The following is a 130,525-nucleotide window of genomic DNA, read 5'->3' as shown; positions in this document are numbered from 1 at the left end:
CAGGGACATTCAATTTTAAGGCACAGTTTCTGATGATAAACTGATAGCCCATTCACGTCAGTTAAAACGTGATGTTGCTTTAGCATTGCTTGAAATCACCTTTTAGTCATGTTTTCGAGGCTGAAAAAAAGTTAAATAGTAGCTGTTGGAAGATGGGACATCCCTGGAGGACTCAGGAAAGAAGAAATAATTCTAGTTGTTCGTATATAACAGCATTGTGAGAAACAAAGTTGTGTTTTTGCAGTAGAGAAATAATTTTCTGTATGCCAAGGTAGTTGTGTAGTCATAATAAGGAGAAATGCTAAGTAGGTAAGTGGACAGTAGAAGGCCTCACTGTTCCAAAATAAGGTAGAAGCTTGAGAAAAAGGATGAGCAGTGTGGGAACAGTAAAACAAAGATCACAAGTTCTCAAAACATAAGGAGAAATTAAAGGGTTGAAAAATAGAAAAATTGTGCATATATGGTATAGAGGAGCGTCGAGTAGCTTGTGAACCTGCAGTACTCAGCCAAGGAGGAAACGGGAGGTGATCAGGCGTTGGGTAATAGGGAATAAAAGGTTATGATTTGTTTACTAAAATGCGCTCCTGATTGACAGGACGCCCGCCATTGCAATTGCAAAGAAAATAGCTTCACAGAAGATCCTGTCTGAAGAAAATTATTTGAGGTGTTTCTCACAGCATAATGCTGAATACTCTGACACAGAAAATCCTCTATTAACAACTTTTTCTTTTCTTTCCCCCTTGCTATCTATTCTCACTCTTTTTTCCTGCCTTCTACTCATGCACAGCTAGCTGGAATGGGTATTCTGCTTTGTGTGTGGGTGTGTGCGTGTTTTAACCTCCTCACAACAATAAACCGATGTCTAAATAACCAAAGCAATTGACTTCCCTAATGATGTATATTAAGCAATACTATTTCGATAAGAAATAGTATTTAGCTAATAAATACAAGTATTTACCTAGGAAAACAGGCTGCCATTCTTTGTGACGTTAGGGACATATATTCCCATATATAAGATAAAGGAGGAAAGTATATTCCCATAATAATTCTATGTAAGATAAAAGAGGAGATAGCAGCAGCACCAATGGATCATGCCACCCGTAAGCGGCTAACGCCACTCAGACAAACCCAAGTGGCTGTCGCAAACACACCACTGATATTACGTTGGCCCTGCTCTGTGTCGGCTGCTGCGGGCACACCGCAGCACCTCGGCACCCTCCGCCACGCGGAAGCCGTTGGTCCGACCGCGGGCAGAGGCGAGCCCGCGCCCCGCCCCGCAGCGGCACCGCGGCGGTTGGACCCCCGCGGCCGCCGTCGGGGCCCGCCCCGCTGCCGCGTGTCGCGGTGCCGCCGCGGTGCTCCACGGGACCCGTAGTCCCCTGGCCGCGCCGCGGCGGCCGCACGCGTGCTCGCAGCCGGGCCGGGCCCGCCGCCGCCATGCCCAAGGCGCGGGCCGGGAAGCGGCCGCGGCGGGAGCGCCCCGAGGGGAAGGCTCCCGGTGAGGCCGAGTCCTGGCCCGGGAGGCCGCGGGGCGGGGGGTGCGGGCAGGGCGGGAGCGGCGTTACGGCTGTGTGTGTCTGTGCTTCCCCGCAGGGATCCTCTTCAACACCGGCGCCGGGCAGCACATCCTGAAGAACCCGCTCGTCGTCAACAGCATCATCGAGAAGGTGGGCGCTGGGGGTGCCGAGCCGGCAGGGCGCTGCTTGCTCACCTGCCTGTCTGTGCTCGGCCAGGTGCCGCTCCCGGTCAACTCGTACGGCGTCCGTGCTTTCACCGCTTCCCTCCTTAAAAAAGAAAGAAAGAAAGAAAAAGAAAAAAAGTTCATACTTCTCTGTTAGCTGATTTCAGCTTTTTATTGAGCTGCTTATATTTTTCATTTTATAATTGAGTTGCTGCTAGAAATCAGTTCCAGAAAAATATCCCTTATTTAATAATTTTTATTTAATATTTTGTTTGTTCTTAGGCTGCCTTACGACGTACAGATGTCATTCTGGAAGTCGGCCCTGGGACTGGTAACCTGACAGTAAAAATGCTAGAGAAAGTAAAAAAAGTAAGTGTGACTTTACCACCGCCTTCCCGTACGCGTGCCACGTTATGGCTTGGCCTTTGGCATAGAGAAGCGTTTTCAGCTACCTGATTGAAAAAAGTAGAATAAAGTGTATTTTTCTTAACATTTGCATGTATATCAGTGATTTTTTTTGCTGTGTTTGTAAAATATGCATGGCTTTGTCAAACTACATTGCTTTTATCAGTTTATGTGATAACTTTTGCGTGTTTTGTGGTGGCAGAAAAAAAAGGTGCATAGCGTAATGAGAAGTATTTAAGAGTTATTTAATTGCATAGCAATATTTATTTGATCTTTTTTTACAATTGTAATTTTAATCCCAGCTAGGAGGAGTTCGTGTATAAAGTTCCAAGTATCTGCTTTATTTTCAGGTTATTGCCTGTGAAATTGACCCTAGACTTGTGGGTGAACTTCAGAAGAGAGTGCAGGGCACGTAAGTATCAACCTTTGAAGTAGTGATGACTTAAAGCGGTGGAGCTGCTTTGGCAAAAACATTGTCAGGGTGCTTATCTGAAGATAACCACAGTATATTTTCACCCAGGTGTCTGGCAAACAAACTCGAAATCAAGGTTGGAGACGTCTTGAAAACAGAGTTACCATTCTTTGATGCATGTGTAGCTAACTTACCTTACCAGGTATGCACTAAACAACATGGAAAACTTTTTTTTTTTAATGATAACTGCCTGGAAGTTACACTAATGCTGTTACGCTTTTCCTCAGATTTCCTCACCATTTGTTTTCAAGTTGTTACTTCATAGACCTTTTTTCAGGTATGTACAAGAGCAGTGCTCTAGATTACCGGATTGGGGAGCAGGGGAAAGGCAAAAAAATAATTTCACAGATGTTCTCAAATCATTTTTTTTAGTTTTTAAATATCATTTTGGTGGATCAGAGCCACACCAGTTTTTTCTATAATATGAAAACTGTCAATGATTGAAAAGTAGTTAATGTCAACTAGTTAATATCAACTAATGCATAAGGATAAACTTAGTTTTGACGTGAGAGTCAAGCTGATGAAACGAAGAATGGCACCTGTTTGCACTCAGATTATAAATAATTGTTATTCCAAGGATAAGCAGGGCATGGTAACATTTCAAATGTCTTCCTCTGTTAGGAAGTAAGTGTGCTAAGGGCAGAATTGAAGCCAAGACGTTTACTATTGTCTGGTCTAAAAATGTAACTGCCCAGGTACTTCTGTGTGTTGTTCACCATGACAGTAGTTCTTCATTTCTCACACTGAAATATTAACATTAGTGACGTTACTGATCAACTTTTGGTGCTAGAGAATTTGTATTTGGAGGGCTTGCTGGGAAATTACTCAAAATTATTTGTCATGCATGAAACTCTGAGACTGGACTCTCTCTGATCCATTTAGCAGTATAAAGAACAAAATTCTATTGTAGTTTTAATGAAACTTGGGTAGTTTTACCAAGTTGTATTTTTTTGTTTTGTTTTGTTTGTTTGTTTCTAAGTCTGACCTAATCAAGGGAGTGTGTGCATATCGCAGACTTTCCTTCCTTTAAGTCCTGAGGGGGGGAAAATATTTTCTAACTAGCAGTTAGTTTTTTGACTTAAAAGTTGGTTAGACTTAGAATTCATTTTCTCATTTCTGTTACTCTCAGGTGTGCAATACTTATGTTTCAAAGGGAATTTGCACTTCGTTTGGTCGCAAAACCAGGAACTAAGCTATACTGCAGACTTTCTATTAATACTCAGTTATTAGCTCGAGTGGACCATCTGATGAAGGTATGTCATTTTGCTTTACTTAACAAAGCTATCAAAGAGAGAATAATGTTTCTGAGAGTGTGAGGATTCACTGCCTATTCATGCAGCTGCCTAACCTCTAACAGGTTGGAAAGAACAACTTCAGGCCTCCTCCCAAAGTGGAATCCAGTGTTGTCAGAATAGAGCCAAAGAACCCACCACCACCTATCAACTTTCAGGTAAGTGTTGTATAGTGTAATAACAACGTAATATTCTAGTAATAGTGTTTAATTTTGTTTCATTTCTTTGTACTTGTTACTCAGTTGTTTATGTTGTTTTCACTACTAAGTATCCATTGGTATTTACAAAACACCACAATATTTACTCTTGTATTGATCAGACTTGTATTACTGCATTACCTGCATGTAATTGGGTGCAGCTTTTCTTGCAGTACTTACAAATACAAGCACCAATACAGGCTGGGTGGAGAATGGATTGAGAGCAGCCCTGAGGAGAAGGACCTGGGGGTGTTGGTTGACAAGAAGCTTGACATGAGCCATCAATGTGCGCTTGCAGCCCAGAAAGCCAACCGTGTCCTGGGCTGCATCAAAAGCAGCATGGCCAGCAGGGTGAGGGAGGTGATTCTGCCCCTATGCTCTGCTCTAATGAGACTACACCAGGAGTCCTGTGTTCAGCTTTGGAGCCCCCAGCACAAGAAGGACATGGATTTACTGGAACAAATCCAGAGGGGGGCCACGAGGATGTTGAGAGTGCTGGAGCACCTCTGCTATGAGGACAGGCTGAGAGAGTTGGGGCTGTTTAATCTGGAGAAGAGAGGGCTCCAGTGAGACCTTATTGAAGCCTTCCAGTACCTAAAGGGGGCCTACAGGAAAGCTGGGGAGGGACTCTTTGTCAGGGAGTGGAGTGACAGGACAACAGGGAATGGCTTTAAAATAGAAGAGGGTAGGTTTAGATCAGATATAAGGAAGAAATTCTTCACTCAGAGGGTGGCGAGGCACTGGCACAGGCTGCCCAGAGAAGCTGTGGATGCCCCATCCCTGGAGGTGCTCAAGGCCAGGCTGGATGGGGCTTTGGGCAACCTGGTCTGGTGGGAGGTGTCCCTGCCCATGGCAGGGGGTTGGAACTGGGTGATCTTTAAGGCCCTTTCTATCCAATTCTATGATTCTATTTCTGACAAGACTGAGGTACCAACTCCGTATCAATTGGAGAGTTGCTACTCATAACATCCCTTTCATAGTGCTTATTATGTCACAGAATTTCTTCCAGCTTGATCACTTAAGTTACTTGTGATCAAAGGAGTGTTTTTGAGAACTCTTACCTTACTCTGCATAGTCTCAGAAGGCAGATGCTACAGGATAATATACTCAAAGTTAATTTTTAAAATGCTTTGGTCTTTGAGGCCATTTCAGCCTTGCCTAGCATTAGCAGATTTTCTTGAAGTGTCTGCATTCTCATCACTTAAGGTCTGGACAGTGGTACCCAGGCATAAAAAAGAACAATTCGAAGGTTTTATTGTGTGAAATATTTTTCCCTCCATTTGGGTTGCTTTGTCCAAGAATGCGTGCTCTTTGTATTGTTAAGAAAGGTACTCTACTGAAAAGACGTTTTTGCATTCAATATTCTTGTGAAATTGCCAATAGTGTTCTTCTTTTTAGCAACTGTATGTTCCTTTCAGTAAGTACTGTGTGCTTTAATTTCAGGAATGGGATGGTCTGGTAAGGATAGCCTTTGTTAGGAAAAACAAGACACTCTCTGCAGCCTTTAAGTAAGTAACTTCTGTTAGAAGAATTTTTTAAAGTTTGAGAGTCCATTGAATTAACCATTTATTTTGTGTAAATATCTAGCAGTGTTATATGCATGCCAGCAGAATCTGGGATAAACCACGATGGAGAATTTATGCTGAGGTCACAGACTTCTCAAGTTAAACTTTTAGGCAGCAGTTTAAGAAGAACAGATCTTTGTAGTCATTAGTTCATTTTTATATTAAATAATAACCAGTTAAGTCAAAAACAAAAAAACATTTAAAGTTCAGTTTTCATTCTAGGTTTGAATTTCTTTCAGGTCAAGTGCTGTAGAGCAGTTGCTGGATCATAATTACCGAATTCATTGTTCCTTACATAATAGAGTAAGTTCCTTTTTAATATATTACGTATTATTTATGTGTACTCTTGAACTAAATACTAAGAATAAAAAAATCAGAATTGAAAAGCTTGACATGTTAAAGCTTTTCCAAGAGAGTTTTGGGAAGGTAGGAACTTTTTTTCTTAAAGAACAGTTTAAAAGGGTCACTAAGTTACAGTGAAAAAAATGAAATCTGGGGATATTGTTAATATATTGGCTGTATATGTCTCAAGGATGGACTTTTCCCAAAATCTAGTAAGAAAACTTGGAGTCTGTGTTGCAATACTGTTGGTGATTCATTTATAGTGAATGAGGTGAGATATAAAAATTCAGATGCAAGAATACAATAATCCATAGAAGAAAAGCAACAGCTTATGTCATTTGAAAGAAGAACTCTTCTAAAAGCAAAGGAAGAATAGATTATTTAAATTAACCTGTTTCTATGCTATGAATAGAAAAGTAATTTGTATCCCATTTTCCATTGATAGGAAATACCTGAAAACTTCAAAATTGCGGAGAAAATACAGGCAGTCCTAAAAGATACAGGTTTCTCTGAAAAGCGAGCTCGTTCAATGGATATAGATGACTTCATTAGGTAAATCTTTTCTCTTTACCCTATTAAGCTTTTTCAGATTCTACCTGCTTCTATACCTCTACGTCAAACAGATAAGCATTGGGTTACATAGGAAGAGGACTAACCATTTTCCTCTGCATAAACCCTATATAAACTGCTGCTTACAGCACTCAGATGGAACTAGCTAAAGATCCCTACTTCTGTAATTTGTGTTCTAGACACTAGACAGTGTCTTTGCTAAAAGTGGCTCTAATAACAGGATTGGTTATCGTAATTTTCTTTGGAGACTTACACAATCCTTCCCTGTCCTCCTGTCTTGAGGATTAGGCCTTAACGTAAATAGGAAATTTTAGTAATTAGTTACTATTTTCTGCTCTTCTGGTGAGTAATTTATGTTAGAACAAGAATCCTGTCCTAATTCAGTCTTAATTCAAGATAAAACTCCTAGCTGTTTCTCAGCATAACAATTATCATGGTCACTGCTTTTCAAAGAAATGCAGCAAACCTGGTAGGACTCACCACCAGTAACTGCACTGGAAATGTATCTCTAAAATGGCAAACTTAATAGTAACTTGTAGTGTAAGCTTCCTAACAATTTTTATAGTACTTGAACAACAGTAGCTGCTTTTGTGCTACTTACTTATATACTTTGCCAGCCAGCGTGACTTGGAAATGACTTAATTGGCTGTATAAATGAGTGGAAATTATAACATGACTATTTCACTTTTTCAGACTGTTGCATGGCTTCAATTCAGAAGGCATCCATTTCTCATAGATTCTACCAGAAGAGTGAAAGATCTTTATTTTCTTATCTAAGCCTTACTGAAGCCACAGTGACTGCAATGAGACAAGCTCTTCTCACAAAAGCTACAGAATACAGAGTGCACACTGGTTCTTATTAAGAACATTGCAATTTTATCACAGGTAATAAATAGGCAAGATGCTGCTCCTTATTTTAAAAGCGTTAAATTCTTTCAGGACTGAAGTGAGATGCTGGACTTCCACACAACAGAGTATGTTTAAATTTACCCGATGACATGCAGATTGATGCTGCCATAACTGAAATCTGTGTTCTCTGCTCATGAACTTGATCTCAGTATATTTTTGTAATACTTATAACTCATAAGTCTGTGTTTAGCAACAAAAATGGATTTGTAGTCATTCCACTTGGTTCTTGTTTCTTTTAAAATATATTTGAACACTTCCTTTTGATTTGGGATGTCCATTTCTTCCTTTTGTCTGGTAGCTACTAGCATTCTAAGTCTGTTAGTAACGTATTTCCATTCAAGAAATCCCAGTAAGTTATTTTCAGAAGTGAGCATTTATCATATGGGCTTGGTGTCAGTTGTTGGAAATATCATTGAGGGACCTAAAATCACCAGTGTCATCTCCTTTACCACCTACTTACTGCCATCAGACCCCTGTAGGAATCAGCAGAAAATTACTAACTGGCCAGCGCTCTTTAACATGGACAGAAGAAGGTGGTTATAGCAGGTGTTCACCTGTGAAGTCAGCAAGCTATTTTTTGTCAGAAAAATTTGTCATTCAAGGCCAAAAGGAGGATTAAGATAGATCAAAGCTTTCAGTGAACCTCAAAGCAATACATTCATGTGTCCTGACTTATTGAAGTGTCTTAATATAGTTTGGATTATGTATTTGTTACTAAGGACAAGGCAGAGTTTTTTCCCAAGGAAGTTTGCATTCACTCTACATAGCAACCATCAAAAGAAAAATCCACTTTGATCTCTCTTCCAATTCAGGAAAACAGTAACCATTAACTCTGTAGCATGATGCAAGTTTGATGGCATAACTGTGTATTAACTACCATAAGACTGGGTATCAGGACTGGTTATCAGAGGGTGGTCGGGCACTGGGACAGGCTCCCCAGGGCAGTGGTCATGGCACCGAGCTGTGGAGTTCAAGGAGGGTTTGGACAATGCTCTCAGACACGTGGTCTGATTTTTGGGTGGTTTTGTGTGGAGCCAGGAGTTGGTCTCGATGATCCTTGTGGGTCCCTTCCAGCTTGAGATATTCTATGATTCTGTGCTAAGTCATTTGTTTCATGTGTGGCATCTTGCCAGTAAATGCAGAAGAGACAGATTAACAAAAAGTACTGTAGTATTCAACTTCATGCAAGTTGAAAGGTCAGTGATTCAGAAACGCTGCCTGAATCTGCAGGCATCCTGAAGGAGTGCTCAATTATTTTATACTGTAACAATTCCAGTGCTGCTTCACTGCTTATAGAACCAATTTATGAGCGATGGTTAAGCTGCCATAGCAATATGCACAGACCAACACAGAAGGAAGAAATACAGGAGATACTCATCATGTTTTTTGTAAGCTTTTGTTTTACATCACAGGGAACAGAATATGCTTGTCTGAGCCCTAGTCATGCCTGACCATCATACAATGGCCTACAGAATTAAAGTGCTATAACCAGCTGCATTCACTTGCTTATTTTAATTCTCACCGCTTTAGTCTCAGTGTAGAACTGATCTTTACAGCAGGCTTTATCACAGAGGCAGTCCCTTAACAGCCACTAGACATGATTTTAACCTGCAGCTGGTACCTCACAGACCACATCATTTACAAGGTTTAGTAAAAGGTGCTGAGATCTACCTGCCTTTTCTCTGCCTGTCATCTTTACTAGTTGCTATAAACCACAGCCTGGCTGGGGCTCTTGGCTTGCATGCAGGAGTAGTAGGGAAGCAACTGTTTCCCACATACGATGCCCCAGTCTTTAGAGGCTCTTTATAAAGTAAGAGTTTTTTAGAGCAAGTTCAAAGAAACCCTCTGGTATTATACAATAACCTGTACTATCGTCCACTAACAAAAGTGGCTGCCTCTTTTTATTTATTTTTTTTTAAACTGCGATGAATGATGTTCTTAACCAAATGCTCAGAAAGCCGTGTGATGTTTCTTCAAGACCTGCTGCAAAATGAAAGTCAGGACAGTGCTCTGGGGAATTCTTCTTAAATTACAAATTTGCACAGAATATTTTTTTCCAGAAGTAAACATTCATTTTGAAATCAGAGGCCTTTTAAAAAGTGCAACAACTCACGTGTGTTTACAAAGTGCAACCCTTCCCAAAGCAGAACAGAGCCTTCATAGAAGTAAATTCTCATCTGTAATTCATTTAATAGCTTAATTTATTAAACACATTATGTAAAATCTACATTGTTGTTTCAGTTTTCATGTTTACACACAGGAGGATTTTTTTGATTTAACCATGATGCGACAATAATTTCCCATAGCCTACCTTCCTATGGGAGATACAAACATTAAACACTACAGGAATTCCTGGCTCATTTAACTCTCTTTTCATTGCCTTCCCTTTATTTTCCTTCAGGCCTGGCACAAACATACAGGCCTGTATTCCAAAAGTAATGTTTAAACAGTTCCAAGGGAAAGTCTGCTGATAGGAACTCCTGGAAACAGGGAGAACTCCTAGAGAGGTCTACAACTCTTCATCTGACACAAAATTCGTACATGAAAGGTTAATCTTTCTTGGATACCGACTTTGCAAAAATAACTTGAGTGCCACCAGTTAAAAAGTGCTGATATACATGGCGCCATTTGTGAGAATTCAGGTACTTGAGGGATTTCTATTAGCACTAGGTAGAGGTATTGTGCAAATCCTCAAATGATGCAATTTCACCTCACTTTTCAGCTGCTGGCACCGTATACAAAGGGAAAAATAGGCATTAGCTACTTTTTTTTTTAAAGCAACAGAGCTACTCAAACTACCTGCAAACTACAGTTAATGTACATGTAAGTCTGTCATGCATCAAAAGCCAAATTTTAACAGTATGTGAAAGGCCAATACGTATTTCTTTAGCTATATCCCCAAAGTTTGACAGTTACCCTATCCATCATACACAGAGGTCAGATTGTACCTTCCTTCCGACAGCATTATCACATCATACCACATACTGCTTATCTGCATTATCCTAAGATACAACTCTCCTCAGTACTTAAACATTACCCTTTATCATACATCAACTAATTTATATTTGTTTTTTGTTTGATTTTTTGTTTGTTTTTACAGAGAAAAATGTTAGAATTATATAACCATTTACGCTGTTCAAGTAAATCTAAAATCCAGATTTTTTACAAGGAGGATGGAATGTCCAGCTGTTTGTACACTCCAACAGCTCTTGCAGTTCCTATTCAAATGATATGGCACATCCTGTGAAATGAATGAACTAACCACCAAAAAAAAAAAGGTCTCAAAATACATTAAAAATGTACACACACTAAAAGTAACATATTGACAAATAAGGAATGTTGTTTATTAAGGCTGTGCTTCAAAAAGAGGATGTTTAGGGTTAAGTAGCCTTCATCAAGGCACAGAATGGGAAGAGGTAAGCACAGCTGTATGTAGAAGAGAAGTTATGTACAACCACTAGTGAGGTGTGCATGCATGCAAACACAATTTAAAACTGCACAGCTGGTCTTTCTAACAAAACTGAACATAGTTTAAAGGAAATACTGTGACTTTTTAATGGCCACAGTTTTACTTCATTATTAAAAACATGGTAAATACTTCCAAACAAAAAATTCACAATTCGAATAAATGAAATATTTTAAACAAAGTGCTTCACAGATCTGAACCCTGCATGGTTGTGCTGTCTGGTCTAGAAGCATTTTGTAGACATCATAGGAGCATTTCACACAAAACTGAAAATGTCACTCAGGTGAATAAGAAACAGGACACTTCCACAGACATTTCTAATGTTTTTACACTTTCAAGTAGTTGAGTTCTTACGGCCACTGGGTTTTGTAACAAATGTGTGCTACAGCAGTACGGGTTTGTGGATTCCTTTAGCAGCAAACGCCCGTTTCAAAGGGCACGTGGTCTTTTGGGGTTGATCTGTTTACTGGCCTGTTCCTCCTCTTGTAGAGCTGCCCGGAAGGATTTCACTTTATCTGTAAGGAAAAAGAGAGAATGAGTACTGATGTGCCTGTTCTCAACACAGATCATGAGACTAAGCCCTGAAGAGCCCTGAAGTTCCACATCCCTGCCCGAGTGCGTAACAAAAAAAAAAAAAACCACACTCCTGCAGAAAAGCAGCTGAAGCTACAAATGGCAAGAGGACTGAAATAAGCTTAAATTCAGTGCTCACCATATAAAACAAGCTGCTTAGCAACTTGGTCCCTTCTTAGATGCTATCCTGCCTAGTCTCAAGGCAGGAAACTGCACAGTTGTACTCCCAGCATGTAACCTGTTTGTGCTTAAGTTCTGCTTCTAACTTGGAGAGTAGAGGAAGATGCACACAGCATACTTCCCTTTCCTTCCCAGCAGCTTCTCAACCATCTTTAAAAGCAGACAAAATTTTATCTCAGTGTATAATCAGTAGCATCCTAACACCCACCAGAATAAATTCTACTTTATTTTCCTATGAATGCATTTGTTATTACATTTTTGAAGTTTTTCACTGTAAGTAGATAAGCACATCATTTATACTTTTCATCATAACTAGCAGGAGGTGGGGGAGAAACCTAGGAAAGGAAGCATGGCAATCCTTCATATTTCTATTCCTCTCCCAGCCACTTCCCAGTAATACACTCCAGAATTCAAAGAAGGAAACCAGAACAACAATGTAAAGAAATCAATCCCAAAAGGACAGGAAAAACAGCTGAAATATGCAGTGGCTATTGTTTGCCACAAGCAGAACTCAGAAGTTACTGGGAGAAAGAATCTTTGACTTAACAGTTCTTCCCTCCTGAAAGCCCTATAGACATCGTCCTACCTGTAAACACACAAGGATTTTTTAGACAACCTTTACCTCCAGAACACTGTTTCAGAAGAGGTATCCAACAAGCTTTAGAAGAGCAAAGAGTCACCTAAATTGTATTTTCTCACTGCTGGTGTCTCAAATTGTCTCTTCCTGAAGAGGAAGCCCTCAGCTAGTTTGTATGAAGCAAAGGAATGTATAATTGACAATTATTTGCTGAGCAGGCCACATCTGATTTGTTTGACTCATTCTAACTTACAGCAGATACTGAGATTGAGTAAAATCTAAGATTTTATCTTCTAACGAGTTACCTGGATCAAAAAAAATGTTTGCTAAAATGAAGATACTAAGGTACTACGGTATGAGTACCTTCTGTGAGGTATTAAGCTGACAATCTGACTTAGAAGACAAACAGAACAGGTGCTAAGAATTAACTGCACTTTGGTTTTCAACAAAAAGAAGTAAATTCATTCAACAAATTCATACAGAAATGCAGCCGTGTAAAAAAACTACGTTAACAACACACAGATTTAAAAACGAGCAGACTGCTACATTACAGACTGCAACAGAGCAGGAACTGGGATTTCCAAGTACTTTTTGCTTATCACATTACCTTACTTTTTTTTATGCACTTCCGTTGTATTTTCATTTTCCTCCATTTATCATTTTGGAATGAAGGAAACGAAAGGGAAAGTTGCAAGAAGTGCATATTTCCTGGAGGTAAAAAAACAGGCTTTTCTTTTAAACTAGGATGAATGGAACACGTATGTGAACTTGTTCCCAGGCAACAGAATAAACATTCCTTCCACAGGACAGCGTTAGAGGAAAAAAAGATCCCAGAATAAAAGTACACTCCATGCATTGCTAATAACCCCCACAAAAGTGATTAAAAGCAATCTACCTCTCAGTTCGGTCAAAATATCAATTTTTTGCTCTAGGATTGCTTCAAGTTGGGTAGCGTAAGAATCCACATCATAGTCTACTTCTTCTGTCATCTCAAGAAGTGCTTTTTCATCTTCGAGCCATCTAATAGATTCCTACAATTAAAAACAAACAAAAACAATAAACAACTAAATACTTTGGCAGAAGTACAAGATGCAAAACAAAGACCTACTCCTTTTCACGGGATGACCATACTTCTACAGTCACCTCAATAAACGGATTTCAATCCTAAAATGAATCCTTGTTCACAGTTCAGCAAAGTTGTGTGTTTGCTACAGTTTCGTAATTCCAGCAGCCGTATCAGCAACCTTACATGGTTCTGAAGTGAGTCTTCAATTTTAAATAGGGGTTGTTTGTCACTGACAGTGATCACAGACTTACTACTATAGTCAAGGAGACAACTCTGTCCACGCTCAAAACCAGTTTTGAGAGAAGCTACGTTAAACGAGCTATTTTGAGCTCTTAGAATAGAATTGCTTGTGCTAACTCCCCACATAGATCTGAGTACTGTAAAGGTTGGTTAAACCAGCTCTTGAGCACCTTTGCATTCCAATTACCAAAAAAAGAGAAACTAAAAAAAAAAAAAAAAAAGTATTGCAGCAAAGAATGCAAACAGGAGCTGAAAGCTTACAGAACCATGCAAAACTATGATTAGAAGAACTGATCTTATTAGAAATGCTTTAATTTAAAAAAAGAAAGCAGCAGACAGTTCTAGGCATGCTGGGCCTGAAATACTAAAATTAAGTCTTTCCCTCTGTGCTCAGTAGCTCAAGTAATATAAAAAATACAGTCCAAACCCCATGTATGTTTTTTAGGATACCTATTAGATACCTATGTAGACTCATACATCACAGAATCAAAGGAAGATGGACACGTCTAGAGCACAATTCATTCATTTTAGACATTTTTGTAAGGATAAGATATTTTGTATCCCAGAATCAACAGCTTCCAGAAGAAAGTTGATGGAAGACAACTTCTGCCTGGTACAGCTTGTAGATGCTGTATTGGTGCAGCACATCTCCACCAATAGCATAAGCTAACAAGCCATGCTGTGAACTAAGGGAGCTAAGGCTTGAACACATTTCCTTCTAGTGACTGCTGTGAGGAACAGTAATCTCCAGCAGAAGGCCAGATGGACACACAGAGGCAATAACATCATAAATTAATGCAGCTTGTCTCTCGAGGAGTCCCAGGCATGAGGACACAGCTATGGCATATGGCATTTGACTTTCACACTTCTGCATATTTTACTTCAGGACTAGCGTTTCATAACTAAATCCCTAGATCTGTTGGAAAATGTGTTATTTAGCATCCTACTGTATTATATGACCACACACCAGTGTTCCATTAAGTTCAATGCCTACATTGAGGAGATGAGTGTACTCCCCCCAGGTTTAATGTTCTGCTGTTCTCCTGCAGCATATGTGCCAAAAGGACAGCCTGCCTAAAGACTCTTGGGTTATAAACAGAAGCAGCTCACATTTCCCTCTGAAAACCAGTAATTCATACTTATTATTACAATTTGTTTTGTGAATGTAAAAGGATCCATGGTGCTGACCAGCACTGTACTTTGTTGGCAATATTCCTTCCAAAGACCCTGACTAATAGCAAGTGAAAACCTTTATGTATCGGTAAAAAGGAAGCAAACAGGCAGTTAGAAAAATATTGGTCTCTTCTGGATCTGAGTAGCTCAGATGGGAATATCACAGAAGGATACTTGGAGGGAGTATTACAGCATCTTAAGAGGGAGACGACCAAACCGTCAACAGAAATGGTGCTGATAGAAACACTACTATTAATTTCCAGCTTTGAAATATGAATATTAGCGTACATTAGACAGTGAAATGAAAATTTCAAGACCAATCTGAATGAACTTCCTGCAACTACAAAAAAAAAGAAAAAACAGAGTCACTAATGCTGGAGGAGGACTAAATCAGAAAGTATCTCAGTACTAAAAACAAAATAACTTTTCTTACAATGAACACAAACTATTTAGGAATGCTTGTGAGAAGAAAAGGAAAATCTTATTAGATTTCTGGGTTGATAGAAAAATATGCTTCTCTTTCATCATGGGGATAAAGATTAGTGGTTATCAGATCTAAATATCTGCCCCTATTTGTTTGCTACAATGGATTTAGTGTAATAAAACAATTTAGAAATCCCTGACTGCAAAGTAATGACCAGATGATACCCTGCATCATATACACAAATCATATGCAGGATATTTGCTTCAACTAGAAAAAACAAAATTCCTGGATTAGGATAAAACAAAACGGAGATCCATCCTTACCTGGAAGACAGCCCTGTGGTCTTCTACTACTTGCTCTTCCATTTCTACCATTTGTGACACAGCTTCATGGAAAGTAAACAACTGTGGAGAAACTTCCTCTTCCTAAAAAAAACAGGTAAGCTTGTTAGTCTGGAAAGAACCATGACTACAAGAAATACACTGAACACGTTCCATCCCATTGCTGAGCATGAAAAAGAAATATGTGGAAGGCAGACCTGGACAAAAACGGGATTTCATATTTCTACATGAAAATCTCCAGAAATGGGGGGAGAAGGCAATAAAAACCAAAATGTTAACAGAGTTAAGTTTAATTCATACTCATTAGACATTTCCAGCCAGCCATCCTCGTGAATACTGGTGTGTAGAACATCCCACATCAGAAGAATGAATTAAAATAGTGGAAGGAGAAAATTACAAGTGAAGAATGGTAATTTCTAGTAGGTTTTAACACCTACAGAAAACTAGGTTTTCTGTCATGGCCTTTGTTGAGCATATCACAATAGAGGCAACAATTTTCAAAAAAGAGAACACATTCAATACATTTCAGGATATCAAAATTCCCATCCTTTGGGGAAAAAAAATAAACCTAAGGTGAAAAAATCTAAAAAATATGTAGTTAGTTCTTCTAAATAATACATTAGAAGAATGCACAGCATGGAATTAGAAATTGGGGTAAACAGGACTTCATTAGACATAAATAATTAATAATCAAAGGGGAAAGCTCTAGGTAGGTTGTAATTAATTTTTTAGCAAGACAGTATGGCTCCCTATACCATGCCTTTGACATCTTTCTAAAAATACATTGTAAAGCTTAATTGAATTCCACATGAGCAATGAAAAGCATGTGAAAGGTTATCTGTCTGTCCAGTGGGAAACTTCAGGAATCACATAGCCTATTCTAGAGCTAGTTACTAAAATGAGAAAAATGCAGATAAGACTACAAAGACGTGTTTGAGAAGGAACAGAATTTCGAGAAATATTAAGTTATGAGAGTACAGATTTTTTGTTTCGTCTTTCACCAGCATTTTCACAAATTGAGCATTAATCCCTGTTGAACATTCAAGGATCCACAACAGCTGATAATCATCAGTGAAGGAAAAATATTCTTTGGAAGATGCCTCTCTGCCCCAGCTCCTCACCCGTCCAGACCAGGGAGACGTTTTGGGAATATGGTGGGGCTCACTCCCAGATAGGGCACTGGGGTTTCACACCATGAAAATCAGGATTTCGGGAAGAGGAATATGGGTACCCAGATTCCTAAACGCAGAGAAAGGCAAACTCACTTGAAATGCATGAAAAATAATGCTCAAAACCACGTTTTAAATAAAATGGACAAGTATCCCAGGATATGTCAAACTGCCTAATTTAAGATGAAGCCATACTGGAAAAAACGTACACTAAAAAAACATCAGAGCCTAGAACAGACACTGCTTAGACACTGAAGGTCCTAATAAGTGAGGAAGATAAAGAGAAGTATTTTCTCTCACTCTTTAAGAAACCTTTTATTTTTAAATTCTGTATGGGAATGAACTGTAATGTAAGAAAGTAAAGATGCATGCTGTATTTATTGTATTGCTTACGGGCTATAAAAACACATTACTCTGGACTTTTTCTACCATTGTATTTATCATCTCCTCTCTACATGTATTGTTGTAAACTACTCACATTTTGTTCACAAAGCAGTTTAAGATCATCTCTCTGAGGAGAGCTCCCCACTCCCCACTGCGTGTCCAAGTCATCGATCTGGTTGGGAGCATGGTGTATAATGGGACGGATATCTCCTGCAGCACTAGGATCAACTGTTAGCTCCTTCACCCTATGATCAGAAAATATTTAATTTTCCAATTAGTAACTTCCTGTGCAAAGTAGCCACCACCAAAAATAAAGCTCTATGGGTTTATATGCTATTTAATTCACTTAATAAGGATGATGATGCCACCTTCACAAATTTAATGTGCAAAGAACACGTTAGTGAAAAAAAAAAAAAACATGGACCATTGAGTTTCAGCTACTTGTGAACTACAATCCATCTTCCAGCAAAAAGTATTTTTTAAACTGAGACCTTACTATTCATTAAAATGCTAAGAGGGCAAAAATCTTCAAACCTTCAACATCAAATTCTTAACAAAAAATAATATATGATAGAAAAGTTCATTCAACACCCAAAACCTGACCATCTTTCTTTTTCTGTTCAAGCAATTGTGTTTAAAAAAATAATAATCAGCAGCAACCAATTAGCTGTTATAAGCAAACTCACCAAAATTCTACAGAAAATATTATGCAACCAAGTACTTCAGAGAATGAATATATCCTTTAATTAAAATACTTTCAAAAATGAAAATATCTTAATTATCCTTTAAACGGAGTAGTCAGATTTGGTTCACTAAATGTGCAAAGGTGACATCACCATTGTTTTTTTTAATGTATGATGGAGAATAGCAAGCCTGGATACAAAGTGTGGATGTTTAAGGAGGATGAACAAAATAGTGGGAAGATGATTGCAGATCATGCAGAACCATCACCTGCCGAACAAAATAAAAACAAAAAGTATGTGTGACTCAAGGCAAGGGAACTAATGAAAGGTTGGTCTGTAAAATTACATAGCCAAAAAGAAAACTTAAAAATAAGATTCCATGTATAGAATGAAGTAGACCTGGTGATTGAAGGAGAAAAGTCGTCATACTCATAGGAAGGAGAGAGATCAGAGCGACTGCCACTACCCTGTGAGAAGGGAATGTCCGAAGGACTAATTCCAAATTCCTTTACTCTGCAGCAGCAAAATACAGCAGCAAATTAAGAGAAAATGTTCTTGTAAACACAGTTAAAATGACAACTCTTTGTTTAGCATTCTTTTTTGGTAGTCTAACAATATAACAAATTATTTTTAAATCAAAACGTAAGAGTGTGAATTTACTTAAACCTTCTGTAAATAGAGTTGCAGATCACTAACAAAACTGAGCAAAACCAGTGCAGCTAATCTACAGGAGACTACAATAGCAGTGTTTTCAGAAGATTAATTCTAGATTTCAGTTAGTGCAGTTAATAAAATTTGTTCTACACTCAATATTCAATTATGCTGCTCCTTTTAAAATAAATAAATGTATAAATATTTTAAATTCTATCCTTCCCACTGTCTTACACTGCACGCACACTGGTGTTCAGCACCTAAAAACTAATTGTAAAAGAAAAACACCTAAAAAAAAAAGCACCTAAAAACTAATTGTATTATGAAAATGATATATTTCTAGAAAGCAACTTAAAGATAATTTTATGGTGAAAGGCATTTACCCTGTAACAGCATTTACACTGTAGCAGCATACAAATCTGATACCAAGGCAAATAAACAGTTTCAATGCAACTATGTCATATACTAGAAATTGGTGTTTAATTTTTTTGCATTTTTTCTGAAGTCACTTCAGCAATGCACATGCTATATGGGAGAGGAAGATTCAATGAGTCTTGATGAACATGGAGTTCCCTCGTTTCTGTGACTGCAGTAACTAGACTAGATGCATCATTTTCAAAAGGAAGGAAATCACACAGACAAATCCAACCCAGACAGATTTGATCCAGGCACAAATTTGGATTACAAGAGGAGTTGGTGATGAGCTTTTCCAGCACCCTTTTTGCTCATTAGTGACTTGCCAGGGGTGCCAGACAACCCGGAGAAACATTTTTGTCTTTCTTTCATTCACGCAAGAAAACCTGATTCCAGGCCACTAGGTGGTAGCCTGTTCCGGAGGGGAAAAAAAAAAAAAAAAAAAAAAAAACAGGATTGCTAATGGCCCAAATGCTAGCTTGCTTCCTTTGTTCCTTGCAGTCTCTGGGTCTTGCTGAAAAACTGTAGCAGGTCTAACTGAAGCACACACAAGATCACCCCATCTACACGAAACAAAAGAGAACTCCAGCTGGGAAAGGCTCCTTTTACAATCATCGAAGAGAGGCTAATATTTTCAGAGAGCAGAACAAGTCTCAGAGGTGCTGACTCAGCCTCTGGAGGTGCTTATTTCTCTACACTGATTATATCGTCACCGTTGATTAACCAGTTCTTTACCAGCTATCTCAGAAATTTTGCCTATAGTTAGGAAGTATAGAATAAGGGCCACAGCAACTGTGGAATCTTGTTTAGAATAAGCTAGCTGATATATATATGAAATAGCCTGGCAACTGCATGAAATTCCAAGGGGACGAAAATACATGTAGAAAGGTATCTCAGTCTGCACTCCAGGGAATCATCATGAATACCAACAATGCCTAATGCAAGAGCAGATGCCTCCAGGGCCGGGGCAAAACGAATAGTGGCATCTTCCACACTACTTGCACTGCACACTATACCAACCTTTGGGTAATGGCTTAAATGCAGTTTCTAACGATTCTACTGTAATGGTTGAAAAAAATGACCAATTAAATTAAATGCGAGCCTGGATCAATAATCTTACTTAAGTAAGGTTTTAGTCTTACTAAGGAATGCAAGTACCCTAAAATTATTCAAGTAGATAAAACAATTATACATCATGGAACAACAGTATTCCAAACTTCAGTGATCAACAGCCAGTACAGCTGTAAGGAATAACATTTTCCATACCTATTTGCGTATCTCAATGTATTTAGAGTGTTTTCACATGATGCCATCCCTGGAGAAATTGTAGCAATCTGCAGAAAACAAGCCACACATTAATAAATCACTTTGCACAGATGAAAGGGTAGATGAACTCAAATTAACTTTTGTTTTGTTTTAAATCCCTGGTTTCATCTGAGAACTTCTACAAACACCATCTACAGTGTACAGGTGTCCTAATACAATGATATGTCAAGAATAAAGATGTCAAGTCAAACCTTCAGCTTAGATTTTTTAACCATACCTGACACATTAAGAATTCATGGAAATTTCAATCTATTTCCCTCATCTGACAGCCTTAGTAACATAAAATGTGAACTGAAAACTCTAATTGAAAAAATAAGACTCCCCAGAACGGGAAATAGGGAAATACGCAATTCAGAAGAAAGTAAGTTTAATGCATCCTGCATGCAATTATCAGATTTTTTTTAATGCGTGCATCTTCAAAGGCTGTTCTCCATTCACGCAGACTGAATACTGATTGGAGACAGCTGTTTTGGCCACAGCTCAAAATTGTACCTGAACAAATGCTTATCTTTAATATGCCTATGTATTTTCCTAAGTAGAGATTTTTTAATGTTTTTTTTAAAAGTAAAAATTTCTGTAAATAATACTTGATAGCTAACTTATCACACATATCTGGAATCTCTGTCTTTCCTTTTCCATTTAAACAAAATATACTGAAGATATCACCTTCTTTTCAGGAATCAGCAAAAATACAACAGTGATCAGGCCAGAGTGGCAAGAGTGGCATCATTAATTGTCCTAGCTTTTGTCAGTAGTCCAATTTTTACATCTTCGCTCCTTTCAGAAGAGCCAAAAAGACACTACCCAGGACAAACACCTCTAAGATCCAACACACTAACACTTTTGCTGGCAGCACAGCATCAGAAACTGATGAAGATCAGATAATCCCAGTCTTCTGTTTCATCCAGCTGCTGACATTACTGTACAAGAGCACAGGTCATCTTGGGAGGAATTTCTCCCACTGGGGAGAAATATGCAGTGGGAGAAACTTTAAAGAGCCTGCTGCTACATACACTAAGTTTAAATCTCTAACACCAGTATGCATCAGTTACTAATGAAAATAACAAATGTATATTTGAAAAGATCCTTTGATTGTATGTCTCTTTATTAAGCATTGTGAATACTACTGAACAAAAACCTACAAGTTTCTAAAATCCTTCCAGAATCCTTTTATGTGAAAGGTGCATGTTCTACTTCTGTCAGCTTAATGCTCTGAGTACACCACATACAGCAACCGCCTCAACACCAGGACACTGCTCCAACTCCTCATGCACAAGAGGAACAGTTGCTACAAGAAAGGGCCACTGCAGGTGCCGTCAGCCATGCTGATGCCATTTTCAGGGCACAATACTCCGTCTGTAGAATAGAAATGTCCACTGAATCACATGTCCTTATGCTTCAACAAGCCCAGCGCAGGAGGAAGAGGACTCCGACCTCTCCATCGCTCACTTCCTCATTCATAACTTCAAATGAGGAGAAGGGAAAAGGTTGCACTACTTGTGGACAGGAATATCTTTAAGACCAGCCATGACCAATCCTCCTATCTCAAACATATCTACATCAGTTACAAATCATCACGGTGGCATCAGCGTCCCTTTTAGGGGACTGGAGTCTCCAAGTTCCTGCTCCCTGCCTCGAGAACTGAGGAGTCTCGCACTTCAGCAATGACTCCAGCACGTCAAGGATATAACACGTTGAGGATGCAGAACTGGTTAAAAAGGCCTGTTTTATGTGCCTGCACTGCAAATTTCAGATGATGATACATTATCCTATGATATAACTCTTCAAGAACAACATGAAATGGTCTTTGAAATTATCTTAGGACAAGAACTTCAGTGCAATTGCAATGATTAACAACATTCAAACCAAACTACTTTTGCTCACTGTCTCTGGATTCCTACAGAATGAAACAAATACTAGTCATAACTGTCCACGTGGAAGTTATTTTCAAAAAACTAAGTTTCTGAATCATATTTTAACCTTTTATACAGAGACGTTCCATCCCTGAAGACATAACTTGTAAAATTGGAACAGGAATTCCATAAATAATAAAAGGCAAAGTAAAACAAGAATTAAGAGTAGAAATTACCGAATAAATTTGACTCAAACATCCCACTTAAAGATTAGTATGACAGAAAGAAAATGGAAAAAGCCCAAAAGGTATTTTATAACAGCACATTTCAAAAGATGGAAGAGGAAGTTAAAATCACAATTTTTACTGCATCATTTTATATGCTTTCCGTATTGAAAACCACCAACCTATTTGCAAAATGTCTTAGTCTAATATCAGATCAAATCTTTGTCTTCTTGAGGAGTCCCTTTACAATGAATGTCTCCTGACTAATAAGCAAAACCAGCATCTTGAAAGGGTCCAGTTTTGATCTTACACATTCAATAAACGATAGTCTCCAACTGAATAATATTTGTATGTTGCAATCTCTAATTTATTTTTCCTGCAAAAGGCTAAAATGTTTTGGAGGAAATGCTACCATTACCTTGTAACAGCTGAAACAGTACTGTACTTAAAATATCTTCTACACTTTCATTTACTTAAACTAATGTTGACAGTGTTCTAGAGAACATAGCGGTGATCTCTAAAGTCAACTGTAGAAACTCGAAATGAAATGATTTATTTTATTTTGCAATCACTTTTAGAAGTTCCAAGCACCAGAATTAATTATGTGGCTCTGCTGCAAACTAGCAGTCAGTACACCTGCAGAATAAGTATTCTTTTAATTTAATAAAAGACTGTTCAACTTCAGCTATTATAAACCATGACTTGCCGTTTCCTTTCCCTGGACATTTCATCAGTAAAACGTTGCCAACATATGAAATAAAGCCTAAACATGAAGATGCTAACATACCAGACACACCCTGCCAAAGAGACAGCCATTAATGTGTAAGGCTGAATAAACTATCATTTAAAATTATTCATTGTAAATAAAGATGGAAGATGGATGAGGCTGCTGATCATTATCCACTCTTCCCACCACTTGGCCACTGCAGTGCTAATCTCTCTTCTTTCCAGAGAAATTGAGTTAATTGTAGGCTAAGGTATCTCCCACATGTCCCTCAATTCAATATATGCTGCCCAGTAGCCTTTCAGATCTCTAGACAGGAAGCTATCTTCTGTATGCATCTAGTTATTGCAGGAACATGTGCTGCAAACATGAGTGCTCAATCTAAAAATCGTAAAGATGCACTGTAGTTTAATTTTCTTAACTGTAAAGTGACTGTAGTTGTATGAACGAGAAAAATAATTCAGTCGTATTTCCACTCACTTTGAGAGGGTATTCTTTTCCTTCATTCAGAAGTATACTGAATACAGAATGAAGGAATATGAGCTGTATCAGTTATTAAACACCCACAGATCATGGATTGTTCTTGATAGAATTCTTATGCATTTAATCAGGAAAAAATGTTATGACAACTCTATCATAAAAGCAATGAATAAAAAAGCTACAGCAAAACAAGAGACATCTTGTTAGCGCTTCATGGAGTGTTAAGGGTGATGGTGAGAACCTCATGAAACATTGACAACTGCTGATCCTTCTATGTACGGACAGTAGTTCTCAACAACCTAACTTCCCAAATCTTCCTCAATAATATGGATAAGTTAGCTAGAAATGCAACATTTAGCTTTTTGATCCTGAGTAGGATTTATGAAGTTGTGTCTCAATGCAAAGAGAACAATCCCGTCCTTTCACTGGAAGACTGAAGGAGAATAAAAGATTTATCAAAAATGTTTTTACCACCATTTTCAAAACAGAACCATACCAACAGCTAAAGAAAAGACTAGGCTGTGCTAACACTGGCTTTCATGCTGTGGTCTGCAGAATTCTGTGGCCTCTCAAATAATTCCAGGGTATATGTGAAAAGTAACCAGTACAAAGAAGCTTAACAGACAGTGTGCACTGCAAAGAGTTTGCATTTCCATAAGGGGAGAATGTTACGGATGCACAAATAAAACCCGTGAAAATCCGTGGTTTTATTTGTCCTTTCCACCACCTGAGAGAAAAATTGTTTTTCTGACTCGAGCAAATACACACTTATAGAACATACAACTATCCATCCTATATATCCCAATACTCCCCTCTTCAACAGCCTAGAGCATAATCTGATGTCTTTGATTGCAACTCTACATTTTCCTTCACCATTTAAAGACTGTAACTCACCAGTATTTCCAGTTTACACCACTTTTACAAAATTCTGATTCAACAAACAATGCCCTCATAATTAGGACATCATTAAAAACAATAATTTGAAAAAATAATAAAAAAAAGAAACACCTTTCAAGCTAGAAGCGTTTCTACCTAGGTCCCTAGCTAGAAAATTAGAACAAGCAGTAAGAAAGGCCAATAAAAAGTAGAGGAGGGAGCAAGGACACATCTCTGCTGAAAGACTCCCACCAAATGAAGTGGTCTATTTTCTTATTTTCTCAGACTCATTAACTTAAGCCTAACAGATTGCCAGTAGCAAATGACTAGCTCTAAATATGATATCCTATGTTCCTAGCTTCTTTTCTTTTTTCAGTTGTAAATACATACAATTAACCAAACAAACTTACCATACAGGTACGCGAGTTTTCTCCTATGAATGAATCTCTTAGCACCTGAGTAAGTTTACTTGCTCTGAATGGTGTATGAGGTTTATTTCGGCCTAAGGCTCTAATGCACTCCTGAAAGAACAAAATGGTTTCTATTTATTCAAAGTTAAAGAAAATTACATACTAAAATGCAATTCAAAATCAGATAATGCACGCCCTAGTTATCTTGCTGTCCTCTAAGTCATCATTAAAATTTACCTTTAAAGCTCGGATTCAAGAAGTTAGATTTTTTTTTACCTCTCATTAAGTTTACCTCCTACCTTAGGAGCCTTAAAGGCTTCCTGAACCTCACCAGAAATGTTTACATCTATTGTATCCAGCAACAACAACAAATTCAGTGTTGATGTTAAATATCCAGACAAACAACTATTTCTGACTACCAGCTGTAAAAGCCTGAATGATCTACAGCCTCCACCAGCAGAAGAATAGGGATGGTGGCAGGTGTTAACTCTTATCAGTTAAAAGAATAGCTTTGATTCTGGCTCTATCCTGGACATTCTTTACAGCTCAGAAAACATCAGTGATCAAACTTTCTGAAAGCTTACACAGGTCACAAATGTAGTGAGTATGCAATAGTGAGTACTAGTATTGCAACTGGTTGGAGAGTTCCAGCGAAAAAATACTGTGCAGAAGTTATTATTATGAAATTACTATAGAATTTATAGCAGCAAAAAAGTACAAAAGTGCAAAAATGCCATTGTTATAACTTAAACATCACTTCTGCCCACCCAGAGTTCAAACATTAGTTAATAAATCACTTCTTGCATAAGAAAGTTTGAATATAAACTTTTGAAATTTCCTAGAAACAGGTCTTCCAAAAGCAAGGCTAGAAACCAGGGGATGATAATCCAAGAAACCACTGCAATCGCGAAACAGTGTAAAACAGAACTGAAAAAGGGCTCAGAATAAAACTGCCGTGACACAGAACAGAAAAAAACACAATGGCAACTTGGACTTATCTAATGTGATTATTTAAAAACTCACCAGCTGAATTTATTAGAATGGACACAGCTCGGGTAAACAGAAAAACTGAAGCTTGTTGAATGTAAATTTCACATGCAAATGCTTAAAAGGTTCACCAATGACCAATACTTATAGATGAGCAAGGCAGTGCATTCCTTGAAATTTCTGAATTTTTTTGTACCTTGCTACTATATTTACAAAAGGAGAAAAGTAGATTAGACAATAACAAATGTACATGTTGAGTTACTAGTACAGCAACCAACAAGTTTAATTAAGATATTTTAAATTACTGTAACAATTTTTAGTTTGCTCACTCTTGAAAAAAATTGAATTCTGTTGTCTTCTTAATAGTAAAAGAATTATAGGAGAACACTGCCAGCTTTTAAATTTGAATAGAGTTTTAACCATTTTTTCTTTTCATCACAGCACAGTAAACCAGGTAACAAAACAACAACACTACTTCCATGTAGGAACAGTCCAGAAAAAACTTTTTGTACCAAAATTTGATTGCGCCAGGACAGGACTGACATACACATGTGAGCAGCAAATCTTGGATTAGCACTGAAGACCACTCTCATAAACTACTAGTTTAATTTGAGCTTGACAGTAACTTCAAGGGTATTGAATGCAAACAGAAAAAGATGTGCAATGTTTTTGGAGCCACACGAAAAACAGAAAATTAACATATTGTGAAACAGTTATATCTTATCATACTGCTTTTAAGACTTCTGCAAGACCTCCATTAATTTTTATTTTCCCTTCTCCGTTTAATTTAGATCACAGCTACCAATAAAGCACTAGAAGAACTTTTCACTGTAATTAAAAACGATGTGTTGGATGAAACTGATCTATGTTGTATGTTCGCTGAAGACATTAGCCAGAACAAAATCAGCAAGTAACTTAAATACAAGGAAAACAAAACAGTTTTATTCAATCAATTCAGTAAACAAATACGCCATAAAGGTAACTTTATTATTTACCTTTTTAAAAATCTCTTTTTAAAAAAATAATATCCTGAGATGGAGCAGCTGAGGGCACTGGGGTTGTTTAATCTGGAGAAGAGGAGGCTCAGGGGAGACCTTATTGCTCTCTACAACTCCCTGAAAGGAAGGTGTGGGGAGCTGGGGGTCGGCCTCTTCTCGCAGAGAACTAGTGATAGGGCTAGAGGGAATGGCCTCAAGTTGTGCCAGGGGAGGTTCAGGTTGGAAATGAGGAGACATTTCTCCTACTCAGAAAGAGCAGTCAGGCATTGGAAAGGGTTGCCCAGGGAGGTGGTGGAGTCACCATCCCTGGGGGTGTTCAAGGAAAGGCTGGACGTGGTGCTTAGGGACATGGTTTAGTGGGTAACATTGGTAGTAAGGTGATGGTTGGACCAGATGATCTTGAAGGTCTTTTCCAACCTTAATGATTCTATGATTCTATTTCAGACCTTGAGTATCAAAGTCAGTCACAGTTGGCTCCTCCCATCTGCTCTCATTTTAGGTATATATCAGAAAAGTCTTAAAATCAAGTTGTTTTGTTTTGTTTTCAAAACTGTATGAAAGTTGATAGCACAATGTTTCTGCAATGTTTCTGCTTGGTAATTACCAGGTGTTCCTTCAGGCATTCAGAGGAAAAATCAATACATTATTTTACCTGTCACATCAGTAGACAATGTAGACAAGCAAAGCCTTCAAAAACACTCATTTTAATAGTCATTGCTATTAAATGAGAAAGCTTCCACCTACTCAAACACAATGGAAACATTTCAGTTACCTTGAGTGCTAAAAGGCTCTTGTTAATTTCAGCACCTTCCAGCCTTGTCTGTCTGTCTGCACTGGAAGTATCTGCTCCTCTTTCATTTCCAGCCAAATCAATCAGAGAAAATTTACCATGCAATTTCCCTTTCCTTCGGAGAATAATCTGAAACACTGCATGGCTTCGAGATGAGTGTGCATTTGCAGATGTCTGACCAGATGTCCTTTAAACAAAAGGAGAGATGGGGAGGACATATGAAGACGTGAAGGACCACACATGTTAAACCTACTACCCTAGGAGTAGTTTTTTCAAGGCAGAGTCCTGTATCTTCTTACATATACTGACAGCATGTCTAACATACTAATGGAGACTGGAGATATAACCCTAATAAGTTGATGTATATAGTACAGTTATACCTATGTTTCCATCTCTTCATATAGAAATAGAAGATTTACAGTATTTTACCTGAGTCTTAAAAGCAAGAATAATGAGATCTTCAAAGATTTCAGATCATCAGAGAATTTACATGTAAAACGCCAATGGCATTTTTAAATGATCAGGCAGCAGTCTGTGCAAAAAGCTAATTTTAAAAACAATGAAGCTGGATTTTAACAAAATATTAAAGTTTTATGCTTAACTTCTGTCACTATATATCAAGGCCTTTTAGAACTGAAGAATTTGGCAGTACTCCAGATTAAAAACAATGTGAATTTAAGTCAGTAATCTGGTTACATAAATGCACACAGTTCATATCCTATAGAAAAGTCAGTTCTTATTTCTCTCTAGGAGACAGAGAAAGTCTAAACTATCTTATTCAAAAGGCTGGCAGATTGATTACTTGCAGCCAACATCATTAGAAACCCCATTGTATATTAAAAAGCAATCACTATGCAGACACAGAGAAATTAAGAGATGTTCTGATTCTTTAATTTACAATGAAAAACTGGTGGAAGCTATGGGAGATACCTGCAGCTGTTGCCTATTTCAATAAGCTTAAGAACATCTTCAACACATTTGACTTCCCGTTCCTGTAATCCCACCACCTGGACTTGCTGTTTACCATCTTCTAATACTCTTAATTTTGTCTTCCTGTTCAACAAGTCAAAAACCTTTGGGAGGGGGGGGGAAACAAAACAGTTAAAGAGGAATTTTAGAAGACACTTGTTTCAAATCCCATATCAAAATATGCAAAGTATCCCATGCAAAAAAAAAAATAAAAATATGATTGGAAGGGAATTGTGAAGAATTATTTGAAATAAAGCTTTCAGAACAAAGAGGAGAGAAAAAAAAACCTTTTACATAACAAGCTCACAATCTCTTTGAGGAAGTGCTTTTTCACAAACAAGAGATCAGGTACTCACCTTACCACTGTAGATTTCAAAAAATGTTGCATATACTTGAAGTTCTAACTTCTTATAGTTTGGCTTCTTTAGCATTAAAAAGACATCTCGAGCTGTGAATATATTTCCAAATTAAAATGAAATCTAGTTATGTATTTTCATTTAGTAAAGACTCGTTAATATATAATGGTCTATTATACAGCAACTCTCATAATTTGCAAGTATAACAAATAGGGTCAGTCACCAAGTCTAAAACACTGTATTTAAACTGCCAGATTATATTGGAAGATGCTGAAGACCCCAAATAGTAAACTCAATTAATCATTAGTATTATTACATTTTGGAAATAATCTATATGTCCTTTACAGGGTGAAGACTACACACCTCGGAACTACTTTGTATATTACTAAATCCCTACTGTAACACAAAATATGTAGAACCTTATATTTGCACAATAAGAAGCAGAAAATCTATTGACCTCAACTAATTTGCAAAAAGCCAACAAATCAATAAAGTCTCACCTGCAAGTGCATATATCCCCTTTGAACAATCTTGGTTCTTTCCTGAAAAGTCACCACCCATAGTCTACATTAAAAAACAACAACAACAAAAAACACTAAAAGTCACAAAACTGTAACTTACATATTTGTTGCTTATTAGAATTTAACCAAGTGCATTGTACATACAAAACGGTGTATTGCTGACATGTAGAAGAAACACTTACATGGGTTTTTCCACTGCCTGTTTGCCCATATGCAAAACAAGTAGCCATTCCCCTTTCAAATATGGTCTCCACTAATGGTCGAGCTGTAAACCTTGAATGCAAAAAAATAGTATGTAAGAAAATGAAACACTTGAAGTTGCCACTACCACAGGGACAACATACATTTTAAGGCCAGAAATGACAGAACTGGGTCTGTACTCTGAGATGCCAAAGAACATCTCCAAATTAGAGCTAATACAGCTCTAAGGCATTAAAATATCCTAAAACATTAAACAAAAGCTAAAAGGTGTCTCCCATTTATTCTACAACAATATAATCCTCCTTTAAACCCTGAGGAAAAAAAAAATCCTTTGTTTTAATAATGCAACACAGCACAGCTTACTACATGAAGTCTACAGCTTCCTAAAAAAAAAAAAAGACAGCATTAGAAAATATGGGAGCAGGAGAACATAATAGATAAATGCTTAAGTTTTGCCAATACAAAAATTCCTCTACGTCGTTTTTTTAATTCTTTCTTTTCTTTCTATATCAGCTTCTAACACTAATTTTATAAGACAGACGGACAAAACAGCATTGAGATTCTTAGTATCTTGAGAACATACATATGCTGAGAAAAGGCTCAAGAAGATGTATAACCAAGCTCATCAGAATAGAAAAATCTAGTGATACCTGAGGTATTACTTGATGTGTCAAAAATACTTTCCCAAAGTATTATTTTTCTATTTTAAAGGATTAACTTCTGCTTTTAAAAAACATACCCTGTTACTATTCCTAATGCTAGCTGTTTATCACTGTTACTTCATGAAACATCTTGAAAAGCAAAGTGTAACCTAATGGAGGGTTATCTCTATTAAATAATTAGAGTAAGAGTCTCTGCAATATACTTCTAAATGCTCTCTTTCTAAACTTCTTCCAGATGTTTCCTTTTATTCCACTTTGGAACAAACACAAAATTACTTACAAAAAGTATACAGGCAAGATAAACCCATTCAGCAGCCAAGGGTTATACAAAATGTAACAGAATCATCATTAAAAAAAATAAATAAAAATGAGTGCACCAGATGACTTTTGATCAGCCTTAGTCTTTCTTTTTTATTTCCTCCAAGCATATACTTCATTTGTCCTCAAGAGGATATTTTCATCTCTCTGCTTGTTCTTTTAAATTTGGAATATAAATTTCAAGAAGCCTATTTTCCTAAGAAGCATACTCCATTATCTCTGTTGAGTTTGAAATTATGCATTTTGATTTATAAAAAGTGGTATTAATATTATCTATTTTAAAAAAAGACAGAATACAATCATAACTAGAAACGTTTTCATAAAGCGTTATACAATTCCAAATGTTACCAAGCCAAAGGCAGTCCAACTTTCCTTCTACTAGAACCTTCTTTTGCAATCTTGACCTTTTAGATATATAAACTTTGTTTCTCCTTTAAATATTCAAAATGCATATCCATGCAAACTAGTGTTAAAAGGTTTTTAACATAAAAAAAAAAAAAAAACAACTTGCAACTCAGTTTTGTGGCTCAAGGACACAAAATACTTAAAATACAAATTAGGCAAAATTAAACTACTAAAATGGAGTATTAGATTTTTTCCTGACAAACTGAAAATTTTTTTCCAGTATAGAAATACATTAATTTTATCATACTGAAGAAAACTGGAGTAACTAGTCATACTATTTTTTTGTTCCCCAGTGTGGAAGCCTACTATGACACCTGTCTTGCTCTTAATTCAGTTATAGCAGAAGACCTTGAAGCAAACTGTCCTTCAAGTAATAATCAATATTGTGCCATCTGAAGAAGAAGAAAAAACCGTGCACTACTACAAAGGCCAGAGATTTATTGTTTCAGGCTGAGTACAAACATATTTCAATATTTTCTCATATTACCATTAATTTATTATGTAACTAATAAAAGCCATCCAGAAGAAACTAAACTTTAAAATATGGTAACACTGTATGCCAAAAACACCTTTCACAATTAAACACTATGCTCACAACGATAAATGAGGACTAACAGGAAAGATGGAGATTAAAGAACTGGTTGTTAAGCAGGAGGAAAACCATTGCAAGTGGCAAACTTCACAAGGCTCTGCCACAGCTCTTCCATGTGAAGAAAGAAAAGAAGTCACCAATGGACAAACATTAGAGAGAAATCTCCAAGGGCATAGCTTTGCTTCAGTTTACACTAATGAAAGTCTTTTAAACTAACAGACTAAGGAGATTTGCATTTTGCTATCCTTCTTCTCCTAATTTTATCAAGCGCAGGACTCAAATTTTCATTTTCAAGGCTTTTTAATAAATCTTTCATTACGTATTTTCACTTATCCAATGACAGCATGTTAGCATCCACAGTCAACCAGGATATGATGCCAACTTTGACTTTGTAACTGTTGGATTAAAAACTATCATTAGTATATCAAATTAATATATACTCCTTAGGGTTATAGAAGGCACTCTCCAAGCATAAGGAGAAGTTAAATCATCAAATTCCATTCTAATATCAATATTCCTCACAAAATGCTTCACAACATTTAGACTGTATACCAAAATTATGACCTATCCTAATGTCATAATTTTGCCTGCTAGTGTATCTAATCCATTCAGTGACAGGTAGAATGCAAACAGCTACTTCTAAACAAGTTTTTGAAGTGTTGTGTGCATTATTCTGTGACAGTCGTGGAAGTAAAATGGAAGAATAAAGGAAAAAAGAGATCCAAATACCTTGGAGCTGTGTGTGTGTGCGTCTTTGCTGCCTTTTTTTTTTTTTTAATCAGAAAGCTATAGCATTTTGAACAAAATAAATTAGCTTCCATGTAGGTCTGCATTACGTCAGTTAGACTTCTTCCAACAGCTCAGGAATCTCAGCAATATGAAAAACATAGCAATGCTCTTTTTTTGTACTTTTCTCCACCCTCTTCTGATTTGTTTCCAGAAGTTAATTATCTTATATTCAAACAGCACTGTATTTGGGGCTGGTGCTGCCCTTTTATTCCAAGTTTCCTGAAGACCAAAGCAATGACTCAAGCTCCAGGTGCCGTGCACATACTAATTAATGAGAAAATAACACTGAGGTGGATGGAGTAGCAATGAAGTTGTACAAATATTCACTGGCTGAGAAGGCAGGTAATACACACTGTCTGGCAAGTCTGGGCTTGGAGAAAGACTGAGAACAGAACTGAGGTCAACAGAGGTGGAAATGGAGATGACATTGCAGATGAAAAATTCAGGATAAGCAGAGTTAAAATACGAGTATACAGACAAAAGAATGGAGGTAGCAATATACATATCTGATAACAGAGAACAGGGGTCAGGTCCATGACCCAGTTACTGACATGGGAGATAAATGAGAGATTAAATAAAAAAATACTCACAGAAGAAAAAAAAAAGCATTTACACATACCTGTAAACCATTTCATTAGGAGCCGTGTCATCAAAGGCATAATCAAAACGAAAAGTTTGGTTTTCTAGGTACCTTGTTAAATCCACCTTTTGTTTTGGCTCATGTACCATCACAACATCTTTACTAGGAATTGTTATTACATCAAGGTCTTTCATTAAAGTTTCTATAAAATAAGTGAAACATATATATTTAACTAGCAACACATCATTTTTTACATTGTTTTTCATTGTTTACATTCCTGTAACATCTCAGATAACACAGCTCCTCCAAGTAACAACAGTGCAGTAGACTAGGGCTTCTGATACCTAGATAGTAATCTTCTAAGTTAGAAATTTCATTTCGGAAGTCTATTCATCCTATCCTAGCAATTGCTAGAAATTTAAGACAAGTGTTACAAAGTTGATTAGATAAAGAAAGATCATTAATTATAGCTTGTTGTATAGTCTATAATAATAACACTTTTCATGGATTTAAGTTCTTTTCCCAGGTCTTATAAACTCTTTTTACAGATTACTACCATACCCTGTGAGTTTTTATAAGTAAGTTCTCTTCTGGAGAAACTGAACACTGCAGTCTACTACTTGTACTGTCCAACATGCTTAGGAGAATCTTCTTGATTGTAAAATTTTGCTTTTATTTTCTGTAACTCTTAATGTTATAGTAATATGTTCACAGCTTCCAAAAATGAAAATATTGCTTTCATTCTACTTAGAGATTTCCATTTGTATATTCCTTCTGGAACCTAAAGCGTAGGTCTTTAATGTAGAATTTCTCTACAGTTAAACACTTTCGAAAAATTATCTTGTAAGCAGAAAGCTGAAAATGCTAATGATGCTTCCTGTCATTGGGAATGAACAGCTATCTAGTTGTGATTTCAATAGTGAGTTCCCAGGTTATAATTACCACAGTGTTTTACAATGTACAGCTAGTTGTTGTAGGAGATATGAGTCAGCAAAATACAGAGAACCCAGCGATCCATGATATGCACAAAAATAAAGATCTTTTGTGTGTACAGTCAAGATCAATAATGTGTCCTGCTTGCATTGCTATGTAAAATTTTGTAAGGCATGCAGTTCAAGAATTAGATGTGGCTTTACACAATCAGATAGAAATCTTTTCATCAGTTAACAAACTTATCAAACTGTACAATGCTTACCACTTCCAACACACCAACACAAGTATGCATTCAATTCACAATATAATCAAAATTTCAACTTCACTGCAATAAAGTAAAATGTAATTATTCTGCAGTAATCACAGAGAAGAAATAAAGAACACTGGTTAAAAGGGATATATGAAGGCTAATTATTTACACAAAAATCTTTTTCAGTTAAAGCAGTCAAATCTGTTATTTCTTAAAAAATTGTTTGGAATAAGACATTTACCTGCCCCCGGGTAATTATTAGGACAACCTGTATTCCTTGCTGATGAAAATGTGCAATAGTGTTTATAAAACCCACCATACCCGTTTCTCAACTGTAAATATACCTCACTGAAATAAAAATTTAAATTATCAACCTGAAGACCTACTTCCTACAGTCAGTCCACAAAATTATCAGTGCTGGGAATATCCAAAGACTATGGTGATACATCTGTGTTTGTGAGAGACTGACATAAATTCGTACAATTGATTTCTATTGCATAATTTGAGCACCTTACAGAATTTCAAAACACAGAACATGAAAAGGGAAAGGTAATATTTTTGATGTATTGTTATTGCAATAATAAAAGAAACAAACTATTTTTTATTTTTTCTCTTTGGCTTTTACAGAATAATATTCGTTTGTGCTTTTCAATTTTAGTCTTTCAATTCTTTCATACTCTTCAATTTTAAAAATGTGGCATGAGAAATACTGCTTCTTATGAATTCTCAAAAATAAAATACACATTTTCAGAAGAGTTTATCATAGGACTACTGGATTATCTCCGTGGTTCCTCCCCAGTCTAAGAGAGAAGCTTATTTAAAAAAATACAAAATAGCTTTAGTGTCAGCTTCACTTTTACTTAGGCACTCATCTTCAAGGCAACACCTGGAGTGCTGTGTCCAGTTCTGGGCTCCCCAGTACAAGAGAGACATGGAGTTAATGGAGGGAGTATAAAGGAGAGCTACGAAGATTATGACAGGACTGGAGCACCTGTCATATGAGGACAGGCTGAGAGAGCTGGGCCTGTTTAGCGGGGAAGAGAGAAGACTGAGGGGAGACCTCATCAATCTCTATTAATATCTGGAGTGTCGAGAGGATGGAGCAGGTCTCTTTTCAGTTGTGCCCAGTAACAGGACAAGAGGCAACGGGTACAAAGGTACAAGCTGAAGCACAGGAGGTTCTGGCTGAATATGAGGGGGCACTTCTTTACTGTGAGGGTGACAAAGCATTGGAACAGGTTGCCCACAGAGGTTGTGGTCTTCTTCTCTGGAGATATTCAAAACCCGCCCGGATGCCATCCTGCACAAAGTGCTCTAGGTGATCCTGCTTGGCAGGGGGATTGGACTAGATGATCTTCAAAGGCTCCTTCCAGCCTCGGACATTCTCTGATTTTGTGATTCCAACAAACTCTTCAGAAATAATTTCTCAACAGCTTCTAACCACTAATACCTAAGGTCTGCAACTTGCACAGTTTGAAGTACTACTTTTGAATCCCAGCTTAGCCTTATGACAACTTGATGTCATTTACTATAATTTCACTTTGTCCACCTTCTGTGCAGGTAGAAGGCAACGTTTCTCCCAAAATGTATTAGATTTCTAAGTCAAATTTTATTACAGATAACCTTCAAGGCTAAAGCAGAAATTGAACTGCTAACAGATTTGTGCATTGAATATCCTTATTATACAGATTGTGAAAAATAATTTAAATTAACCAGCTGTTGAGGTTATGCATTCCTTTTAGATTATTATATATATATATTTTAACTTAAAAGTGAAAAAAATGTAGAAGCAGCAGCTCTAATGTATTTTGTGGAAGGAAAAATAACACTAACTATATACTGACATCAATATGTTTTCTCTTTCCTGTACAGTTCTCGCATATCCCTCTGGAAATGAGGGATATGATAATCCAGATAATCCTTAATGTGTAGCTCTGACAGTACAAAAATACTAAATAAATCTCTTGTTGTTTCATAGTCAGTGTGATGCTCTTTGAGTCCTTTAGCTAAACCACATATATACAATAAGGGAAAGAAAGAAACATCCTTCAAGACAGAAATCAGCTTAAAATGGTGCTGAATTCAGATGGGTTCCAATCCAGAAACACTTGCAGTTCTCACTTTCCCACTGACAGTGGAGAACATCATGAGAAGACCGGCATTTACTGGAGCTGAAAACCTAAACAACTTGGGGAATATTGTCTCCAGCCTAAGGAGCAGGCAGGAAGTGTGTATATATACTACTCATATATACAAAGATGTCACTAGGGAATGATTCCAGTACCTAAAAACAGGTGGTTAGTGCCACTTCATATGCCCCAGGATATCTTGCCCAATCCTCAGATGCAATTACAGATGAGTCTCCAATTTGTCTGTAACCCACAAGCCCTATGAGGATGCCTTAGATACTTCTGGGTGCCTAAAGTGTCATAGGACACCAACATGTAGGTACCACCTGAATTGTTCTAAACATCTTATTTAGGTCCACTTGAAAATACATAAAAAAATACATGTATAAAAAATGTGTAGAAAAGCTTTCATTGGGTAGCTCACTGATCAAGAGATTACTTAAAGGACAGTTTAAAAGAATGGTGATTCTTACACAACTGTAAGATTACTCAGGAAATTATAGCAGAATTGACATCCAAACCAACTAAATACACCCTAGATGACCTTGGAACAAAATTGCAGTCTCTGTGTCTCTACTCCCAATCCACAAAACTGTGACAGTTTAAACTACTTTTCTCCCTGACTTTATCCAGGTTATGATAAATCTATGAATTGTCTGGGTCACTCACACATATTGGCTAGTACTAGTGGAGTTTCACCTTTGATCAGTATTTCTATATCTCTTCAGTATGAATAATATAACTATCAGAAGCAGCTTTTCAGAGAAAGAATTCTGCAAAATATTAAATGGTCGTACCTTTTTTATTGAGTGGTCGTTTTCGTACACAAACACATATCCTGTGCTCATCAATCTACAAAGGAAAGAATCTATCAGTAAACTATACTTCAGTTCCAGTTATAGGGTACGTTACCTCTGCTTTTGAAGTAATTAACCAATCATATAAACGAAGAGAAATTTCCAATACAGTGAGTCATCTGAATGAGCAAAAGCCCATTGCATCTGCACAATAACCAAGAAACTGAAAGGGAGAGCCATACATTAAGGATAAAAAAACTGTGCAGATAGTGACTGGTTTCTGTAGAGTACTAGATACAACTTACAGCAAGCAAATCCAGCTGTAACAGGGTGGATACGTTATTCATGGAAATTGTTAGGGTCTCAGATTTCCACAAACATCTGATAAAGTCATTTAAGGATTCCCCTGACTTCCCTGAAAATCAAAGGCCCTCATCACCTTGAAAAATCAAATATTAATCTTTACACTCCACAAGGTTTTTCAAAGAAACCCAAGTGTTTTGTGTGCACATCATTTAGCACCCAAGGAAAACACAGAAAAAAATAAATCCGTGCTATGAAGAACATTAATACATACTAAGCAACTTATTTTTCATGTTTACAGACAGAAGTATAGTCATACATTGGAAAAAAAAATTAAAAACCCATAGAAAAAATACAGAAGGATAAAAAAATGTCCACATTGCCTAGGGTACTTACAGGATCTGCAGTTGTCAACGGTCTATAATCCAAACTTCCCCTGAAATCTCTTATCATACACATAATTTCATAATTTGGGTTTGTAGCATCAACATCCTAGAGAAGCAAGCAAAAGAATTTTTTACATTATTTTCCTGAAATGGGCTAATTTACATAAGTTCTGAATTCACTCATAAAGAAAAATACATATTAACTGATGTTCTGATGTAGGTCATTTACTGATCAGAAAGGAAATTATATGGTCATTATATGACCTTTATTTAATATTTTTGGTTGTCAAAAACACTTTTTAATCGAGGACTCACTACAAGTCTACTCAAGGAAGAAAAATGACTCCCACTTTTGTCAGAATCAACACATTAAAGAAACACTACCAAACAACTTCACAACAACAGGCAGTATATGCAGTCAACGCCTCTTAATCTGAGATAACACTGGCCAAAAAACAAATGGATAGACAACTATATAGGCATAAAATAGGCTGCAGAGGACCATGCAGGTACCCCAGCTGCTCTAAGTGAGATGGCTAAAGGAGTGTTATCCTACCAGTGGTCCTGAGTTAACTTCTACAGCGACTTGAATGCACTGAAAACTCTTAAAATCATAGAATTATGGTTGGAGAAGACCTCTACAGTCATCAAGTCCAACCGTCTTCCAACACACCAAGAGGCCCCAGAAGCAGAAGCTATCCCAAAGACACATGATATGCTACATCCAGGCTCACAAGCCCTCCTACCCCTAAACCTGGAACCACAAGTACAGTAGCAAAAGGACACACAAGAGCTCATGCACGGAGCCCACCTAAGCCTTGCTAAGTCAGAGGTGTAGAGCTGGGCAGGCTGCACAATTACTCAAATATCTTTTCCTAAAACACCAATTTTTACAGTTTGGCGACATCCTATTTATGCCATACACAGCCAATTCTGGTCCTCAGACCTTACTGAGCTTTGCATGGCTCCCCACAAGTAAGGTAAAACACCTTCTGGACCACAGCAGATTGTGGAGGCAGCACAGGCACTTCCAGAAAGCAATGCACTGAGGTTAACAAGCTGAAACTGAACCATCAGATGTCTGTGTATCTGTGACAGAGTTGATCCCCATCTTAGATAAATCTGTGATGTGGTAATCAGAAGTTGACTATACTTTTATGTTCTCCACTCTGACTACTATGAACTTAAAACTGCTTACAGTAAGTCCACACAAAATGTATTACTGCTGAAACGTTTCCTTCTAAAATTCAGGAAGAAGTATTGCTTATTATGGAAAAAGTATTTGCCTAGTGTTATTCAAATTCTATTTAAAGGTCTTGCCCACTAGAAGACAGTGGTTTCTTGCCCACTAGCAAACAGTGCTGCATTTCACAACAGAACACGCAAAGCACCAGAAAGCACAGATACAGAGAGGTCATCAAGGCAACCACAACTTTCTCATACAGAAGTTTAAGACTTAGGTTCAAAGGCAGTATTCACAGAAGTGAGATAAAATGAATATTTTAGGTGTAGCACCATGTCAAATAATTTTATGATATAAACCAAAAATTAATTGTTCCTCACACATAAAGACATAGTGATATTTTTCATTTGTTTAAGTGGATGAAAATTAGAGAATGTGAATTCAACATAGGTCATTTTAGGTCATCTTAGAAACATCATTAAACCATGAAGTAAATTTAAACTGTCTGAATTATTTACTAAGTGGTGGTACTTCTCATGTCAGTAGCAGATTGGTAGCATCTCTTCAGAGGGATTAACCCATAAGCACAAGCCTGCCAACAAGATTACACTACTGGTTTTGCTAAAGCTTTTACACTACTGTGACAGAAAGTCATTTAATATTTAGAGATTTTTCTCACAGGATTAGCAACTTGCACAAAAATTTCTAACAGCTCACTGCCAACCTGCCTGCACAATACAAAGCTAACCTATAAATTCCTTGACAGGTTTAAAGACGAAAAAGAAAAATAATCACTGTTCAAATTTGCCCCTTAAATACATCTCTTATAAATTCCTAGACAGGTTTAAGGAAGAAGAAAAAAACACTGTTTGAATTTGAGCCTTAAATACATCTCCTACAAAGCATCAAAGATCATAAGGAACAATTTATTATAATGTTGAAATATCTTCTGTAGAATAAAAGCCTTATCTAAAAGCCAAAGCCTTGATTATTTTTATCAACATATTTTCCCTAAGAAACAGCTATCATCAGCACTTGATTTTGAAATAACATATGGAAAGTTAAGTAATTGTAAGCATTTATTTGTGTAGGAAGAAAAAGAGGGGGAAAACTATAAATAGCTATGAGACCAATGCAGCTATGCAACAAAATGGTTTATCAGACTTTTATGCAGGATGAAAACATTTTAATTTCAAGATTATCACAGTTCATAAAAATTACTGAAGAATGAAAAAAAGCACCATCTAAACTAAAAATACTAACCTGCGCTCTTTTTTCTCTAAGTTCCTGCTGTTGTAACCTTCTTTTTTCACGTTTCTCTTGCAATTTTTCAACCTCTTTTACACAATTAGATTTTCTACGTGCTTAGAAAAAATGATATAATTTAAAATATTTTCAGTGTGTTGCATGGATTTAGTATTTACACTACAATTATATTAATTAATCAATATTTAGAATGCATTTATTTATATCAACTGTTTTTTCAAGGAAATCAGGGTTACTACAAAATAAGTATAAAAATTTAATTTCTAAAATTCATAGAATATATAAATTAGAAAAAAATATGGGAATGGGACAATAACTACACAACCAAAAATACAAGGACAATGACCTTCAAAAAACATTTGGATAGATACATTTGGACAGATACATGTGATCTCTTGGTTTGTATTAAAAGCAAGTCCAGGCAAATTAAAAATAAAAATAAAAAATCACACATTCATGGTTAAAAAAAGATAAAGGAAAATCAAATTCCAAGCACCAGCACAACTATGACAAAACTGAACATTTGTTTAGCCACAGGGCTCTGAAGAAGCTTTGTAAGGAAGCCTACAGACAACTGCATATATAGATCACTTGTCATTTATGGACAACAACATAATCCAAGAGAATGTACATGTAATGCCCAGAATGAAAGAATCCTTGATACACTGTTTACATACAAGGGGGTCCAAATTCCTTTTTTGCAGCTTGAACTGGAGATATATCTGAAACACTACCGTTCTGTTGTGAGGAGGAAGACTGCTCAGGAAGCTGAGTGGGCCGTGCACGTGCAGAACCAACCACTGCAGAAGAAAAGCACAAAGCTGATCTAGATGTGAAAGAATAACATTTCTACGAAATTCTGAAATGTTTTAGTATGACAAGATGAAACAAGGCCTCTTTTGAGACGCAACAATTTGTCAGTGCGGAGGAGAGTCATATGTATGGAAAGTCTATTATTAAAGACATTTGGTATGCAGCCTTTTTTATCCTAATGTTATATACCAACGCAACATAATTATTAAGTACCAATGCTGCCCATGCATACTTTTAAATACTGTACTACACAATTAGTATAACTTATTATGTACAAAGAATGAAGAATGTACTTGTAGATACACAGTCTTTCAGTGCTGTAATTTTATTTATGTTGTGATTATACCAAAAACCCAGCAAGAAAATGGCCCTGCTGTTTCACATTCTCTACAAATTAAAAAAATGGTTCCACCCCATCAAACCTACAATATCTTGAGGACTAGAGGGAAACAGATGAAAAGCAGCCAAGTGCAGTTCAAACTACAAGTGGAAGAAACAAACCTTTTTGAGACCATATTGAAAGTGATATGGATACAATCAACATGTCTACCTAAATTTATGCATTTATTCCATATGTGATAGAGATGCCAATTTCTAAAGATGCAGATATCTGTTCCCAGTGAATGCAGTGGGAGTAGTAAGCATGCAAGCCTCTCTGGCAGAGCTGAATATTTTAAGTTGTTATTCAAAGAGTTGCTTCAAGCACCTCTGCTTCAGCTAGCCAGTTTCTTGCAAGTGCTACTAATAAGCTCTGCCAGAAAAGCATGAAAGTGAAGGTAACAGCTTTGATTAATAGCTTAGAGATGACATTTCAAAGTTAGTTATGTTCAGCACAGGTTAGAAAATTAAAACAATAAGCAATAACTATTCCTTTCCATATTACAGATGCATTACATCTGCAGTCATCTAATACTTACTTCATTTCACCTATTATTCTGTGACATTTTTATGGTTTTTATAGTTTTTTCACTATTAACTGTAAAGAAATAACCTGTAGGTTTAAAGTGTTCTTTGAATTAATGTTTACACACAGACTGTTAGAAAACTAAGCCAAAAAATTGAAAGTGTAAGAATTTTATGTGCACTACTCATAGTATATTGAAAAACTCCATTAAGCTGAAGTAAACTGAGGATGTTTTAATTTGTAAAAGTTCCCACAAAATCTATAATGATTTATAATAATTTATAATAGCATAATTAATTAACTTCAAATTGTTGCACCTTCAGTTCATTCAGCTTAACTTTCCTGATGCTATATTGCTTAAACTTGCACAGAAATATTATTCATACATATCCATTCCTAAATACACATAGCAGTAATTCTAGGAATGATGTGCCATGTCTTCTACATGTCACATGTGTACACACTGAATTAGAAAAGCAGAACTATTAAAGAATTTTAGATGAGCAGGAATTCAAAACGTTTCCATATTTTTTCCTTCCTTGAAATGGTCAGATGTAACAATTACCTCTATTATCTCTGGCAGAAGTATCATTCTTAACAGCTGCCACAGTTCGTCGACTCTACAAAGAAAGAAATGTCTGTTATTTGATCACCTGACTATTGAAAACATAAATTACAGCCTCATCTCTTCCTCTGACATAACATCAGCAACACTGAGAAGTGATAAATACGAAATCCCACCCCGAAGAGCCTAGGGTGAAGACTACTTGAACTATATGTACTGCTTCAAAACAACCTCCTTTTCTATGTTTTTACTTGAGCTATACCTAGTTATATAAACATTAGTCCCCATCTACCTCCCTGCCAAACCTGTTCTTAGAAAATTTTCAGAAACCCCCATTCACCACAGGAATAAAAGGAACATATTCAACAAGTAGTTCCACAGACAAAAGTAAGATTTAAAAATTCAAGTGTGACTATATGTATAGAAGTTCTGTAAGTTTATTATGAACATACTGCATAGGTATTACCAACCTTCACAATTTTGTTTACTTTGGCTGATGGAGTAGGTGGTGGTGGTGTCTCTGGACTAGGTTCAATATCTTCATCAGGTGCAAGATCTGGATTAAGTGAAAATATGCTCTCCAAGTCAATCTGTTTAAAAGAACATAAAGCATATTTGTGAGTCTAAGAACAAATTCAACCTCTCAATTTCTGCTGTTAGACTTGAGAATAAACAATAAATAAATTTATTGTTTTTACCACACAACTATTTAATTCTATAACCTGAACTATCTCATTTTGTGTTCACTAAAACATCTTAAGCATCAGTTATTGTCTTACTTAAAACACACACCCTTCAGAAAACAGATGAATTACAAATGACCAACAGATATTCGCAGTTCTGTAGAGTGATTAAATTAAAACAGAAATAGCTAGTATTAACACACAAAAAAAAAGAAAATTACTGCAGATAATGAAAGACATTCTATAACATAAAAAGGAGATCTCAGTTATTTGAAATTTCCCAGACAGTGCAAAAGGAACAGACAAATTACAGTGACCCTAAAAATAAAAACAAAACTGAATCTATATTAAACATACTACCCTGTTTTTTTCTTCTAAGTTCTCCTCCTTCAAAATGCCATTATCTGAGGAGGAGGGAAGATCTAAAAACTAGCAAGCTTCAGATCTATTGAAACTTGGCTTCCTAAAGATCTTAAATAGTTTGGTTTCTAAACTGCCACTTCCCTTGGCTGGACCTTTCAAAGATATCATTAGTACATGGATTCTTTATGTCCAGAGGGTTGAGCTCCATGGATGAGATCACTAGGACATGCTCATATTTTTCTCTTTTTCCTATGTTTTAACAAAACTAGTTAGGTGTAATTCTGAGACGCTTCTCAAAATCTCAGCTTGAACAGGCTAACTTGGTCCAAAACTTCAAGGAAGAAGGAATAGCAAAATATAACTGAGACACACAGAAAGATAGTTCAAACAAGCAAGCCTAGAAAATTATTGCCAAGGAAAAAAAAAAAGTAAATAAACGAGAGTCCAATTCCTCATTAAAACAGGCACAAAAGAATTTCTAATCTAGCTATCCCACTGGTTTCCTGTCTGAACCGCAAGTCTTTCTCCCTCTCAAAAATTTGATTTTTCTACTTGTAAAAAGGGGATAAAAAGCTCAGCCTTTGTAATCTTGTTCAAAATCAACAGATGAAAAGCACTACTTAAAAGCTATGACACAGAGCTCAGGAAGTAAAATCTGACACAACAGATAAGATTTTCACAACAGCTCCCATTCAAAACAGTCTGTAACCAAAGAAGCATTAAGTAAAATAATATTTATATCTTCTTTTCATTTATACACTGCAAATTTCTAAGTAACACTCATGTAGGCTATATATTATTTAAAAAGAGAAAGGTTCTAGAACAGTTAAGTTTACCTCTTTGCCTTTAGTATCTCCATTTTCAATCCATTCAACGGTTACACTTTCATTATCTTCATTTAGGGATGTTACCATAGCTTGATGAATTCGTCCTGGAAAGGAAACACAAATAATCATTTATTAACAGGTGAAAAAAAAACTCTCAGAAGTTATTTGAATACATGTATGCAGAGGAAGGCAGGAAGAGGACGGTTAAAAAAGAAAGGGGAATAAATAAAAGACGGTTCTTGGCCACATTCTATAAACTGGCTCAGATGCGAACCACTATCAGAGGTTCTACTGGGACAATACCCAGTGAAAAAATTCAAGAAATATAAAACTGAGTGGTAAGTAAGCAAAATACCATGTGAAAGCCACACCACTTAAAATCTTTTTCCTGTAAAATGTTTTAGTAACATTTCCAATACCATGATTACCCCATGGGTGGGAAAGTTTACTGTGGTATGCTCCACACAGGCTTTTTTGTATTCTTTCTAGGCTGATACAACAAGTGTCCCGACATTGGAGTAAAGCACCCTGACATAGTATTCTGATATCCATTCCTTATGGACATTCAATCAGTTGGTAACTCAGCTAAAATTAAGCTGCCTGTAACAACAATACAAATCCTCATTTTATAAACAACTGCTACGGTGCCATTGCTATGACTTTTCATGTGAAAGATCTCAAGCCAACAAGCCCCTATAAAGATAAATAAAACCAGTAAGCTTCCAGTAGGAATAGAGATTTTCCTTTTAAATAAGTAATATATTGCACTTTTCTTTATATCCTCTGACACACTTTATTGTATTTCCTATGTATGGTAGCAAGGAGTGGTTGGAAGAGCAGAGCAGCCATGCACTGACACAAAAGGATCAAGATCCATCTGTCGCATCTTTTTCACACCCATGTGTTGCCCGAAGAACACCAAGAACTCATCTTTCTAAGAAATAAAAATCCAATGCAACTGCTCCTCGGATACCCTCTTTTAATGAGCCATAGCACAAACAAGCAATCCCTAACTCTGTTGTACATGACAGGCAAACATAGATGATACAGTATGAAACATATTGTAAAAAAAGTTACTCCCAAGTATATATATACACGGCAAAGGCTCTAAAACCTTCTCCCACAGAACCAACTCATATGCAACTCCTCCTCCACCATCCTGCCTGCCTGTCAAACCAGAACAGTGTTTTAATTGACCTCATGTTTATATCCACCCATGAGCCAACGTCCACATATCCAAGAACCATGTACTGCTCCCAAACCATAACCTGACCATACTGGAACAGACAGTTCGTGCATAAACTGATTCTGTGGGTAAACAGTTTAACTACGAAAACACCTTGGTCCTTCTCTGTATGTCATTCCCTAGGTCTCCTCCATGTTGCATCTTTTAGAGACAGTGACTACTCATGGCTTGGACAGATGTGCTGTTTACTTGGGAAAAAGTGGCAGGAATGCTGGCCGCAAACACTCATGAATGGAGTTAAATCTGGTTGGAAACCAGTCATAACTGGTGTTCTTCTGGAGTCAAAATTGGTGACAGAATTGTTTATCAGCCATCTTGATGAGAGGGCAAAGTGCACCCTCACTGAGTTTGCCCATGACACCAGCTTGGGCAGGACTGCTGATCTGGTTGAGGCTAGGAAGGCCCTGCAGAGGGATCTCGATAGGCTAGATCGATGGGCCATGTCCAGCTGTATGGCATTCAACAGGGCTAAATGCTGGGTACAACACTTGGGGCATAACGACCCCTTGCAGCCATACAGGCGTGGGGAACAGTGGCTGGGAAGTTGCCTGGCAAAAAAGGACCTGGGGGTGCTGGTCAACAGCCCGATGGACATGAGACAGCTGTGTGGCTGGCTGGCCAAGAGAGCCAACAGCCTCCTGGCCTGCACCAGAAGCAGTCTGGCCAGCAGGAGGAGGAAAGTGATCGTCCCCTTGTCCGCAGCACTGGTGACACAGACCGCACCTTGCGTTCTCTGTTCACTTTGGCGTCCCTCGCTACAAGAAGGACATTGAGTTGCTGGAATGCATTGAGAGAAGAGCAGCAAAGCTGCTGAAGGGCCTAGAGAACAAGACCTATGAGGAGAGGCTGACGGAACAGGGGTTGTCTCGTCTGCTGAAAAGGAGGCTGAAGGCACACCTTTCGTCAACTACCTGAAAGGGAGTGGTAGCAAGGTGGGAGTCAGGTTCTTCTCTCAGGTGACAAGTGACAGGATGTGAGGTGACAGCCTCAAGGTTCTCTAGGGGAGGTTCACATTGGGTATCAGGAAGAATTTCTTCACAGACGGGCTGCTTAGGCGGCGGTGGAGTCACCATCCCTGGAAGTACTTGAGACATGTAGGATGTGGTGCTTAGGGACATGGTTTTGTGGTGGACTTGGCAGTGTTAGGTCAATGGCTGGACTTGATGATCTTCAGGGTCTTTTCCAACCTACGTCATTCTGTGAAAAGGCCGCAAAGGGGAGGCAGGAACTGGAGCGTTATCTCCTCTGAGGAAAGGCTGAGAGAGCTGGCGCTGTTCAGCCGGAAGAGCAGAAGGCTCAGGGGATCCCATCAAGGTGTACAAATGGAGGGTGCATACAGGACAGAGCCCGGCCCTTTTCAGTGGTGACAGAAGGAGAGCCAGGGATCACAACTGGAACACGACAGGTTCTGTCTGAACATCAGCAAATGTTTCTTTACTGTGCGGGTGACTGAGCAACAGAACAACTTGCCCACAGAGGCTTTCCCACCAGCAACAAGGGACGAGCCCTTCTGGCGAGTCCCTCTGACAGCCCTCAGAGGAGCCGAGTCAGGGCGCTCTGTTTGTACCCAGGGCATCACCAGGGTTCCCTGCTTGCATTGCTGGAGCACGGAGCTCAGCAGCCTGCCACCACAGGACCCAGCATGTCGGAGGTCAAACACCGCCGCTAGGCTGTGACAAGATGGCAAATGCCCTGCAAAGCAGCAGGCTTTCCCCTGTGGAGGGGCTGCTGTCCCCACTGGGCAGCACTTGGGGGCAGCCCCAGAGGCCTCTGTGATGTCACAGAGCAGCACCCGTGACTTCTCCAACCTCACCGCTCTGCCGCGAGGTGCATTTGGTTCAGGACTCCTGTGAGTTCAGACGCGTGGCGTGCAGGCTCCAGGAGCATCCCGGCCTTCACTGAGTTGCACCTTTGTGCGTTCTTGTGTGGTGGGGTACTGCTGGTCCCCACAGCACCTGTCCCGGAGCTGCAGGCACAACGAAGGTGCCAGGGTGCTTGGCACCATCAACAGCACCCAGCCAGCTCCTCCGCCTTCTCTGACCTCCTCCTTCAGGTACCCTCTGCTAACTCCAGCCGTGCTGCTGGCCTGGGAGACAACGTGGGGGGCTGGACGGGCTGGGACTGGGGGGACAAGGCAGGTGCCGACAACGGCCATTGAGATGGGTGGCCCACATGGCTGAACCTGATGATGATGAAGAGGAAGAAGAATTTCAGCCCACAAGAAGGCCCGTCAGGAGGCCCTCACCTCCCCGCTACCTCCACTCTCTTGGGCTCTCTTGGCAGGCAGGACACTCCATCCCGTGCCGAGGAGGACCTGAAGCAGAGCGGTTCTGCAGGAACAGCCAGCGGGGGCCAGATGCAGCAGGCGGGGCCATCGGAGGCAGCTGCAGGAGAACGGTGCCCCATCTGCCTGGGCACCACCAGAAACACCGCCTACGTCTCCACCTGTTTCCACACCTTCTGCTTCCGCTGCATCCGGCGGTGGGCCGCCACGAGATCCACGTGCCCGCTCTGCAGGCAGCCCATCGACCACATCCTGCACACGGTGCGAGCGGACGACGACTACCAGCAGTACGTGTGCAGATCGTCCGCTCGCGGCCGCAGGAACGCCGCCAGGGAGAGGGTCCGCAGCAGATCCCCTCAGCGCCGCTACGACCTGCGCCCACGGCCCAGCAACAACGGCCCCGCAGCTGGGAGAAGGGCGCCGCAGGGGATCGGACAAGCAGACGGGGCTGGCGCAGCTCCAGGGCCCATCAACGCTGCCCCCCAGCAGGCTGCAGGGCAGCGCCCCACCAGCCCCACCAACGGACCCATCCTCCGCATCGGCTCGCTGCTGCTGCGGCCTCTGCGCATCCAGCTCCCCGACACGAGCGGCCGATGAACAGCAGGGGCCTGACAAGCACCCATGTGGGACGGGAGGGCTCTCACTGTGAAAACATCTGTCCTCCCGAACAACGGCTACGTGCATTGAGGCCCTGCTTTTCCCTTTAGTTAAATTATTTAATTAATAATGATTTTCCCTTAATAATTACTTTTCCTTTAAATAAATTATCCTTATCTCAACCCGTGAGTTGTTTCTCTCCTTTTCTTCTTCCTCTCCTCTGCTGAAGAGAGGGACAGAGCGCTTGTGGTGGAGTTCAGCTGCCTAGCGAGGTAAAATCACCACATGAGGGGATCAAGTGCACCCTCACCGAGTTTGCCCATGACACCAGCTTGGGCGGGATTGTTGATCTGCTTGAGGCTAGGAAGGCCCTGCAGAGGGATCTCGATAGGCTAGATCGATGGGCCATGTCCAGCTGTATGGCGTTCAACAGGGCTAAATGCTGGGTACAACACTTGGGGCATAACGACCCCTTGCAGCGGTACAGGCTTGGGGAACAGTGGCATTGCACGGGGAAGTGGCGGAGTCAGCATGTACCCTGAAGTACTTGAGACACGTACGATGCGGCGCTTAGGGACATGGTTTTGTGGTGGACTTGGCAGTGTTAGGTTGGACTCTGCGCATCCAGCTCCCCGACAGGACCAGCCGCTGAACAGCAGGGGCCTGACAAGCACCAGGGCGGCGGCCTCCAAGCCCATCCACCAACAGCCGGGCTGCGGGTCCTCAAGGCCTGCCGCTCCTTCTGCCAGGACAGCCCTGGCCTCCCTGGCTCCCCGCCGCTGCCTCCACACCCAAATTTCATCTGGCCCAGCAGCAGCACTGGCCCAGAGGGAGTTCCTCTCCTTCCCAAAGCCAGGCTCGTCCTGCAGCAGCTCTGCACAAGAACCACCCCCTGCAACAGCGAGCAGAACTGCACTGCCAAGCAGCTGCGTAGTCTCCGTGCTTGCAGATACCTCAAAGCCATCTCAGCACGGTCCTGAGACACCTGTTCTGGGTCTGCCTGCTTGAGCGGGAGGGTGGGACAACAAGACCTCCAGAGGACCCTTCCAACCTCAACCATTCTGTGGCTTTTTAGTTATTTTCCAACACACCAATAAAACTACCACTGAAGTCAGAAAGCAGGGACCAGTTTGATCACAGTCATTTCATACAAAAGTCGGACATTTGATCAAGCTCTCCCCACGACCTAATAATTTCCCCGACAACCAAGCACCTCCTTCTACCTGGGCTTCAGCTGAGCTGGAGCACTGGCCGCTGTGGCTCTTCTAGCGACGCAGACGTCAGCCATCCAAGCACAAACGGAACCCTTTCAATGATCACAACGGCACTCCGTGGAGCTCTCTGAGATACATGGGCACGGAGAGAAGCGGGCTCACTGAGCCCTCTGCTTCCTTCCCCATCCAGCTATGTCCATCCCACAGTCCCGCCTTTGGGCCTTCCCCAAGAACGCTCACAGGGCCTCACACATTTCCACCAGCCTCTGAACAGCGGCCCCTCACAGTGTTTCGCCACCCCCAAATGCTCTTGCCCCGTAGCCTGTCAGGTCTCCCACAGCCCTGGACGCAGCGACCCCTTGCAGCCTGCGAGGCCCCCACACACAGCTGCTGCAGCTGACCCCTCCCAGCTCTGCAGAAGCCCACCTGGTGCTCCTTGTGGACACCAAGAAGAAGGACAAGAAGGCTATCAGCAAAGACGTCTGCCAGCTCCCTGGCCTGCATTAGGAAGGGTGCTGCCAGCACGCTGAGGCAGGAGATTCTCCCCTACTCAGCACTGGGGATGGCACACCTGGGTGAGTTCTGTATCCAGTTCAGAAGAGCGGTCCGTAGTGCACAGATGGAGAGCTATTGCACAGAGTCTAGCAACACACAGAGAGCCTTGCACAGCGAAGACTTCGAGTCCAAGGGGACATGCTTAGTGAGCTACTACGCCACCTGAACACACACACATATCATATGGGGGCTGACGGCATCCACCCAAGGTACCAAAGGAGCTGGCAGAAGTGCTCACCAAGACACTTGAAATCATTTACCAACAGTCCTGGCTAACCAGGGAGGTCCCAGGCATCTGGAGGTTAGTGCACGTGATGCCATCTACAAGGAAGGGCAGGAAGGAGGATCCAGGGAATTACACGCCTGGCAGTCTGGCCTCGGTGCCAAGCAACGTCACAGAGCAGATCCTCTCTCGCGCCGTCACGTGGCACATACAGGACAACCAGGTGACCAAACCCAGTCAGCACAGGTTTATGAAAGGCAGGAATGAGGGAAAGGCTCTGAATGTTCTTTACTTGGACTTACACAAGCAGCTAACGCTATTTCTCACAGCATTGTCCTGGAGAAGCTGACCGCTCATGGCTTGCGCGATGTGCTCTTCACTTGGGAAAACGTGGCTGGAAGGCCGGGCCCAAAGGGTCGTTGTGAATGGAGTTAAATCCAGCTGGTGACCGGTCCCAAGCAGTGTTCTCCAGGGCTCACCACTGGGGATGCTTTTGTTTAACATTTCAATCAACCATCCTGATGAAGGGAACAAGTGCACCCTCACTGAGTTTGCCCATGACACCAGCTTGGGCAGGACTGCTGATCTGGTTGAGGCTAGGAAGGCCCTGCAGAGGGATCTCGATAGGCTAGATCGATGGGCCATGTCCAGCTGTATGGCATTCAACAGGGCTAAATGCTGGGTACAACACTTGGGGCATAACGACCCCTTGCAGCCGTACAGGCTTGGGGAACAGTGGCTGGAAAGTTGCCTGGCAGAAAAGGACCTGGGGGTGCTGGTCAACAGCCCGATGGACATGAGACAGCTGTGTGGCTGGCTGGCCAAGAGAGCCAACAGCCTCCTGGCCTGCACCAGAAGCAGTCTGGCCAGCAGGAGGAGGAAAGTGATCGTCCCCTTGTCCGCAGCACTGGTGACACAGACCGCACCTTGCGTTCTCTGTTCACTTTGGCGCCCCTCGCTACAAGAAGGACATTGAGTTGCTGGAATGCATTGAGAGAAGAGCAGCAAAGCTGCTGAAGGGCCTAGAGAACAAGACCTATGAGGAGAGGCTGACGGAACAGGGGTTGTCTCGTCTGCTGAAAAGGAGGCTGAAGGCACACCTTTCGTCAACTACCTGAAAGGGAGTGGTAGCAAGGTGGGAGTCAGGTTCTTCTCTCAGGTGACAAGTGACAGGATGTGAGGTGACAGCCTCAAGGTTCTCTAGGGGAGGTTCACATTGGGTATCAGGAAGAATTTCTTCACAGACGGGCTGCTTAGGCGGCAGTGGAGTCACCATCCCTGGAAGTACTTGAGACATGTAGGATGTGGTGCTTAGGGACATGGTTTTGTGGTGGACTTGGCAGTGTTAGGTCAATGGCTGGACTTGATGATCTTCAGGGTCTTTTCCAACCTACGTCATTCTGTGAAAAGGCCGCAAAGGGGAGGCAGGAACCGGAGCGTTATCTCCTCTGAGGAAAGGCTGAGAGAGCTGGCGCTGTTCAGCCGGAAGAGCAGAAGGCTCACGGGATCCCATCAAGGTGTACAAATGGAGGGTGCATACAGGACAGAGCCCGGCCCTTTTCAGTGGTGACAGAAGGAGAGCCAGGGATCACAACTGGAACACGACAGGTTCTGTCTGAACATCAGCAAATGTTTCTTTACTGTGCGGGTGACTGAGCAACAGAACAACTTGCCCACAGAGGCTTTCCCACCAGCAACAAGGGACGAGCCCTTCTGGCGAGTCCCTCTGACAGCCCTCAGAGGAGCCGAGTCAGGGCGCTCTGTTTGTACCCAGGGCATCACCAGGGTTCCCTGCTTGCATTGCTGGAGCACGGAGCTCAGCAGCCTGCCACCACAGGACCCAGCATGTCGGAGGTCAAACACCGCCGCTAGGCTGTGACAAGATGGCAAATGCCCTGCAAAGCAGCAGGCTTTCCCCTGTGGAGGGGCTGCTGTCCCCACTGGGCAGCACTTGGGGGCAGCCCCAGAGGCCTCTGTGATGTCACAGAGCAGCACCCGTGACTTCTCCAACTTCACCGCTCTGCCGCGAGGTGCATTTGGTTCAGGACTCCTGTGAGTTCAGACGCATGGCGTGCAGGCTCCAGGAGCATCCCGGCCTTCACTGAGTTGCACCTTTGTGCGTTCTTGTGTGGTGGGGTACTGCTGGTCCCCACAGCACCTGTCCCGGAGCTGCAGGCACAACGAAGGTGCCAGGGTGCTTGGCACCATCAACAGCACCCAGCCAGCTCCTCCGCCTTCTCTGACCTCCTCCTTCAGGTACCCTCTGCTAACTCCAGCCGTGCTGCTGGCCTGGGAGACAACGTGGGGGGCTGGACGGGCTGGGACTGGGGGGACAAGGCAGGTGCCGACAACGGCCATTGAGATGGGTGGCCCACATGGCTGAACCTGATGATGATGAAGAGGAAGAAGAATTTCAGCCCACAAGAAGGCCCGTCAGGAGGCCCTCACCTCCCCGCTACCTCCACTCTCTTGGGCTCTCTTGGCAGGCAGGACACTCCATCCCGTGCCGAGGAGGACCTGAAGCAGAGCGGTTCTGCAGGAACAGCCAGCGGGGGCCAGATGCAGCAGGCGGGGCCATCGGAGGAAGCTGCAGGAGAACGGTGCCCCATCTGCCTGGGCACCACCAGAAACACCGCCTACGTCTCCACCTGTTTCCACACCTTCTGCTTCCGCTGCATCCGGCGGTGGGCCGCCACGAGATCCACGTGCCCGCTCTGCAGGCAGCCCATCGACCGCATCCTGCACACGGTGCGAGCGGACGACGACTACCAGCAGTACGTGTGCAGATCGTCCGCTCGCGGCCGCAGGAACGCCGCCAGGGAGAGGGTCCGCAGCAGATCCCCTCAGCGCCGCTACGACCTGCGCCCACGGCCCAGCAACAACGGCCCCGCAGCTGGGAGAAGGGCGCCGCAGGGGATCGGACAAGCAGACGGGGCTGGCGCAGCTCCAGGGCCCATCAACGCTGCCCCCCAGCAGGCTGCAGGGCAGCGCCCCACCAGCCCCACCAACGGACCCATCCTCCGCATCGGCTCGCTGCTGCTGCGGCCTCTGCGCATCCAGCTCCCCGACACGAGCGGCCGATGAACAGCAGGGGCCTGACAAGCACCCATGTGGGACGGGAGGGCTCTCACTGTGAAAACATCTGTCCTCCCGAACAACGGCTACGTGCATTGAGGCCCTGCTTTTCCCTTTAGTTAAATTATTTAATTAATAATGATTTTCCCTTAATAATTACTTTTCCTTTAAATAAATTATCCTTATCTCAACCCGTGAGTTGTTTCTCTCCCTTTCTTCTTCCTCTCCTCTGCTGAAGAGAGGGACAGAGCGCTTGTGGTGGAGTTCAGCTGCCTAGCGAGGTAAAATCACCACATGAGGGGATCAAGTGCACCCTCACCGAGTTTGCCCATGACACCAGCTTGGGCGGGATTGTTGATCTGCTTGAGGCTAGGAAGGCCCTGCAGAGGGATCTCGATAGGCTAGATCGATGGGCCATGTCCAGCTGTATGGCGTTCAACAGGGCTAAATGCTGGGTACAACACTTGGACCATAACGACCCCTTGCAGCGGTACAGGCTTGGGGAACAGTGGCATTGCACGGGGAAGTGGCGGAGTCAGCATGTACCCTGAAGTACTTGAGACACGTACGATGCGGCGCTTAGGGACATGGTTTTGTGGTGGACTTGGCAGTGTTAGGTTGGACTCTGCGCATCCAGCTCCCCGACAGGACCAGCCGCTGAACAGCAGGGGCCTGACAAGCACCAGGGCGGCGGCCTCCAAGCCCATCCACCAACAGCCGGGCTGCGGGTCCTCAAGGCCTGCCGCTCCTTCTGCCAGGACAGCCCTGGCCTCCCTGGCTCCCCGCCGCTGCCTCCACACCCAAATTTCATCTGGCCCAGCAGCAGCACTGGCCCAGAGGGAGTTCCTCTCCTTCCCAAAGCCAGGCTCGTCCTGCAGCAGCTCTGCACAAGAACCACCCCCTGCAACAGCGAGCAGAACTGCACTGCCAAGCAGCTGCGTAGTCTCCGTGCTTGCAGATACCTCAAAGCCATCTCAGCACGGTCCTGAGACACCTGTTCTGGGTCTGCCTGCTTGAGCGGGAGGGTGGGACAACAAGACCTCCAGAGGACCCTTCCAACCTCAACCATTCTGTGGCTTTTTAGTTATTTTCCAACACACCAATAAAACTACCACTGAAGTCAGAAAGCAGGGACCAGTTTGATCACAGTCATTTCATACAAAAGTCGGATATTTGATCAAGCTCTGCCCACGACCTAATAATTTCCCTGACAACCAAGCACCTCCTTCTACCTGGGCTTCATGTGAGCTGGAGAAAAATCAGAAAGTCCACCCAGTTTCTCCTTCACCAATTGTTTCAAACTTCTCTTTTAGCCACTTCAGTCACAATTTGGTAGTTTTCCAAAGTTAATGTTTTTATGTACTCCAAGCTTCTTAGGGCCTGCTGAGGGACAGAAAGAAAGATAAACCTTAACTTGTATCCAATTTATCTCACCTAACAGCACAAGTAATATGAGTATTTTTAGCAATTCTTTTACTGCACAGGCTGCCTAATCTTTCACACCGAGTTAAATCTGAGGAAAAAGAGAGGGTGCAAGTGTCAGGGAAGGTATCAGCAAATCTTTGCAGTCTAATGTAGGATTCAGAGGGGCAAACTGACTAAAACTCAGCCAAAATCAAAGCAAATGCAGGGACTCATGTAGTAAGTGGCACCCCAGGCAGCGGTGCTTTCATATCTGCAGCACTTACCTCGCAATGAACATTACATTACACAACCATTTCTAACCTCGGCACTTGTCCTTGCTCCAAGCATAATCATAAGATTCAATTCTCTGTTAAAAAAGGTTGAGTAGTATTTTACTTATTTAAAAAAAAAAAAAAATCTTTCCCCTTTGTTTAGTTCCTTTCCTCTAGCATTTGCTAGTTTTTATTTCTCTGAGCCATTATTTTTTCCTGAACATATCCTGCCATTAGTGCTTCTTCAGCAGCACTCTCTTGCATTTCCCAGTGCCCCCACTGAAGGCAAGGTCTGCATCCTCACTTCTGGTACCTACAGTGTCAGTGTTGATGCTGAGCTGCTCACAGAGGGCAAGAAAAAGGTGACATGAACACTGTCACTGTTAACACTGCGCTTACTCCACGCAACACCCAATGTGCATGAAGAGCATGGTTTTCATCTTCCTCCATGGGCATCAGCCTGGATTTGGAAAAATCCAGGAGATGCAGGGGCAGAAACCACAGCCATACCCTCCTCACCATGTGCAGACCTTACTCCTTTCCTCAGCACCCAAATAATGTTGCACAAGAATGTCCTGCCCTCAGGACTATGCCCTAATTCTGCTGGTGACTGTGAAGCTGGCTAACTCAGCAGGGCATTCCCACACTTCACTTCTTTGGATGAACATTTTTGTGCAAGTTTTCTTTGTATGTGGTGCTCAGTACACCTCTCCATTACTTTTTCCACTGCTAATAACCTACAGTGACTTAATTTTGTGCAAGAACCCTCCATTGTGGAACTGTTTTAATTAGTTCTCTGATTTGTTAGCAAACTAGGAATACAGCCCACTTTTTTTCCTGTAGCGGTGCCACTTCATCCATTGCTACAAACAGCATGCTGGGACTGCAAAGACACAAAAACTCTTCGGTGCTGCGGGAACTGGCAGACTCATCAAGCGTATGGTGATAAAATTTTCTGCTACAGTCTTAAGGCTTGGCCCGGCTGTCAATGTGGAATCAAAGGAAAAGTGATATATGAAAAATGTAACTTCAGAGAAAAATAATCTATAAAACATTATAATAATTAACATGTCACCAGATTCTATAAACTTTGAGGAAAACTGCTGTTCACTTCTGAAACTCGTGACACTATATTAGTCACCAAGCCATCCTAAGTCATACTACCTGTTCCTTTGTTCTACTATTTTTGCCACAGAATAAATAATAATTAAAAAAAGGGTTTAAACTTTGTCATAACAAGTGAAAGGAGATCAAAGCAGGCTGGTGAATGAATAGAAAATACTGAATCCTCTCACAAACACAGTAAGCCAGCATGCCATAATAAAAGAATCACAATAAGTCTTCCATCTCTATGCCAGACTTCATCTGCTCCCTGGCCAAGAAAGTCAGGATTGAATTAAAAAAAACATTAACAAAAGTTATGTCCAACATCCAAATATTCTCAGCTTAAATAGAAAACCTACATACTATGTTTAAACTGGCAAGGTACCCATGCAATTTGTTCCTCAAAATTCTTAATATGTTATTAAAAGTTTACATGTTGCTGAACTGCCAGCAAGCACATTTACATCTTTACAATTGCCTCTTGCTCTCGCAAACAGTATTCCATTATATTTTTCTAGTACACAGCTGAATACAGCAGCTGTGAAACTCAGGAATGCCAGCAACCAATTAGGTTGGCATAAACCACGTCTAGCATATAAAGCAAGACCAAGCTGCAAATGCTAAAAGCATAAGAGCCAAATCAATCTGCAGTGGCTGAAGGCAACATCCTTCATTTCTGGTGTGTTTTCTGGAGCTGGTATGAAAATCTGAAATGTAAACGTGTTCATGTAAACACAAATGTGCATAAAACTAAAAAGAGCAAGTGATTACAAAATGACTATCTTCACACACATTTCAAAAACAAAAGAAGGAAGTCCAGCCGTAAAGGTGATGCACTGATTCTTCACATTTACAATTCTTCTCCTTGCATGATTAGAATTCACATCACAGGGAAAACATTTTTTTTTCTGGGAAGTAGTTACATTGCTTTAGAACTCACAACTGATTAAAAAGTTATTTGAACAGGCCATTATTTCTGTAAATGAATTCTGTCAGACAGTGCACAGTTTACCCTCTACAAACTGGAGCATGCAGCAAACAATGCTGCAAGTAAAAGACAACGCAAATGTATGTGAAGCCACCTTAAATACACTTGCATTACAATATTCTCCCCTTTGTTGATACAAGTGAACAACATCAACTCTTACATTGCCTCTTTTCCTAGTCATCTTACGAAAATTTTAAAAACAGAAGAAATAAAGCAAACAAGCATAAATTTCTGCAGAAATAGCAGATAAAATGCCTGTACTGTAAGAACTACCGATGCAGAAAAAATGTTTCGGAAGAAGCAGCAAAAGCAAATAAGCAGGGTAAATCAAACACGTTAACCTATCCTCACCCTAGTTAGCAGTGCCAGCTGGTAGAAAATCCCAAGACGTACTCAGATCTTTACCTCTGAGCAAACTCAATGTTTTATATCTGCAAAACTTCTTGAAAATCCCACAAGTCGGAAGCAGTTATCGATTTCAATACTAAATCCATAGCCTCTTCATCTTCCTGTTACTTTTCAGAAATTTAAGTCACCAGATGTAAATATGAGTTTGTGTTTTTGGAATTACAGCCTTGGCTAAAGCACTAGCTAACATGTGACCCAAACCACACCGTTCTCTCAAGTGACTCAAGAAATAAGGCTGGTGAAAGACCACAGCCTTCCCCACCCTTCCAAATAATTAGGGTGTACTGGCCTAAAATGACACTGCATTTGTACTCCTTATGCAGTTTTGTGAAGTCTTAGAAATCTTTGAGACCTAATAGTTAAAACTTTACACACGGAGTCTAGATCAGGCTGCTAAATGGAAAACTTAATAATTTGCACAGTGACCCTCTCACTCCTCCACCCCAAAACAGCAGCAGAACTTTAAACCACAGTGATAACCTACCACCATCAAACAATTGTTTAAGCTTTGCTAGTTCAAAACCAGGCAATTGTTTTTAGCAGACTCAGGCTACAGCCATGCCAATGGAGCCAGCATTCAGTAAAGGAAACTCAAGAGCTTGTTACATCCTCTGAACCTTCCACTTCTTTAGGAATACAAATAAATTATATTAGCTCAGACAGTAGTCTGCTCAGATGAGTACTGTTTTTCCTAACTGCAACAACAGTAGATGTTTCATAGACACATACAAACGTATGGTACAAGTTAATGATGACCGTAACAGAAGTTACCCATTGATTACAGGACTGCAGTGGCCATTTGTGAAACATGACATGACTTTGCTAATCATGTTCACAAGGGACTAACATAATGTTACCGCATCTACAGACACCTGGACGTAGAACATAGACACGCTTCACCTTCACCCTTTGCCAATTGATATTGAAAAATTAAAATTGGAAAGAATAGAATTTCCCTCACTCTCTTTTGGAAAAAATACAAATGATAGGTTTTATATTAAAAAAAATGTTTATGTATGTTTACACATGCGGCTGTGAATCAGGAAGCAGCGTATACCAGAATGAATGTGGTCCGAAACATTTTTACCTGTGCTATGGGCTCCAGTACACAGGGTTTTGATGGAAGAACCTTCCTGCTCTTACAGAGAGAGCTCCAGAAGGAAAAAAAACTAATGCTTTATCCACCCAACAGCATCCATAGCAAACACCCAAGGAAAAATCCCAAGGAAAAAGACAATCCCAGTGTAGATGTCCCCAGTGATGTTAACTGTGGCTGTGTTCCCATTTGCTTCATCAGGGCTTACAACTTCTCTCCCTGCACTAGATGGACAGTTCTTCTGTTAATTCCCCAGGGAAAAACTGGCAGTAATTGGCAGATGTTTCTCTCTCCACATCACTAAGCATGCTTGATTTTTTTTTTGTTTTAAAGTCTCATTTATCCACATACAAGCAACCCTGCTATAATGAAATGTCTAAGCCTTTTCAGTTATCACAATCTACTTTAATTCTCTTTGTTTCTACCACAAGTTATGTTTTAGTTTTATTTCATCATACAGATGTTTTATTTTTTGCCATGCTACACTTCCTTGTTATCTTGGCTGTTATCTCAATTATGTTACCACACTGTCACTAACATATGCAGTACCTACCTTGTCCCTAAAGCAAGACCTTAAATGCTAAAAAAAGCCACAATTTTTCATTACAGATACATTTCAATATTTATTTTTCTGTGAATGATCCCTAGCTACCAACTCATTTTATTTTTTAATCATAACAATACCAGAGTATTTCAAATGACAAGCTTGTCATGACTGCATATGTTGATCTCTCTAAGCCTCTACAACATAACAGATAAGGATTTGGGGAACAAAAACTAACATTAAACAAATCAAATTTCCCGTATCTGTCTGTATATTACAGTTTTGAGTTAAAATCCAACCTAGTCTGCTCTTAGCCCCACCCAGAAAGCTACAGAACTCAGAAGAAAATCCCCATCTAAGATATGTATGTAATTTGTACGGAAAGAAAAAAAAAATCAAACAGTGCTTTAGAAAAACAAAAGTTCACAGATCTTACTGACAATCCACTAACAAATGAGATAAAGAGGAAAAAACAACCAAAGCTCACATGCCACTGAAGCATGTGTAGCATTTACCTTCAAAATACAAAGAGCATATTTCATGTCCCTCAAACAGCAAACAGGACACGAGCAACTTTTTGGTCACCCTTGCGTTCAACAACAATAACCCCTTCCACACCAACCACTATATTATAATTCTACTTGCTTAGTTTAGCTGAACTTGTTAATTGCCTATATGTGTGCACCTCCTCTAATGACATTTCCTAGAGCTGCATCCTCCTGCTGTTGTCTCGAGTTTGTGTTTCTCTAATAGTTGTTAAATCACCAGTCTTTTCATTGCTTTTTTTTTTTTTTTTTTTTTTGCTGCTGACCTTTCATTTTCCGAGCCAACCTCTAATATTTCCCTTTACATTCAAAGCAAGCTTCTTGTGGCTTCCCCAGTTAGAGGAACACTGTGCGTTTCACTTCTCTTCAACACAAGTCCAGTTTCTCTTGGGGTGTGGAACTAAGGCTCTTGCAGCCGTATTTCAAAGCACATTATTTCACATTAATGAGCTCCTCTGAAAGCAGTCTTGAGTTTGTTTACTTACAGAAGCTACAACTGCCTGTGAAATCAATGGCAGTCACCCCTCCGGCTTCACAAAAAGAATGAGGAAAAACTCACCACTGCAGCATTCAGAAGCTACAGCTCCGTATTGCTTCCATAGGTGTCCGCGTCAGAATGATAGGCGACTTGTTCCTCAAGCAGCTCAGTGCATGAAGTATCATGTCACAATGGGTAACAGATGCACTGATATCTAGGTATTTATCAGCCAGTTATCTCAGCTGCACCACGCCAGTCATCCTATCATTTTTAAAAGCCACCAATTCCTCCACATATAACAACCACAGAGAAAGACATTTGGAAGGAAGCAGAAGGAAGCACCTGTCCAATCATCTAACGCATACTACTGTAAGTCCTATTAAAAAAAAATAGTAAAATAAAATAATAGTAAAATAAATAAAATAAAAAACACTTTAATAAGCTGAATTTATTTCCCCTTCATGTTACTAGGCTGCACACCTCTGCTGTTCATCCTGGTGGCAAGTGGCACTAGCACCTCACTGTCAACATATACAAACATTTTTCTAGATTACACTTGTTCACAGCCATTTAGTACTCTGTACTTTCTTTTATAACTTGTACAAGGACACCTGTACAGGAATGGTGAATCTATCTGTATCTGTCTCAGCCCAAACACTCAGCCTTTTTTCAACACTGCCAACCAGGACGAAGTGTGATATTCAACATACAATTCCAGACTGCAACACTCACTGCCAAATTACAGTAATAATGAAATTGCACTCACTTTTCCCCTTGCCAATTCACACCAGTGGTCCACAATTGTTTGGTGATTAACTAGAATATCAAGATTTTTCTCCTGTCATTTACAGCTTGTGAATTCCCAATTTGTAGCAAAAGCACTTTTACTTTGTGTTATTATGTTTTATCCCAGTTTATTCCATAGCTCATATTCTTCCTGCATGATATAAATCTCCACAGAGTTGATACTCCCACTCTAGCATAGCAATTAAGTTTTCCAAGAACAATGTTACTTTTTGTGTTAAGGCCAGGAATGAATAACAGCCAGCCAGTCCCAAAACAGACCATAGAAAGTGTTCTGTAGAAATTAGTAAGTACACCACCATCATCTTTCTTAAACACATGACAATTCCTGTATTAAACTTCACCTGAATCATTTATCCTGCGTTACAAAACATTTTACTGAAATTCAGAGAAATGTATGGATTACCTTCAATAATGTAACAACCTGCAACACTAGCAATGCTATGCAAAGCCTCTGCATCGATCCTGCTCACTTCCAGGATACTTGTCTGGTACACAAGAGACCAGAAGCGTATCAGCATCTGTCCTCCATTGCTTACTACTTTCTATTGAGGCACTCCAAGCTACAAGACTGATTTGATTAAATTTGTATTTACCCCCCCTTTTAGTGCAAAATCAAGCAAGGTGAGCTAAAATGACTCCTGAAACTGATGTTAACGTAATGTCTGATTGCTCTATGACCTAAAATTCTTTTTTAGAGAGGCTGTGTGATCTCCGTCCTTGGAGATCTTCAAAAGCTAGCTAGACATGGTCCTGGACAACCTGTTCTAGGTGTTCCTGTCTCCTCCAGAGGCCCCTTCCAACCTCAGCCATTCTGTGAAGCAGTATGGGCTGGTTCTGTCCATGACACCCCAGGACAGCATGTTTCAAGACAGACTACCCACACCTCCAGCAGTTGGTGTTCTGCGCAGGTCCCTTGGCTGTGCCTACATTAACAAGTGGTGTATGGCAACAGGAGCAGATCTGTAAAGCAAAGCAGGTGGTGCAGAGGATCCCACATTCACACCGTATGTTCCAAAGGGACTGGGGGAAGTAGTACCACAGACCAAACACCATGTGCTGGAGTGCACTGTGTACATTTAACTGGAAGGTGCATTCCAGAAAAGGTGCATCCAAAAGGAATGTAGCACGCTCCAAGGCCACTTTCAAAGTGAACTAAATCATAGTACAAAGACTTAAGGGATGATCAGAAGATGTATATCCAAAGTTAGTTCTGGATCTGAACTGAAATGCTTGTACAGGCACATCCCAGTCGTCCAAGCAACAGACCTTAATTTTTTATGCTAACTCACTTTGACCTATACAGAAACAGAGAGAAAACTGCATTGTAGCCTCCCACTACGATGCTTTTAGAGGATGAACATGAGTGTATGCTGGCTGTCCTGGGATGTGCAAGAGAATATGAAAGTGTGATACCTACTGAAGGGCTGCCCAGGCAGTGACAGGCAAAATGATGCAGTTCAGGTCTCTTCTCAGCAACCAGCCAAGAAAGTTCAGGTTTCCGACAGCAGTTGGGTCATCTGGTTCCCTTCCGATGGGAGCCTGGAAGTAAACTAGTATGTGTGCAATGACAATGGTCATGGTACCAGGATGCTACACTAAAATGAGGTGCAAGATAAATTCTCAGTACATACACAACCAGGACACTCAGAGCTGTGAAATACTTCAATCCTCTCTAAAAGAAGATTACATGTAAACAAGTGACAATGAAGGAGGGGACTGGGAAAGTGAAGCCATGTGTTGTAGGCTTGGTTTTGTTTTGTCTGTTTGTTTTAATGAGACAGGCTTTTCAAAACATTAGCCAGAAACTTACATGTCATCTTCCAGCCCAGTTACACTCCAAATTACACCAAGCTCGGGGTCTCATCCTTTGGCAAGAAAGGTTTTTGGGTAGTCAGATGCCATGACAATTGTGAGGGAAAAAAAGATAGTGCACAAAAAGGTGGCAGATGACATGGAGAAAAGAAAGATAAAGCACCCAGAGAAAAATAATCTACTGTATGGATACACAATGCTGAAACTGCAACTAGAAGTTACAATTCAAATAAGAGATCCCTTAAGATATCATTCACCGTTCTGTAAAATCATTGATTCAAAATGCAGCTGCAGAAAAAAGAAAAAAAAAAAGTCAATAAAAGATTGACCATCATCAGGAAGCTAAAGAATAAAACAAAGCGTCACTGTGAAACACTAAATAAAACCTTGCTGTACCCACATCTTATCTACTGTTTGCACTAGCCTTCACACCTCAAAAACGATGTAGAGGAATTAGACGAGGACAGCTAAGATGATGAAGAGAATGAAACAAGCAGAGATTAATGCACCTGAGAATGCTCACCTACAATGAAAAGGCCACAAGTGGATTTGGTTGAGCTTCACAGTCAGAAAGGACAAAATGAGTAGAAACTGTTACTCCCACAAATCCTGCAAGGCTAGAACTAGGAGCACTCTTCAACTTTTAGGCAGATAAAAGTAGTAACGCATCTGGCTATGCAGCAAACAGCGAACTTCCAGATCTTGCTTTCACAAGAGATTTATGAGGCAGACGGGGTAAGCTGCTTCAGAAAGGTATTCAATAAATTCACAAACCATAGGTCTATAAATGGATATTTAACAGGACTATGCGGAGTTGTACTCCTAACATCTCGAATGTAATTCTGGATACTGGGGAGAGACAAAGGCATCAATCAGACTACAGATGGCAAGGCGGGTCTGCTTTTCCTGAATTGCTTCTCCTACTGCCAGTGGGCTAGACGAATTATCAGTGTGATCCACTCTGGCAGGTTATGGCAGTGGTTAGCATGGTTTAAGGTGATGAATGAACCCCCAAAAGACAGAAATACTTCACAAACTTAAATAAAAATAAAAATCCACTCTCCAATTTTAGTAAAAGTCTTGAATAGAAAGAAAAACAAGTTTTCCTTTGCTTTTCATAAAGCAATCCTACTCATTTTGTTCCACAATCACAATGAAATATCCTTTCCGAACTGTAGAAAAGGTCTACACCAAATCAACAAAAGACCCATTTTCAATATTCACACAAGGTTTTCCAACTCCCACTGGTCATCCTCATGGCCTGCTTGAGCTCCCTTCAGTTCTCAGATCTGAGGAAAATTAAGTAATCAGAGTTGTAAATTTCATTCAAAAGAGAACAGGACATTAACAGATGACATTATAGTATTTCCTGTCCTGTATCATATTTTTCTTTTACTACGGCTGCATAAGTGAAGGTTTTCATTCAGTTAATGGTAATGACATTCACATCTTTTCTGTCACTTGACAACTTGTAAACAAGTTGTAGGAATAGTTCAATGTCTTCTTATGTCTATTTTTTTAATTTTGGAAGACAGAACATAATTTGACATCTTCTTGCATATTTAGTCAGCAGTTCCTTGAAGTCCTTTAAAACAATTTTGCAGGCAGCTTCCTTAAAATCTTTTAAAATTGCTCGTGAAAATACCTGTCCAGAATCTTTCATTGTATATTTTTACAGATGTAAGTCCTCTGTGTTCAGTATAAATTTCAATACAGTTATGGAATATTGGAGTAAAGGTAGATTCAGTCACATCTCTCTTTTAAACAGCACTGAGGTTTAGAGGTTGTAGATTTTTTTTTCGCTTTTCTACAACAGGATTTAAGATTGTGGTGGATTTAAATTGTGTGGTGGATACCCTCTGCCAAAAGACTGAGGTGACTTGGCCAGTGTTCCCCCTCCCATCCCCCTTCCTCGTTTAGTTTGTTGCTTAAATAAATAGGAGAGACATTGTTTTCATGATGTTCTCTGCTTTCTCTGAAGCTAACAGTAGCTGCCCAGAAACAATAGCTTGTTGCAACACACAGAAGTTTTCTAGCAGCACCTTATACAGATGATTTCAACTGGTACCTTTCAACTGGTACCATTTGCCTCTTCTGACCTACCTGTCAATATTTTTTTCTCCCCTTATTTTACAGTATTACATTCAGTAAGAATATTTATCATAACTTATTACAGAGTTGCCAAATGTTGTTCCTGGTTAAAACGCATTTTTCATCTCATACATGTTTAAAAGCCTGTATTTTAGCCTTATCTTAACAAGATTCTAGGAGTTCAAGATCAAATCACTAAATAAACTTGGAATAATACTTTAATTCTTCTCTGTGGAGAAGTTCAATGTAACCTAAAAATTTTCAGATCATGACTTATATTCACCCCATTCATCACCACCTGAATTCCTATTCTATTAAACTGTCAAGAAAAACTGGAAAGTTCAATTCATAAATATTAAAGCAAAACCATAAGGAACATGTAAATATAACCCAAAATTGAATCAGTAAATTGGAGAATTGCAAAATCTAAGTGTGCGTGTGCTTTTCAAAGTGAATTCATTTCTACTGCCTTCTTCCTAGAGTCAGAAATAGAGTACAGATATACTGTGGACTTTGTTTCTAAGGAGAAACCTTTACACAAATCTGTCTCTCTACTTCCCTCCACTTATATATGTATTTGGTGGGCAATTTGAAGGCAATTCTTAACTTACTAGCCCCACCAGGAAAAAAATACGCTTAAAATACTCATACATGGGATTATGTAGAGGTTTCAGTGTCAAATGAGAGCCATGGTGAACTCAAACTTGCACTTGACTACAAGGCTTCAATTGAATTAATGATAACTTGAAAGCAAAATAACATTCTTCTGTAGGGGAAAGCATGACCACCCACTGCTAATAATGCCACCAAAGCCAAAGATTCATTGTTATAAGCAAGTTACCTTACTCATTTTACTTCTACCTGGTATTGCACAATTGCATTTTACAAAGCCCTGGAATTATCAGTGTTGCAGATAATACAGCAGTGGCAAGGAACAAGCAGACTTTTCACTCTACAGGTATGGGAAACCTTAAAGCGGCTTATGCCACATGCAGCCAGAACTGCCACTATGTAAAAACAATACGCTACACTGAAAGCAGTGTTATTTGAATAACGAACAAAAAGTTCCACTGTCACATTCAAGCCTTTAAGCAGCAAAATCCCTCATTCTTCTCTTTCAAGAGTCAAACTTAAGATCAGACTCCGTTGCTGAACTAGAGCCTGCTCAAATACAGAAAACTGGAAAAAAATAAAAAACTAACAAAGTAGCTTAAGTACTAAATCTAACTGATAACTCACCTGTTGTAAAAGGTCATTTGAAGTTCTCGTTAAAAGCACAGTTATACAGTTATTTCCAAGAACCTCTACTGACTCCCTTACACTAAGCAATTCTAAAATTATCTTGGGTTCCTAGCAAAATAAAAGAAGAACTGAATTTAGACTGTAATAGTAGAGTTATCAACAGTCTTCTAGGCATCTTCTATTTCTGTAAATGATTCAGGTCACCACAGACATTCAAAAATAAAAATTAAGCATAAGTCTGAAAAATTAACTCCTTTTCCCAGGAAAGGTACATTCTCATGCAATTTTTCACAAAGTGTTACCACTTTTTGTCTAACAGATGTAAAATCTAGTTTTAAATATTCAGAAATAACTAAGTTCAAAGACATCAAAATTAACTCTACAGAACACTCTTCACCAGAGAAATGGTAATACGATCGTCCTAACACCCTGCCTATCTATGGCTGCTTTTTCCCCCCATAAGAGATTAACAAGGCACAGAGAATAGTGGCAAAATACAAGAACATCTAGCCCCACATTCTGCCTCCAACAGTGGTTCTACTTCAGAAAAGCATTCACCGAGATAAATGTTCTTCACTAACTTCTACCAAAGCAATAATTTATGGATTTTCTAAGCCAACAATTGTCCTGTTTATCATGATACTTTTGGGGATAGGAACAAAATGCATTTCCAGGATATCAGACACAGTCACTACCGTTTCATAGCTAAACACATACTACAGAATTCAAAGCGTCCATTACAGAGGTCAAAGTTGCAGGAAAATCATGTCAACCATCTGTCTATCTCTATATTGGGAACCTTATAGAGCTATTGGCTTTTTAATTCTTGGAGTGAAAATAAAAAATAGTACTGAAACAAGAGTATAACAACAGTGAATATTTCAAGGAAAGTAACGAGGACAGAAAAAGAAATGGAACGCATTTGAACACACAGAGTAAGAACAGTTTTGTGGATGTAACTTGTAGCAGTTTATGACAACCTACATCTGGATTACCATAGTTTTAGTTTCCCAGCCTCCCTCCGTGCAACACATTCAGCTGAAAACTAACACTGATGCAGTGGGCAGACAAAAGTAGCCCAGATTTAACCATCTTAAACAGACAAGGAATTATACCAGTAGTCAAAATTACTAAAACTAACTTAATTGTGCTAAGTGTCTAACATCTTAATTAAGTACAAAAATCTCTACCAAAAATAACAGAAAAAAATAGTCCAAACAATACAACTAGAAAAATACATTTTAGTCTCTACGTTCAGTTCAGAACTGAGAACAATTTAAATAAAATCCCAAATATGAAGTCACAATAAAAACTAAAGGTTTAGAATATACAATAGCAAGCAATTTTTTTTTCTTACTATAATTATTCCCTCCAAAATACTAATAAGAAATGCAAGAAAGCATACACTTAAGAAGAGACAAATGGTAATACTGGAAAAAAAAGATAAGCTTTCAAGCCAGCAAAAAGAACTGGTCATATATCTGAAAGCTTGTTCGTGCTTTTGAAATAAGAAATAACAAAAGCGTATTACAGCTCCACCAAAACTTTTCACCCTAGATCTGAAAATACATACTGAAAGCATCTATGCATCCAGACTACTCTAACTATGCTACAGAGACATTACAAGAAATTGATTATTAAAAGTAAATGTCTTCTTAAAAACTATTTATTTTTAAATTACAAACCCATCGTGACTGACCATTCATTTTGCTTACTGCACCTTCTCACTACTGTACAAATTTAAGATGGCTTGGGTGTCCTTGCTGTGGAGTTCCATACTTTAGTTTTACATTACACTAGAAATTAAACTTAGCTCTGAAGAGCTAAGATGAACCTCTAACTTACCATAAGCAACTTCATTCTTTTTTCTCCACTGTGTACATTCATAGCAAACACTGTATTTTAGCATTTGCAATGGGTTGACCACATACTCTCTTCCTGATCTCAAGATGGTGAGGATGACAAGACAAACCAATAAACAATAAGATGGGAGAAAAGTCAAAAAAGAAAGATCACATTCTATGATGTAAGCAATAAGTGGTTTAAAAGGTAGAACTTGAATGAGAATACAGAAATGAAGAGAATTCACTCCATCCTGTTACTTATTTCTCAAGCACAAAGAAATCACAACGGCGCATTCCACAGGTCATTCCAACAAAAATACCACAGATTTTGTGCTCTAGGAAAGGAGCTCATCTGATAAATACTCCATACTCTTCACTCAACTTTTACAGCCTTTGAGTAAGTAGATATATTCAAAGAACTCAAAAGGCTAATTCATCCTCTAGAGCAAATAGAGATACTTTTGCAATGGCACTGCTTTTCACTCAGACTTGACCTCTTTCCATCAATTCATCATCTTTTCCCACCTCAACAAGGCGTGAAGACATGCTTGGTGCCATGCTGTCAAGAAGCAGCATGACAAAGCCTTCAGTTCATAAATCCATAAGAAGAAAACAGGAGCAAAACTGGGTACCGGCAACAAACCACTTACAAGGAGTGTGTAGAAAGAGACATAACTTTACCTAACAAAAAAAAATTTAAGGCTGTATTTCCACACAACCCGACGAGATGAGAGAAAGAAAAACAAACAAACAAACAAACTATGCAACACAAGCTATATGATCCAATGGCTATACACAGCTCTAAAAGACATTATTACCAGTACGTAATTCTGTACTGAACATGGAACAAAAAGATGAGAAGACTCTCTGAAGATTAGCATTTCAACTCTTGTCATTCAAGAACTATTTATGCAAAATATAGAAGGCCTACATAAATATCTGAAAATCTGCAAGTTACAGTGAAAATCCACTTATTGAGTACCAAGAACAGAATACTTAAAAAGTGATTTTAAAAAGGACACAGCAAACTTAACAAGTCTTCCTGGTCAACATTTCTGTAGGAACAATCCCCAGAAATTGGGTGTAACGAGATGAGCACCTGCATTGGATAAGTAAGTCTAAATGCTGGACCCATTAGCTCCACCACCACCGCCAGATTTGAAGTCCCGTTTGTGATCTGGCCACTAGGGAAGGACAAAGACACATTGTGTCAAATATGGCTTACGTAGGGATTAGGTAATTGAGTCAAATGATTTAAATGGGGTAACAAAAAAGTCTTAGTCACAGGGAAAGAACAGATACATGTCACCAAAGGAAAGAGTAAAAGCACATTACCATTTAAATCTACCCTCAAGAGCTTGTTAAATAGGGTGACTACCCAAACCTGAACAGAATTTTTATAGCATCATTATACCTTCTATCTTGCTATAAAATCATTGGGAGCTGCACATAAATGTCAAGATCGTCATAGGGGATAACCCAAAACACAGAGGATGGTGTAGACACTCAACACTAACAAACGTCAGTTTCATCCAAGTTGGGCTTTGAACAAAATAAAACGAAAATTACAGCCCTTACTGTTACAAAAATTTAGTCTCCTTTGCATTTGATGGTTACCATGATGTTTTGGCATGCATAAGGAGAGAGGAGGAGCTGCCAGTAGGTTTTTGAACTAGATGGATTATCTTTGACCATGACCAGTTTCAGCTGCTTCAGAGACAAGTAAAAAAAAAAAAAAAAAAAATCCTAAGTAGGCAATTACAAAATAACACAACCACAGGCAAGATTTCCTCCTGCCTCCCATCAGTTAGAGGTTATTTAAACTACAGGCTCGGGTAGGACAGAAACTACCTTTTACGATGGGTGGTGTTACAGAGCTGGATATTCCTATCATCCATACCAACACTCTCCCTAAAATTCTGCTAGGTTTCCAGCATCCATGTCCTATGGTAATAAGCTCCATGCGAAAACTGGTCCAAGTTTATTCTCCTTTCTCAGTTTTAAGTTTTCTCTTTCAAACACTGGCAGTTCTACTGTTATTCTATTATGAAAAAAAATAAAAATAAAAATGAACACAAGCTCATGATCTTTCTTTTTCATGTGATTTGATGGTTAATCTGTAAAAAAGAAAAAAAAAATCACCCTTTTTCTTTTCCTGGAGTTTCTGTCAAATCTTCAGTCACTTTCCTCAATTACCAGAAGGTCCTTTCTCATCTGCTGCTTTACTTCCGACACAGTGACAACACCACTGTATTCCACCCCTCTCCAAATGAGCAAATATGTAATTAATTTCTCTCTTCTTCTAGGTAGTATTTCAGATTTGCCAAGATGGAGAGGATAGGAACAGTCTGAGGAGGAAGTGTGCAGAACACAACTGGACTGGAAAACTAAAGGGAAAATACCAATCAGCCTACCGGAGGTCTGCAGGGCATCACAGGTTTGTCCTATTTCAGCAAAAGACTGAATTTATGGGGAAAAAAAAATTGTAAGACATTCTTTCTCCAAGTAATTATATAGGTCTTCATCATCATTAATTGGATAACACACAAGAAGCGGGGATGTGGGGATAAGTTCACTTGCAAAGCAGTGGGCTATTGTTATTTGGGTAAGGGGAATTCGTCACCAGAAAAATACCCATATTTAGACCTGAGAAAGGTGCATCTTCTGGACGGGAGGAACCACACTCACAGCTGGTCTCGCAGCTACATTCTGGCTCACTCTCTAGCTCTTCTGTGTGATAAGGCATATTTTTCACAACTGGAAACACAGTCCACTATGAGAAATTCACAACCTAAAACGAACAAGTTCCTTCCTGTTTCCAAGACAGATTACCAAGGCATATTTCAAGTAACATAAATAAATTGTACCTAAATAAGTAGCAAATTTCAGTATCAGAAATGATTATTAAAAGCCAAACTAGGTGACCACTTGATACGCTCTTACATGAACATAATGAGTTATCTCATGTAATTATAACTGGAAATATTATCTGTTACTCTAGACAACATTTATACCAATGTTTACCCACTGAGAAAAAACAGATACACAGCAAGCAGCTCTGCATCGTCAGTCCTTGAAAATGTTGGGCTTCATCCAAACACTGGTTTTCATATGTTTTTGGCCATGAGCTCTAATAATGCTTTTCATTTGTAGAACATCTATATTCTATTCAGTCCTATAAGAAATCTCTCACTTAAACACTTAAGCCTAATTAGAACTTTTCAAAATGACAGAATATGTAACTTTTCTTTCCAGAACATTCTGGTCTCATTCTCACACTTCTTGTGTTTTACATGTCTTTGAATTTAGTTGTAGCGAAGAAGGATGACTTTTAACAGTGATGTTTTATTTAAAAAAAAAAAAAAAAGCTATTCTCTTCATTCTACTTTTTATTTAAAGAAAAAATAGAGTTATCTGGAATTAATAAAGCTTTGTATTCAAAAAAGCGTTTAGCATAACTGGTGGACAGATGGGAAAAAAATGCATACTTGTTCAAATGACCCCATTAACAAACTAGAACTTTATTTTGTTCAGCAAATGAACACATAAATAAGGATATTTTAAAGAATTATTATACTTACCTCTCAAAGCATAAATTCAGTTTTAAAAAAGGAATTCTTACAAATAAGACAGTGTGGGACAACAGAGCAATCAACACACCACCTTCTCTAGAAGCTTCTTAGACGGTTTTAATTGAGCTTTCAACCTCAGGCAGCTGGTATGGTAGATGGCCCTGGTTCTGTTCTACCTGGGATACAGATTCCAGGTTGGGCACATCCAGGTAGCGCACTGTTCCTGAAGGAGAAGGTCATACTTCACACCTTCACTTTCTCCCAGCCACACATTTCCTACACACAGATACTTTTGGGGTGACAAACCCTCTGAGAATCATCTGAACTCCCTAATCCTGCAGAAAACTATCACATCCAAAAGTCTGCAAATTCAACACAATTAGTGAATTAAATCATCAGAATAAAAATACTGGCCACAATGGATGCAAGATGGAGCTCCTAAGAACAACGCAACTGGCAAAGGCATCTTGTTAGAAGCAGCCAGGTCAACCCCGACTGCTTGTGCAACCACAGCCCATGCTGGTAGCCTACCTTCTGAAAGGCAAAGCAATCTACATACAATGCAGTGCGGGCTGGCCTTTGGTATTTGTCTCAAAATGCTCCCTTCTGCATACCTGGTGATCCAGCATCCCTGACGGAAAACAAGAAAACATTGTAATAACCAGGACCCACTAACCCTAGTACAACACTGCGGTGTGCCTGCTCACACGAGGACCAAGGCAACGCAAATGCTCAAAACCCTAGTTTGCATGACTGCTGGGAAGACAACCCCTAGTATATTGCTGATGTGTAAGATACTTAATGCGCTACTTCACATATGTGATACAGCAAAATATGTGAATTGTTAACAGTAATGAAAATAAGTATTGTTATGTTGAAGAGTTACTGTCCTCAATTCTAACTTTAGATGTGAGCAGAACCCTGTAGAGCGGAAAAAAAGAACACCAAAGCATTGTCATGTCTTATTGTCCAAAGAATATACAAAACAGACAGTAACATGTATTAGAAGTTGATGCAGGCCTCAGAAAAATAGTTTTTCAAGTTGCTCTGATGAATCACAGAATTGCAGGGGTTGGAAGGGACCTCAAGAGATCATCGGGTCCAACCCCCCTGCCAAAGCAGGTTCCTTAGAGCAGGCTGCCCAGGTAGGCATCCAGATGGGCCTTGGATATCTCCAGAGAAGGAGACTCCACAGCCTCCCTGGGCAGCCTGTCCCAGTGCTCCGTCACCCTCACCGTGAAGAAGTTCTTTCGCATGCTGGTGCGGAAACCTCAGACAGAGATCTGCAGGAGTTATGCAAATAAGTGCCAGACCTATCAGATTCTTCACGTGACACACAAGCCATTAGGCACAAATTGAGGGGTAAGGTTTAATACAGCGTCCAGCTAGCACCGAGCATCTGATTTTTATTGTAGGGTTGAACTGCACTATGGGACGTGAGAGAGACGAGCTGCATAAAGACTTGCTGCTCATTTCCTGCCTCATGACAAAACCACACTGACTTCAGCCTTTGACCTCCAGGTCTCTCTTCCCTTAAAAACGTTTGATTATTGTATAGCAAGATGATGAAGCGGGGAGAAAACAGAAGACCTTCCAGAACGCGCCAGCAGAACCCCACCCTGGTTCAGCAGGTTTCGGAGACCTCACGGAGGCCGGGAACGGGTGACATATTCCCCCTCACACCGAGGATCTGAAGCCGCGGGCGACCTGCCTGCGGCTCAGCCCCCGCCAGCCCCCCGCACCCGAACACACGGGAGGAGCTGGCGCCCTCGGCGTGCTCTGTCCGCGTGTATCCCTGGGCAGCACCACACGGGCTGGGGATGCCGGCCGAGGCGAGGGACGCCCCGGGGGGGGCACGGGGACCACGGGGCGAGCGTGGCACGGCGCCCCCCGCCCCCAGGCCCTTCCGAGCGCAGGGCCGGAGCGAGGCAGAAGTTACCCCTCCACGTTACGGCCTCCCCACCCCCCGCACCGCGTCCCCTCCCCTACGCCCCCTCCTCTCCCTGTGCCCCCCCCCCCTTATCGCGCCCCCCCCCCCCCCTCCCCGCCGCCCCTCCCCTCCCTCCCCGCGCTGCCGCAGCCGCCCCGTCCCCGACGGCCCCGCGCCCCCGCCCCTCCGCCCGCGCTCCCCCTGGCAACCGCAGCGCGGCCCGGCCCGGCCCCTCCCCGGCCCCGCGCACACAATGGGCCCCGCGCCGCGCCTCAGGCGGCGGCACCCGCGCGGTCCCTGCGGCCGGCACGGCACGGCGCGGCCCCTCCCCTCCCCTTTCCCTTCCCTGCCCGCCGCTGACCATCGCTGCGCTTGATCTCCACGTAGATCCCTATCTGGATCTTGCCGAAGTTGGCCGCTGCCATCGCCTCATGGGGCAGCCGCGGGGAGAGCCGAGGGTGGATGGGGGGGGAGCGGGCGGGCAGGGCGCGCACAGGCGGCGGCGGCGGCGGCACCGACCGCGGCGGCTGTGGGAGGGGATGGAGGGAGCGGGAGGGACGGGGGGGAAGGAGGAGGGACGGGGAGAGGGAGGGAGGGACGAGGAGGAAGAGAGAAAAGGCGCCGGCCGGATACAACGGGCGCTGCGCCTGCGCGGCTCGGCGCGGCGTCACGGCGGACGGTCTCGGTCTCCTCCTCCTCCTCCTCCTCCTCCTCCTCCTCCTCGCCTCAGGGGAAGGGGGCGCCGTCTCCTCGGCCAGGCCGCCGTCCCTCGGGTGCCCCTTCCGAGGGCGGTGCCGAGCCTCGTGAGGCCCCCGCGGCGTTAAAACCGCCCTGCCCGCACGGCTCTCCTCCTGTCACCTTGCGCGGCACCGACAGACCGCTGAGCACACAACCTCGTCTTCTTCGCACGGCAGCGCCCGGCGATTAAAAATAATCCCCCCAATCCGCCCGCAGCCGGTAATACCTCAGGAAGGCTGTCACCTCGACACCGTCCCCGAGAGACGCGGCCCCCAGCCCATCGCCCTCTCTGCCCGAGCAGCTTCTCTCCTCTTTTCTTGTCGGTGCTGAAAGCAGAGCGAGTCAGAGTCAGCAGTTCATGGCTCCCAGTTCCTGCAGGCTTTCAATACACTCGTACATAAATAAATACATACACGAGACCCAGAAGAGGAACTGGCAAAAAGTTAAAACAGCAACAACTGTCTTGCACAACTTGGTTGCTATTTATGTTGGCCCTGAGTGATGTAAACCGCCCTCTTGGTGAACTGCTAGGGAAAAAATAAATGATGAGTGAAAGTTTGACACCGTGGTTTTTGTTGTTGTTTGGTTGGTTTTAGTCTTTAAAACTGTCTTATTCTCTTATCCTTGCCTTGCCCAGCTTCAGTTGTTCTCATGAGAAATTTAGGTCCAAATCTGAATCACGTTATTCATGGAGGGCATCCCTTACTACAGTTGTGCTGGAATTATGATACAAAAGGCAATAAGAAAAGTCCAACAAAACTACATTGCTTTTCTAGTTTGGCCAATATCCATTTAATTAAGTCTATTGACAAACACAAAGAAATACCACTTTGAAAAAGGTGTGATGCAAGTAATACAATGCCTTTAAGAAGGCCTGTTCTAATTGTAACAGAGCTAATGTTATGCCTGCTCTTTTTAACCCATAGGTATTTTTGAAATAAAACCAAAATGCAGCAAATGTTTTAGACTTTTGTAAAAATTAGGCAGAAGTTAACGTTGAATAAAAAAATAGTTTTTTTTTTCTACTCACTATAAGCCATGTCACTTCAGTGATGTTCACTGAAATTTTGTAATGTTCTTTTTGCACAATTTCTACTACACAGACTTATATTTCAGCTTTCTCTTGCATAAGTACCCTTGTCAGACTTGGATAGCCACTTGCTTTGTCTCTGTGTAACTGTTAAATTTACGATCAATATAATTGAACCTTTTCTGATATTTTTCTGTAAAGTAAAAACAAAAATATTCAGATTCTAAGATTAGATGCAGAGTGATTGGAAAGCACCTCATTTGAAATATTTGAATAAGAAATAATAAGTAATTTTTCATACTATTTGCTCTGTCTTTCACAAAGGTTAAACTGAAAGCTTTGATATGTAACTAGTTTTCTGGACAATGATTTAAGTCCTGTCACTGTATAAACGAAGGTTAATTTTACATACAGGCCATCGCGCTGAGGAAAAGAAGCTCAGTCTTAGAAACATATACAAAATCGTATGTATTTATAAAATCATAGTCTAACACAAAATAGAACTTAAATACATATCAAATCTGGAGTTAATTCTGAAATCTGTGAAGTGCTTTGGCCTTAGTCCAGAAAATTATTTTAGAATGTTCCAAACTTTAAATAAAAATTTAAAGCAGACACTTTAAACTAAGGCCCTAAATTATTATTTTGTTGTACACTCTGTGACAACTGAGATATTTGCTATTGCCATAAAGCACACGTGGAGACTTTCATAGAGCAAGTCGGTAGTGATGAGAAAATGCTTGTGTTCATCTGGAGAATGAACAGCGGTAGTCATAAATACATTTGAGTATTTTTAAATTAGGGCAAAGCATTAAAGAAAGTTTTCTAATGCAAATAAAGATCTCTAATTGTTTTGATTTGTTTTAAATCAAGTTTACATCCAAAACTGTACTCCTGAGTACCATTTTTTCTTACCTAATATTCTAAATACATATCTCTTTTTACATATTCAATTAAAAATACATACTCAATCCAGTATTAAATAGAAGATGCCTCAGTACATGGCGTTCTTGGACAACACAGATAAATAATACAATTACTGAAGCTTTGGCCTTCAGTTCAAAACTTTGCTTTTGGATTAGAAAGACATAAAAAGTAGTGGAAAATGATCGTTTACCAGGTGTGTTTCATCTGGTAGCAGGAATGCTTGAGTTTTCAGCAGACACTAGCGTCTGCCTGTATTTCACGATTACAACCACAGTAATTAAAATTATTTATTGTATTTTGATGTCCAAATCAAGTTATGAATACCAGTCTCCCTCTTTGATGCCTTAGAAGTGATTGATAAGTAAATATTTGAACTATTTCACACTATTAGTGAATTATTATGATTAATGATATCACTAGTTTGCAATCATATATATATGAAATGTTTTCTTTTTCGTGCTCTATTTGGAAATTATGACTTCTAGTTACATAACTGCAACAGATATTAAACGTGTATGCAGGGCAGTCAACAGTTAGGTAAAAGGAGCATGTGAAAAAAATCAGCTACATCAGCTACATATTAATACACATGGAAACAGAATTAAAAACAAGCCACCATAGTACTGTAACTTCTCTGATCATCATGAGAACCTGTTTTAATACATAAAGAAATCACAAAATTAATAATAAATTATTTTTTCTACTTGAGAATCGGTAAATGCGCAAGCGGTGCCTGAAGCTGTCTGAAAATCCGGTTGCCCTCTTAGGCCGATTCCCTTTTTGTCCAGTTTGGTACCATTGTGAAAGCAGTAACAGATGAGCTGTCTCACAGTTCCTTTTCTGCCTTTTTTTTTTTTTTTCTTTTTCCTTTTATGCATCTTTTCATCTGTATTGCATTGCTATTTAAAACTACCCCCTGCTGGACACAGCACTTCGTGAGTAATAGCACTGTACAATGCTATCAAAAAATGATAAAAAGAGGAGAACCGCCTTACTTGTAGATAGGAAATATTTTAATGTATTTGCCACTGCTTTATGAAATATAAAAATCTGGTTTTCATGTAACTAGATCTGAATGATAAATTGTTGCATTAGTCGAACTTTGTATAGCTGCCTTACCTGAGAGTCCAAATGTTCTAAATATGTCACTCAAGATCTTCACAACCAACCTTATGTCTTCCACAAATCCACTCTAAATTCCACTGCATTAAATGCCTACTGTAAGATTCTGCTGATTATCTTCAGAAATGAAACTGATGATTCATTTAAATAACAATTATTTTGGGATTATACTTAACTAATTATATATTAGAAACAGCATAGATGGTTTGCCTTTCTGGTTTGAACAAATACGCCTGAGCATTACAGTAGTATGTCTGTAATACAGATGCAGGTGCTGAAATTGTTGTTACAAAACTCAAACACACTTGCCATACGTCAGTTGCACACCTTAAAAAGAGCTGTTGACGAGATAGAGATATTCATGCCAACATCAGAAGGTGTTCTTCAGCAGTGTTTTGCTAACAGAGCAAATTCAAACGAAAGCTTATATTTTCTTTTATGGTCACTGGTGTTATCCCTCACCACTCTGATACCTTCTTACTTGGCTTTTCTGGTTGCCTTTCAATATGCTCTCTAAGGATAGATTTTCCAAAAGCCTCTCATTTGCATGAATGGATATGCAGAGGTCTGCTTACATGTTTTCATGATTGCATTCTTCTTTTAGTAGTTTATTTCCACGTGGCTTCCTAAGATACTCTTAGGTCTAGTCTCAGAAGAACCTTCTAGCAGCACACATAAGGCTGGCATATGGGTATGTGATCAGACCAAAGACAATAAGAAAATGAGGGGCTCATGAACCTCTAATGTTATCAAAAACATCACTCTGCATACAGAAGCTTTGGTACACTTTGATGAGTTTGGAAGGTCAGCCAAAAATACAGAGAAAAGAAATCGTTGCACAAATTTGCCTCTAAAAAAATGCACATACAAAAATAAAATAGAAATTTCACTTATGGCTTTATTATTCCAGTATGAGCTGCATTCGTAAAAAAACATCTACATGCAGAAAAGTAGAGCATTGCTAGATACTAGATAAAGAACCAAAAAGTGAAGAAATGTGTGAATGCATGCTGATCTCAAAGCAGAAGATGTGAGAGAAACAAAGTACATCTGGGAAGAGCACTCTTCCCTGTCTTACCATGACCTTCACTCCTGCTCTACATCTGCAACTGCAGTGACAACATCTTTTGCTCTTGCCTATATTCATAACTGTTTGTGTACATTGGATGAATTAATCGTAAAATGTACCTAATATGAAAATGGCAATCTGGAAAAAAAATCACTGGTTCAAAAGTCAAAAATTGATAGAATTCCTGAAAAATTACAAAGCTGGACACACTTATTGCAGTAGGCAGTGTTATGGTCACCATTGCCTGGCTTGTAGTCCCAAAGAGTAGGGCACGAACCTACAGACAACAGGCTTGTGTTACATCTTCTCTTACTCATTCCAAATACTGTTGCTGAGTGTCTGGCCCAAGGCAGCTATATATCTGTGGTCATATTTCATTATGTTTTTCTATTGATTTTATGAAACACAGGCAGAATTCCTGAAAGACAGCAAACTACTTCAGAAAAATCATGAGCAAAAGCAGATGGACCATATATCCATCCAAGCCTCCTGCTGCCAACAGATAAGACCAGAACAACTATGCTATGGATATTTGCTCTTCATCCTCCTCTTCTTTTGTTTTTTCCTAGCTTTTCACTCTGCAAAAATGTTAAGGGAAATCTCAAAGGGTCTGTAGTAAAACAGTGTTCCAGTTGGACTTATTCAGCTGAATGAAAAATACACACTTATACAGCCTTCTGCAACCCAATGTAACTTTTTGCTCAGAAGGAAATATCCTGTGTTGTATTACTGGTGAAAATAGTTTTAGCATGAAAGCATCTGCCTTGTAGCTTAATCTAATGATTAGATCCCATCTTTGCCTTGCTAGTAAGGCTTCTGCAGGTAGTCATACAGATCTCGTAAAAACAGAGTGGCTTTTTCACTTGCTCTTTAAAGTTATCCTGGAGTTTTCTGTAGATTTCTGCATCATTAGCACACAGCATTAGCAATAACAGACACCTAAGGTATTTTTTGTCCTAGCACAACATATTTAAGCACATTTTTATTGTGGAACTTTATTTCATGTAAATTGTCAACATGCTTGTTTATGATTTTATCCCCTTCTAATACCCTCTCATAAATGTAGTGTAACCTTTGTGTAATTAAATAGAGGTACTTGTGTAATTCTTGGGCAACACCCAAAGAAGTGCTGGGCATGGTGATGTACACAGAGAACAAGAAACTCGGTGTTGAGCATGCCTGCTCCTCAACTTGCAGAAGGGAGATGGAAAAAAAAAAAAAAGCCTATTTGAAGTTTTTTGTTTTGTTTTGTGTTGTTTTATTCTCAATCATGAGGCAGTCTGGACCTAAATTTGAACTAAAAGGATATTTTAAAGTCAGACAGTTTGCAGGAGGTCAGTGGCTTTGATTCCACATATCCTGGAAGATAGAAAGCATATGATATAAGTACTATACAACAGCCATCCTAAGCTTTCTTCTAAACACTTGTACAGACCTCTGACACTACAGATCCTTCTGCTAGCACCTTGGCTGTGGAAATGGAGCACAGAGAGGCATGCTTTCTAATTATAATGATGCATAATTTTACAAATTATAAATAGACTTTTTTTTTTTTTTAATCAAAATCATTAAAAGAGCACTCTTTATCCCTATCTTTCTGCAAGAGAGAATTTGATGCACTCAGGAATATTTTGAATCAGGCAGGCTTGTATTTTGCCATATACCAAGCTTAAACCAAATCTTCTACAACAACAGGAGATTGTAAAAAATCATCACTACCAAATTATTTTCTTAAAATTCAATCATCAGATAATTTGATTAATATATGTTTACTCTTGCTTAATAGATTTCTTGGAAAATTTAAGAAGTTTGCTTGCAAATGGATGCATACATGTTTTTATCTTCAATAATGTCAAAGAAATATAAAAAAAGTTTAAAAGATTTATCAGTTTTTATATCCTTGCAAATTTGACTGCATATCCTATCACTTCACCTTAGAAAAGATGGGAATGATATATGCAGATTATTCTGTTCAGTACTGCTTTTGACAAATTAAGTTGCTTACATTTATCATAATAAAGATGTGCTTAAAATATCATAACAAAGGCTACTTATCTTTAGAGAAATCTTATGTGTTGTGGACACAGCAAACCTACAATTTTGTCCTTGAAGTAAAAAATAATAATAATAAAAAAAAATCCCTGACACTGTAATTACTTATTGTAATAATTAGAAAAGGTAAAAGTTATTAATGTTCTGTTTTCTGTTGCAAGCCATCCCATATATAATTTTTCTATATATTAATTAAAGAAGCATTTTCAAACTTTTCTTTTTTTTCCCCTGGGTTTCAGAAATGATGAAACTTACAAGATAGAATAAACCAACAGTTTTTCAGTCAACTGTCTTACTACTTCTTACTTTGACAAAGCAATGAGATGAAAATAACTAGGACTTGACGAAATTACTGCAGTATCTTTCCTGTCAAAGCAGATATTAACCCCAATACAGTTACAGGTGAGATGATACTGAAATTGAGGATTCCTTTACATTTCATTAATCATAGAATCATAGAATCACAGAATGGTTTGGGTTGGAAGGGACCTTAAAGACCACCCCGTTCCACCCCCCCGCCATGGGCAGGGACACCTCCCACCAGACCAGGTTGCCCAAAGCCCCATCCAGCCTGGCCTTGAACACTGCCAGGGCCGGAGCATCCACAGTTTCTCTGGGCAACCTGTGCCACTGCCTCACCACCCTCTGAGTAAAGAACTTCTATCTAATATCTAATCTAAATCTACCCTCTCTTTTCTTAAAGCCATTCCCCTTTGTTCTAGCCCTTCACACCCTGACCAAGAGTCCCTCCCCACTTCTCTTGTAGGACCCCTTTAGGTACTGGAAGGCCTCTAGAAGGTCTCCCTGGGGCTTCTCTTCTCCAGGCTGAACAACCCCAGCTCTCTCAGCCTGTCTTTGTAGGAGGGGTGCTCCAGCCCTCTGTTCATCCTCATGGCCTCCTCTCGACTCGCTCCAAGAGCTCCATGTCCTTCTTGTGCTGGGGTCCCCAGAGCTGAGTGCAGCACTCTGACGGGCTCTCACAAGAGCAGAGCAGAGGGGGAGAATCACCTCCCTCGCCCTGCTGGTCATGCTTCTTCTGATGCAGCCCAACTCACACTGGCTCTTTATGGTATGCGGCATGGATTAACAGAAATACCACCAACTCCTGAGAATTAAACTCCAGTGGAATGGATTCCAAGGCAAAGGACACCAGTCAGGATCAAAGTATATTAGGGTGAGATTTAACTTCAACATAGAAGGGCTGCAGCAGGAATCAATGCTTTGGCAAGTTCTTCTCCACGCAGAGGAAGAGACAGCAGTTCTGGGTCTTGCTAGAACTGGCATCACAACAACAGCATCCTGGGCTGAGGGTAGGGGTGGTGTGAGGAAAATGCTTTGCCTCAACAAAAAGCATGATGTGGTTATGCTCAGATACTGATGCTGATGTCAAAGGATAGGAATCCTTTGGAAATATCAACACACCTCGATACACAGAGTCTGGTGCAAAGTTATTTCACCTAGACAAAGGCATTCAAATGTTTCCAAGCTGACTAGCTGACAAGCATGTGGAAAGAAATGAGACTGAAATATTTTTGATCCAGCTACTAGAATATATTTAAATACATATATACACATTTTTATTTTTAATGCTAAAGTAGTATGCTAAGTAGTACATGTATAGTGAAAATATATTGGGGAGAAAAATGCTTTTTATGTGTAGTTCTGAATGTGGATAGACAGTGTTTTAAGGTTGTTCTCTTCCTTCAGCTTAAATAAATTAATTCATATACATTTCTGGTTACCCAGAGACTTCCTTAAGGAAGGTTATTTCTTACTTTTCTTATTCCTTCTGGAAAAGGTAGAAATAAATTTCACTTTTTTTTTTTTTTTTTTTAATACAGCATTGATAAAAATTCAGGCAAATGGTAAAAACACTTGTGAAAGATACACTAATTTCATTTTAGCCCCTTTGGACTTGCTCATAACAATAACCTATAGAGTGCCTTCAGCAACCCATCCACAAGATATATTTTTTCTCAAGCCTGATTCTTTTCAAAAGTTACATTCTTTCTTTCTTTGTAACCTGACGTTTGAAAAGAAGGAGCAGTCCAAACAGACAGACAACTGTAGACAGTATTGTGATTACCTCCAGAATTTAATCTCAAAAAGAAACTTTGTCTGAACGTAAGGAACTTTGCCCCATACTGCTTCTCACAGTAGCTGAAAAGAGCATCCAACACAAGCAGCCAGTTGCTATACTGGGCACGTGGAAAAATGTCACAATTTCCAAGAATTAATACATCAACAAGATTAAACGTGATAACAACAATATTAGATTCACAAATGAGAAACTGAGTATTCAGATGTTCTACTCCATAATGCAATACTCATTCTTTGAAAATTCCCCTGGTTTATCCTGTGAGCAAGACGAATACAACCCTGTGTCATGCTCTTGCAAAACCAGCACAGTGCAGGTCAGACGAATTCATAACATGGGAAAAAACAGAAGGTATCTGTTTTGCTTTTTACAGCAGTATTGAGGCCTCACTTCCAGTTGTAGACAACAGGAATTAAGAAAAGATCAAAGCAAATGAAAGAGGGTTCATAGGAAGGGCACATGATATAATCAGTTACTTGAAAGGTGATGGTTTCTGAGAAGAGGCTGGAAAAGCTGGACTCTTCTTTTGTTCAGAAAGACCGGATAGCCTAACAGCCTTCCTGTATGTGAAGGGGATGAGGTGATGGCAGCCAATTGCTGTCTGTGTCCACAAAGATGTGAGTAAGTAATCACAGGATCACAGAATGGCTGAGGTTGGAAGGGACCTGTGGAGCTCATCTGATCCACCCCCACTCCTCAAGCAGGGACACTGAGAGCAGGTTACTCAGAACCATATCCAGGTGGACTTCTTAGATATCCAGAGAGGTAGACTCCACAACCTCTCTGGGCAACCTGTGCCAGGGCTCCATCACCCATATAGTTAAGCAGTGCTTCCTGATGTTCAGAGGGAACCTTCTGTGTTCCAGTTTGTGCACATTGCCTCTTGTCCTGGCACTGGGCACCACTAAAAAGAGACTGGTTCTGTCCTCTTTGCACCGTCCCTTCACGTATTTATAGGCCTTGGTGAGATCCCCTGAGCCTCCTGCTCTCCGGGCTGCGCAGTCCCAGCTCTGTCAGCCCCTCCTCTTGGGAGAGATGCCTCAGTCCCTGCATCATCTTAGTGGCCCTCTGCTGACTCTTTCCACTATGTCCATTTCTGCCTTGTGCTAGGGGGCCCAGAACTTGACACAATACTCCAGGTGTGGCCTCACCAATGCTGAGTGGGATGGATCACTTCTCTTGACCTGCTGGCGATAGTTTGCCTAATGCAGCCAAGAATGCCATCAGCCTTCTTAGCAGCAAGGGCACCTTGCTGACTTGTGTTCAGCTTGGCATCTACCAGGACCCCCAGGTCCCTTCCTGCAGAGCTGCTTTCCAGCTGGGTGGCCTCCAGCGTGTCCTGGTGCTGGGGATGTTCCTCCCCAGGTGCAGGACTCTGCTCCTCTTGTTGAACTTCACGCAATTTTTGCCAGCTTGTCTCTCCAGCCTGTCAAGGTCCCTCCGAATGGCTGCACAGGCCTCTGGTTAGTCAGCCACTCTTCCCAGTTTTGTGTGATCTGCAAACTAGCAGAGAATGCACTCTGTTCCATTGTCCAGATCACTAAAGAAGAAATTAAACAGGACTGGACCCAGTATTGGCCCCCTGGGTACTCCGCTCGTTACTGGCTTCTAACTAGACTTGCACAACTAACCATTACCTTCTGTGTCCAGCCATTCAGCCAGTTTTTCATCCATCTCACCGTCTACACATCCAGTCCATGCTTCAGCTGCTTCTCTATGAGGATCTTACAGGGCACCCTGTCAAAGTCCTTTCTGACATCCACAAAGACAACATCCATTGCCCCCCCCCCCCATCCCTCAGGCTGGTCATTTTGTTATAGATGCTTATCAGGTTGGTCAGGCATGAATTCCGCTTGGTGAATCCATGCTGACTACTTCTGGTGATTTTGTTTCCCTTCATGTGCCTGGAAATGACTTCTAGGATTAGGATATGGTTTAGGAAACAAAACAAAACAAAACAAAACAAAAACAACAACAACAACACCTTAGTATGTAAGCATATTTTAAGCATAGTTAAGCACTGGATCAGATTATACAGGAGTTTGTCATAATTCTCTGGTGAAGGTGATTCAAGAACAGATTAAATACCTCTTAGAGATGGTATATACCCTGCCTATGAGCACGCGGGTGGACTAGACGACCTCTTTCACATCCTTGCAGCCTTACATTTCAATTACATTTATGTCAAATCCTTTTCCTCCAGTCTAAAGCCTTTCCCCCACCTAGGTTAACAGATTACATTTGAACTTCATGGCTGTTCTTATCTTAGCAATACATTTCATATTGTGTATTCAACCAACACCCTTATGATTTACCTGATAACTTGGGCGTGCCTGTACTAAGACATCTGAAGAAAGAATCCCTGCCTTTCAATATGTTAGCAGAAGAGGTGGAGGCTTTTTTTTTTCAAAATAATTATGTACAAAACCACTGAAGTGCCCTTCAGGGGCATTAAAATGAAGTTAGTTAGTAATTACTGACGTTGTTACAGTTACTATCATATTTCATTTCTAATTCTGAGGTTATAATCTCAGCTAAGAAAACAAGAAACAGCAGACAAAACCCGACAAAAGCAAGCAATTCCAGGATGTGCAGCACTTGTACACCCAACTGAGAAACTTTCCCATCAAGCTCCTTTCTGTTAGTCACAGGACAATAGCTATTGATAAAAAACAAATAGCAAAATAACATCTCAGTTATGATGAAAGAATTCTATGCTGCAACTTTCCTCCATTCATAATTTACAAATTCTTTATATTAACTCCCAAATAAAGAATAATTACTGAAAGAGGTGAAGTGTTTTTGCACATTGTTTATCCACAGAGAAGAAAGAATTGCTGAACAAAAATTAATACTGAGAAAAGAGGAAATGGGGACAGATGGACTCCCCCCCCGCCCCGAGGTTGCAACCCAAGAAGTTGTCACATATGTTGGAGAATGTTGTTTAATTTCCACGTGTTTTGTTACAGGAATGCAGGACTGTAGCCTTTTGTTCGCAGCTGTGATTACCTATTTAAAAAAAAAAAAAAAGCCTACCAAAAAGAAAAAAGAAAAAATATCTTTGAAGTGACTAGTTCTTCGCAATCTAACAAAGGCAACTAAGGGCACTCAACTCCCTGTGAAAGAGGGGATTTTTGTTAAGCAGTCTTTCCATTATGTCCCAGTGTCCACAAAACAAGAGGCAAACAGAACGCCCCTGGATGATGATGCCAGTTAGCAGATCCACGGTGATCAGTGTATTGCTTTTTTTTTTTTTTTGAAAGTGGAGTTCCAGTGTATTCATACAATTCTGTTTTATTTGTTATAATTCATTTTATTGATCTGTCTTTGCAGATATGAGCACAAACTCCTTGTATCAGACCAGTTTGTAAAGAAAACTTGTGTCACTGCAAGATACCTGCCACGTTGGAAGCCTGTGATCATAGTAGATAATGCAGCATTATGAGAAAAGCTTATTTAAAATGAGTGAAAAAATGGCAGGTTGAAGCAAGTTGTACCAAAGGGATGGCTCAGCACCACTGGATAGAGGAAGCTGCTTGGTAGATAAGTTTATCTAAACAGAAACCATTGGTGCATCAGGGAAGCAGAGTATCCACTAGGCCTGTATAAACAAAACTAAGACATCCTCTAGAAGCTGATTTTTACTTAGACTAATGACCCTTAAACTTGTGATCTTAACTGCTGTTAGGACTTCAGTACCATGCAGAGTTATGGACCCCACTTGGAAAGTCAGTGGACCTCCACAGATCCAAGCAACACAACACCACTAACCCTAGTGTCATCTCTGCTGTCCTCTTTCTGCTGGGATAAACTTGCCTTTCAGGTATAAACTGACACCTGGAAAACGAAGCCAATAACCAATTTTGATTCTAAGGTCTGTGTTTGTTTCTTGTACCCCAGGAAAACTGAGGTGTGAATAGGCCTCCAACCTAAATACAATGAATGAGAAGGAAATACAAGTACTGGCAGAAGACGAGCATTTCACATCCTCCTTAACGCTGCACAAGTTTGTACCTAGTATTGAGAGTCCATAGAATTTCATCCATCGGTTGGTATACATATCCTTGTGAGTGGAATTGTTACATACAAAGTTGTATGTTCGAGACTGCAGTCATCCTAGTGACGATATAACCTGCTCTTGTTGCAGCCAGTAATATAAATAACACAGTGCAGCACTGTTTACTGAGATAAATATTCACACATCACAGCCTTGTGTTTTACTAAGGAATCTCAACAACCCCTGCTGATGAACATAGCACCTCTCTTAATTGAAGGCTGTGATTCGTTACCTAAGAGTTTTTACACATTTTCTGTTTTTTCCTTATTGAGAGGTTCCACTTTCAAAGCTCAGCAGTTCATACTGAGCATTGCCAGTATTATATCACTTAATTAAGATAGGAAGCTTCCCTTTAGCTGAAATTCTATCAACATTTCAAAGATTTATCAGAAAAAAATATTTGTCAGACAAATTGCACTTTCTGACATTGTTTCTCAGTCTCTGTGGATATAAACCTTCAGCTTGATCCTCATTTGAGCTTTGTCTGTGTGGCCTTCATTATTGTCACTGCTACTAGAGTGCATCAGCAGGAATGCACACACAAACGACAGCACTTTTCTGTAGAAAATGTAGATTTCAACAACAAGAAAAAAAATAGAAAAAAAAATGAATTGAAAGAAGCTTTCTGGTCCATCTCTACAAGACTCTCCTTTAGCCCATATCTCAGTTACTTACACAACAGGAGACATGAGGAGAACAGGAACTTACCTGCACAACTGTCTAAGAAACAGATTTGTAAAAATCACTGAGGAAATTGCCAAGTACATAAGAAGGCTACAGGGAAGATAACAAAAGAAACTCTTCTCATGTGAAGAATAAAAAATCACAACCTTGATTTTTTTTTTCCAAGGAAGAAGAAGGTGCTTATCAAAATGGTATTATATTTCCCACTACGCAGTCCTGGTTTATTCCTAAAATGCACTGTATCCTTTCCAAGGATATGTTCTGAAACAGTTTTAAAGGAGCTCTTTCTCCTCAGATCTTTCCCTCTCTTTTCTGTTGAAACAGTCTCAAAAATAAATTAATAACTTCAGGGCTGTCAACTCTTTTTTTTTTTTTTTTTTTATTATGACTGCCATTGGATGTACGATTTTCCCTATAAACTCATTTCCTGGAGTTATGTACTTAGAGAAAAAATAATTTTAAAATAAGACATGTTACTCCTCAGGTTTTATATTGATAGTTGTGCTTAGCACAAGGACTATAATATCCAAAGTACAGGGCAAACATTTATCAGCCCTTACAAAACCATTGGCATTGGACAGGAGAACAACTGATCTGTCATATACCAGTAATAAAACTGGAAAGTATAGAGATTAATGATATGCTTCTCACTGATGAATGTAAACAGAGATGCGGCTCTTGACTCCACTTCTTTAAGATTACAAGTCATCTGCAGCGTGAAGCGTGGCAGGCTTTCCCTCATTCCCAAGCGTCCTGATGGTGCTCCATCAAGAAGTCATCTCAATCCTTTTCTGTGAGACCCAGCAGGAGAAATTTTTTGCATATTCATTTTACCCTCTTTATATTCTACAACTATTTCATGTTTCCTTATCTTACATGATGCAGTTCCAGCTATTTCCCAGACAAGCTCCTTAGCAGACTCTGGAAGTAGTGCTTCTCAAAATCCATTGTAAATTTAACACACACTTTCCTAAAATTCCAGTTTTGTAATGTTCTTCGGTATCTTTATTTTTAAACTCATGAGTAATGATTTCTACTTTCTGTTGTCTGAGAATTTTTCAATCTCAAACCTAGCTGCTCAAAGTGAAAATTGTTTTTATTAGCTTCAGCCAGGCCAGCATCAAAGATGCATTTTCAAAATGGTGTCTTCTTGGTTAAACACCAAGGAAATTAGTGATGCACAGTGTTGACAGTGATCAGCCAGACATCACTATCCTTTGAGATTTAAGTCCCTGAAAGACAGTCAGAAACCATATTCAAAATGGAGTTTACAGTAAGATAGAGATGACCAGTCTGCAAGATCAATTCAGAAGTTTTTAAGCGCAGGTTTCCTTTACAATTACATATTTCTCAAATTTCCTCAATACTTTAAGTGGAGAAATTGGTTTCTAGATTTCCTCCCAGGTTGTGTAGAATTAGATCTGAAAATGCTCATGATACAAGGAATCCTTCAAAAGAAGTGATATTTTGTGACCATATGTGGAATTTTACTGATAATATTTTTGGAACTGGGTTGCCTTTATGTGAAGTGCTAAATATAATATTTAAATTCAAACTTAATCCTTGAAGTGTACTAATTCTGTCTTTTAAAGAATTTGATAGTGCTTGCGAGGCTAAGTCTAAGCACTATTAAAGCAAAAAAAAAAAAAAGAAAGAAAAAAAAGTCTGAATTAAAAAAGGAAAACTCATTCCTTAATATAAAAATAACAGGAATTATGGCAAGCTGAATAGCATTTTTAACTCCAATTTCAAACCATAACAATAGTTTCAAATTTATAATTGAGTGATTTCCATTCATAAGGAGAGATGAAAAATAAATTGATACAGTTCTCCACATGCCCAGTTAGAAACAATATTATATTCATAATAAGCATTTCTTAAGTATCATTTTTACACTGAAAATAAGTTTTTAGATTTGACTCCTGAATAGTATAATCTGTAATTGCAGTCACTGAGGACAATTTATCTATGTGGCACACCATTTCTGTGTCATTAACAGACATGACTGGAAGATGGCAATGAGTAGAAGAGGAATAAAAATAGATCCTAGAGCCTAACTATGGCTGAATTAGGGTCATTGTTCAATCTATGGCAAGAATAATTTTGTTTAGTGAAGAGACGATATGGGAATGACTTAAAAGAAAGAGGCATAAATGTACAAGAGATACAAGAGATGTACAAGAAAAGATTATAGAATGTATTTCTAAGAGCAGCTTAAAAAAATAAAAATTCAGCATGTTCAAATGATATTTTTGTACGTTTTAAGATTTTTAAATGCTTAAATTGCAATAAACTGTCTTGACCAAAATGATAATATTTACCCCATTGTGATAAGTTTTGATAAAATGCTGAGAGTGGGTACCAGCTCCCTTTTCACTTGGCAAATACAGTTGGAAGCAGTGTAGCTGAGGAAGACAGTATCTCCCAAGAGATGACTGAGACCACCTTAAGACAGTCCACTTACTAGTTAATATTTTGGAAAAGAATTTGAGAGTTTTACTCTTTTTTGAGAAGAAAAAGCTTTTGAATTTTAAAGCTGAACAGCACAGATCATTTTGGATACATGAAAAGAAATCCTCTTTCATAGATTAAGAAGAAACTGTCATTGCCTTGTAGCTTAAACTTATCCTGAATATTCTTATGCCCTAGATTTTTTTGAACATTCTGTACATGTTCTGAGATTAAAGTTTTCTTTTTAATAAGAAGAAACAATGACTCTAACTGCAGTAGCTTCATGCAATGTAATTATGCTTGTTTCAGCAGTACTTTGGAACCCCAAACATCAGAAACATTAAAAAACGCATGAGAAAATACCATGAAGGGTATAGGGAAAAATTCCTTTCCTCTCTCTGCTTTTCACCTTATCATTTTACCTTATGATGGGTTGCACAGGCTTTGTTTTGTTTACATCCCTAGAGACATGGCATGCATGTGCAAGGCTAATTTTTTGTGCCTGGAAATCATTTGTTGCCATATCAGTCTTTCCGGGACTTGGCCCAACAGAGACAAATGCTCATAGGATCGCTCAGTCAATCTCCATTTTGGGGGTATAATGAGTATCTGGATCACTTTATTTAAATTGGTCACAGTATCAAAAAGATGGATTGATTTTTAATCCACTGAAACCAGCACTGACTAAACTTTCCACATTACACAAGAATTCTGTCTATTTTAAATATCTTTGTGCTCACTGGTACCTAAAATGAATACCATTTACATATGGATCAAAATGCTTTACAAGAATACAAGTGACCTTGGCAAACTCATACTGTGTGTGAAATGTACTCATATTTTGTCACTGTAACAACTCACCAGTCATTACTTTTACAACAAACTAGCATAAAAATACATAACATGTAATATCTCATTTGGTTAACACAGAACTTGATTATATATTCCATGGGACAATCATATTGCAACAACAAATGAATTGCACATAAGTACACATTAAAAAAAAATAAAATAATTTCTTAAATTCCTTTTTACTGCCCTTTAATATGTTTGGAGGACATCTTTGGAGCACACATACCATTATACACATGCCATTAATGTTCTTAAAAAGATTTTGATGTTCTGTGATGCTGACAGCTTTCTATTACTTTTAAACAACCTAATGATATTTAGTTATGTATTGTTCTAAGGGTTCTATACATAGATAATGGACACTCATGTCTTCATGGTGCCTGCAGAGAGGGTAAGTCACATCCTAGTCAATTATTTGCAGAGAGAGCTTTCAACCAATATATGACTCTAGCTAAAGTAGGTTTCTAATTGATGTCTCTGGGAGTTGAGTCAAATGCCAGCTGTGAGGACTGGGATTGCTGCTTAAATCAAGAATAGGAGTAAAATTATTCTTTGCCAAAGAAAAACTCAAGAAAGCTGTGCAGCTTTCAGAAATTCTAAAGTTGGTGTTTTGCTGTGGGAAGCATTCTTTTCTCATCAGCCCCAACCCTACTCTGTAACGGTGACAGATGAACATCACCCGTGTAAATGAGTCCACAATATAACACAGAACAAGTAGAGCCATTGCAATGTTGGGATCTGTTGCAGATCTAGTCTATAGTATTTAAAAACAAATGTGGACTGATGTTGGTATGTCTAATGTTAAACTTTTCAAATTTGGCATTCAAGCTACTATACATGTTTTGAGAGAAAATTACATATTTAAAATACTAAATTATAAAACTAACAAGAGGGGCAAAGAGGAATTGTTGGAACAGCATGAAACAAAACTGCTTGGGTCTTACCAAGTGCTTCCACAGGCAGTGTTTCTGCAGTTTGTTGTTCCCAGAAGACATCAACCAGAAACAATCAATGCTGGAGTCTGATGCTTATTTTTATGGCAAGCCACAAAAAACATCTTTGAAGTTTACAGTGCGAAGCAAGATCAGAGTTGATCAGACAGCTGCTGACAAGCTCCCTGAAAGCACAGCACAATGAGGTTGCTACATTCGAGAGTCTATTTATGTTTCTATTAGAAAGAAGCTAATTTGTTTTGTATAATATCGGGAGAAAAATCTTCAAAGTGGAGCTTGGAAAATTCCATTTTCTGCTTGCTGTCACTGGTTAAATGCCTTATAATAATTAAATAAAACCTTTTAGTTAAATTACTAGCTCCACAATATACCACAAATTTACATTCCATAAATTATGTTTTATTTAAGTATATTCACACAGACATAGAATCACACAGAATGGTTGAGGTTGGAAGGGACCTCTGGAGATCATCTAGTCCAAACCCTCTGCCGAGCAGGATCACCTAGAGCACATTGCACAGGATGGCATCCAGGTAGGTTTTGCATATCTCCAGAGAAGGAGGCTCCACAGCCTCCCTGGGCAACCTGTGCCAGTGCTCTGTCACCCTCACAGTAAACAAATATTTTCTCATATTCAGCCAGAATCTCCTGTGCTTCAGTTTGTCCCCATTGCCTCTCGTCCTGTTGCTGGGCACCAAGGAAAAGTCTCCGGCCCCAACCTCTTGACACTTTCCCTTCAGATATCTATACACATTAATGAGATATCCCCTTTGTCTTCTCTTCTTCAAGCTAAACAGGCCCAGTTCTCTCAGCCTCTCCTCATATGAAAGGTGCTCTGGTCCCCTCACTGTCTTCATGGTCCTTCTCTGGATTCACTCCAGTAGCTCCATGTCCCTCTTGTGCTGGGGAGCCCAGAACTGGACACAGCAATCCAGGTGTGGCCACACCAAGGCCAAGTAGAGGGGGAGGATCACCTCCCTTGACCTGCTGGCACCACTCTTCCAAATGCAGCCCAGGATCCCTTTGGCCTTCTTGGCCACAAGGGCACATCGCTGGCTCATGGTCAGCCCGCTGTACACCAGGACTCCCAGGTCTCTCTGCAGAGCTGCTCTCCAGCAGGACACCCCCCAGCCTGTACTGGTGCTTGGGGTTATTCCTCCCTAGGTGCAGGACCCTGCACTTGCCCTTGCTGAACTTCATGACATTCCTCTCTTCCAACCCTCCAGCCTGTTGAGGTCCCTCTGAATGGCAGCACAGCCCTCTGGGGTATCAGCCACTCCTCCATGCTTTGTGTCAACAGCAAACTTGCTGAGGGTGCACTCCGCTCCATCGTCCAGGTCACTGATGAATAAGTCGAATTAAGACTGGACTCAGTACTGACACCAGGGGGACACAGCTAGCTACAGGCCTCCAACTAGACTCAGCACCACTGAGTACAACCTTCTGAGCTGTGCCATCCAACCAGTTCTCAGTCCACCTCACTGTCCATTCATCTATCCCACATTACCTGAACTTGCCTATGAGGACGTTATGGGAGACAGTGTCAAAAGCTTGGCTGAAGTCAAGGTAGGCAACATCCACTGCTCTCCTTTCATCTATCCAGAGAGTCAGCCCATCACAGAAGACTATCAGGTTGGTTAAGGAGGATTTATTTCCTCTTGGTGGATCCATGCTGACTACTCCTGATCACCTTCTTATACTCCATGTGCTTGGAGATGACCTCCAGGTTGAGCGGTTCCACCACCTTTCCAGGGATGGAGGTGAGGCTGACTGGCCTGTAGTTGCCTGGGTCCTTCTTTTTGAAGACTGGAGTGACACTGGCTTTTTCCATTCCACAGGCACCTCTCCTGTTCTCTACGACTTTTCAAAGATGATGGAGAGATGGCTAGCAATAACATCCACCAGCTCCCTCAGAACTCATGTACGCCTTCCATCGGGGTCCATGGATTTGTGGGTGTCGATTTTGCCTAAGAGATCTCTGATCTGATCCTCCTCGACCAAGGGAAAGTCCTCGTCTCTCCAGACTTCCTCTGTGGTCTCTAGGGTCTGCGATTCCTGAGGGCTGGTCTTAGCAGTGAAGACGGAAGCAAAGAAGCCCTGCTTCCTGCTTGCAAGATCCTGAACTCCACTATCTCATGGTCACTGCAGCCAAGGCTGTCCCCAGCCTTCACATCTCCATCTTTGTTTATTAACACAAGGTTCAGCAGCACACCTCTCCTTGTTGGCTCCTCAAAAACCTGTATCAAAAATCTATCACCAGTGCTCGGCAGGATCCTCCTGGACAGCTTGTCCTAGCTGTGTGGTCTCTCCAGCACATAACAGGGTGGTTGAAGTCCCCTATAAGAACGAGGGCTTGTGACTATGAGGCTGCTTCTGGCTGGCTGTGGAAGGCTTCATCTACTTCCTCTTTCTGATCAGGTGGCCCGTAGCAAGCACCCACAACAGTGTCAGCCGTGGAAGCCAGGGCTTTAATCCTTACTGATAAGCTCTCAACTCACTCTTCATCCACCCCTAGGCAGAGCTTGATCCATTCCAGTTACTCCCTGGAATGCAGAGAAAAATGAACAAGAATCCTGTAAAAGAGGAAGAAACACTTTGAGAGCTTCTCCATCCTTTTTTTTTTTTCTTTTCTTTTTTTTTCCCCTAAATTTTCATAGACTACAACTTAGTGGACAAAGCAGTTTCATAGCAAATGAAAAAAAAATATCCAAACCAAGTATCATCCTAATAAAAAGGTCACTGTACCTGATCATTTTGATTTCTTTTTTTTTTTTTCCCGTGTTACAACAGACCTAATATTAGACAAAGCACAATCACAGGGCATGCAACAATGTAATATTTACCTTTGTTAGAGATAATTAAGGGTTACACAATGTCAGTCCACAGACTTTGATATATCCAAGGAGAAGTGGCTGGAGAAAGAGAGACTCTTGTGGACATGCTGCCATTGTTCAGAGGTCTTTGGGGTGACAGTGTTCATTTTACACCATGACAAGAGTCCATGTAGAATATAGTAGAACCCTCTGAGTTTGTCCAATATGTTTTGATGCAAGCAACTGCTTAGTAAAAGACTTAAAGTGACAGATAAGTGTCAGTAATATATACCTTTTGATAATTTTTTTTTTAAGTGTTACTCTGTCACTTTAAACTTTGGAATTGTTATTTTATTATTTAAGAATAATGAAAACCTTCAAAACTTATGCACAGAGGAAGTGGGACCTCTCTTCAGCTGCTGAAATCCTGCTGAGACAGGAACAACTTGGAACTCCTATGTTTCTTAATACATGTGATTTCTGAATTACCTGGTTCCTGGTAAGAAAAAGAGCACTAGAAAAAAACCACAAATGTTAGTAGACTGTGTTGAGAATGGGCATTAAATTGTAAGTACAGATTTGCATGCATTGCTTTTCTGTTAACCACCTGTTTAAAGAGGTGATTTAACTTCTGGATGGATGAAGTATAGAATGACCTTCAGTTGCCCAGACAGATTTTTGGAATGACCTTTCTGTTTTATGTGTGCTTAGAATATTTTAACCTGCCAGATATTCCTCAGGCCAAGAAATATGAAATATGAAATATGAAAACCTCATATCTCAGTGGATCTTCGTTGACCAAGTATCTTTTAATAATAAGATCTTCATTTTATATATTCCATTTTTTCCACTCAGAAGTTGGTAGTATTCTTGACTTTCTGTGAGAACGAAGCTTAACAAAATCTGTTTAAATATAGCCATATGAATGTTGAAGTCAGCCTGTTGAAAAGATGTTATTCAGCTCAAATGCTTGATACAAATGTTGTCACAGAATAGAGCTATAGAAGGTGTTTTGGCAGCTGCAGCAGTAGCATTTGAAGCATCTTCATAATTAGTGTTATCTAAAGCTTATTTACTATTCAGATTCACTGAGATTTGCTGCCAAATTAACAGTTTTTGCTCTCCAAGGACTTTTTAAATAACATGGTCCAGCACACAGTTTTATTTCCAGCTTTCCTCAGTTCTCTTTTTATTTTTAATGAAGCTGATTATTTGCTTATGTCTTTTATTCTCTTTTTCTGATGTGCAGTCTTTTTTTATTTTTCCCTAATGAAATTCAAAGTAAAATATATACAGATTAGTGATTAATACTGAAAAACTCCAAAATCATGAATAGGTGAGATGTTTCCTAGTGCTTAGGTCCTCCGTTAGAAGGAGACATCCATGAAGCAGAAAACCTTGTTCATTACCACAAGCATAGTCAGAGTCTTTTTTGCTGCATATACGAATAGAATGGTACTGAAAGCTCTGCTTGATTAGAATAGAATGAAGACTTGATTTCTGAAGAGGGGATAAAAGGTAGCAATGTCTTTTTTGTTAAACGCCAAAAAAAAAACAACAATTTTATCACAAATGTTAAACGACTCTAAAACAGTAGCTGACAGACTGTTTTAACTCTTATGTTAAAGTTTTGTTTGTTTTATTTTTTGATTGCTTTTGTAGTAGAAAGAGGGTTAAACAAAGAGTTCACCCCTTGGCTGTTTAGACCTGTGTAGAAAAAAAAAAAAAAAAGATTTAAGATTTGATTAATTCCTTTCCATTTTGTTGCTATATTCCTTGTATTGACAGGAATAGTGTAGGGCTGCTAGGTTATTCTATAAGCCAACCATTAAGAAAGGTTGATGTCCAGCTTACCTTTACATGATCCATCCTTTGCCCTCAGCCCGAGCTAGATCATAATTTCCAGACCAGCACTATTTCACATTTGTTGTAACCACCTCACAGTGCACATCATGTAAAGGCCACTGTGACATCTTCAGAGGAGAGGTGCTTCAACAACACTGCAGGTGGTGAAAGGATTTTGAGCCTTGAAGTACAGGATTTACATTGTCACATACATTTTGTAATACAATAATAGCAAAATGCCTGTGCATTTATCTTCATGCATGTTTCAAGAGATTCTTATAAAATGAAGCATTTTCAAAGAACAGAAGTTCTCTAGATTTAAAACAAATCTAGATGAAATGTCTCTCGCTAATCCATCCTTTCTGAGTTTCCTAGAACTGGCAATTGTGGCTTGGAGATGTTGGCATGTTCTATGTCACCATCACAGTTCTTAAAGACTTTAATGTACCATTTCCAGTATGTTTTGTAGGCTTTTTAAATATCTGGTTATGTTACTAACTCAGTTTCTAGTGTGCTTACTTACCAATGAGCTGAAGATGACCTCTGTGGAAGAGAGTTATACTGGTCCTATCTAACACTGAAATGAATTCTTCAGGACATAGGACCATCACAGTCCTTTGTAGTGGGTTTATGTGGCAAGGTTTTGGTAGCAGGGGGCCATAGGGGTGGCTTCTGTGAGAAGGATCTAGAAGCTTCCCCATGTTAGATGTTGCCCTGCTACTGACCAGAGCCAAGTCAGTAAGTGATGTTGTTTGCGCCTCTGTGAAAGCATAGTTAAGACAGGGAAAAAAAAAAACAACCGCTGCTACACAGCAGCTGGGAGTGAGAGGAGTGAGAAGCAGCCCTGCAGCCCCCCAGGTCAGTGCAGCAGGAGGGCAGGAGGTGCTCCAGGCAGGCAGCAGCAGTTCCCCTGCGGCCTGTGGAGAGGCCCCTGGTGGAGCAGGCTGTCCCCCTGCAGCCCACGGGTCCCACACGGAGCAGATCTCCACGCTGCAGCCCGTGGAGGAGCCCCCGGTGGAGCAGGTGGATGTGGCCTGGAGGAGGCTGCGGCCCATGGAGAGCCCCCGCAGGAGCAGGCCCCGGGCCGGAGCTGCAGCCCGTGGAGAGGAGCCCACGCAGGAGCAGGGGGTCTGGGGGGAGCTGCCGCCCGTGGGGGACCTGTGCTGGAGCAGTTTGCTCCTGGGGGATGGACCCCGTGGTACGGAGCCGTGTGGGAGCAGGTCTTGAAGAGCTGCTGCCTGTGGGCAGCCCCCGCAGGCTCATTTCGGGCAGGACGGCATCCCGTGGGAGGGACCCCATGGCACAGGGGACGAGAGTGACCGAGAAGGAGCAGCGGAGACGAAGCGCTATAGACTGACCACAGCCCCCATTCCCCTGTTCCCCTGTGCCGTCCGCTTGGGGGGAGGAGGTGGAAGAAGGTGGATGGGGGGGGGGAAGGCATTTTTGGTTTCTTTCATTTGTTTCTCACTTCTCTAACTTGCTAGTAATAGGCAATAAATCTTACTATCTCCCTACTCAGAGTCTGTTTTGCCCGTGACGATAATTGTTGAGTGATCTCCCCATCCTTATCTCAACCCTTGAGCCCTTTGCATCGTATTTTCTCCCCCTTCTTCTGTGAGGAGGGGGAGTGAGACAGCGGCCATGGTGGAACTCGGCTGCCCACCCAAGTAAAACCACCACATCCTTATCCTATTCCATGGCAAGAGTAAGGTCTGTCTTCTTCACCCTTCCTTCCCTTGTGTACTTACATAGTAACTTTCACCTCTACTCAAGAGTGACAACATTAAACAGTACATACAACACTAATAAAAAGTACCTCAATAAAAGCACTTAATTACTCACATAATTCTCTTTCTGAAATAGGAGGAAATACAAATGCCAGATATTACTCAGTCATGTTCTGAAAGGTATTCAAATATTGTGGATGAAGGTGGCTTTGAACTACAGAATAGAATAGACATTTTGCATATTGGGAAAACACATAAAGAAATTCCATATAAAAAGTGCTGTAGAAGAGAAATTGTATTATTCATTGACGGTTTTGTAGAGAAAGAATATACAAATTTCTAGGGTTTAATTACACCTGCCTGTGATTCAATACTCACTGCAGTCATTTTAAATCTCTTCCCTGTCTGAATCAGTCTTTGGACTAGGGAGGTCTGGGCAGGAAAGCTCTACCTCTCTGGCCATGCCTGCTTGCAAGGGTCTGAAACAGCTGTACGAAACAGCAGGACAGCATTGTCCAGTAGCACTCCTACCTACTTCCTAGAGAAGAAAGATATGAGAGCAGGGACATGCCTCACCACTACTCGTCACCACTGGCGTTCAGCAGCTGTACAGGAGATACCATGTGGTCTCCCTGAACAGTCATCAGTGGAGAAAAGCCAGGTGAGTAAGCCAAGCTGTAAGAAGTAAGCCTTAAGGAGGAGGCAGCTGACATCAGTCTCCTTTTACTCCTCTCTACTGACGTCAGACCCCAGCCTTCCTGGTGTGCTGCGTCACACTAATTCACAGATTGCCTATGCTCTTGAGAGGGATTTAGTCTCTTGATTAAAACTTAAACAGGTATTCTTCAGAAGCACAAAATCAAAATGTGCACTGCGACTCCCTGGTAGGTTGTGACAAAGATTTTGACATTCCAAGTGGAATCTTTTTGAAGTTTTCCGAGATGTTCTCAAGGAGGTTTATTTCTGTCTGAGTTTTGAGAATTTAATTCTGTGAAATGCTCACTTTTTCATTCTTGTTGCAATATGTTAGTAAAGAGAAAAAAATGTTAAATATTTTATTTCCCTGTCTCTAATAAGTCTATTTTTTATAGTATTCACAAAAGCTTTGGCAGAGAGCTACCCCTATTTAAAACAAGGTAAAAAAGTTGTGAAGCTAAATTGAGCAATATTTTTGACTGTCCTACATTTGAAAGATGTGTGGGTGTCATCTGAATCCTTTGCAAAAGACTCTGCTCAACTGATAATAAAGGACCAAGAGTAATTATTTTCCCTTTGCTTATTTTCTAAGATATGTAAGGAGAAAAATAAGAGATTACCAAGGTGGTTTACACTTACCCATAATTTTCTTAATTCATCAGGAAATGCCATCTGGCTCTGCAGTGAAACATTGAAACAGGCTGTCCCTGGATGCTGGGAGAGCTCCTTTGAGAAGAGGCTGGACAAACACATATGTGGTCTAGCACATCTCCTGCTCAGTGTGGGGCTGGAGATGAGAAGGCAGCAGCTTTATACAGAAAGCGTATGCTTGATTTGAAAGTAATATCTCGCTTTTAATATGGACATATAATAATTTACTAAAAAGGAACTGTCCTGGTTTTGTCTGGGATAGAGTTAATTTTCTTCCTAGTAGCTGATATGGTGCTGTGCTTTGGATTTAGGATGAGAATAGTGGTGATAACATGCTGATGTTTTAGCTCTTGCAGAGCAGTGCTTGTGCAGAGCCCAGGACGTTTCATCTCCCTGTGCTGCCCTGCCAGCAAGGAGGCTGGGGGTGCACCAGGAGCTGGGAGGGGACACAGCCAGGACGGCTGGCCAGAGGGATGTCCCATACCACGTAGTGTCATGATGAAAAATCAACTGGAGTGGGGGGCAGCAAGGCTCAGGGACTGGTTGGACATCAGTCAGCATTGTACATAACTTGCTTTGTATATGATGATGATGATTATTATTATTATCCCTTAATTTTCTGTCCTATTAAACTCTTTTAATTGAATCCATGAGGTTTTGCTCTCTCTCTCTCTCTCTCTCTCTCTGTCTTTTTTTTTTTTTTTTTTTCCATTTCTTTCCTGCATCCCACCAGGGGGAGGAGAAGAGTGAGTGAGCATCTGTGTGGTGCTAAGCTGCCTGCTGGGTTAAGCCACAGCAGAAGCCTAAAAATTCTCTTTAGTGCTCTGCTTGTCCACCCATATTGAAGAGTATCACTACTGTCACTGGAATAGAAGGCCCCAGAAGCAGTGGAGAAGCAATTTTTGCAGCTCTAGTGAAAACATAACTCACTCCAGGGACTGTCTGTGACTGCAGGGCATCTGTTACAGGCCACCAGGTAGAGAAAGATAAAGCATATTACCTGTTATTAAATTAAGTCTGTTCCTTTTCTATCCAGTTGCATTTCCTTCCCTGAGCCCCCCAGATGTTCTGCTGCTGGTAGAAATCCATTCCTGTGCTCTCAAATGCTCTGAAAACTCCAAAATAAAAAAATTAGTTTTAAGATAACAGTCGTAAATACAAATACTGGTATTTCCAGAAAATGGCGAGTAGCAGCATTTATAAATCTACTATTGCCTGATAGGGATCAAAAATCAAGCAGTGCACATACACCTGACCCCACTGAAGTCAGTAACAAAGCCCCCACTGACTTGCAGGGAACCCGGATTTCAGCACTTACATTTAGCAATTCAGCTGCAGAGTTTGTGGCAAAAAAACAAGGTATTTGTGACGCTGACCACCCAAGAGATGGGCCAATAGCCCTGTCAGCCAGCATGGAACAAAGGAGTGTTGAGATGAGACTGCACAATGCACTGGCTGTGTTAGTGCAATTAGCCCATCATGTCGTGAGTCACGGGCAATAAAGAGCTGTCTGTAACAGCAGGGCATGAGGAGATGCAGCCATGTCTCTGCAGACAGGATTCTTTAAATAAACACTACCAGGTCACTTGACATGTGGTAGGCATCCACATGGCCAGGCAAACAACTCAGCCAAACACCTGAAATCATCATGGGATTCATTGAAACAGATGCATGACTAACAAGGAAAACCTGCAAGCTCAGTTTCCCTTTGTTGCTTTTAAACTTGCCCATCGTTCTTCTGAGGCGCTTAGTGGGGCAATTATAGATCCATACTTTTTTTTTTTAAATTAAACTCATTTTTTAAATGAATGAAATGTTCTGTTACATCTCACTGAGTTGAGTCCCAGAGACCCAGATGTGTGTGGATAACAAGAGTAAGAGAATTTTTCAGAAAATGTTACCTCAGCTTATCAAGAATTCAGCCTCAGCCAGCATATATGACCCTTTCATACATCCATGAGAATGCCTTTGTATTGCTTAGCGTCATGCTTTGTTAATTTGTGAACCCTTATGGAGATGGATGGTGTCGTGGCTAGCTTGACAAAACACAGGGTTTTTTTTACAAGAGTTCAGAGTGATGGCTGTGGGGTGACAGGCAGGAGATCATATAAAATGGTCTACAATTGGCATTTGAAATCACGCTAAAAAGTTCTGTTTTCAGATTCAACAGGTCCCTGTGACTATCTTCAAGCTCTCTGAGAAGTTTTGAGTGTTGGCCTTGTTCCATAGCTTGGGAGAGACTGGAAATCACTAATCTGGAGGATTTAAAAACGTCAAAATCCAGAATATAAGACTTTCTGCTTTCTTGGTCCAGGTGTAGGTAGCTTGGTTGGCTTAAACTCGTTATCCCCACTGTAAAAATAGCTTGAGAAGGAGACCACCATTCCTGCATTAGTATTTGTTTTCATTGATGCATTCAGGCTGACAGGTTTTGGACAATCCTACTTTCAAGGAATAAACAACTCTATCACTGAGTTTGTATTCCTTCTCACAAGAAAATATTATGACACTGAACTGTTGATACTATTATCATCACTGTTGTACTTATGCATTTCTTTTTAAGGTATTTTGATGGGGCTTGTAGGGGTAACGGCTGCTGTGTTAAAAATTCTGGGTTAATTTGTGTTTTGGTATAAGAAAACATTTTAAAATAAACAAATTATGATCTCTCCAGCAGAGAAATACTTTTAAAAGTATTAATTCATAAGAGCTGGTGATTAAAACAAAAAGTTTGATTTGAGTGTCACAAAATTAGACTTATCCTTCTGCAATTGTCAACTGAGCTGATTTAGTGGAAATTTGCTCAACTAAAGTACACAGAAGCAGACTTATTCCTAGGACATGTTCATTATTCAACATCAAAAAAACACCTGTAAGTCTGTAAAGGGCAAGCTAGAGCACTTATTGCTCATACTCACCAGAGAGAGAACAGAAAGGGATTTAGAACAAGTATTTAAGGAAGAGATACCATCCAAAGGGACCTGGACAGGCTGGAGAAGTCAGCCCACATGAACATAATGAGGTTTAACAAGTCCAAGTGCAAGGTGCTGCACCTGTGTTGGGGTAATCCCAAACATGAGCACAGACTGGGAGAAAAACCCATTGAGAGCAGCCCTGCGGAGAAGGACATGGGGGTTCTGGTGGACGAAAAGCTTGACACGAGCCAGCAGTGTGTGCTTGCAGCCCAGAAGACCAGCTGCATCCTGAGCTGCACCAACAGAGGGGCGGGCAGCAGGGGAGGGAGGGGATGGTGCCCCTCTGCTCTGCCCTTGTGAGGCCCCACCTGCAGTGCTGCGTCCTGGTCTGGGGCCCCCAGCACAAGAAGGATGTGGGGCTGTTAGAGCAAGTCCAGAGGAGGGCCATGAAGTTGATCGGGGGCTGGAGGACCTCTTCTATGAAGACAGGCAGAGGGAGCTGGGGATGCTCAGCCCGGAGAAGAGAAGGCTCCAGGGTGACCTCATTGCAACCTTTCAATACTTAAAGAGGTCTTAAAAAAGATGGAGAAGGACTCTTTGCTCAGGTAGATAATGATAGGACAAGGGGGAATGATCTTAAACCAGAAGAGGATAGACTAGGCATTAGGAGGAAATTCTTCACTGTAGAAGGGTGGTGAAGCACTGGCACAGGTTGCCCAGAGAATCTGTGGATACCTGGAGGTGTTCAAGGCCAGGCTGGATGGGGCCCTGGGCAACCTGATCCTGTGGGAGGCATCCCTACCCATGGCAGGGGGTCTGGAATTAGATGATCTTTAAGATTCCTTCCAACCTGAGCCATTCCTTGATTCTATGATTCTATGATTGTTTATATTTAAGCATTCAGTCCATTAGACTCCAAGACTGATGCTGTAACAGGGACTCTCTACTCCCATCTCATGGTGAGCAGAGACTGCAGCAACTCTGGGACCAGAGAGCCTGACCCTGGAATTTCTGTATTTTGTGGGAACTTTGGATGTTTCCAAAATATTTTCATTCTGTATGAGAAAAAAAGTCAAATAAAGGCACGTCCTACAATAAGATTTTTCCAAGTCATACACTTTAATGTAAAATGCACCATCCTTTTTTTGATTCAAACTTTTTAATAACATGTATCACCTCATCTGAATGTATTTTCTTTGAAGAGAAATTTTAGTGCTTTAAATTCATTCTCTAATGCTGCTGGGAAAAAATAATCTGTGAATTATATATAGTATATGTATATGTAATTATATATATATTGTATTATAGCAAATAGTACAATTAAGTGAGAAAGAAGGTGGATCACTAATTAATACACAAAAGCAACTCCACTGTTCATGAACTACTCCTGCTTGGAAAACCCATCCTTCCTGAAGTGACATGTCTGTTCTGGGAATGACCAAGAAAAACACTCTTTTCTTCTGTGCTGTGTCTACAGGTCAGGAGTAACATGGTAATATCCCATGAACAGTGGCAGATCCCCTGAAGAGAAATGAAACAATTTATTTCCTTCTGAAAAGGATAAAAAACACCAGATACTTTTCTATCCAGGGACCCACAGAAGTGCACTCAGAAATGGTGACAAGAACTGCTTGGATATTTGACTGTGAAACAGACCTCTCAGTGCTTGGGAAACGTTCCTTTGCTACTGCTGGCATGCAGAGCTGTGCTTGGAGGAAGTCACAGTTTTAGTCAACACCTTCAATTATAACACACCTCTGCTTGCATCAAACTCCTGCTTTAGGCTGTCTTTGCTGATTGTTTTACATGTTGTCTGCAAACTTAGCTCATCTGGCATGAGCCAACTTACTCCCTCAGAGAGGAAACTTTGGGAAGGCAGGGCTTTATATCTGCCATTACAGGTAGTAGGGCAACCATTGGCACCTGAGTTTCCAGACAACTAACTCACCTCAAGGCATCCAGAAGTATCTCAACTCCTATAGGTTTTTGCACACTTAGGGTTTAGCCACTTGATCAAGTGTCACAGTATAGAAACCTGGGGGTGCTGACTAGCATCAGTGGCTCACCAGTGGGCAAGAAGACTACAAAAAAGCACACGGACATTCACTATAGGATGAATAACTGAACCAGTCCTTCCTGGGCACAGGCTTTTTTCTGTTGTGGTACTGTCACCTCTGGCAACTAGGGAAAAGGCAACTGGTTGACAACATATCACCACGTAAGGTGAACCTTGCCCAGCATCACGTCAGTCCACTGAGCCTTGTTTCAGCACTGCTTAGGACCCTGGGAAAGGGAAATTTTCTGACAGCCACATCTGTTAGAAGAAATTGGAAAAGAATCCTTGGCTAGAGGTTCCTCTGTTTAATTTTTTCTGGACTTGGACATTGGTGAAACCTGTCAATGGTGGATGTCCATGGTCCATATGTCATATTTCAAAGTCTGTATGACTTTGAAAGATAACTAAGAAAAATAGTGCTATTGTCAGGTATCTTACATTGGTATACAAAGCCCTGGGAAACTTGTAGAGGGATCTGCAAACTGGAAAAGGCTGGAAATTTCTTCTGATTCCTTTGGACTTAAACAAGTGCTAAAAGACTTCTATTTGATTTTGTTGTTGTTGTTGTTAGTTTTGGTTCTTGGGTAAAGGTGAGGAGCCCCTGTTTGATTTTATCTGACCTATTGAGGACAAATTGACACTACTCACTTAAGTTCATGTTATTGAATTGTTCTGTTTTAGAAGACAATGCACAGCTTCTCTCAGCCCTGGAAACATTTCATTTTATTTCCTAGACTCCTCCAGGAGAGTTGGTGGGGTTTATTGACCTAGAAAACATTTATTTCCTAGATTCCTAAGGGAACGGCATTGGCCTCTTCTGGCCTTACCTTGTTGTTGCTGCTTTGCACTATGGCTTGTAATGTGTATGTTGCCTTAAGGCTTATTTATTGCTTGTCTCTTGGTGTAGGCCAAAACCTACAGTTTTGTAATGTTCCTGAAGGAATTACTAAATTTATCCCGTCAGAGTCATCTGTTACCTCTTGTCCCTCTAGACTTTCCTGGGGCCTTATCTTTACCAATTCCCCCACCTCCAGTCCTGCCATCCTATAGAAGAAGGACCCCAGATGCAGTACTTACACTAGGAAAGTACATGGGTGGTGTGATGTATGAAGAAGAGAAACTGCTTGTGGATTTGTGAGATTGCACAGCCCAGCGTAGTGTTATGCCAAAGACTATCAGGGAGGAGCAAACGTGACAGGGATCCTTTTAAGAGGCTTTTGGAAGTAGCCTAGGGAAAAGGATGAGTGCTGGGAGAGGCAAGCACATGGGGACTTGAGCAGACCCATCCAGAGAAATGAGGCTTGTGCTACGTAGGTTGAGAAATCACGTACTTTGCCACTGAACAGCAGAAGCACATGTATTCCCAAGCATGGTCTTCCTTCACAGAAGTCCTGACATATATAAGGATGGTTTCAAGATGGATTCATGAGGTCCTGATCACTCTGTTCTGTTGACAGGATTTCTCCCCACCATCAGAAAACTTGTGCAGCCTGTGATGGGTTGTGAGGATGAACACAGTGCTAGGGGTGCTGGCAGGTAGGCATTCTCTCTAAACATGTGTGTGTTCATGCCTGAGACACACTCCACACCCACCCTGCAGAAGGATAATGCAGGAGGGCTGGCATTGCATGAGCGGGAACATCACCCAACTGGTGCCAAATTTGCAGCATCACCACCATGTAGGCTCCTCTTCAAGAGCAGCAAGGCAGCACTTATATGTGCCAGGCCCCTCTGTCAGAATTCACCTGTGTGTATTTTTTTTCAACTCTATTAAGATTATTTTCTTTTGGAAATTGTCTCTATTATTGTGACCCTTATTTGTGGTTAAAAATGACAATAAACCAAAATAGCCCTTTCTAGTTTCTGTAATCATTCATTGCTTTCTGGTTTAAATCAATCCTCTATGCTTGGCATGTTAAGCAGTTTTCCTCTTGTGTTTCTTAAAAAAAAATTCTAGGAGCTAGTTCTAAAAACCTTTTCTGTCTTTTTTTTTTTTTTTTAATCTCAGTTAATATATTCTAAACCAATGAGTCGTAGGGCTGTAGAAAGATGATACCAATTAAACTCAAGATCTGACAGTCTTTTCATAAGTAGAGCAAAAGATTTGGCTGAAAAGGCACTTTGAGTTGTTTCCTTTTCCAGGATAGTACTTGCAATCAAAACAGATTTGATGGGGCTAAGATTTATTTTTGGTTGTGCTGGTGTATATCTATAGTGAACCAGTGAAAACACCTACAAAAAAAAGGAAGATTTCAGAGCTGTTTGAGTCAGTTTGTGCAGAAACCAGTGTCAAAGCAGGTATCAGACCTATCTCAGTGCAATTTTATGTTTGAAAGAAGATTGCTGTCTTTTAAGGACTCAAAAAAGCATGTTTGCTTGTGATATTCTATAGTCGGAGCTGAGAGGTGCTCAGTTTGGCTTTAATAATCTGGTCTATATTCCTTTTAGGAAAAGCTATTTTCTACAGACAAATTCAACATCTGGTAGGATAAATGTATAGACTGCATTTCTTTAGTGATATCTCAAAAAAGAATTACAGTGAGAATTTTAGTATTTCAGAAACATACTTACATTTTGTTTTGAGTTTTAGAGGCAAATTGATTATTTCAGCTTTCTTTTCTCAATATATGACCTAATCATACCTGTCCTTATTAAGCTGAGTAATTTCATTAAAGTGAATTCATTTTTATGTGAATACCTTAATGTAAAATTAATTTTATTTGCAGACTCATTTATCAAGTTCAGATTTTTTTCTAAAATAAATTAAATAATATTTTGAAATGTCAATAGCTCAAACACTCATGAGCAGTGCTATTATAAACCAGAATTTTTACATGCTGTGCATGTTTGTTTTACTAAATGAATAAATTTAAACTTTGTGTCTCTAGCAGACCATATGTAAAAAATAATGAGTCAAATCTGATGTTAATTTGGGGATTTTTTCATGACATTCACCCCCACAATATTGAAGCACTGGTTTATACAGTACGGGATTTTGGAAGTCCTTCAGAAAAAGGAAAATAAATAAATAAATAAACAAATAAATATACAAATTGATAAATAGTACAACTGGGACAAACCAAAGCCATACCAAGAGCCTTTGGCAGAAACAAGTGCCATGGGCAGCCTGCAGGTTTCCCTGCAGAGGGTATACCACTCATACCACACTGGTACATACAAGGGCAGAGAAATGCTGGCATGAACAGAGGCAGGTGCGGGAGCCTGGCTGCCTGGTGTCAGCCGAGCCCAGGTAAATCTGTTCCTGGCATTGCACAGGGCTGTCAGTTGAAATTAAAGGACTTTGAGCATGATTAAACACAGGTGAAAGTTAAATTGTTTGTATGACTCAGGATGAGTGAGAGCAGCCAAGGGTGGGGAGGAAAGGTGTGCTGCTTGATCCTGTGCTTACAAACAGAGAAGGGCTGGTTGGGGATATGAAGGCTGGGGGCAGCCTTGGCTGCACAGACCACGAGGTGGTGGAGTTCAGGATCTCACAAGGAGGAAGCAGGGCAAGAAGGATCTCAACCCTGGACTTCAAGAGAGCAAACTTTGGCCTCTTCAGGGACCTACTTGGAGGAATCCCATGGGTTAAGGCCCCAGAGAAAAAGGGGGTCCAAAGGAGCTGGTCGGTATTCAAGCATCACTTCTTCCAAGCTCAAGACCTATGCATTCCTATGAGGAAAAAGGCAAGCAAAGGGGGCAAGAGACCTCCTTGGATGAGCAACGAGCTCCTGGAGGGACTCAAATGGAAGAAGGAGATATAGGGAATGTGGAAAAGGGGACAGGCCACTGGGGAAGAATATAGGGACATTGTCCGAGGAACAGGGATGTGATGAGGAATGACAAGGCCCATTTGGAGTTAGATTTGTTTACTGTGAGGGTGACAGAGCACTGGGAACAGGTTGCCCAGAGAGGTTGTGGAGTCTCCTTCTCTGGAGATGTTCAAAACCTACCTGGATGCGGTGCTGTACAACGTGTTCTAGGTGACCCTGCTTGGCGGGGGGGTTGGACTAGATAATCTCCAGAGGTCCTTCCAACCTCAACCATTCTGTGTGATTCTGCGATTCTGTGAGAACCTGAGGAGATCTAGGTGGATCAAGAAACACGCAGGTGCCACAGAGGTGAGACAGACTCAACAAGTCCAAGTTCCATTGGAATTTCCTCCTAATGTCCAATCTAAATCTATCCTCTTTTAGTTTAAGACCATTGCCCCTTGTTCTATCATTATCTACCTGAGTAAAGAGCCCTTCTCCATCCTTTTATAAGACCACTTTAAGTATTGAAAGTTTGCAATGAGTTCTCCCTGGAGCCTTCTCTTCTCCAGAGTTTTCTTGTCCATAGCAGCTGCAGCAATAATTGTTACCTTCAGTCTTCTTTTTCATTGTAACTCCTTCTATTCTATGTTATAACTTAAATGTTTACAGATATATGTTAAAAAAAAAAAAAAAGCCTTAACAACCTTATCAGCATCCATGACTACTTTATACATTGTACATTCAATCAAATTCATTATTAATATTAGTTTATTTTGTTATGTCTTTCATCTGTCTAGATCTAATCTCTTCTGAATGTATTTGTTTCTTAGTGGACTGTGCTACTTTGGCTGTTCTGGTGTCAGCTGTCCATGGTGTCAGGATGGCTTGTTGGGTCCTCAAGGAAGACAGCAACTCAGATGCCCCATGTACTGTGGGTGATCATAGATGTGGTGTGGTGATGCCCATGCCCAGGCTGGCTCAGGTGTGGCTGGGCAGAAGTAGCTGAGGGGCTCAACAGGGTGGCTGAGGGGACACAGCCGCAGATAAACCTGCCCAGGTGCCCTCTGGGAGGGTGCAGGATGGTCCAGCCCAAAAGCAGACCAGGGGCTCTTGCAACTGCTCACAACTGTTACATGTGGTGACCAGTCATGACCATGTCCCACTTTGAGTGATGTTCTGTGGTACTGCTGAACTTAGAAGTAACCACATAACTAACGCCACAGACCTGTCCTAGGCTCTTAAGCATGATGGTGGGGACAATCCACAATAAGGAGATTGACACCCTCAAGATCATCTAATCAATAATATATATAATATATATATATTATATTGGGAAAGGGGGATAAAAACCTCAGCCAAGGGATTCTTGACAATCTTGGTTTTCCTGGAAAAAAAAGAAAGCTCATGTGTGTTTGTGACTTAGTTTCCCAAAGGCTCTCTTAGGATAACTGGCAGCTGCACTGATGTTATGGCTTGTAGACTAAAGGACATATACCAAATAAAAGGGCTTAAGGAGACTCAGCTTGAAATTTTCTTAACAGAGCTTCTTAACAGCCATGGTATAATAGTCCAATAAATGAAAGAATGTCCAATAAATGAAAGAAAGTATTTTATGGTGGTTACCTATCACATACAAAAACAATAGATTTCCATTATGGGATTGGTAAGAACAATTAACATTGTATAGCATTGATGTGCAGGGTTTGAAATGTTTGTAAAGTAGGCAATAGGACTGGTTGAACGTGAAGTGTCCTTACAAGACACTAATGAAGTCGCGTTATGCTTTAAGCTAATCACTGTTGTCAGACATTCCTTCCTGCAGTATCTGGCGATCTTACAACATAGGGGTGTTGCAAGTAAAGTGGTAAACAGGAGGATTAGGTGTAGGAAGTACTGAGTAGTTGTGGCTAATGCACACATATGGAAATGCCACCACTGGAGATAAAGGCAACATGTTTACAGATTTGGCTAGAGAACTGTTTTCCACCCAAGCTGTATCGGATATCTCTCATTCATTGTCTGGTAAGCAGTACGTAGGCCAGACGTTACTTTCACTAGCCTTAAATGATTCCCTTTTTGATGTTAGTTACAGGGTGAGGCACAGCCTCTCTGTAGGTGGCAGCCTGTAAGTTGAGCTCACCAGGAACGAGGTGTCCAGGCTGTCTCTATTATTAATGAGGACAGACAGGCATTTCCAGGAGGTGGTTTATTGCACCTGTTTTAGGAAACTGTGTTGTGTTGCAGAGGGGAAGGACCCCAGAAGTGCCAGCCACCACCAATTACAGAGGGATCTTACCCGACTAGCTCTGACGAGATGCCTATGTCCCAGATGACCCAAGCAAGATAAAAGAATAAGAAGCTTTGATCTTCTGGTGCTTATTGCACAAGTATGCGTTGTTTCCTATAATAACTTCAGTGACTTATATATGACAGTTTAGGAGGAGCAAGCTAATTAACAACAGATATTTAACTGTCCTGTCTTTATCTCTAGCTAACAGTATGCAGAATACACCAGCTTTAAATAAGAGCAATTATAAATAATAATAAAATACTGGAGAGAAGCCAATTCAACATATGCAATGTGGTTTTTAGCTGGAATTTATTCAGTTTCCTAAGCTCATATTGTAACTCTTCATTGGGTTTTAATTTAAATCAAGAAAAGCAAGTAAGAAAAAGTACAAAAAATCTCCAGTAATTTTCATAGAATCTGTCAGTCTGTGCAAATTAATGTGGCTATGAGCTTATATTGTACCCAGTGCCTTGTGATTGCAGGTCAGGTTGTTATAATCATATGGCTCAGAGCTGGGCATTACAGCAACAGGCCAGTCCTGGCTTTCTGAGCATTTCAGCATGCAATGCAAGAGAGGAGAGCAAGCTCTTCATTAAATTAATACATCGACCTGGTATGCATGTAATGTACACAGTCAGGATTTTGGGGGGCAAATGTAACAGCGATCGATTTTTATTTTATTTTTTTTTAATTTGTCAGGTTTCTCAAACAGAAACATCTGTGGAGTCGCTACAACTCTCGAAAAATTGAAACTTGCACACAACATTGCTCCAGCTCTCCAGGTGGTGGCACCCCAGCCCTGTTTTTCTGTAAGGCAATTAAAAAGAAAAGGAAAAAAAAATGAAAAAAAAATAAACCACCTAAGAAGTCTAGGGGAGGCAAATGTTTTGTTTCTTACAATTTGCTCCATTTGTAAATAAGCAGTCATACTAATTATGACATAATTTAACAGTCATATTTGGAAGGAATCACTAGTAAAACAAACCAAGGACTTATCATTGTTACCTATGTTACTTCATTTCTATTCTTTAAGCTTTTTTAAATACTCTGTCATTCTGTGCATAGAGACTGTTTGTTATTTCATGCACTATTTACTCATGTTAAAAAATGAAGTGACAAAGAATAGAGGCAAAGGTCTCCTGCTTGCAAGGAACAGTGGATAAATATTTTTGTTTGTACTATGGGTTTGCAGTTCCACTAGAAGGAACACTTGACATTTTGATGAGTGTCTCCAGGGAGAAAAGGTACTAACTTCAGAACTTAGTTTTAATTATACTAAGGAGATTACATTATTCAAAAGCATCCCACTGCTAAGGTGCAGCATTTCCTGAAACAGTTTAGTGGAAAATGCCACATTAATCAGTTCAGTATTTCACTCAAATGGCTTAATGATGGGAAGAAAAGTTGAAAGCACTGTAGTATAAAAACAAAAAGAGACAGAATGCTTATTTAAGGGAGTAGGATCACATTCAAATGACCTCTTTCAAGTGTACGTTTTTGAGAGGGAAATGACAGTGGTGAGGAGGCAATACTGTCTTATTCTTGTTGGTATGCTGATACCCATGGTGGTTCTGGTGCTGTGCTCAGATGAAAGAAGACACCAGGCATGCCTGTAAAGCTCACAGCCCTGCAAGTCGTGCCCATGGCCCATGACCGGGTACAGCATAAATATAATCTGGTCTAAAACAATTGAAATATTGGCATTCAGGCTGTCAGGCTCAGAACTCTATTTAACAAAGGAGGCAGAGCAAGCAGCAAGCATCTCCAGACCTGCTTTGGTTTGTCTGCCATTACAGTTAAAACATGAGACCACAGGCATTGTGATGGAGTTGTTCCTCTCCTCTTCAGAAGAATAAAGTCCAACTGCAGCCAACTCTTTTTAAATGAGCAAAGAAATAAACACACAGTGATAAGTGAGAGTTATGGTACTCATTACACCTCTGCAATTCACATGCAGATCCGGCCATTTTTATGTTCTTACGTGCATAGGCAGTTGAGCTCTCTCTGTAAATGACACAAAACATTGCCCACGTGTTTCGCTGTCACATTCATATGCCTAAACATTTTATTACCCTGTCCTTCCTCCTCGTGTTCCTTCCTTCCCATTTGTAGCCCCAGGCCATAAGAAAAGAATTTGCACAGCTGATTTAGTCCCAACCTATATGAAGTAAAATAATGTTGTCAGTCAAACTATTAACATCATAAAGGATCAGAGTGTGGGCAGCAATTTTGCTGAAGAGGTGACGTGCAAAAGTTTCTCCGTGGAGAATGGTGAAGTCCTTAACAATACAAGTGCCCTGGTGCCAGTAAGCACATACAGCTGAAAGAATCTGGGGGTCATGCTATGAATTTTGGCCACACCATGTTGTCTTATCTTCTTCAAAAAGAGAGGAGGATTATGGCAAAGAGCCTTTCTGAGTGATGATATTAATGGAGAAGATAAATCCAAGAAACAGAAGGATCCTGAAAGTCCTCTCTCAACTCACTACCCCTGGGATGTAGCCCAACTGCGCTATCTGCATTTTGCTAATGGACACACTCTAGGAAAGTGCCTAGAAATTAACAAGGTGGTAAGTAACTGCAACTATGGATTTGTCAAGAACAAGTCATGCCAAACCCATCTAAGTTCTTTTTTCTGACAACATAAATGGCTTTGTGATAAAGCGAATAACCAGAGATGTGATATATCTTAACTTTAGTGTGTCTTTTTGTACTTTTTCCCATGGTACACTCATAAGCAAGCTAAAGAAACATTGTCCAGGAGAAACTGTTGAAACAGACACAGGTCTTGAGAACAGACAACCTTAGGAAACAGCAATCAAAGGTTCACCACAAGCCTGAACACACTTATGAAGTGGGTTTATTCAGGGCTTGGTCTTGTGTTGTCTACCCTTGAGTAATGACTTGGCTGAAAAACAAGAGAGGATGCCTGCAGAACTTTCATATGTCTAAGCTGGGAGATATAGCAAAAATTTTAGATGGCAAGGACAGAATAAAAAAGGGTCTCAATGAATAGAGAATAATGGGCTGAAATAAATAGGCTGCCATTCAATGAAGATAAGTGGAAGTCTCTACCCCAATTAGCTGGCAGCAATCAGACAGGCAGCAGTACCACAGATGAGGATCTGCAGGTCACAATGAATGGAAGTTAACTGTGTCATGATACTGTAAAAACGGGAGGCTTATGGTGGGATGTATAAAAGCTGGGCTATGTAATGTGCACAAAGAAATCCTACCATGTTGCTGAGCATGAGAGAGTACAGCTGGACTGTAGACTCCACTTTTGCATGGCACACATAAAGAAATGTGTTACAAGTGTAGAGAGCCCATAGTAGAACAAAAGGAATCATCAAAAGCTGAGAAAACACTGCCTATGAAGAAAGACTGAAAGGTGAGATTCCGTCATTCAAAGGAGTGCAGCCCGAAGGGACACTTGCTAAAAGTTTTCTAGCAAGAAAAATGCTGCTAAAAGCAGCAAGAGGGCGTGTTGTTCTGTATCTTCTGTATCTTTGAAGAGCAGGTAGCAACTCCTGCATGTAAACAGTAGCAAAGAAGATTTAAGTTAGGTTGTAGAGAAATGTTCTACATGTGAGCAAGTGCAAGCATGGTTACAGTGCATAGGAAGCTACAGGATTTCCATCTTTAAAAGTCTTCTAGGAGCATTGGTTGAGAATATCTTTTTTTGGAGTAGGGAAATAGATTAGTTGCTGTCTTAACCTTATTGTCACTAGCATTAGTGACTGACTCTCAATCTTCAGAAAGCAATGTAGAAAAAAAGAACGTACAGTGGTTTTATATTACTAGTACTCCCAAAGTCAGAAATGTACTGTAGTGTATTAATACTTGCTTTCAAATAGTATAAACCGCTATGGCTAACCTGAGAAGCAAAGAAATAAAGGAGTCCAAGGCTTCTTTTGGAAGGAAGGAGAACTGCAGCTGACAAGCAATGCACACAAGCATTGTGTCTGTAGGGTGGACAAGCTGATGAAACATGCTCTTGCTATTGCTTTTAGTAAACTATCACACACTGTAGAGTTAGAATCATGCTTGCTGAGTTGCCAGTATTTCATCTCAAATGTCATATCAGCTATATCTTTGGAGGTGAAGGGGCTATCTTTTTATCAAAAACAGAATAGCCTTTTGGTGTCTCTGGACACTAATAAATATTGAGTCAAATAACTGAGATGGGCCTGCAGGGTCTTGCAGAGCACACTTAGAGGTATGGCACAGCTATCATTTTCTCCTCATTTTTGTGATCTTGTTCTTCATTTCTGCCTTTGGAAATGTTGGAAGTTTTTCCGTCCTTTACTAGCTGCTAATCCTCCTTACACACACCATGTTTGGTTACTCTCTAACTGGAGTGTTACCCCTTTTCTACTTGTGGGATGTGTGATTTTCTTGGGTTTAATATTTTTGTGGTAGTAATTAATTTAATTAAGTTTGTGCTTCCCACACCACTGTCATGACCTTTAGTATTAATGCACCTAGGGAGGAATAACCCCAAGCACCAGTACAGGCTGGGGCTGACCTGCTGGAGAGCAGCTCTGCAGAGAGACCTGGGAGTCCTGGTGGACAGCAGGCTGACCGTGAGCCAGCGATGTGCCCTTGTGGCCAAGAAGGCCAAAGGGATCCTGGGCTGCATTTGGAAGAGTGTTGCCAGCAGGTCAAGGGAGGTGATCCTCCTCCTCTACTCAGCCCTGGTGAGGCCACACCTGGAGTATTGTGTCCAGTTCTGGGCTCCCCGGCACAAGAGGGACATGGAGCTACTGGAGTGAGTCCAGAGGAGGGGTACGAAGTGATTAGAGGACTGGAGCAGCTGTGTACGAGGACAGGCTGAGAGATCTGGGCCCATTTAGCCTGGAAAAGAGAAGACTGAGAGGAGACCTCATTAATGTGTATAAATATCTAAGGGGAGGGTGTTGAGAAGATGGAGCCGGTCTCTTTTCAGTGGTGACCAGCAACAGGACGAGAGGCAACGGGCACAAACAGAAACTCAGGAAGTTCCAGCTGAATATGAGAAAATACTTCTTTACTGTGAAGGTGACAGAGCACTAGCATAGGTTGCCCAGGGAGGCTGTGGAGTCCCCTTCTCTGGAGATATGCAAAACCCACCTAGATGCCATCCTACACAACATGTTCTAGGTGATCCTGCTCGTCAGGGGGGTTGGATTAGATGGTCTTGAGAGGTCCAACCTCATCCATTCTGTGATTCTGTGATTCTGTAATTAATTCTCCATCAGTAGCGAAACAAAAGAAAGATGCTGTGAAAGGGCATTGCAGAATGCTTTGCTTTCTTCTTCCTCCCCTCTTTTAAAACACTGTCCTTCAAACACTTTCCCTCAAAATTCCTCTCAGCGACTAGAAGAGACAAGAAGTGTCTTCAAAGACAAAAAGAATATTAAGAATATAAGATCACCTTCCCCATGACTATGACCAGTGCTTCTGGCAACGAGCCTTGACTGAAGTGAGCTATGGTCCTTACACTGGGTGTCTACAGGACCTCCAACCAGTAGGGAGAGAACCCCAAGCAGAACTGCTGCTTCTTAATGAAGTCTTGAGTCTCAGCATGTCTTGAGGATTGTATATCTATCTCATCCTTCACATTATTCACTTGTGCTTTAAAGCATAAGCTTTCTGGTTGCCCAGAGAGATTGTGGATTCTCCTTGCTTGGAAATCTTCAAAAACCACCTGAAGATTGACTTGGACAACCTGCTCTAAGTGTCCCTGCCTGAGCAGGGGGATGGACAAGATGAACTCCAGAGGTCCCTTCCAACCTCAGCCACTCTGTGATTCTGAAAGCTTTCGCTTCTTTTGTATTTCAGGCACTTCAGCTGGGCATTGTGGTTACAAAGCCTTCAGGGCATTAAAAATCTATTTCACGGTAACAAGCAGATTTTTTTTTCCTTAGGATTGCCAACTGGAATTCTCTATATCTCTCACCACCCTTGACGTTTACAGTACCAGTTTACTCTAATTATTCCCGAGAGTACAAAAAAGCAGGTACTCAGTTGCCACCAATGGATGCTTGGCTGCCACTGCTTTTTTGTGATTATGAAACTGAAAAACTCACATGGGAAAAAGTAGTCATACTTTCTTTAAGAAGTGTTGACAGCCTGAGGTTTAACCACTGCAGCTACTTTGTAATGACTAAGTCTATCTTCTGTCATGTCAAATAATGGTCAAAATTCTGTTGTCAGCTATCTTTGGAAAACTCCCCAGAATTTATCAGGCTTATGTTGCTTTAAGAGACTTTCCCCCATGTTCTACGGCGTGACACCGGCTGTATAAAATCTAAAAATCTAAAATCAAAACACTGACAGAATTGATGGGAAATGGAAGCATGAAAAAGTCCAACAGAGGATACTTGACACAGATCAGGGTCTCACATTACTGTAATTTTATAACACACCACTAAATTCACCAGTATCAGCTGACCTACTCCAGAATCACATCATGGAACCTGTGGATGTCACCTGGCTTCTCCAAAAAAAAAGTCACTAGAACATGAAAGAAATGGGAAGGTTGTTTTTAAGTGCTAAATCTGAGTTAGAGTTAGTTTTTCTTGATTTAGCTGCCATAAGGTATTGTAGGCAATACAATAGACAAAAGAAAGACAGAATGAGAGGAAACCTAATTTAGAAGGAAAGGAGCTGCAAGAAGAATTGACTGAACAGTATTTGGTGCTTTTGTTGTTGGAATTCAAAGGGTAGGAATTCAAACCTATGGGACTGATTACAGATAACAATTTTATGTGGACATGGAGAGCACCTCCGTATCAACATGGACACACCTTGAGTACTGTGTTCAGTTTTGGGCCCCTCACTACAAGAAGGACATCGAGGCCCTGGAGTGTGTCCAGAGAACGGCTACAGAGCTGGTGAAGTGCCTGGAACACAAGTCCTATGGGGAGTGGCGGAGGGCACTGGGGTTGTTTAGTCTGGAGAAGAGGAGGCTCAAGAGGGACCTTATTGCTCTCTACAGGTACCTGAAAGGAAGGTGTGGGGAGCTGGGGGTCAGCTTCTTCTCACCCGTAACTAGTGATAGGACTAGAGGGAATGGCCTGAAGTTGAGCCAGGGGAGGTTTAGGTTGGAAATAAGGAGACCTTTCTTCTCAGAAAGGGTAGTCAGGCATTGGAACAGGTTGCCCAGAGAGGTGGTGGAGTCACCATTCCTGGGGGTGTTTAAGGCAAGGTTGGACGTGGTGCTTAGGAACTTGGTTTAGTGGGTGACATTGGTAGTAGGGGGATGGTTGGACTAGATGATCTTGGAGGTCTTTTCCATCCTTAATGATTCTATGATTCTATGAAAAGACAGGAGAAGGAAGACGGCTTCAAATGAAAAGACTTTTTTTTTTTTTTTTTTTTTTTTGTGGAAGCAATGCTATCAAATGAAAAATATAAAGAAGTTGTGACGGATATGAGGAACCAGATAAATATATAATCTGTAAAGGAATCCCTTCGATTAGACAAGGACACAAATGCTCTGGATACATGACTTTCTGAACTCAGCCGTGGGATTTCAGGTCTTACAGGTCTCAGTCTGAGTTCACAAGTGAACCAGGAAATAAAAAATAAATAAATAAATAAAAAGAAAACACATAAAACTGGTGAATGAAACAACTCAACACCCACACCAATAATGTGCCACCTCTGCATTGCTACAGGATATACTGCAAGGACTTTGGGGTAGAAAGTTTCTTGTAGTTTGTTCATCATCCAGTTACTGAAAGCTGAAGGTGATATTGCAAGATTAGTAGTAAAAAAAGTTTCTCTCATACCATGGAGAAAACATTCAAGGACAAAGGCCCTGGTAGGAAATGCTTCAGAAGAGAATTTTGAGCTTTATAAGCAGCTATTGCAAATGAGCTTTTAATTAAAAGGAGAATAAAGAGAAACAACTGAAGAAAGCTAATCATAGGGGAAAGAAAAAGCAGAGGCCTGCTTGATATTTCTTCTTCTTTTTTAATGCTGCTTTTTATTGTTTATGAAGCAAATGCTTAAACAAGCATTACTGGTGTTGTCAGTAATACTGTAACATTTGCCTTCAGTCCCTTTGTTGCTCAGGGAACATGTCAGATTTTCAGCACATTTAGCCTTGCCATTTACTTCACAAATCACAGCTGCAGAGTGGTACAACCAAGCCAATTTTACTTGAAATGAAATGCTAAGAAAAATGAAATTTCTCCAGTGGTGCTTCCAGGTATTCTGAGTTTAGGGTAATCTTTTCATTAATTTGGTTCTGCAAAGAGATAAGCTGTAAAAACATGGTATTCCTGCAAGATTAAACAATAAAGATCACCAAGTGACAGTTAAAGAATACAGCATTTTTAGTTTTGTCATAGTGTAAGTTTCTATTAACAGAATATTTTTCAGAATATAAGCACATATTAAAAGGGCAGATAGCAGGAGATGGATGTCAAAGACAAAAAACCTGAAGCCTTCAATACAAATTCACAAACTAATGTTTGAACTGGGATAAAATGCCTTCTTTTAAATGACTTGCCTTTAGTCAAGGTATTTCTCAGTATAAATATTTTAGCTTGGATAGGAACATTAAGCTTTATTTTTAAGACATTTGCAGTGACCTTCAGGGCACACAGTAGAAAGAAGCTGGTTGCACTGAATGAAATGTTGCTGAATTCCAGATCCAGGATACAGGCAGCCAATGTATCTGTCTCTCGCTAATCCAGCAGCTAGAAAACAATGTTATGGGAATGCACACTTTTTTACCCAAGGAGAATTTAATTCTGTATGCTTATTTTGCACAGGTTAAAATGCTAAAGGAATAAGCAATTGAGAAAGGAAGCTTATTTTCTTCCTCCTGTGTGAGAACTGCAAGTAATTCTAATCAACTTTAGCAGGGGTCAAACACACACTGTATCACAACACAGTAATAGCCATGGACAAAAATATCTCTAAACCACAGCTGTACGGTAATAAGATTGAGACATTCAGAAACACACACTTTACTTAACTCTTGTTTTACTGAAGCCAGGGTTTCCATGCTCCAAAGTCCCCTCTAGAAACATTACTGTTGTTTAAAGCTGGGTTTGGAAGGCACTGGGAGATGAAGGTGATGGGTGACAATTTAAAGCCTCAATACATACATAATAAAGTGAAGGTCCAGTCCTTTCGAAAGAACTACAGAGCAAGGATTCTGCCTTGATCATTATTGTGATAACTTATATAACAGAGGAAGTGATTTTGAAATTTGTTTTGCAGAAGGAAACCTGGCATGAGTCATCGTGATCTGAATGCTCAGGTGTAGGTTGAATCCATATCCCAGATACACAGTCAATATAGTGAGTCCTGTGTTTCCACAGAAGCATAATGAACATTAGAAAACAAACAAACAACAACAACAACAAAAACAAAACTTTGGATGAATATATTAGTATATCTCTTTATCAATTATAGTATCTTAGTATTTTCATCTATAATTTTAGTACTTTCATCTATCTGATAACATTTCATATCATAGAGAACAACAATAACTCTTGGCAAAATTCAGCTTTCAGTGCATTTGAAAGAACATGTCTTTTCTGACATTTTTCCTATTTCTCCAGTTTTATTCCAATGTGAGACAAATTTCATTGATATTATACAATAATTCCATCTTTCACTTATTTTTTTATCAGAAGTAAACTATTGTTGCTTTGCAGTTGATTTGTTGACGTAACAAAAGGTGGAATTGCACCAAGGAAGCAATGAAGAGTAAAGCAAACTCTGTTTTATCCTATTTTTTTTCTGCTAATTACATTCTGGGTTGCCACCTGTTTTCATATAAAGGTGCACAAGTTCTCCCACCCACAGAATAGCAAATCAGTGGAAAGCAGTTTCCAAGATATACTCATTTTCTCCCTTACACCACTGCTGATGTCAGTAATAAATTTGTCTGGAAGTACAGCTCTTTTTCCCTGTAATTGAACAGGTATTTTGCTGTTGATTTCAGTAAGATCCATTGTTTAGCTCTGCATTTTATGCCTCTCATATTCTGAATTATTTCTCTGAACAGAGTACCGCTCAGAAAGCAGAGTCGCATATCCGTAAGTGAGGAATCTTCCATTTTAATAAAGCATTTTCTAGAGTGATAAAATTCAAGCCTTCCAACATTAGGGATTTCTGAGCATTGTAGAAATGCTTCTTGGTCTGAGTTCAGTCTTTGTCTCTTCCATAACATGGCTAGATCTCTTTATCTTTAGCTGTTCTCTCACCAGCTCTGTAGCCGTGGACAAAAGTGTCATCTTGCTTATTAGCTACCCTGTGCTTTGTGTCAGTTATCTGCTCACAAAGTTGTTGAATTTGGAGGTGACACATCTGATTTGCTTGACTTTTGCAGCATGGCAAGATTGGAGGGAATGTGATGCAGAGCACCAGTTGCTGCAGTCTTCATACAGCAATGAGGCAATGAGGAAAAAAGGACATCATGAGACCACAGAAAGAGATTAAAAACAAATTCACGCTGCTTGCAATTAGCAGCTCATGAGAAAAACTGTGGAGCAAAACCTTACAAATGGACAATGTGATGACACCTTCCTAGGTTGAAAGTCGTTGTAGAATTACTCCACAGTGTACCCAGAAATATTTCATACTATTAAAAATGTTACAGAGGTTAAAAGAATACGGACACCTGTCCCCAAAAAGTAAATTCAGATAGTGTAGGCTACCATAATTCTCACTTACAGTTGGCAAATTGGGTATGGTTAATCGAATGATCTGACTGAGTAAGCATCACTGAATGTTTCAAAATACGATCAAGAAGCCTGCAAAATGCAATGTCATGCTTCCTATCTTGCTGAACAAGTGCTCTCCACATGCAGTTGTGAAGTTTCCTCCTCTAGATGCCATGTATTTTCCTTACACCCTCATTCTGCCCTTCCTGCCTCTGATCAAGGTCTGCAGTGACAACCTCAGACTAACACCTCATCCCCTACCTGTGTCTCTCTGTTCCTTCTGATGGCAATGAATATTATACTTTACAACAGGAACTCTCACTGACCACCCCTTTTGTGCTGCAGTCATCTCTTGCAACTGTTCTGTTTGCACTCCTGTGTCTATACTGTGTGCAGTTTTGGGTGCACTACATAAGAAGGACATAAAACTATTGGAGAGCATTCAAAGGAGGGCTATGAAGATGGTGAAGGGTTTGGAGAGTAAAAGGTATGAGGAAGAGTGGCTGAGGTCCCTTGGTTTGCTCAGCCCAGAGCAGAGCAGGCTGAGGGGAGGCCTCATGGCGGCCTGCAGCTCCCTCACGAGGGGAGCGGAGGGGCAGGCGCTGAGCTCTGCTCTCTGGGGACAGCGACAGGACCCGAGGGAACGGCATGGGGCTGGGACAAGGGAGGGTCAGGCTGGGGGTTAGGGAAAGGTTCTGCACCCAGAGGGTGGTCGGGCACTGGGACAGGCTGCCCAGGGCAGTGGTCACGGCACCGAGCTGCCGGAGTTCCAGAGGTGTTTGGACAACGCTTTCAGACATCTGGTTTGGTTTTGGGGTGGTGCTGCGTGTAGCCAGGCGTAGGACTCAGTGATTCTTGTGGGACCTTTCCAATTCAGGATATTCTGTGATTCTTTTCCTCCTCCCTAGCACTACTTGAAGATTTGTTTTAGATATTTACTCTCTGGGGAATGATCCTCAGCCCCTGACTACTCTCAATCTATGATCTTTCTTCAGATGATATCTGCCTAATATGCTTCAACTACTATATTTAATCTGAATCAAAATCCCAATTCTTTTAAACTACTCTTTCATGCAAGACTACTCTTTTTTGATAAAATATAGTATTTCTGACTTCTTTTATTCAGATATCTGATCATCAGCTTAAACTTAACCCAGCCCAAACTGAGCTCCTTTCAATCCCTCGCCAGCTCCCATGCTTTTCCCAGTCACTGACCACACTATGACCTTATATTCTGTCACTCTAGTTCACAATTGGACTCCAAGTTTTAATCCTTCTTTCTCCATTGCTCTGCATACCTTTAGTTACATTTTTCTCCAGACCTTTCTGGAGTGTAGTCCTTCCTATCTTCTCTTGTTTTTTAACAGTTCCAGGCGGATCATCACCTGCATTCATCTTGGGTACATTACTCTGGCCTTTCCCAAACTTATGGCATCACCCTTCAGCATTCAAAGAACAGATGAGCTCATTTCCCTCACCTGTTGTGAATCTCTTCCTTATCCTCCTGTTCACGATCACATCAAAGTCCTTTTTTGCATCTCTCTTACATTCATTTTGTCAGTGACAATTGCTTTGAATGTCCAATTTCCTTCTAATTCACGATCACCTCTACTTTCTTCCCCTCTACTGCTTCTTGCAATCTAACTGCTGCCTTAGATTAAAGGGGAAAACAGCAATTATATGCATCAAGATCTAGTTCAGTCACCTAAAAAAACAACAAAAACCAAAATAATCTACAATGGCTGCATGGGAAGCGGTAGGAATGAAATATAAAGTTTATTTACTTTACAGTTTTCAAATGACTCAGAATAATGAGGTTGCAGCCCAGGTTTATTGGTGTACAGCAGCTCTCCCTTCTCCCAGTGGCTGATGTGCCTTGACTTTTCTGACTTTCCAGACATTTTGCTACATACAACTATATGACTAGCTATTGACCAAAGTTAAAATTTTAATCAAAGCTAAAATTCTTCAAAGTGAGATTTTGAGTTAAATGAAAACAACATGAAGACACCAGTTTGTTGCTGACCTCTAAAACTATGATAGTAAACAGGTTGAGGGGCCGAGGATAAAGTGCTTTAGTTAATTTTGTTGTGTGTTCCTTCTGTTCTAGTACATTTGAAAGTATGCCAAGGACATTATAACTTAGTGAAGAGTGTTTTTTTGAATAAACACATTCAAATAAATAAGCATTTTCATTTGCACTAGTAGACTGTCTTTAAATTTCTGGCAGACTGAGGCAACAAGCAGACATAAAAGGAAAGATGATCACTTCTCAGAGGGGTTAATAACCTTAACATAAGTCAAAATACAGTAGTCAAAACAAGTAAAAGGAATCTCAGGAGGTAGCATTTAGGCAGAAGTCTGGCAGGATTAACAAGCAGTTTTGGGAAAGGCTGGCAATGTACACCAGATAAAGAGCTTTTATGATGTTGTTAGCAGAGACAAAGGAACATGTCAAACACACATATTTTAGTTTATCACCGCCCATCCCAGAATAAGCAAGCAGTGTTTAAAGGTCATCATGCTATGTGAATCATAGGGAAAGGTTTGAAGGAAGAACATTATGGATTTTAGTAAAACACTGCAGTTTTTACTGTCACTTCAGTCCCTTTCTCCTCTCTTGCTCTTTATCACATTCACTTGTACATCCTTCTTCCACCGAGAGTGTAATATTTAACAATTCCTTATATGCAGAGGCTGTATTCTTTGTAGCTGCATGTTTCTTGACACAAGGCAGCCATAAGCAGGGTGCAGCCTAATCACAGGAAAAAGGTCATCACACTCTACAATTGCTTTGTTTGTAAAGTCAAAAGAGAAATTGAAACATCAATATTTAGAGCATTGAGATCCTTAAAACCCTTGCCTCTGTGACCCTCCTTTGCAGTGAATGGGACATAAACTGACAGAAGGGTTATATACCTAGGCATATGTCAATGGCTCAATGTCCAGATGGAGACCAGTGATGAGTGGTGTTCCTCAGGAGTTGGTATTGGGACTGCTGCTATTTAACATCTTTGTCTGTGACACAGACAGTGAGACTGAGTGCACCCTCACCAAGTTTGCCGATGACACCAAGCTGAGTGGCGCAGTTGACATGCTGGAAGGAAGGGATGCCATGCAGAGGGACCTGGACAGGCCTGAGAGGTGGGCCTGTGCGAACCTCATGAGGTTCAACAAGGCCAAGTGCAAGGCCCTGCACCGGGGTCAGAGCAATCCTAAGCACCAATAGAGGCTGGGAGGAGAATGGAGGAGAACAGCCCTGAGGAGAAGGACCTGGGGGTGTTGGTTGATGGTAAGCTCAACATGTGCCAGCAAAGTGTACTTGTAGCCCAGAAAGCCAACCATACCATGGGCTGCATCAAAAGAAGCATGGCCAGCAGGTCAAAGGAGGTGATTCTACCCCTCTGCTCTCGTGCGACCCCACCTGGAATACAGTATTCAGCTCTGGGGCCCCCAGCACAAGAAAGACATGGAACTGTTGGAGCGAGTCCAGAGGAGGGCCCCAAGGACGATCATGAGGAATGGAGTTGGGGTTGTTCAGACTGGAGTTGAGAAGCCCCAGGGAGGCCTTACAGCAACCTTCCAGTGCCTAAAGGGGGCCTACAGGAAAGCTGGGGAGGGACTCTTGGTCAGGGAGTGGAGGGATAGGACAAGGGGGAATGGCTTTAAACTAAAAGAGGGTAAGTTTAGATTAGATGTTAGGAGGAAATTCTTCACTCAGAGGGTGGTGAGGCACTGGCACAGGTTGCCCAGAGAAGCTGTGGATGCCCCATCCGTGAAAGTGCTCAAGGCCAGGCTGGATGGGGCTTTGGGCAACCTGGTCTGGTGGGAGGTGTCCCTGCCCATGGCAGGGGGGGTGGAATAAGGTGGTCTTTAAGGTCCTTTCCAACCCAAATCGTTCTATGATTCTACGATCACACACTGTGCACCATGCACTGCACATCTCACACGAGCACCAACACGGTGCTCCCTCTGCACACCACATGCTCTGACTATGCAATAACCAACTTTGCTCTCCATAACACCCACCTGAGAGGGTACAACTGCATTACTACCTTAAATAAGACATAGAAAAATATTCATATGCTTGACATTGCAAATTGAAATTATGTTGTCTTTGTAATTTATTTATTTATTTATTTATTTTTGTAAAGGGCAGGAAACAAATTTGCCAAGAACAGTATCACCATTGTGGCCCAAGCCACAAGCTTTCAACAAAAAGGTCTGGTGCTTTAACTCTGCAAAAGTAACTAGATTTGCTGTTCCCAGTTAATGGGTGTTACCTAAAGGGGGTGGCTGAATTCTGGGAACATGTACTTGGACCAAGAGGTGGTCATGGTAGCACAGCCTTGTTTCCTCACTGTTATGCCCTGTCACTGTGTTTCTGGTCCAACATCATCTCATCAAGCTGTCAAAAGTGTACTGAATCAGCTGAGCCAGAAAAGGGAAATGGTGACTTCTGGCAGTGTGTGTTTTAGCAAAATCTATACAGATTTCCTGGTAAGAAGTAGATGTTCTTTGTAATCTGAGGGCTTTCTCCCCACTCTCTGACAAGATACCTGCAATATATGGTAGTGTTGGCTCAGAGAAGAAAAGGCTGGAAATTATTTAAATAAATAAATAAATGAGTGGAATGTCATAGGTAGAGAGCCTATAAACATGGAGTCAATGTGAGCAATCACAATACAATATCAAACAAGTCATAGTTTAGCTAGCCAGCGTGTCCCTAACTGAGAACGTAAAAAAGACCCTCAGATGACAATGTTAGCTGTACAGCTTTATCAGTTCCAAGGTGATGCATTGGTGTCACATTGAGGATAAAAAAAATGAACAAAGCAGAATCCTTCACAAAAAAGGAAGCTATTTAGGGGAAAGCAATGAATATAGCTTTCTCGATATTAACATGCATTTTACCAGGTCAATATAATTGCAAAGGAATACAGCTACACACCTTAGGGAAGGATTCTTTAAGACAGAAAATGCAAAAGAATTTTAAATACTAAGAAAATAATGATGTGGCTAGATGCTACAAGTAAACAACTATTACATCAGTATAAGAGTATGTTCTTTTCCTTTTCCATTAGTAATCTGGAGGAGAGAGCATGTAGGCTATACAGAGGGAGGGGAGGGTCTGTATTTCAGAGGGTAATTGATTCTGAGTGATTTGCAGGGAGCAATCCAACCACGGGCCTGTGTTCTGGAAATTAGTGCTGTTGTTAAATAAGGGGGAAAAGTTACAGCTAGCTGTACTCATACTGAACGTATGCAATAAGCACTGAGATGCAGATAAATCTATAGCACTTGCTGCTGACAGAGTTGCTAACTGAAAGGGGTCTCTCTCTTCTCCTTCATCTGCCTGACTGTTTTTGAATTTTCTTTTTATCTATTGTGATGCTTATAGAAATGCACTCTTCCTTGTCGCTTGCCCTTATCAAACCAGCTTTTTTATGGAAGTCTGTTTAATGGCAGGCAGACATAATTTCAGTCCTTTAAGGTCAAACTGCTCTCTTCAAAGGTTAGGACATATGCTGGAGTTAGGAGTTACCTTGTTTGAGGTAGCTACATTATGGCTTTTGAAGATATACATGCTATGTGTAAGGTGTTCGTATGGAAATCCTGTATATTGTTTAAAAATGACAGTCCTCAAGGAATTTGCTTCTGTAGATAATTTATGAAGAATCTATTGCTGTTTACAGGTTAGAACAAAAGCTGTTCATTCTCACATTTCTAACAACAGATACATAGTGAAGATAATAATAACCAGCCAGCCAGGACATACAGAATGCACCTTGCTTCCTTGAAAGCAGCAAATACATAAACTGGTGGGCAATATGAGATTAATGGTCTCAGCAAGAGTAAAACAAGCCCTGAGATCATGTGCTCCATCTCAAGTAAAAAGATAAGCCTGAAGAAGGCTGCAACTTATGCTGTCCTTGGGGAAGTGGCTTCCTGAGTCATGGCCTTTGCCAAGGATGCAAAACTTGTCAGAATTTCACTTTATTATTATTTTTAATCTTTTAAAAATTTTATTATAACCCTCTCTCATTTGGGTTCATTTCTGTCCATGAAACTCCTCTTTCCCCTTCCAAGTTCCAAATGGGTAAAATTCCCAGAAATTCCAGGTCAGATATTAAAGGATCTAAGTAATTTCTAATATTTCATAATGACTTATGAAGCCTTTTATATCCACACTTGAGAAACACCTAATGGAATCATAGCTTGTAAGGTACCATAATCAGCAGTGATAGAACATGACTAGAAAAGTAATCTTCCAGGATTTCAAATCTTAGTTTGTCTGGAATATTTGACATAATGTCTTTTAGCAGTTCCAGTAAATATGTAATATAAAATGTATCTGACGGAGAAAAAAAAAAAAAAAAAGCTTTATTTGGATTTTAATTCTAGATCAGCCCAAAGGGATTTCTCCATTTTGTCTTAGTTTTGTCTTAGTTTACATGTCAGTATTCTCCTGAAGTGCAAAGATGAGCACATTACATTCACGCAGATTAGAAGCCGTAAATTTAGGGATATTTTCTAAGAAATTTATCAGAAGAAAAAAGTTGCTATTATTTTAAGACCAGCTTTGAAATACATCAATTCTCTTAAAGCCATGGCTATTACAGAAAGAAGCAGATATCCACAACCTTCTGGATCTTTCCTTCATGTAAAAAGCTCCTAGTGTACTGTTCAGAAATAAGCATCATATATGATGTATTCAATATTTTCCTCAGTGAACTGGAGGTAAATGTAACATTACATTGATCTAAAATTTGTGGAAGGCAAAATAATTCAAATGCTAAATAAAACTGTGAACAGTACAGTCACAAAGAGAGATCCTTTACCCTGAGCCGTTCCTTATGTTCATGTGTGGGAGTAGTAGATAGGAGGGAGAAGATAAACCTGAGTGAGAGTGTGACATTGCTGGAACTGCGCAGAGATTTGCTGCATCTATTTGAGAAGAGTAGTGACAAAGTGGTTTTGGAAAAAAAAAATCCAGGAAATGTTTAGAGGAAATCTGTACAGTGAGAAACTTCAAGAGCTTGAAATATCTATCTGACCCAAATTAATTGTGAAAAATGATGGTTTCAATGCATAGATGTCTCCAGGGGAAAAGATACAGAATATTGTAAGTCCCTTAATTTTCCCAGAGAAAGAACTAATAAAAATATATGGTTATGTTAAACCCAGTTGAATTCAAATTGTTCTCTGATTTTAATAGTGAGGATGGGAGGGATTTGACCCAGGGCAGCCCACATGCCCCTGGGGTCTGGCTAAAGCTAAGGCAGAGCCTCTAGGAGGGTGAATGGACCAGGGTTAGGTGTTGAGTAGAGTGCAGAGAATCTGTTGAATCTGCACTCCCAGGTCCCAAAAAGGGCTTGTGTGGACCATCACTCATCTATGAATCACAAATTGAGAGCTGCATGAAGGGTAAAAATGTTCTTACTTGACTCTGTGCAAAATTGTTTCATAATCAGCAAAATAATCCAATATTCCAGTCAGATTTTTTTCTGTCTGGGCTCATCTTGCTGCATCATGGCTTGCAAATGTTAGTTTACTTAATCCAAGCTGATGTGTTTTTTGTTCTTAAAGAAAATTAAAACTGAATGTTGTACACAGCACTACAACCTATTCTTTATTCATCGTCATTATTATTGTTATTGTTATTATTATATTTGAATGTTTTTATTATCCTTTGTTAAATGCTCACAATCTGGTTAGTATTGCAGAAGATATAGTAGACAACACCTGCCCCAAGTGCATATGATTTCAGGCTCTGATCTGGCAATTTAAAATGCATGGCTGGAATCCACATTAAAGCTAATGGTGCTCCACTTGAGCACAGCAGTCTGCCCGAGCGTTATAAATTGCAGGATCGGGGCCATAAGTGTTTGCATGTGGATGTAAGATTACCCTCAGCATCTAAAAGTCAAAGATTATGGCTAGAACGAGGAGTGAGATTTTCATACCTTGGAAGGATAAAAGCATAGGTCTGAAAACAGGTGTTCAGCTTTACAGATTTGTGGTTGTTTTCCTTAATTTAGGTGAAAACCTTTCATGTGAACCAGGAACTCCTTCAACCCAGCAGCCTGCCATTGAAATGACTGCTCATGTTGGCTTTGCTGTGGACAGGGGCTCTGAAAATCCCCGTGCTTCTGGAGCAGAGCTGGGATGTGCTGCTGAGAGGTGCCTGGTGCCTCCAGCTTCCCTCAGAAGAGTTGGGCAGGCTTGGAACCTGGTTGCTGGACCAGCAGGACATGGGGACACCTGTACTGCTCCAGCTTGCCTGACAAGGTCTGCAAGGAGCTCCAGATCAGCCTTTGAGGTCAGCAAAAGAGCCAGCCTGGGATGTTTTAATAAAGCAGTTTATTTACAATGAACAGTTGTTTTTGGAGGAAACTCTGTTCACTAGACAAAACATTCTCCTTGGATCATAAGTCACTTTAATTACTCAAGTCTCTCTGGGTCCTGCTTACATGTGTGCTTAAAACTGAAAAAAAAAAAAAAAAAAAAAAAGCCTGAATAAAAAAGAAAAACAGTGGAAATGATTTCCCTGTTGCACTTCTGTTTCACTAATTAGAGAAAGAGGAACTGATGTAGCTGAGGAGAAGGGAGGTTATGGGAGGGGTTTTCATGCAAAAGCAAGTGTTCTCTCTTAGCGTGGTGCCAGCACTGCTGCTCTGAGCAGAGCAGAGCTTGCAGCACCCACCACCAAGCAGGCACTTCTGTATTTGGAAGAGCCCAGCAAAACCCACTGAGGATGGGATGTTGAGCAGAAACAGCAATTTTCATCAGCGTATGATCTTCCTCTCTTAACACTGATTCTTTGGGAGAAAACAGCCAGCTAAACTCTAGCTGCTATTAGCAAAAATAGCAGCAATCCAGCTGGAAGTAATTTCACTGTTGACTGCATTGCAGTGTATACAACTGATTTCATTCTAAATTCCACACAGAGCAAAAGTATTATGGCTATGTTGTCCTTGACCTCAGTCAGGTACAGCTAGTCTCCTGGCCCAGTCACGGTGCAGGAATATTATTTCTCTTTCTGAAAAGACAAACAGACTTTTTAAAAATAATAGTAATAATAATAAATCTCTTTTCAGGAGATGTGTGAATTTCCAAGGCAGCTTCAGAAGCTGCACTTAGTGGAACTGACCTGCCTCTTGCTAACTGGGCTGTGAATGGCTCCAATCCCTGTAACCTCCAAGACAAGCCTTCCTCCCTTCTTTCTGTCTCCTGAATTTCAGTTTCACATAATCACAGTATGTCTGAGAATGGAAGGGACCTCTGTGTCCATCTGGCCCAACACCCTGCTCAAGCAGGGACACCCAGAGCAGGTTGCTCAGAACCATATCCAGGTGGACGTTTTAGATTTCCAAGGAGGAGACTCCACAACCTCTCTGGGCAACCTGTGCCAGTGCCCTGTCACCCACACAGTGAAGAGGTGCTTCCTGGTGTTCAGAGGGAACCTCCTTTGTTCCACTTTGTGCCCACTGCCTCTTGTC

The 130,525-nt window shown here is 40.5% G+C and overlaps 2 protein-coding genes and 1 long non-coding RNA gene across 10 annotated transcripts; 1 reads left to right on the top strand and 2 right to left on the bottom strand.

Moving 5' to 3' along the window:
* The first annotated feature begins 1,105 nt into the window (after nucleotides 1-1,105).
* On the top strand, nucleotides 1,106-7,695 carry DIMT1 (DIM1 rRNA methyltransferase and ribosome maturation factor). The gene is made up of 12 exons (XM_080574136.1): nucleotides 1,106-1,498; nucleotides 1,594-1,667; nucleotides 1,964-2,050; nucleotides 2,437-2,498; nucleotides 2,607-2,700; nucleotides 2,786-2,835; nucleotides 3,688-3,811; nucleotides 3,916-4,008; nucleotides 5,491-5,555; nucleotides 5,852-5,915; nucleotides 6,400-6,506; nucleotides 7,218-7,695. Exons 1-12 carry the CDS (start codon nucleotides 1,438-1,440, stop codon nucleotides 7,258-7,260), a joined length of 924 nt encoding a protein of 307 aa, XP_080430262.1. The 5' UTR covers nucleotides 1,106-1,437; the 3' UTR covers nucleotides 7,261-7,695.
* A 1,921-nt stretch (nucleotides 7,696-9,616) lies between these two features.
* On the bottom strand, nucleotides 9,617-74,781 carry KIF2A (kinesin family member 2A). Of its 7 annotated transcripts, none has more exons than XM_080574123.1 (21): nucleotides 74,533-74,781; nucleotides 44,247-44,341; nucleotides 42,835-42,954; nucleotides 42,365-42,419; nucleotides 40,760-40,882; nucleotides 40,080-40,180; nucleotides 37,644-37,739; nucleotides 36,945-36,999; nucleotides 32,875-33,037; nucleotides 29,471-29,561; nucleotides 29,268-29,331; nucleotides 28,768-28,859; nucleotides 28,373-28,515; nucleotides 27,425-27,629; nucleotides 24,668-24,778; nucleotides 20,041-20,108; nucleotides 18,109-18,222; nucleotides 17,121-17,271; nucleotides 15,456-15,557; nucleotides 13,125-13,260; nucleotides 9,617-11,414 (listed from the first exon to the last, which is right to left on the bottom strand). In XM_080574123.1, exons 2-21 carry the CDS (start codon nucleotides 44,322-44,324, stop codon nucleotides 11,329-11,331), a joined length of 2,154 nt encoding a protein of 717 aa, XP_080430249.1. In that variant the 5' UTR covers nucleotides 44,325-44,341; nucleotides 74,533-74,781; the 3' UTR covers nucleotides 9,617-11,328. The 7 variants fall into 7 exon arrangements, with proteins under 7 accessions (XP_080430249.1, XP_080430248.1, XP_080430247.1 ...); XM_080574122.1 differs by lacking the exon at nucleotides 74,533-74,781 and adding an exon at nucleotides 73,930-74,446 and having other exon boundaries at nucleotides 40,817-40,882; XM_080574121.1 differs by lacking the exon at nucleotides 74,533-74,781 and adding an exon at nucleotides 73,930-74,445.
* A 15,539-nt stretch (nucleotides 74,782-90,320) lies between these two features.
* LOC308185197 lies at nucleotides 90,321-102,195 on the bottom strand. Of its 2 annotated transcripts, XR_013943183.1 has the most exons (6): nucleotides 100,652-102,195; nucleotides 100,334-100,448; nucleotides 99,322-99,469; nucleotides 96,269-96,414; nucleotides 94,445-96,121; nucleotides 90,321-94,174 (listed from the first exon to the last, which is right to left on the bottom strand). It is a non-coding gene; the product is annotated as an uncharacterized lncRNA (long non-coding RNA). The 2 variants fall into 2 exon arrangements; XR_013943184.1 differs by having other exon boundaries at nucleotides 90,321-96,121; nucleotides 100,652-102,188.
* Nucleotides 102,196-130,525: the final 28,330 nt, after the last annotated feature.

The sequence above is a fragment of the Anser brachyrhynchus genome, assembly GCF_964034855.1.
Source record: "Anser brachyrhynchus genome assembly, chromosome: Z".
NCBI classification, from domain to species: Eukaryota; Metazoa; Chordata; class Aves; order Anseriformes; family Anatidae; genus Anser; species Anser brachyrhynchus.
Note: the sequence above shows the minus strand (reverse complement) of the source record. Positions and strands in the feature narration are given on the sequence as shown.

Excerpts from the sequence above, each read along its gene's own strand:
- DIMT1 (XM_080574136.1), top strand. The coding sequence starts at position 1,438 with ATGCCCAAGGCGCGGGCCGGGAAGCGGCCGCGGCGGGAGCGCCCCGAG. Across the intron at positions 1,499-1,593 it reads CCCCGAGGGGAAGGCTCCCG|GGATCCTCTTCAACACCGGC; the intron begins GTGAGGCCGAGT and ends GCTTCCCCGCAG. Across the intron at positions 2,051-2,436 it reads TGCTAGAGAAAGTAAAAAAA|GTTATTGCCTGTGAAATTGA; the intron begins GTAAGTGTGACT and ends CTTTATTTTCAG.
- KIF2A (XM_080574121.1), bottom strand. The coding sequence starts at position 73,993 with ATGGCAGCGGCCAACTTCGGCAAGATCCAGATAGGGATCTACGTGGAG. Across the intron at positions 27,630-28,372 it reads GAAATAGGCAACAGCTGCAG|GACATCTGGTCAGACATCTG; the intron begins GTATCTCCCATA and ends TTTTGTTTAAAG. Across the intron at positions 13,261-15,455 it reads ACCACAGGGCTGTCTTCCAG|GAATCTATTAGATGGCTCGA; the intron begins GTAAGGATGGAT and ends TTTTAATTGTAG.